This window comes from Pseudorca crassidens, chromosome 5 (assembly GCF_039906515.1).
Source record: "Pseudorca crassidens isolate mPseCra1 chromosome 5, mPseCra1.hap1, whole genome shotgun sequence".
Lineage (NCBI taxonomy): Eukaryota > Metazoa > Chordata > Mammalia > Artiodactyla > Delphinidae > Pseudorca > Pseudorca crassidens.
In genome coordinates, this window is record NC_090300.1 from 14,436,552 (window position 1) to 14,580,730 (window position 144,179).

The 144,179-nt window shown below is 46.7% G+C and overlaps 1 protein-coding gene and 3 long non-coding RNA genes across 5 annotated transcripts; 2 read left to right on the plus strand and 2 right to left on the minus strand.

Moving 5' to 3' along the window:
* Positions 1-19,874: 19,874 nt before the first annotated feature.
* Positions 19,875-59,458, minus strand: GALNT15 (polypeptide N-acetylgalactosaminyltransferase 15). The gene is made up of 10 exons (XM_067737410.1): positions 58,199-59,458; positions 42,210-42,376; positions 40,600-40,804; positions 36,431-36,598; positions 29,918-30,035; positions 28,437-28,631; positions 27,577-27,708; positions 26,881-26,985; positions 22,843-22,986; positions 19,875-20,252 (listed from the first exon to the last, which is right to left on the minus strand). The coding sequence occupies exons 1-10, from the start codon at positions 58,873-58,875 to the stop codon at positions 20,106-20,108; spliced, it is 2,058 nt and encodes a 685-aa protein (XP_067593511.1). The 5' UTR covers positions 58,876-59,458; the 3' UTR covers positions 19,875-20,105.
* On the plus strand, positions 23,875-38,807 carry LOC137224651 (uncharacterized). Its single transcript, XR_010943419.1, has 3 exons — positions 23,875-24,460; positions 28,076-28,286; positions 37,960-38,807. It is a non-coding gene; the product is annotated as an uncharacterized lncRNA (long non-coding RNA).
* A 5,339-nt stretch (positions 59,459-64,797) lies between the features above and the next one.
* On the plus strand, positions 64,798-83,867 carry LOC137224642 (uncharacterized). Of its 2 annotated transcripts, none has more exons than XR_010943417.1 (2): positions 64,798-65,064; positions 79,557-83,867. It is a non-coding gene; the product is annotated as an uncharacterized lncRNA (long non-coding RNA). The 2 variants fall into 2 exon arrangements; XR_010943416.1 differs by lacking the exon at positions 64,798-65,064 and adding an exon at positions 76,650-76,818.
* Positions 83,868-116,303: 32,436 nt separating this feature from the next.
* On the minus strand, positions 116,304-138,445 carry LOC137224364 (uncharacterized). The gene is made up of 2 exons (XR_010943316.1): positions 138,236-138,445; positions 116,304-116,458 (listed from the first exon to the last, which is right to left on the minus strand). It is a non-coding gene; the product is annotated as an uncharacterized lncRNA (long non-coding RNA).
* Between the last annotated feature and the right edge of the window lie 5,734 nt (positions 138,446-144,179).

Consider the following 144,179-nt stretch of genomic DNA (forward strand, 5'->3'; position numbering starts at 1 on the left):
ATGGCAGGCACACAATGCCTTCCTCACAACCCCAAACTGAGAAAACCGAGCTGGTTTGGAGGGTTCTGGAAGATCCCTACCTTGGGGTGGGACAGGAGCTGATTGGAGAACACCCTGGAGTTGTGAGCACAGAACTGTATAGGTCTTAGACTCAGGGTCTGGCAATTTTCATTTCATAATGATAAAGAACAGAAGCAGAGCCCAGTCTTGCCTGAGAGAGGAGTCATCTACAACTGCAGACACTGGCCCTGCACCAGTCAACCTCCCATCTTCCTGGCCCACAGAAGCCCAGTGAGGTCTGGGTGGCAGGGTGCCCAGCCCTTTCCTCCCTGTGGGTTACTTTCCATGACCATGTGGCATGGTTCTGGCTACTGGGGCAGAGGGAAGTCCACTGATGGGAAGTGGGAGGGCGTCTCTGGGAAAGACCTCTCTTTCTCAACAGAGACAAAGATGTTAGAGGAAAGCTTCCTTGTGTGGCATCTCTTCCTTACTATTTGGGATGCTAGGACAGGGATGTCATGTTTGGGGTTGTGATGGACATCCTGTAACCACAAAGCAATAGATATCAGAATCAAAAGCCAACAGGAATGGTGAACAGAAGGTTAAAAAGAGCCTGTTGATGAATGCTGTCTGTGAGCTATTGCAGCCAATGGGGAACCTACCTTTGAATCAGAAGTGTGAAATAACTGAAGATCTTTATTTCTTCAGCCTCTGGGGGTTGGTTATTCTTATACTTGCACCTGAACTCATTGAACTGATGCATCTAATATTTGCAGATGCTAAAACAACTTGACCTTTGTTTTCACCCATTCCCATTTGGAAGGTCATTGTCACAAACACTGGGAGGCAATAAAATGTAGAGGTTAAAAGTAAAGGCCTTGAGACAGAAGAAGCAAGAAGAACTACAATCCTGCAGACTGTAGAACAAAAACCCATTCACAGAAATATAGACAAGATGAAAAGGCAGAGGGCTATGTACCAGATGAAGTAACAAGATAAAACCGGAGAAAAACAACTAAATGAAGTAGAGATAGGCAACCTTCTAGGAAAACAATTCAGAATAATGATAGTGAATATGATCAGGACCTCAGAAAAAGAATGGAGGCAAAGATCGAGAAGATGCAGGAAGTGTTTAACAAAGACCTAGAAGAATTAAAGAACAAACAAACAGAGATGAACAATACAATAACTGAAATGAAAAATACACTAGAAGGAATCAATAGCAGAATAACTGAGGCAGAAGAATGGATAAGTGAGCTGGAAGACAGAATGGTGGAATTCACTGCTTGGAACAGAATAAAGAAAAAAGAAAGAAAAGAAATGAGGATCATACTCCACGATCAAGTGGGATTTATCCCAGGAATGCAAGAATTCTTCAATATACACAAATCAATCAATGTGATACACCACATTAACAAATTGAAGAAGACAAACCACATGATCATCTCAATAGATGCAGAAAAAACTTTTGACAAAATTCAACACCCATTTATGATAAAAACTCTCCAGAAAGTAGGCATAGAGAGAACTTAGCTCAACATAATAAAGGCCATATATGACAAACCCACAGCCAACATTGTTCTTAATGGTGGAAAACTGAAAACATTTCCTCTAAGATCAGGAACAAGACAAGGTTGCCCACTCTCACCACTATTATTCAACACAGTTTTGGAAGTTTTAGCCACAGCAATCAGAGAAGAAAAAGAAATAAAAGGAATCCAAATCAGAAAAGAGGAAGTAAAGCTGTCACTGTTTGCAGATGACATGATATTATACATAGAGAATCCTAAAGATGCTACCAGAAAACTACTAGAGCTAATCAATGAATTTGGTAAAGTAGCAGGATACAAAATTAATGCATAGAAATCTCTTGCATTCCTATACACTAATGGTGAAAAATCTGAAAGAGAAATTAAGGAAACCCTACCATTTACCATTGCAACAAAAAGAATAGAATACCTAAGAATAAACCTACCTAGGGAGACAAAAGACCTGTATGCAGAAAACTATAAGACACTGATGAAAGAAGTTAAAGATGATACCAACAGATAGAGAGATATACCATGTTCTTGGATTGGAAGAATCAATATTGTGAAAATGACTATACTACCCAAAACTATCTACAGATTCAATGCAATCCCTATCAAATTACCAATGGCATTTTTTACAGAACTAGAACAAAAAAAAACTTAAAATTTGTATGGAGACACAAAAGACCCCAAATAGCCGAAGCAGTCTTGATGGAAAAAATTGGAGCTGGAGGAATCAGTCTCCCTGACTTCAGACTATACTACAAAGCTACAGTAATCAAGACATTATGGTACTGGCACAAAAAAAGAGATATAGATCAATGGAACAGGATAGAAAGCCCAGAGATAAACCCACGCACGTATGGTCAACTAATCTATGACAAAGGAAGGCAAGGATATACAATGGAGAAAAGACAGTCTCTTCAATAAGTGGTGCTGGGAGAACTGGACAGCTACATGTAAAGGAATGAAATTCGGACACTCCCTAGCACCATACACAAAAATAAACTCAAAATGGGTTAGAGACCTAAATGTAAGACCGGATACTATAGAACGCTTAGAGGAAAACATAGGAAGAACACTCTTTGACATAAATCACAGCAAGATCTTTTTTGATCCACCTCCTAGAGTAGTGGAAATAAAAACAAAAATAAACAAACGGGACTTAATGAAACTTAAAAGTTTTTGCACAGCAAAGGAAACTACAAACAAGACGAAAAGACAACTCTCGGAATGGGAGAAAATATTTACAAACGAATCAATGGACAAAGGATTAATCTCCAAAATACATAAACAGCTCATGCAGCTCAATATTAAAAAAACAAACAACCCAATCCAAAAATGGGCAGGAGACCTAAATAGACATTTCTCCAAAGACATACAGATGGCCAAGAAGCACATGAAAAGCTGCTCAACATCACTAATTATAAGAGAAATGCAAATCAAAACTACAATGAGATATCGCCTCACACCAGTTCGAATGGGCATCATGAGAAAATCTACAAAGAACAAATGCTGGAGAGGGTGTGGAGAAAAGGGAACCCTCTTGCACTGTTGGTGGGAATGTAAATTGATACAGCCACTATGGAGAACAGTTTGGAGGTTCCTTAAAAAACTAAAAATACAATTACCATATGACCCAGCAATCCCACTACTGTGCATATACTCAGAGAAAACCATAATTCAAAAAGACATGTGCACCCCAATGTTCATTGCAGCTCTATTTACAACAGCCAGGTCATGGAAGCAACCTAAATGCCCATCGGATGAACGGGTAAAGAAGATTCCATATATACAATGGAATATTACTCAGCCATAAAAAGGAACAAAATTGGGTCATTTGTAGAGACGTGGATGTATCCAGAGACTGTCATACAGAATGAAGTAAGCCAGAAAGAGAAAAACAAATATTGTATATTAACGTATATATGTGGAACCTAGAAAAATGTTACAGATGAACCGGTTTGCAGGGCAGATGTTGAGACATAGATACAGAGAACAAATGTATGGACACAAAGGGGGGAAAGTGGCAGGGGGTGTGGTATGATGAATTGGGAGATTTGGATTGACATATATACACCAATATGTATAAAATGGATAACTAATAAGAAACTGCTGTATAAAAAATAATAATAATAAATAAATAAAAAGTAAAGGCCTTGGAACCAGATGAACCTGGGTTTGTGATACGGCTGCATCCCTTTCTTGTTGTGTGGCCTTGGGAAAATTGCTTCATCCATGTAAGCCTCACTTTCTTCAACTATAGAATGGGATAATATAAAATGAGGATTATAATGGTACCTACTTTGTTGGCCTGTTGTAAATACAACAAGAGATGGTGTGAGTAAAGGGCTAGGCACAGGCTTAACACCTGGGGCAGTTATTACTATTATTTCTGATGATGGGTACCTATGTTTCTTCACAGAGGTCGTATTGTCTCTTGTCCAGTTAGTGGCCAAAGTGTTTTCTACTTGATTTTCCTCCCAATTCTTGAAACGTCATTCATCTGTACTCCAGCTCCTGGTTTTCTCTCCTCCGTGATAGAATCCATGGAGTTGAGCATCCAGCCCTTTGGTAAGTGGTGAGGGGGAACAAGGAAGTATAGACCATGACTCTTTGCTTAAAAAAGCCTATTGCTTAGTCTGGGATAGAATTCCACTATGAGCTACACAGTAAGTCCCCTACAGATGAACGAGTTCCATTCTGAAAGTGCTTACGTAAGTCCAATTTATTCGTAAGTCCAACAAAGTTAGCCTAGGTACCCAACTAACACAATTGGCTATGTAGTACTGTACTATAATAAGTTTATAACACTTTTCACACAAATAATACATAAAAAACAAACACAAAAAATAAAGAAAACATTTTTAATCTTACAGTATAGTACCTTGAACAGTACAGTAGTACAGTACAACAACTGGCATACAGGGGCACGTTCGCATCTTTGAAATTTCGCAACTTGAATGTTCATATGTAGGAGACTTACTGTATTGAATAGAAATGTCAGACAAGGGCCATCTTAAGGCAACATATATCATGTTTCCATCTGGATCCCACCTGTTAGCCTAAGGCCAGATGGGTAGGGAGGCAATGCAAGGATGTAGCCAGCGGGTTGGAGGAGGGCACTGGAGACCTGACCAGCTGGGAGGGCCATTACTCAAACCAATCCGTGAGGAGATGTCATTGTCAGGAGCTGGACCCTCAGGGAGACGGTAGGAGCTCCACCACCAAACAAACCAACCACTACCTAGAGCCATGTGCAAAGGCCTCCCATGGAGAGCAGTCGAGGATATTCTCAAAGAGTTGACTGGAGAAGAAAATAGCATTCCCAACAAAGAGTAAGAATAGGGGATTCTCATCCTTCTGTTATATGAGGCATCTGACCAACATGGAGGAACAAACCAAGATCTCACCACAGCAGAAGACAAGAGGCCTCAGCTGTGCCTCCCAACTGCGTGGCCAGAGTGATGGAGCTGCCTGGTCCTTGTGCTTGGTGAAGGCTCGCTGGACAATGACAAGTGGGATCAGCAGTGTGGAGAGTAGAGATGGGGCCGGACAGCTTTGGACTGTCTGTGCATGTGGGGTGGAGGTGGTCCTCAGGCTGTTCGTTTTATCAGGAGCCAGACTTGGATGTGCCGGCACTGACGCTCCAAGGGCACGGTGGGCTGGCAGCCCCGAACGTAGGTTGTAACAGGCAGGAGGCACCCCTGGGTCTGGCCTTTAAACATGTTCCATGGGCCCATGTTGCCTTAGGAGCACAGGGAGGAAGGTTTGCCGGCCTCCTACAGCCTGGCCTCAAGCCCTGCTATTGGGAGTCCCTCTACTTGGCTTGACTCCTCCTGTTGGCATTTTGAAGTCTGGCTGAATTGGATGCCAAGGATCGGAGTTTATATAAATACACAGAGGCTATGGCTCTTGCTCCACGCGAGAGCTTATATCTGATCGTCCTCACATCCCAACTGCAAGGGGATTGTGTTGGGGGAAGGCAGGGAGTGTGTGCATTGTGCTTTGTGAGTCTCTTCACCACTATAACATAAAACCTCGAGTGTCAGATTTCATCTGTTACTACAATTGAATCCTGTTGGCTTGGCTGAAATGATGAGAGTTGCTTTGCTTCTTAGCAGCCCTCCCTTTCCCGTGGATGTTCTTACTGCAGCCTGTGGTCACATAAGGAAAGCTGGTCCTGCCCAAGCTCTGTCAACAGTGAGGGCCCGTGGCATCTGGGTGTCCAAAAGAAAGGCAGCTGAGGGCTACAGTGTCAATGTTTTATATTTTGATTTACAAAAATGATTCATTTGTTTATTTCTATTTTTTTCTGAAAAGGATTGGAGTCTGCTTACAATAAGATCTAATATTTCCCCTCTTCTGTTTTCTTTGCTTTTTTGGTTATTTATACTGTAAAAACACCCTATTTTTATGTTTTTCAAGCTGATTTACAATTTCTTTGGGAATATTTCTGTTTTTAAAGCATCTGTCATTTGTCTCCTTCTGCAGCTGGAATGAGACAAAAAACTCTAGTGCAGGTGGTGGTAAATGATGCCTGTGGGCCACATCTGCCCCACCACCTGTTTTTTAATTAATTAATTAATTTATTTATTATTTATTTTTGGCTGCGTTGGGTCTTCGTTGCTACGTGTGGGCTTTCTCTAGTTGCCTGCCACCTGTTTTGTTTTGTTTTTTTTAAACAGTGCCGACTTTCTTTTCTTTTTTTAATTAATTAATTGATTGATTGATTGATTTTGGGCTGCATTGGGTCTTGGTTGCTGCGCGCAGGCTTTCTCTAGTTGTGGTGAGCGGGGGCTACTCTTCATTGTGGTGCGTGGGCTTCTCATTGCGGTGGCTTCTCTTGTTGTGGAGCACAGGCTCTAGGTGCACGGGCTTCAGTAGCTGTGGCATGCAGGCTCAGTAGTTGTGGTGCACGGGCTTAGTTGCTCCGCAGCCTGTGGGATCTTTCTGGACTAGGGCTTGAACCCATGTCCCCTGCATTGGCAGGCGGATTCTTAACCACTGCGCCCCCAGGGAAGCCCCTGCCACCTGTTTTTGTAAATAAAGTTTTATTGGAACACAGGCATGGGTATCTGTTTATTATTGACCCTGATTACTTTTGTGCTACAATGGCAGAGCTGTATAGTTGTGACAGAGACTGTGGAGCTGCAAAGCCAAAAATATTTACTATGTAGCCCTTTTTAGAAAAAGTTTGCTGACCCCTGCTTTAGTTCACAGTCAAATATAATTTTAAAATACTATCTGACCTAAGTGAATTTATCTTGATCGGCACTGTGTGGTGGCGTGTGGCTAGGATGGGTGTCCATTCTTTTCTATACCAATGTTGCTCTGCTTCCTGAGAGCCCAGTCTTAATGGATCTATCTGACTGCCAAGGCTGCTTTTTGCCGGCTCTGTCCTGGACAGTGAGCTCAACCCAATTCCTTGATTCCCGTTCTCCAAAACAGGACACGGTCAGTGTGGAGGGCTTGGCTGAAAGTGTGGAGTGATGGAAATAAAGCACACAACTTTAGACTGAGGACTAGACACCTCACTCTGAAAATCCCTCTGGCAACCCTTCCTGCCCCCACTAGGAATACCTTTCTGACCATCTTGCTCTTTAGATATTCACCATGTTGTTTCACCCTTCTCCTCTCCAATACCCACCTCATATCTAAATCCCCCTCACTTTATCCTGGAGAGCTATCATGCTCTCCACTACTGACTTACACAGTATACCTGTACATCCTCTAATACTGGTATGTACCAGTTACTGGAAAATAACTGGAATATGAGAGGGAAATGTTGTGTGATGCAGGAGGGAACCTTGCTTCCCTAGGCTTCAGGTTTCCACAAGGAGGGACATCAGCTAGTGGAACATGAGTGGCCTCACTCATTCTTACCCAGAGGAAGGACTTCTAATATTATTGATAAGCTTGGGATAAGCACTGACCATATGCCCCTTCCTCAGTCTCTTTCTCTCGGGACACAGCTTCCCGGAAGCCCATACTCTGGTCTTGCTCTTTGGTGGGATAATTTCAGTTCAGGGCAATAGGGGTATTTGGTGCATGGGGTGGGACTATTGATAAATAAATGAAGAATGGAATTTGATGAACAAACTAACTCTTGTAGATGGAAGCTTCTGGTGGGCCAGGCCATGTATTCTAGGGTGGGTTTTCCTATTAGGAGATAAGGATTTGAGGGCAAGTGGTCTATCTGGAAGGTGAGCCTAGGAAGTACCAGTTGGGGTGTGTGGACGGGAATGCAGCCAATTACAGATGCGCCATCAAGCCATTTACCACTTGGGTGATCAGAGCTTAATCCCACAGTAAACGCTGGAAAATGGTGTAGAACATGCACCTCAGAGTTGTCCTGCTGGAGAGGTGAGGGAGCTGAGGTGTTTATACTCCAACTCCTGTCAGTCAGTGATTGAGGGTTGCTCCTGGGGGGTGACTTCCAAGGCATGGCTGGGCTTCCCCACATCATAAAGAAGCCTTCTTTATCTTTGAGGAAAACCCTCAGGCAAAGAAATGCAGATGCTCACTGTTATCATTTCTTCAGGAGCTCACTGAAGCTGTAAGACCAGAGGGAGGTGGGCAGGGCCAGAACACTCTATGTCACTATTACAGACTCTGGTGTTGAAGAGTGAATTTGGCGTCTCTTTCTTAGTTAATGGTGCTTTAACTTTACTGTGGGATTCAGGATTGAGAGAATCAAATTTTGGGTTTCGGCATGATTTGTTTTCTGATCATATAATCTCATGTTTGTCCGTTCGATGTGGCTATTTTCAGAGGCCACAGGTCCTGGATCATCTCCAGAGGGTTCCTATAGAGCCTCTACTTAAATGGGGCTACCTGCTTTCCAGGGCCCCAGCTGCCTCCTCGAGACAAGGACCATATCCCCACCACTATCGGCAGGACCTCTAGTAGCCTCTCATCCTATGTCCATAGTAAATGGTATTTCTGTGCCTTCATACTGTGGGCTCTTCCAGGAGAGGAGCTGAGGTTGAGAACAGCTGAAAATTTGAGCAATTAATTGATTTGTTCAGTGCTCATAAATTCTTACATTATCTCTTACATTTCTGCTAGAGAGACTAATTTCTTAGCCTCAGTAGCAAAATTATTGGTGAATGTGCTGGTTGACCCAATTAGGTCAAGTGTCCTCCCTGGAACCAATCAGAGGGTGGAATCCTGTGGCGATAACAGGCAGGTCCCACTGGAGCCACATGGCTAGAGCTGGAGAATTGTGCTGGTTAGATAATCCATTTGTTGCTCTCCTCCCACACAACAGATATTCTCCACCCTCTCAACAGGGTTAGCATTGGTGTATCTGGACAGGTCATGACTTTAAAAACAGCTTCTCATGCTCTCCTGGGTCTTATTTAAATAAAACATTAAGCAATGCCACCCTTGGCCGATTCCTAAAGGAGAGGGGTCAGCAGTGCCTTCTTGAAGGTTGCCCAGTGAAGTAAAGTTGCCCTATCCTCTGGTCACATTTTACTGTAAAGTTTAAAGGCTTTCATAAGCCCAAGTTGCAGCAGAATTGGCCCTGCCATCTTCATTTAGCATTTGTCAAGCGTTCTGGAATATCAGTTAACTGTGTGTTAGCTGTACGGTTTAGGAATTATTGGGAAACTTTAATTTTCAAACATGAATCTAATCTGTTTGGGCTGAGCTTGTGAACTATCACCCTAGGAGTGAAGTAACCAGGCCGACTCTGTTTTTGAGCCAAATAAAATCAGGTGAGCTGCTTTTATGTCATTATAGCATAGTGTATTGATATCATGTAGAGACTTCAGTGATGAGAGAACATCAACGTGCCAGTCCTGTGGAAAGAATTACCACGCCAGCAAAGATCCTCACAATATCAAAACAATACTAAGGACACACTTCCATATTTAAAGAGCACATTTCATGGAGGAAGAGGTTGAAACTGCAAAGAGTTTGGAGATTGGAGGGACCGTTATTAATAAAGAAATAGGAGAGGATTCTAGAATCCTGAAAATATCACCTCCTTGGCTATTTGCACTTAACATAATCCCTGGAAATATGCCCAAATCAAGGTGCTTGAAGAATCAGGGCTGGACTTGTAGGTGCTTTGGGCTTTGGCCAAACAAGTTGCATTCTGAACAGAGCTTTTAAAGAACAAGCATAAACAGTGTACACAATATGTAGAGTTGTGCCCATCAAGGCAGCCCGTGTCAATGTCCAGATTTGGTGACTGGTCACAGATCACTTGGTGTCCAACTGGTTTTTCTTGGCCTTTCAGGGGAAAATGGAAGGCTTCTCCTCAGGTGGGCACAATAACACGAACTCTAATGATGTCAAATTCTGGTGCAGTGACAGCTGCACCAGTGACCGTCTCGTGGACCTGGGGGACTTTTTGATGTTTGTGGGAGTTGGGATTCTAAGTTGGTCAGTGAGATGGATGGCATTGAGACCAAAGAGGAAATAGATCAGGGCCCCTCCAGGGATGACATCTGCTTTCATTGTGTAATAACACAAAGAGTGTTGACTCTAGATTGTTGGCTGAATACTTCTCTCTGTCCCCTCAGTGGGATACTTACTAATGATGGCGAGCTTGTTGGGGGTGATGATGAATTCAGTCTTACAACCCAAACAATAAGGTCAATCATAAAATTCAGGTAGACAAATGAAACTCTTGGGAATCAAATCTTCCGACTGCCAAGTTTCTCTACTTTTAAATTGATCATTGTGGATAAAATCAGAGATGAGCCCATAGAGAAGAGAATTTGAACACTCTGTTCCTCTGTGAGGAGAAGAAGGTTGAATTTTTTTAGAACTAAATGGAGGCACCTGTTTTGTTTAAATTAAGGGTCTTGAAGTACCAGCCAGGGACTGAGCTGACCACCATTTCTGTAATAAGGTAATAAATCATGCGGATGGTTAAAGAAGCAAGAAACACCACATTCTTGCTTTGTTCAACCAATTAAGCAATAAGCCTTCTGGGTCCTTTTGTTAATTACTGTCAAACACAACTTACACAATTGAATCCAGCCTTTTATTTAATTATATTAATCTATTCCAGCAACTTCAAATACCAACAATGCCAATAACAAAGTTCATTTTAAAAATAGAGGTCTTGTTTAATTTTTATTTTTCAACCATAATACCCTTTACAAGGTTGCCATCTGAGAATTTTTAGCTCTGTCTCAGCCTCAGGATGTTAGGGGAATTTGTGTTGAATATAGACAAGTCTGAAGCAAGAAGATGGTGGCTGAATCTCTTCTCTCAACGGGGTGATAAATCTGTCTAGGTCTATGCTATCCAATAGACCTGTTTGCACTGACGAATGTTCTATTCTCTGTGCTTTGCAACACAGTGGCTATTGAGCACTAGAAATGTGGCCAGTACAATTGAGGAACTGAGTTTAAATTTTCTTTAATTTTAATGAATTTACGTTTAGATAACCACATGTGGCCACTGGCTCCTCACCCAGGTCTAGAGTGTATTCTGAGGAAGGAAAAATGCAGTGTTCCGTTGACTTCAACAGGTGAAGAAATGCATAGTTATGATGTGTACTGTTTAGAAACCCTTACCTCCTGCTTAGAGTTTGTTATTTGAAACACACTGTATCCTGAGACAGCCCAAAGGAGATCAGCATCTTTGAGGGGAGGTTTTAAGCTGACCATGTGAAGAGGGAAATCCACCTGGAAGAGAGATGGGTACCAGGTCTTTTTTTTTTTTTTAATAGATCTTTATTGGAGTATAATTGCTTCACAATACTGTGTTAGTTTCTGTTGTACAGCAAGGTGAATCAGGCATATGCCGACATATATCCCCATATCCCCTCTCTCTTAAGCCTCCCTCCCACCCTCCCTACCCCACCCCTCTAGGTCATCGCAAAGCACCGAGCTGATCTCCCTGTGCTATGCTGCTGCTTCCCACTAGCTAGCTATCTTACATTCAGTAGTGTACGTACTCATACACGTCGCCCCAGCTTCCCCCTCCCCACCTCCTGTGTCCTCAGGTTCATTCTCTATGGTTACGTCTTTATTCCTGCCCTGCCACTCGGTTCATCAGTACCTGTTTTTTTTTTAGATTCCACATATGTGCGTTAGCATACAGTATTTGTTTTTCTCTTTCTGACTTACTTCACTCTGTATAACAGACTCTAGGCCCATCCACTTCACTACAAATAACTCAATTTTGTTTCTTTTTATGGCTGAGTAACATTCTTTATCCATTCATCTGTCAATAGACACTTAGGTTGCTTCCATGTCCTGGCTATTGTAAATAGTGCTGCAATGAACACTGTAGTACATGTCTTTTTTTTTTTTTTAACAGCTTTATTGGGGTATAATTGCTTTACAATGGTGTGTTAGTTTCCGCTTTATAACAAAGTGAATCAGCTATACATATACATATGTTCCCATATCTCTTCCCTCTTGCGTCTCCCTCCCTCCCACCCTCCCTATCCCACCCCTCCAGGCGGTCACAAAGCACCGAGCTGATCTCCCTGTGCTATGCGGCTGCTTCCCACTAGCTATCTACCTTACGTTTAGTAGTGTATATATGTCCATGCCTCTCTTTCACTTTGTCGCAGCTCACCCTTCCCCCTCCCCATATCCTCAAGTCCGTTCTCTAGTAGATCTGTGTCTTTATTCCTGTCTTACCCCTAGGTTCTTCATGACATTTTTTTTCTTAAATTCCATATATACGTGTTAGCATATGGTATTTGTCTTTCTCTTTCTGACTTACTTCACTCTGTATGACAGACTCTATGTCTATCCACCTCATTACAAATAGCTCAATTTCGTTTCTTTTTATGGCTGAGTAATATTCCATTGTATATATGTGCCACATCTTCTTTATCCATTCATCCGATGATGGGCACTTAGGTTGTTTCCATCTCCGGGCTATTGTAAATAGAGCTGCAATGAACATTTTGGTACATGACTCTTTGAATTATGGTCTTCTCAGGGTATATGCCCTGTAGTGGGATTGCTGGGTCATATGGTAGTTCTATTTTTAGTTTTTTAAGGACCCTCCATACTGTTCTCCATAGTGGCTGTATCAATTTACATTCCCACCAACAGTGCAGGAGGGGTCCCTTTTCACCACACCCTCTCTAGCATTTACTATTTGTAGATTTTTTGATGATGGCCATTCTGACCGGTGTGAGGTGATACCCCATTGTAGTTTTGATTTGTATTTCTCTAATAATTAGTGATGTTGAGCATCTTTTCTTTTTCTTTTCTCTTTACTACTTTTTTTTGAATTTTTGAATTTTACTTATCTTTTTATACAGCAAGTTCTTATTAGTCATCAATTTTTTTACACATCAGTGTATACATGTCAATCCCAATTTCCCAATTCATCACACCACCACTCCCACCCCCACCCCCCCACTTTCCCCCTTTGGTGTCCATACGTTTGTTCTCTACATCTGTGTCTCTGTTTCTGCCCTGCAAACTGGTTTGTCTGTACCATTTTCTAGGTTCCACATATATGCATTAATATACAATATTTGTTTTTCTCTTTCTGACTTACTTCACTCTGTATGATAGTCTCTATATCCATCCACATCCCTATAAATGACCAATTTCATTCCTTTTTATGGCTGAGTAATATTCCATTGTATACATGTACCGCATCTTCTTTATCCATTCATCTGTCGATGGGCATTGAGGTTGCTTCCATGACCTGGTTATTGTAAATAGAGCTGCAATGAACATTGGGGTGCATGTGTCTTTTTGAATTATGGTTTTCTCTGGGTATATGCACAGTAGTGGGATTGCTGGGTCATATGGTAATTTTATTTTTAGTATTTTAAGGAACCTCCATACTGTTCTCCATAGTGGTTGTATCAATTTACATTCCCATGAACAGTGTAAGAGGGTTCCCTTTTCTCCACACCCTCTCCAGCATTTGTTCTTTGTAGATTTTCTCATGATGCCCATTCTAACTGGTGTCAGGTGATACCTCACTGTGGTTTTGATGTGCATTTCTCTAATAATTAGTGATGTGGAGCAGCTTTTCATGTGCTTCTTGGCCATCTGTATGTCTTCTTTGGAGAAATGTCTATTTAGGTCTTCTGCCCATTTTTGGATTGGGATGTTTGTTTTTTTAATATTGAGCTGCATGAGCTGTTTATATATTTTGGAAATTACTCCTTTGTCCATTGATTCGTTTGCAAATATTTTCTCCCATTCTGAGGGTTGTCTTTTCATCTTGTTTGTAGTTTCCTTTGCTTTGCACAAGCTTTTAAGTTTCATTAGGTCCCATTTGTTTATTTTTGTTTTTATTTCCATTACTCTAGGAGGTGGATCAAAAAAGATCTTGCTGTGATTTATGTCAAAGAGTGTTCTTCCTATGTTTTCCTCTAAGAGTTTTATAGTGTATGGTCTTACATTTAGGTCTCTAATCCATTTTGAGTTTATTTTTGTGTATGGTGTTAGGGAGTGTTCAAATTTCATTCTTTTACATGTAGTTGTCCAGTTCTCCCAGCACCACTTATTGAAGAGACTGTCTTTTCTCCATTGTATATCCTTGCCTTCCTTTGTCATAGATCAGTTGACCATAGGTGCCTCGGTTTATCTCTTGGCTTTCTATCGTGTTCCATTGATCTATATTTCTGTTTTTATCAGTACCATACTGTCTTGATTACTGTAGCTTTGTAGTATAGTTTGAAGTCAGAGAGACTGATTCCTCCATTCCGTTTTTCTCTCTCAAGATTGCTTTGGCTTTTTGGGGTCTTTTGTGTTTCCATATGAAGTGTAAATTTTTTTGTTCTAATTCTGTGAAGAATGCCATTGATAGTTTGATAGGGTTTGCACTGAATCTGTAGATTGCTTTGGGTAGTATAGTCATTTTCACAACATTGATTCTTCCAATCCAAGAACATGGTGTATTTCTCCATCTGTTTATATCATCTTTGATTCCTTTCACCAGTATTTTATAGTTTTCTGAGTACTAATCTTTCATCTCCTTAGGTAGGTTTATTCCTAGGTATTTTATTCTTTTTGTTGCAATGGTAAATGGGATTGTTTCCTTAATTTCTCTTTCTGATTTTTCATTGTTAGTGTATAGGAATGCAAGAGCTTTCTGTGTATTAATTTTGTATCCTGCAACCTTACCAAATTCATTAATTAGTTCTAATAGTTTTCTGGTGGCATCTTTAGGATTTTCTATATATAATATCATGTCATCTGCAAACAGTGACAGTTTTACTTCTTCTTTTCCAATTTGTGTTCCTTTTTTTGCCTTTTCTTCTCTGATTGCCGTGGCTAGGACTTCCAAAACCATGTTGAATAAGAGTGGTAAGTGGACACCCTTGTCTTGTTCCTGATCTTAGTAGAAATGCTTTCAGTTTTTCACCATTGAGAATGATGTTTGCTGTGGGTTTGTCATATATGGCCTTCATTATGTTGAGGTAGGTTCCCTCTATTCCCATTTTCTGGATAGTTTTTATCATAAATGGGTGTTGAATTTTGTTGAAAGCTTTTTCCGCATCTATTGAGATGATCATATGGTTTTTCTTCTTCAATTTGTTAATATGGTGTATCACATTGATTGATTTGTGTATACTGAAGAATCCTTGAATCCCTGGGATAAATCCCACTTGATCATGGTGTATGATCCTTTTAATATGTTGTTGGATTCTGTTTGCTAGTATTTGTTCAGGATTTTTGCATCTATGTTCATCAGTGATATTGGTCTATAATTTTCTTTTTTTGTGATATCTTTTTCTGGTTTGGGTATCAGGGTGATGGTGGCTTTGTAGAATGAATTTGGGAGTGTTCGTCCCTCTGCAATTTTTTGGATGAGTTTGAGAAGGAATGGTGTTAGCTCTTCTCTAAATATTTAATAGAATTCGTCTGTGAAGCCCTCTGGTCCTGGACCTTGGTTTGTTGGAAGATTTCTAATTACAATTTCAATTTCATTACTAGTGATAGGTCCGTTTATATTTTCTAATTATTCCTGGTTCAGCCTTGGGAAATTGCACCTTTCAAAGAATTTGTCCATTTCTTCGTGGTTGTCCATTTTATTAGCATATAGTTGTTTGTAGTAGTCTTTTGTAATCCTTTGTATTTCTGTGGTGTCAGTTGTGATTTCTCCTTTTTCATTTCCAATTTTATTGATTTGTGTCCTCTCCGTTTTTTTTCTTGATGAGGCTGGCTAAGGGTTTATCAGTTTTGTTTATCTTCTCAAAGAACCAGCTTTTAGATTTATTGATCTTTGCTATTGTTTTCTTCATATTCTGTTTCATTTATTTCTGCTCTGATATTTATGATTTCTTTCCTTCTACTGACTTTGGGTTTTCTTTACTCTTCTTTCTCTAGTTGCTTTAGGTGTACAGTTAGATTGTTTATTTAAGATTTTTCTTGTTTCTTGAGGTGAGGTTGAATTGCTATAAACTTCTCTCTTAGAACTGCTTTTGCTGCATCCCATAGATTTTGGGTTGTTGTGTTTTCATTGTCATTAGTTTCTATGTTTTTTAAAATTTCTTCTTTGCTTTCTTCAGTGATCTCTTGGTTATTTAGTAATGCACTGTTAGCCTCCATGTACTTGTGGTTTTTACAGGTTTTTTTCCTGTAATTGATTTCCAATCTCATAGCATTGTGATCAGAAAAGTTGCTTGATATGATTTCAATTTTCTTAAATTTTCTGAGGCTTGATTTGTGACCCAAGATGTGATCTATCCTGAAGAAATTTCCGTGTGCACTTGAAAAGAAAGAAGTGTATTCTGCCACTTTTGGGTGGAATGTTGCATAAATATCAATTAAATGTAACTGGTCTATTGTGTCATTTAAAGCTTGTGTTTCCTTATTTATTTTCTCTTTGGATGATCTGTCCATTGGTGTAAGTGGGATGTTAAAGTCCCCTACTATTATTGTGTTACTGTCGATTTCCCCTTTCATGGTTGTTAGCATGCCTCATATACTGAAGTGCTCCTATGTTGGGTCCATAAACATTTATAATTGTTATATCTTCTTGGATTGATCCCTTGATCATTATGTAGTGTCCTTCTTTATCTCTTGTCTTTGTTTATCTCTTGTAGCAGTCTTTATTTTAAAGTCTATTTTATCTGATATGAGTATTGCTACTCCAGCTTTCTTTTGATTTCCATTTGCATGGAATATCTTTTTCTATCCCTTCACTTTCAGTCATATGTGTCCCTAGGTCTGAAGTGGGTCTCTTATAGACAGCATATATATGGCTCTTGTTTTTGTATCCATTCAGCCAGTCTGTGTCTTTTGGTTGGGGCATTTAATCCATTTACATTCAAGGCTATTATCGATATGTATGTTCCTATTACCATTTTCTTAATTGTCTGGGGTATGTTTTTGTGGGTCTTTTTCTCCTCTTGTGTTTCCCGCCTAGAGAAATTTCTTTAACATTTGTTGTAAAGCTGGTTTTGTGGTGCTGAATTCTCTTAGCTTTTGCTGGTCTGAAAAGCTTTTGATTTCTCCATTGAATCTGAATGAGATCCCTGCTGGGTAGAGTAATGTTGGTTGTAGGTTTTTCTCTTTCATCACTTTAAGTATATCCTGCCACTCCCTTCTGGCCTGCAGATTTTCTGCTGAAAAGTCAGGTGATAACCTTATGGGGCTTCCTTTGTATGTTATTTTTCCCTTGCTGCTTTTAATATTATTTCTCTGAATTTAATTTTTGTTAGTTTGATTAATATGTGTCTTTGTGTATTTCTCCTAGGTTTTATACTGTATGGGACTCTCTGAGCTTCCTGGACTTGGGTGACTATTTCCTTTCCCATGTTAGGGAAGTTTTTGACTATAATCTCTTCAAATATTTTCTCAGACCCTTTGTTTTTCTCTTCTTCCTCTGGGACCCCTATTATTTGAATGTTGTTGCATTTAGTGTTGTCCCAATGGTCTCTGAGATTGTCTTCAATTCTTTTCAGTCTTTTTTCTTTATTCTGCTCCTCAGCAGTTATTTCCACCATTTTGTCTTCCAGCTCACTTATTCATTCTTCTGCCTCAGTTATTCTGTTATTGATTCCTTCTAGTGTATTTTTCATTTCAGTTATTGTGCTGTTCATCTCTGTTTGTTCTTTAGTTCTTCTAGATCTTTGTTAAATATTTCTTCTATTTTCTCAATCTGTGCCTCCAATCTATTTCTGAGATTCTGGATCATCTTTTCCGTCAGTACTCTGAATTCTTTATCAGGTAGATTGACTATTTCCTCTTCATTTTTTTGGTCTTGTAGATTTTTACTTTGTTCCTTCATCTGTGACATATTTTTTTCCCATCTCATTTTTTTTTCCTTTTCTTATGAGTGGGGTTGTGCTCCTGTCTTTCTGGTTGTTTGGCCTGAGGCTTCCAACACTGGAGTTTGTAGGCTGTTGGGTAGAGTTGGGTCTTGGTGCTGAGATGAGGACCTCACTCCAATGAATATTCCCTGGATTCTGAGGTTCTCTGTTAGTCCAGTGGTTTGGACTTGGAGCTCCCACCGCAGGAGCTTTGGCCTGACCCCCGGCTTATGAACCAAGATCCTGCAAGCTGCGTCGGGTGGTTAAAAAAAAAAAATGGAGAACCATAACAAAGTAAAAAATAAAATTAGACTAGGAAACTAACAGCTGTGTTAGTTTCCTAGACTAAAAATAAAAATATAGATGAAACAACAACTGGAAAGTAAAACAGAACCACAATAGTAAAAAAGAGGAAGAGAAAAAAGAAAAGGTGGAAAAGGCCTTGGCTGTGGAGGGCAGGGCCTGAGCAGGGGTGAGGTTTGAGCAGTGAGTGGGGCCTATGCTTAGGATCCATGGGGCTGGAAAAGGCGTGGGGGTGTGGTGGGTGGGACTTAGGCTCAACAGAACAGAAGGGCCCAGGTGTGCCCCTGCCTCTGGTCTCAGAGGGTGGGGGACCTCACCTGGGAACCCAGCAGGTTTCCTGGGCTTGAGTGGGTGGGGCAAATGCCCTCCACTCCTCCGGTCCCAGAGGGCTTGTCCCGCCTGCCTCTCCTGATCTCCCCAGCCTCCCTCCTATGCACCCAGGACCCACACACCCAGAGGGGACTTTGGAGGTTGGGAGACTGGCCTGGGAGCTCAGCAGGCTCCCTGTGCCTGAGTGGGTGGGGCAAACCCTCTCTGCTCCTTTCCTACTCCTCTGGTCCTGAAGGGTCCCTCCCGTCTGCCTCTCCTGTTCTCTCCCGGCCTTGCTCCTATGTCCCCAGGACCAACTCAGCCCAGAGGGGACCTCTGAGGGCATAGGACCCAGCCTGAGAGCCCAGCAGATTTCCCCGGCCGATTGGGCAGGGGAAATGCTGGGCCCCTGATCTGAGCCCCTGAGGTCCCTCCAGGAGTGGGAACCCCTCCCCCCTCTCAGCCACCCTTCAAGGGTGCCAGTCCTGTCCAGCGTCCACTTCTCCTTCCCCCTCAGTCCCCCCATATCCTACTGGTTCGCTTGGGGGTTCTTCCCATCTCCTTGGGTGTCGGGGTCCCTCACCCAGCACCATGTCTTCTCAATCACAGAACCACCCCCACTCAGCAACTCTTACAGCCCAACTGGGTGGGCCAAGTCACAACAAGAGGGCCATTCAGCTTTTGCTAGCATGGGCTCTGCCCTGATGGAGATGTGTTCTTCTATGACTGAATGTTCAGGTGTGGGCATATTTGAGGGTCCCAGACATTTCCTACCGGCTCAGAGTCAGCCCTTTCATGGACATTAACACCCACCTCTAGTTCCTCTCATAAGAATTTTGGCTCAGACGCTGGCATTTCCCTCCCAGGGAGGTTTACCTTTTTGCAAATGTTGCTCATTCTGATCCAATCAGCGCAAACCCTGTAACAGGGCATCAGGAGAGTTTCTGAACTGTACACACTTCTGTTAGTGGGAGTGTTCAATCTAAGCTGACCCAACACCAATGATTAAAGAAAAGAATATTGCATGAGAATCTGATTGTGGTTAATCTAGAGAGAGAACAGCAAGGGCAGGGTGAATGGAGATAGAAAGTTCTGAGGAAATTCTCATTAACATGAGAACATCTTATTCCAGGTCTACTGACTCTTTTCAGCTACTAGGCTGAGCTGAAGAATTGGGTCAGAGCTCTCTCCAACCCTATTTTCTCTCAGTAGCTTACTTCCCTTCCTTCCTCTGAGCTATGCCTCAACCAATGAACATGAAATTTGTCCTCATAAGCCTATTGCAATGGTTTTTGGAGGTCAGGACTTTGCACTTTCTTCATGCTTTAATTTTCATGGCTGGTGACACAGACAATCCAAGATAAGGCCATTTGAAATAAACTGATCAATCAGAATTGTGTATCCTGAAGGTGTTGCCAGGCTCTTTCCTTAGTCAGAGATAAAAGCAATTATTTACTGCTCAATGGAAAAAAAACCCCAAGAATCTTATGTACCATGTAATGATCATCTACCAGTGATGAAGACATTGAGACAATGGGTCCATGTTTTTCTTTTTCTAAAACAGCCAGTGGTCAATGAAGTAAGGTACGGGAAGGAAAGACTTCCCATATTCATTTGTGGAGTTTTTGTTTCTACTATCACCACTGCACAAATACAAAGGGTCTCCTTCATGATATGCACATGCTCCTGTTGTTCCCTTAAGTTGAACCTCTATGGTCACATTTCTCTTTTCCTTCTGTTGGTAGCATTCATTGTTCATCCACGGTGCTGACATTGTCAAATCGCCACAGCTGGCTGGCTTTTCCATCACACTCACGTAAATACAAATCTTTATTGTTTTCCTGCATCACAGCTTCTATGCATTTCCCAGAAAGAATGTGAACAATCATTCCATTCTGAAAAGAGAGAAGAAAAGGAAAAAAAAAAAAGAAAATGAGTTGGTCCCCCACAATCAGTCAGCAAAGAAGGAAATTTCTAAGATTTGTGCTAATCATTAAGAGAATAATAAAGGTGATATGAACTGGCCTGGTAAGGAATTGGAGTATTTTGGTTACTATATAATATAATTTAGGTAACCCTAAAATTTAAATATCATACAGAGCCTTGGGGTCATTAATTCAATTATTATTATTGTGGTTGGGTAATTATGCCATTTCTTGGAGAGTTCTGGCTAGTAAAATGCCAGTGTAAAGATCATGTTCAATCATTATACTGTATTGTTGACATTCATTGTTATCACTGTACTTGTAAATTTCTGCTTTCAAAAGGATTTAATTTAATCTCTGCCCTCTGTTAATCCTGCAATTTAGTACTGCTGCCACCAGGCTGCAGTATACAGTAAGACTTTAAGGATACACTGAAGGCCTGAGTCAGCCATGTTTGGAAGACCATAGCTGCTTCCTGCCCAAAATCTACCAAACTTAATACTGAATGTAGCCATCCCCTTTTCAAGAAGAAAATCAATTTCTTTATGAAAAGTTAAACAACCTTAACCAACAGTGCAGATAATGTCCATTTATTTATTTAGAGATATAATTCACATGCCCTAAATACAACTCAGCGGATTTTAGTATATTCACAAAGTATATGCAACCATCACCTCTATCTAATTGCAGAAAATTTCATCACTGTAAAAAGAAATGTACTATCCATTAGCAGTCACTTCCCATTCCTGCTTCCTTCCAGCCACTGGAAATCATTAATCTAGTTTCTGTGTTTATGGATTTGTCTCTTCTTGACATTTCATATAAATCGAATCATATAATATGTGGCCTTTTGTGACTGACTTCTTTCACTTTGCATGGTATTTTCAAGTTTCATCCATATTGTAGCACAAAATAGTACCCAATTGCTTCCTTTCTTTCTTTCTTTTTAGTGGTAAAAATATGTAACATAAAACTTTCTACCTTAACCATTTTTAAGTGTAAAATTTAGTAATGTTAAGTATATTCACTTTGTTGTGAAACAGATCTCCTTTTCTGAATGAAGAACTTTTTCTTCATTCAAAACAAACTCTATACCCATTAAACAACAACTTCCCTCTCCTCACTTCCCCTTGTGCCTGGTAACCACCATTCTATTTTCTGTTTTTATGAATATGACTTCTCTATATATTTCATATAAGTTTAACCATACAGTATTTGTCTTTTTGTGACTGGCTTATTTCACTTAGCATAATGTCCTCAAGCTTCATCCATGTTGAAGCAAATGACAGGATTTCCTTCTTTCTTAAGGTGGGAAAATAGTCCATTGTATGTATATAGCACATTTTGTTTATTCATTCATCAATCACTGAACCCTTGGGTTGCTTCCACCTATTGACTATTGTGAATACTGCTGCTATGAACAGTATCTTGCTCCTTTTTATGGCTGAATGAGAATACTTTTTTAAAGCCTTATTTTTTAATGCCTGAAAGATGCTGGGTGTATCTTAGTCACTAATATTTTACATATTATTTTTAAATGCTGTTTCTAAATCTATCTTATCCAGAGGACTTGCTTAGAATGATCCTTTATGATCATTCATAAAGGGCCTTAACTTGGTTTCTAAGAATTCTTTGAGCATGTGTGGGCCCCCTGAGGCCTAGGTTCACTTGTCACCAAAGCCCCAAGAGCTTTGTTCTCAACTGTTTATCGTGAGCTCAGCTTAAGTTTTACACTATACGATTTTCCTCTTTCACAGCCTGCTTTAAGAGTACCGATGCATGGAGTTCTGCTTAGTTATTTAATCCCCCCCCCCCCGTTATTCCCAAGCAAAAGTTGAAGAAAAGCATGTTTAAAAGATGTGTGTATTAATCTGTTTGTTTGTATACTTGTACCCTAACTCATTTCAGAAGGGATTTGAGGTGAAGGAAAAACTATGTATGGACAGTTATTGTTGATACTGTCACCTTCCAATCCCAATCCTGTAAACGGCTCACTCTCCCTAAATACTTACACTCCTCCTATTTCCTAATACTTACACTCCTATTTCCTCTTTATTGATGCATAACCTCTGGAAAGGATCTCAAGCTTCTCTCTGGAGTCATGGGAATCAAAGCCTTACTAAACTGATGAAATGCTCAGAGTGGAATTTGCAAAGGAAGAAAGAACGATCTACATCCTCATCTATCTGGTTGTGGAACAGGAGGCAGGCCTTTCCATTGCCCCTAAAACCACACCACCAACGTGGTTGACTGCTTCTGTAACACGCTCCATGGTCCTACTTGTGACCTAAGCTAATAAACTTTAAAAAGAGGCTGTCTCCTCTCTCCACCATATCAAGACCAGAGCTATACAGAAACCTGGCAAATCAGTACATTTCAAGATGCTGGTGGTTAACTTTGCTGCAAGGTTGGCTTCACCTCCCCCTGAGGCCTTAGTGCCAAGTCACTCAGTTCAACAGCAGGGACACAGGCTTGTATGGTAATACTTGACCTCTTGGAAGAGCCTGAGACACGCACCAGCCAGCCGCCCCGCTGAATCCTTCCTAGCTGGGTTACTTACCTCCTGGTAGTCCCAGTGCTGCCGATGGATGTCAGGGCCTCCCTTGGTGCAGTTCTGCAGAATCACCTGCTCTCGCCTGACATCGAAGCACAGGCGGTGGGGGCTGCCATAGTGGATCTCCTTCCTGCCCATGTGATCCAGGTGCTGGGACAGAGGGAAATGGCTGTTAGCACAGCTAGAAGGAGATCCTCTCCAAAGCTGGAGGTAAAGGAAGGAGAGCTCATTGCAATAGGGCTGAGGTCTGGGGGCAACCTTCAGATTCTACTGGGGTCAGCAAGACCCTATCTCATAGTCAAGTCCACAGATATGATGCTGGACTAGCCCTGGCCTCTGAAATCTCCACATTCCATCTACTTTTGCATTCATATTTATACATTCTGGAAAGTTCCTCCATTATTCTATTTACTGTATCACAGGTGAGGCCATAAAGGATGCTGTGTGTTTTGTGAGGGTACAGTTGGAAGGGCAGATGAGGAAACTCCTGAGGCCCGAGTGGATCTCTTTCTGGAGACGTCTGTGCTGGCCCTGCAAGTGATTTTCCTTCTGTCTTTTGTATCTGCTGACTCTCGCTCATGGTTTGCATTTCCTCCTGGGTTCTGTAGGACTGGATCATGCATTCCTTTGCAGAGGGGCTTTAGCTGCGGGAAGCTCGTGGGCCCAGGTTGGAAACACATCCCGATAAAACCATTTTCCGTTTGTTCCTGCTAAATGCAGCCTGAACTAATTTTTACGCTAACTTTGTGGCTGGGAGACGGGGTTGGCTTCATGGGCATGTGACCTGTGTAACTGCAGGGGCCTCATGCTTAGAAGGGTTTAATGTTCTTGGTGTAATATATTTGGTTTAATGCTGATACTGTCTAGGAATTCTTAATAATTGTTGAGTGATAGGTCTCACCATCTTCATGTGCACTGAGCCCAACAAGTTAGGTAGCCAGTCCCACCTGAGGATTCCCAGACAACCCAGTTCCTATAAATTTGAACCCTAAATCCACGTCGGACACAAGCTTGTGGTTAAAAATTTTCAGGGAAGAGTCATTTTCTCCAGCGCAAAGACCTGTCTACAGACCTGCTTCCTTGTCATCTTCTGGTGGCAATAGATAGTCTTTTCTAATCCCGGTTTTCACAGATAGGTTACTCTGTGAAGGTCAAAGCTGGCTTTGTATGGGTGTCCCATTTCCAACCCCTCATCTGTCATGGGCTGAAGATGGGCTTTTGTCACTATCTCCTGCTTGGAACCAATGCCTCTGGGTTCCTGAGGTTTGACAGAAACTGTCCCCTTCACCCTGCAGGAGAGCTTGGCCATGGCCCTATGACTCTATTTCAGTTGCCTCTGGATTCGGGGCCCCTGGAGATTTCCCTTTGTTATAAACATAGTTACTTATGCATAAAAGAGGGTGTTTCTTCTTTTTTATATGGCATATGGTGCTTTCAGCTTAGCAAGTTCACAATTTTTCTGGATACAGAAGCCCTTGCTAATCCCCACCTCCCCACCAAGAATGTAAATAAATAAATAAATCCAAAAGCTAACATTCTTTTTGCACCATTATCCCCAGTTGCAGATGAGGAAACCAAGACTCAGAGAGGTTAAGAGGCCTGCCTGATGTCACACAGCTAGAAGGTGAGCTATTTCCACCATCACAGAGCTATCTCTCTGTCCTCCTGTGCCAGGTGTGAGTGCCCATTGGGGTGTTCTAGAACATTGGTAAAAGGGCAAAACTGAAAGGGGACAAATGGATACTGAGAACTTGCTTCCCCGGGTGTCCTCCAGGCCCAGGGCCTTCCCCTAGGGTCCCAGAGCCTCGCCAGTCCTGCCTGCAGGGCTGGACCCTCCAAGACTTGTTCTGCCTTTCACCCCAGGCTCTTGGGGCCTCACCTGACTCGTTTGATCAATATCTCCAGGAAGTTACACTTTGTTGTTTGTTTTTTAATACAGGCCTTTGGGGTAGGACAACTTATGCAAAGGCCCCATCACAGGCTGAAAAGAGAAAGATTTGGGGGGCGGGCTAGACTTTCCAGGTTGTCATCCAAGTTTTGATAAGAAGTGGACACACCAACCTTCATCCGGCATCATGGGGGCGTCTCACGACCTGGGCAGTTATTCCTGAGATGGAAATTTGAAGAGAAGAAATACCCTAACATAGAAGGAGACCTTCCTGATATCCAAGGAGCCCACATGGTGCCGGAAGGACCCTCTGTCTCTAGATTCTTCCCCTGACTCAGTGTGGATTTCAGACCTGATTCAGGTCCCTTCTGGCCATATGTACCCACGAGCAGGACCTCTGGCTCAAGGAGAGACTCTCCCTGTGGTCAGTGCCTGCCAGTCACTTTCAGTGTCGCCCTTTGGGCCATAAACTTTTGTTGTCACAGGGCAACCCCGCCCTTCCTCGGTACCGAAGGGTCCAGCCATGCTGCAGAGTGAGGCCCCGGGAAATCCATGGAGTTGGTCTCCAGTGCGCCCCAGGAGAGCTCATGTGCTCTTTCCCTCCCATCCCCAGGGGCGTTTGTACCCTCTGCCTTCCTCCTGACCATGCAGTGGAAGCCTTTCTCCCTGTGGAAGGAGTTTCACAAACCACATTGCTCTGTGTGTGGGAAACGTTCCGAATGAGGCCACAGCTCTGAAACCCGATGACCCCATCTGTGTGTAAGGTCTCCTCTGACAAGTGAGGCAGAGGGTCACCAGAGGCCATGAGCCTTGTCTACCCAGATCCAGCCCTCTCCCCACTTCACACACACACACACACCCCCCAGGCTCCTGTGATGCCCTAAAGTTCCCCCTCTGGCCCAGAAGTATTGGCCCCCATAGATCCCCATTAAATGCCCGAAAGACACAGCATAGCTACTCTGGGCAGGACTCGGTGTCAGAAGCCTGGAGTCTTAGGAACACAGTCACGAGCTATGGGTTTGAGGCACTGCTGCAAATGGGTAACATTTTCCAGGGTCCCCTCGATTCCTCAGTGTTTCTGTGCCTATAGTGCCTGCTCGGTGACCCACTTTCTCCATCTCTGGTTCTAGTTGGCTAACGATCTTGAGCTGGTCCAGATGTTTCAGAAAGGTGCCCTGGTGGAAATTTGCCTGCACACAGGTTTTCTTTGACCTCTGTTTATAGATTTTTAATTTAAATGGGGAGCTTTTCCATTTTATAAATAAGTTCATTTGTATCATTTTTTTAGATTCCACATATAAGAGATATGTTAGGATATTTGTCTTTCTCTGTCTGACTTACTTCACTTAGGATATTCACAGAACAGAAACAGACTCAGACATAGAAAACAAACTTATGGTTACCAAAGGGGAAAAGAGGGGAGGGATAAATTACGAGTTTGGGATTAGCAGATACAAACTACTATATATAAAATAGATAATCAACAAGGTCCAACTGTATAGCACAGGGAACTATATTCAATATCCAGTAATAAGGTATAATGGAAAAGAATCTGAGAAAAATTATATATATATATTTATATATGTATAACTGAATCACTGTGCTGTACACCAGAAACTAACACAACATTGTAAATCAACTATACTTCGATAAAAAGAAAAGAAAAAGAAAAAAATGGGGATCTTTTCCATAAACTCTGTATTTCCAGTGTCTTTTAAATTTTTGGATGATCTTGTAATACTGGATCTGGTTTCATACAAAACGAAAGACATTTACTGAGGCTGGGGCAGGCGCTCCTCTGTGACAACAGCCTCTGCCCAGCTCCCCGTGTTTGTTTCCTTTATCCACTTAAACCCTGGAGACACACCTGAGTTTGAAGCCCCTGGACTAGCCACTCTCCAAGCCTCGGTTTCCTCATCTGTCAGATGAAGACATTGGCTAAACAGCCTCGCCATGTCCCTCGAGCTCAGATGCTCATATTCTCTGATGGGTCCACATTTGGGCTTGGGGCTGGGGCAGGTTGGGGAATGGGTCGTCAGAGTGGGGGACCATGCACAGTCAAGGGACATGGAACCACTGAAAGGAGATGCCCCACAGGGAAGGGAGGGCCATCCCAGCAAAGACCCCTTGCAGGTCTGAGAACACTGACCACCCACCTGCTGCTGCTGGCTGTCACTGCAAGGAGCTAGCATCATGGCACAGCCCAGGACGTCCCCTTCTGCCAAGCAGTCTGCACAGAAGCCAAGTCCGGTGTTGTGGAGCTGTAAGCAACGTTCACAGAAGTGAATCCCGCCCTCTGCTGCAAAGATGCCCTCTGTCGGCCACTCCTTCACCCTCTGCAGTGTAGCTCAAGGTTCCATGCTCAGATCATAAAAATGATCGAGGTCAAGCTGAAGCCAGTGACCCTAAGGACAGGCCTCCTGAAGGAGGTGACAGCACCTGTCCTGGTGAAGGGGCCCTGGGACGGGTTATGGGGCAGCCCAGCCACCCCCCGCAAGGAGGCCCTGCTGAGCTGGGACTGGGTGGCCAGGGTCATGGAAGAGCATCTGAACTTCAGCTCCTATCCTGGGAGACCACCCAACCCCTTCTCTTCCTCTCTCTCTGCACTTTGTTTTTTTTTTTTTTTTTTTTTGCGGTACGCAGGCCTCTCAGTGCTGTGGCCTCTCCCGTTGCGGAGCACAGGCTCCGGACGTGCAGGCTCAGTGGTTATGGCTCACGGGCCCAACCGCTCCGCGGCATGTGGGATCTTCCCGGACCAGGGCACGAACCCGTGTCCCCTGCATCGGCAGGCGGACTCTCAACCACTGCGCCACCAGGGAAGCCCTCTGCACTTTGTTTTTATCGTGACTTGCCTTTCCAGAGAACCTGGGCCTGCGTTCGGATGGGTAGAGCTCGGGATAGATGTTGGCCAGAAACCAGTGGAAGGTCCGACAGCCCAGCCTCCTCTGCAGCTGCTGGCGTTCAGTGCAGTCCGGCTTCCCAGTCTGGGGAGGAGAGAGACACAGGTGGCAGGACGGAGAAAGCTGGTTTTACATCACAGTTCATGTGCTGGGAAGCACAGAGGTGTCTGGGAGCAAGCTGAAGGAGGGGGACAGCAAGCATCACTGTGAACCACGTCCCACATTAAATAGCATTTACATGTCACACCATCAGAATGGCGCTGAGTGGTAGTGGACCAGGTGAAAATGCACTGTTTGCAGACATTTCATTAAATGTTTAAAATGTTTATTTTTCTGTGCCTTTTTGGGGATGTCCTTTATGTTTATAGTAAAAAATATTTATATTTGTTTCACGTCTTGGGTAATTTTACACAACACTGTAAATCAATGTTATATTTGTTTCACATCTTAGGTAATTTCACAGCCTTGAGCACTTTGCCTGGGATGAAAGGGCCCTTGGAGACCCACTGCAGCGCTCACTCCTCACCCAGCCTCTCCTCCGGCCACGGGATGAAGGATCACACCCCTTAGATGTGATGACAGAACCCCCTACAGACATCAGGGGGTTCCAGGCCATGATGCCCCTGGGAGATGCTGGAAGAGACAGAGGACAACCCCGCCAGGTAGAGGAGCCACTTGACAGGGGCCACTGATGGAAGTACTAGCCAGAAGCTTCTATCTGCCCTTCCAGGTGGGAGGGGAGGTGGTCCTGCACAGCCTCCACCTGGTGGCCCTGGGTGGGCACAGAAGACCCTGCCGGTCTCTCCCCTTACCTTGCTCAAGGAGAAGGCCTCCGGGCTGTGCCTGTAGAAGGTTTCTTTGAACGCACCCAGCCAGGTCTCAGCAATGCGAACCTTGTTCCGCAGGGTGGCCTCCCAGTCAAAAGAGGAGTGGGCATCCTGATTTCGGTAGACGTGCCCCACCCGAGAGCAGGGAAGGATTTCGACGGAGCCCCTACAGAGCCAGGTCTGCAGTGAAAGGAGAAGATCAACACCTCTGTACACCTCCAGCAACGTGGGGAGTGAGGGGCTGGCAAAATGCACCAGAAATCATGAGCACAGAAGAGAACGATGGTTCTTGTTCTCAGGATGGAGCAGGGTTTCCAGATCTGAGGGTTCTGGGCTGGGGAGGGACAAGGTGGGGAGAATGAGGGCGGTTGTCCTGGGTCAGAACTCGTGGTGTGAGGGGCTCACACCCCTTGCCACTACCTGTGGTTCCCCACCCCTACTGAAACACGTGACCAGATTCAGCACTTAGAGGATGCAGCCATGCCGTAGTTAGCGCCTGGATTCTCCCAAGGCTGCTTCCTCGGGGAAAGGGGTATACCTAGTGGCCAGGGAATTTCTAAAAGCTTGTGAAGTCTCCTGCTGCAAAGGCACCAGAAGCCATCTGTGTGGAGGTCAAAGCAAGCTTTCCTCAACCAGAATCTTTCTACTTCTGGAAATTTCTCTACTCTCCACTCCCTCCCTCCTACTCCCAAATGCCTGAAGTTCATTTGACAGGAAGCCTTTTATTCCCCACTTGGGAATAAAGAGGAAAGTGAAAACATGCCTAGGATAGGCAGTACATGAAGCAAAACACACCAAGAACCCAAACCGATGGGGTTCCCAAACTGGGTGCCAAGGCACCGCAGGGTGCTGCAGCAAACTCAAAAGGCCACGTGGGATATTTTCATTGTTCAGGAGAAACACGGTGACATCTGTGTTCTGAAAAGTACAAGTTCAAGGCAATTCATCGTTTCAACCTTAGATCACTGCCCTTTTAGCGATATATGCCTTTGTTGGGCTGGGTTTTCAGTGGTTGCTGCCTCAGGTTAAAAATCAACATGGAACAGGAAATGAGGGTGAGAAACTGTCTGGCGCCCAGTGGGTGCTAAGCTGTTCGGACAAATACTAAGTTCTTTGGACCAAACTACTCAATGCACAGAACTGCTTGGTATTTGCTTTGGCCAGTGGGTGCTGTGAAAACTGTCAAGATGCTAAGGGTGCCGGGAATGGAGAACATAGGGGAAGCTTTGCACTCAGGTGGAGATGACTGAAAACTCGCCCTTTCCTAAGGGCAGGTTTGACAGGCAAGTTCAAGAAGGAGGCTGGGATGAAATCAAGAGAGATGAAAAAGGAGGAGAAATGAGGGTTTGACACACTACGTATAATGACTCTGTAATTTGCCCGAAGCCTTGGCCCTGAGCTCCAAGCTGTGACCGGACACAGGGCTCCAAAGAACCCACCTGGGCCTCCCTTGGCCCAGGAAGTACCTTGAGAGACAGTTCGAGGTTTTCGCCACCCCTCAGTGACATGAGAGGGTCATACGCTCCAGTGTTTTGGAAGTAATGTCTGTCCATGGCCACGACCCCGCCGGGCAGCACAGGGCTCCTGGAGAGAGAAGGTGAGACTATGTAGAAAGGTTCAGAACCTGGAGCATCTGCTGAGCGGTGGGGGGGATGGCAGGTAGGGGGCGCTCCAGTGGCCCAGAGAGTGGACTCAGGGCTCAGACAGATCTCAAGACTGGAGCCAAGCAAGCATGTCAGAAATCCCAGTATTTCATGAAAAGAGAGCTCTATGGGCTTCCCTGGTGGCGCAGTGGTTGAGAGTCCGCCTGCCGATGCAGGGGACAAGAGTTTGTGCCCCGGTCTGGGAAGATCCCACATGCCGCGGAGCTGCTGGGCCCGTGAGCCATGGCCTCTGAGCCTGCGCGTCCGGAGCCTGTGCTCCACAACAGGAGAGGCCACAGCACTGAGAGGCCCGCGTACCGCAAAAAAAAAAAAAAGAGAGAGAGAGAGAGTTCTGGTTGCCTGGGCCTTTTATACCCCATCCTCCGGTACTGCTCCTTCAGGGAGAGGCCCCCCTGGCGAGATTTTGGGAAGAAGACCTTGGTTAAATAAGATGCCCTAAGGCCGGCAGCACCAGGCATGGACCAAGGAAACCGGCAGTCCTCTTTCTTCCCTCACCCCTGATCTCACCCTCTTGTTTGCTTCGTGACCATTCACCCCCTCCCCAATTCTAAGATGAATCCCCCAGGAACTCTGGAAGTAGGTAGGTCCCCATCTGCTCTGGGGGAAATACACATGAATTAAAAACACAGAAAACTGGAATCCCGAGTGAGGGAATGAAGATGGCAACAGCATCCATCCCTCAGAAGGGTTTAACTGGGGAGGATGGAGCCAGAGGCTTTTGAACCACAATCTCTTTATTCAAAAGAGAACAAATTTTCATTGTTGTTGTTTTTGGGGGGTTTTTTGGTTTTTAAAAAAATTAAAAAAAATTTTTTTATACAGCAGGTTCTTATTAGTTATCCATTTTATACATATTAGTGTCTATATGTCAATCCCAATCTCCTAATCCATCACACCACCGCCTGCCTCCCCCCACTTTCCCCCCTTGGTGTCCATACGTTTGTTCTCTACATCTGTGTCTCCATTTCTGCCCTGCAAACCGGTTCATCTGTACCATTTCTCTACATACATGCGTTCCACATATATGCGTTAATATACGACATTTGTTTTTCTCTTTCTGACTTACTTCACTCTGTATGACAGTCTCTAGATCCATCCAGATCTCTACAAGTGACCCAATTTCATTCCTTTTTATGGCTGAGTAATATTCCATTGTATATATGTACCACATCTTCTTTATCCATTCGTCTGTCGATGGACACTTAGCTTGCTTCCATGACCTGGCTATTGTAAATAGAGCTGCAATGAACATTGGGGTGCATGTGTCTTTTTGAATTATGGTTTTCTCTGGGTATAAGCCCAGTAGTGGGATTGCTGGGTCATACGGTAATTTTATTTTTAGTTTTTTAAGGAACCTCCATAAAAGAACAAATTTTAATGCAGCCAAACTCTGGGTATGCCTCAAGGAGTGAGTGACTCAGAGTTCAGATTTTTTTTAATTACTAAGAAAATAGTCTTACATTAACAAAACTACTGACCTTTAGGTTATTAAATATACTAAGTTATACCACAATACTGAAAACCAGTAGTGTAGTTATTACTTGATACAATTTCCAAGTCTACCACTCACAGTTTGTAAGATCTTGGATGATACAGATAACCTGTCTGGTCTCAATTTCCTTACCTCTAATCGGGTACAGTAATAGTGGTTCATAATAGGGTTTTGTGGGGATTAAAAGAAATGTCATGTAAAGCACATGTGCATGCCAAAATCCAAAGCTCTCTGAAAATCGAGTGCTTTTTCATGATGCATCTGGCAGTAAACCGTGTCCTGAACTGACGTGGGTATCTGGGGATGACAGACTGTATTTAAAACTTGTATTTAAAACACAGCAGAGGGGACTTCCCTGGTGGCATAGTGGTTAAGAATACACCTGCCAATGCAGGGGACACGGGTTCGAGCCCTGGTCCAGGAAGATCCCACATGCTGTGGAGCAACTAAGCCCATGTGCCACAACTACTGAGCCTGTGCTCTAGAGCCCATAAGCCACAACTACTGAGCCCATGCACTGCAACTACTGAAGCCGGTGTGCCTAGAGCCTGTGCTCCACAACAAGAGAAGCCACCACAACGAGAAGCCCACGCACCACAACAAAGGGTAGCCGCTGCTTGCCACAACTAGAGAAAGCCTACACACAGCAATGAAGACCAATGCAACCAAAAATAAATAAACAAGTAAATAAATTAAAACAAAAAAACAAAAAAACACAGCAGATCAGAGCCGTGAAGAGCGATGTGTCAGGAGGCTGGCCATAAGGGTTTTTTTGGTTTGGGGGGGTTTTTTTTGCAGTACGCAGGCCTCTCACTGTTGTGGCCTCTCCCGTTGCGGAGCACAGGCTCCGGATGCGCAAGCTCAGTGGCCATGGCTCACGGGCCCAGCCGCTCCGCGGCATGTGGGATCTTCCCGGACCGGGGCACGAACCTGTGTCCCCTGCATCGGCAGGCGGACTCTCAACCACTGCACCACCAGGAAAGCCCCAGGCCATAAGGGTTTTAACCCTGGATCTACCTTTTAACAACCTTATGGAACTGGGCAACCTCTGGGGGTTTCATCTGTAATTTAATCTCTATATACCTCACTTTTCACACGTGTAAATGGGATTAATAACAGTAATTAGTAACAATAACTGCTTTACAGAATTATGGTAAGGTTTGAGTTAATATGTATACTATGTTTACAGCATTAGCTAAGCACATAATATATGTTCAGTAAATATTCCTTAATACTATCATTTGCAAGTATACAAATGATGATACCCTTTCTGGAATTTTCTTAACATCTGTATAGAGTCTGTACCAAACCTTGTCCTAATTCCTCGTTTCGTGCTCTCTCACCAGACTGATGAGGGAAGCCATGAAGTCAGAGTATTCAGGGTGGGGAAGACATGGGTAGAAAAGTATGAATGTGTGTGAGGAGGGATCTGGGCCCTGGATAGGGAGGCTGAGGCCTCCGTGGGGCCCCAGGTAGCAGCCGGGTCTCAGGGAAGGACCGGCTGCTGAGGGCAAATGTGGCTGGGCTCTCTCTGGCGCTGACTTTGGCCGATGGTAGGTCAAGGTGACCTACAGTGACCTTGGCCATCAGAGAGGCCCTGAGGCTTAGAAGGTTCCAGAGAGGATTGATGCCTGGGGTCAAAGTGCCTTTGCCTCAGGTTGGGTAAAGGTCCTCTGAGAAGTCTGTTCTCTTCAATAGAATCCCTTTGCTTCGGCTGGAGCAGAATAAATTGTTCCCTCAAGCGAGCACCTCTCTTAACTCCCTGTGGGCCCCTCTGTACGGTACCCCTCATACTGCTCACCAATCTACTACCCTCCCCACACCATAAATCGAAGAGGTCTGGAAACTTCTCTTTCAATTCTTTGTGTCCACAGCCCTTAGAGTGTCTGGCATAAAACAGGTGCTCAGAAGAGGCGGATGGACCAGGAAAGAGGTTAGAAAGCATTCAAAGCTCTCTGCACTTTCAGGATTCATACCTATGATGGAAGGAGGTGAAATCTATCTGGCTCTGCACCCCGACCCCTCATAGTTACATCTTAATACCATGAAACTTCCCCATTGGGTATACAAGGCCCAAGGTTGGTATTGGCCTGTTACAGACTGAATGTATGTGTCCCTCCCAAATTCACATGGCAAAGCCCTATCTCCCAGCGTATATTGTATTTGGAGATGGGGCCTCTGAGGAAGTAATTAAGGATACATGAGGTCATAAGGGGGGAGCCTTGATCTGATAGACTCGGTGCCCTTAGAAGAGGAAGAGACCCCAGGACCCCCTCTCTGTCCTGTGGGGACACAGGGAGAGGTGGCTGTGTGCAAGTCAGGAAGAGAATTCTCACCAAAAACCAAATTGGCCAGAAACTTGTTCTTGGGCTTCTACCCTCCAGGACTGTGAGAAAATAAATTTAATGTGGGTTAAGCCACCCAACATGCAGTATTTTCTTATGACCACTGAGCTGACTACAACATGGCCCAACAGCCAAGAACGAAGACACCAGACTCTGAGCTTTAAAGTTTGAGTGACAAAGCCGCCACCTATGCCTAAGCTGAGGGATCACCCTCACAGAGCCAGTATTTTCTATGTCCAACTAGATAAGATCCTCCACCCTGAGGAGAGAAGAGAGAGCCCGTGGGGAGACCAAGAGACAAAGGTGCAGGTAGATCCCTGAGAAGGACCTCGTGTCCACCTTTACATCTTCGGGGTTAATTCCTGGAAGAAGAGGATCCCGTGCTTGTTGTTTGGAAATCAGAGAGCAGGGGGTATGTTGCCCACCTCCCATCTGGCTGCCCTGGGAGTTCAGGAACCCCCTGACCACCTTTGGTCCCGGGAGACCCTGGGGACCCAGGCAGAAGGTCATGGGGGCCCTGGGGATCCAGGCAGAAGGTGGTGGGTGCAGTTCCATGGAGACCCCTAGCCCATCAGCACACCAGCGTGTGCTGTGCTATGGGGGCCAGGAGAAGATGTGGGACTTCAGCAGATGCCACGTGGAAGGTGCAGGCCACTGGGGACAGCGTGCCAGCCCCGCATCAGAGGCCACGACCAGTGAAAGTGCATCGTGGTGAACACCGATGCAGGACAGCTAAAGCCCGAGGTGGGGCACTCCCTCCCCACCCACCTCCCCGACAGAAGCCTGGCGCTCAAAGTCAACCCCGGGGGGACGGGAGGGTGGACAAGCATGGATGACAGATTTAAAGATGAGATGACTAAGCTATCACTGAATTTGTCTAATTTGTCTGGAAGGTTTCTGCCATTAGGAAGCAGGGGTCAAGACAGAAATTGCCTAAGTCCAGTTAGTAGAAAATAAAAAGAAATGTTTTTTGCGTATCTAAGCTCATGGTTTATCACATGTCAGCTGTGAGAGTTGCACACCCTCGGGCAGACCCTTGGAAGTCCTGTTTGTGCCTAATGCCTTCACTTCGTGTCCCTGGACTAGGCATTTGGAAACAACTTGGGTAACTGCTTGGCACTGGGCAGGTCAGCTGTGGCAGATTCCTTATCCCACGGGCTTTTCTTACAACATGACATTGACATTGACACCCCTGAGAGGTGGGTCCATGTCTCCTTCCTGTGGACCTGGGTGGGCCTGTGACTTTGGAGGAAGTGACCTTAGGTGACTTCTGAGACTTAGTTATAAAAGGGGATGCATGCTCTAAGACATCACAGTAAGTGAGAGAAGACACATAAAGGTTAACCATTGTACGATTCCATTGATATGAAACACCCAGATTTGATCAATCCATAGAGACAGACAGTAGATTGGGCATTGCCAGAGGCTGGGGAAAGGGGACAGCTGGAGACACTAAGGAAGGGATTTTCCTTTGGAATCATGGAAATGTTTTGGAACTAAAAAAGGTGGTGGTTGCCCAATATTGTGAATGTACTGAATGCTACTGAATTGTTCACTTTGAAATGGTTCATTTTATGTTATATGAGTTTCACCTCAATAGATTATTTTTTTAATCAGTCGGGGGATACAGCTTGGTTTGCCTGGCTCCTTTTGGGTACTTGCTCTCCGAACCCTATGCCGGGGTGTAGGAAACCCCAACTAACCTGCCTTCAGTGACTTCAAGGAGAGAATGGGGAAGAAGCTCCCGCTGGGTCCCAGCGACGGCCAGCGTCAAACTCCAGGGGATTCCTGCCCGGAGCTGTTGAGTCATTTCCAGCCAGTCTAGTCTAGTAAAGGATAGTCCTGCGGAGGCCCCAGACACCACGGAGCAGAGACAGCCAACGCCAATGCTCTCTTTCAGAATTCACAACCCAGAGTCCATGCTCTTAATAAAACAGCCGTTTCACGCCTTTAAGTTTGGGTGGTTTGTTATAAAGCAGAAGGTATCTAGAACTTTGACTTAAATAGAATAGTTGTCCAAAAACCAAACACATGAGAAGCAAACCATAAAGTTGGACATATTTTGAGACTTATGGTGTCCTAGCATTCACCCGGCTGAATTCTTCCTTTTTACCAAGAAAGCACCCCAGGCAGGGAAACTCCAGTGTTACCTGGTTAGACAGAGCTGGATTGAGGCCCCAGACAAGGTGCTTCCACTTTCCACTCCAGTATCTGGAAGCTTCGCTGGACTCCATCCATATAACATTGTAAGAATAATAACACCTATAGCTGCGTGTCTGGCACTTTCCGAATGTTTTTCCTATATTAGCTCATTCAAACCTCACAACAACCCTATAAGGTAAGTACCGTTACTATCCCCAATTTACTGATTAAGTAACTTGCTAGGAAACTAGGAGAACCGGGATTAGCCCAGGCAGTCTGGTGCTGAGTCCACCCTGAGGAAGTAAAAGCAAAGCAGGCTGAGTGAAGGAGCCTCACCTGATGGGGCTGATGGGGGACAGGAGGGCCTTCCTCTCTCGCTTCGGCAAAGGCTCCCAGTGGAAATCCAGCTTCCAGTCCAATACCCCGCGCTGCAGGTCCTTGGAGGGGTAATACTGGAAAGTCTTCCAGTCAATCACATCTAGGACTGGAGACACCACCCTGCTCCTGGAAAGAATCGTGGAATCAGATTAGGGATACACACCCTCCACTTGCTGGGGGACAGAAACATAATCCAGACACGTGCTGCCCAATAGGGCAGCTACCAGCCACACGCGGTTACCGGGCACCTAAAATAGCATCTGTCCGAACTGAGATGTGGTGTAAGTGTAAAATATGCCCTGGATTTAGAAGACTTAGTTTGAAAAAAAAGATGTACAAATCGCAGATTGCATATTGAAATGATAATATTCTGGACATATTGGGTTTACTAAAATATTTTGTTAAAATTAATGTCATCTGTCTCTTTTTCTTTTGTAATGAGACTACTAGAAATGTTTAAATTATATCTGCGGCTCATGTTCTATTTCTACTGAACAGTACTCTCCTAGAAAATATATTTTTCCATAAGGAATCAGGGGCCTATTTCATTAAAAAGCATGCCTGCCCCTTTCTTTAAAAACCTCTCAGGATAGGGCTTCCCTGGTGGCGCAGCGGTTGAGAGTCCGCCTGCCGAGGCAGGGGGCACGGGTTCGTGCCCCGGTCCGGGAAGATCCCACATGCCGCGGAGCGGCTGGGCCCGTGAGCCATGGCCGCTGAGCCTGCACATCCGGAGCCTGTGCTCCGCAACGGGAGAGGCCGCGGCAGTGAGAGGCCGGCGTACCGCAAAACAAAAACAGAAACAAAAAACTCGCAGGATAAAACTGAGACACAGGGGAATAGGGACCTAGGCTCAGCTCTGCCGCTAATGTGCTGTATGATCTTGAGATAGCTGTTGCACCTCTCTGGGCCTCAGCTTCCTCATTCATAAAATGGGAGGCTGAACTACTTCTCACAAAGGTCTTTCTCAGCTGTAATGCTCTAGGACTGTGGCTCTTGACTTCTTTGGGGGTCTTTGATCTCTTTGAGAATCAGGGGAAATCTATGGACCCCTCCCCAGAAAATAATCATATGCACATATACAAAATATCGTGCATAGCTGCAGAGGGTTCACGGGCCCCTGCTCTAGGGTCTAGTTCTTGTTCCTCCCTGGATCATACAAATTCATTGGCTTGAGGAATCAGGATTGTCAAGCCCCCAAAGGGTCCTCATTGTTAAAGTGTGTGTATGTATGAGTACGTGGTGTCTGTCAGCAAAGTCGTGAGTCTAGGTTGATTCGCTCATTTACTGTTGCTGTTGGTAATTGTATTTTATCCCAATTTTTTTGCACAGCCTGGGATTACGTGACCTCAGAGAGGGTAATGTGGGAAATTGGTACAGGTTGGAAACTCTGCCTTTTAATTAAACAAGTAATCACTTAGGTGTAGCAGGAGCTGCCCTCTACCTAGTCAGTATCTCACTCACATTTTTTTTCTGACCTCTCACAATAGTTTCTTCTAAAATCCGTACCATGCAATGAATCAGGCCTGAACTCAGGGGTGCTGGAAGTTACCAGTCTAAGAAAAGGAAGATTCCTGGAAAAGAGATGCCAGCCATGCTGTTCGTACTCCCATCGATTTCCATCCACCTCAGAGACAGCCAGGGCTGGCACGAGCCCAGCGCTTATGCAGAGGGCCAGGGTGGTCCTGGGATTCAATGATCTGCTTTAGTCTGTGGCCTCAAGTGACTGGCCTTGGCATGAAGAGTCATGGGGTTTATATTTACAGCAAGGATCTTGATACGCTTGTCCTGCGCTTTTCACATTGTTCCCTCTGGAAGGTAAGGGGAACTTAATCTCTCTGGCCTCCACTATTTTGGGGCACCTCGCGTTGACCTAAGAAAAGTGAGAAGCAAGGTCAAGGAGGAAAGGAGGGCACCGTCCCAAGTCTCCGCTTACTGTGGAATGAGCTGAGCCATCGAGATGTATTTGGCTACTGGCAAAGCATTTTGTGGAATTTCAGAATCAAGAGGCAGGGAAGCTGTGCGGCTGAATTCTGAAGAACCCCATCAAGTTTGTGCCATCTCAGTAATGGTAACAGGACAAGAAAGGAAACTGCATTCAAGCGTCCACACAATCAATTCATCCCAGACCTCTGAGCTGTGTCCTTCTTGATAAAAGGTGTACATCCCTTTTCATCAGAAAACGATCACCCTAAAATTCATCAACTTTCTTTTTACTCTGTCTTGCTGGAGGCTCAGTCATACGTAAAGCTCACTTCTAATAACTGTATTATCCCCGATTTCTTTCTTTTCTTTTTAAACTTAAATTTGCCAGATTTCCCTGTATGTTTTATTTTTTTTTAAATAAATTTCTTTATTTATTTTTTGGCTGTGTTGGGTCTTTGTTGCTGCGTGCGGCCTTTCTCTAGTTGCAGCGAGCAGGGGCTACTCTTCGTTGCAGTGCGCAGGCTTCTCATTGTGGTGGCTTCTCTTGTTGCGGAGCACGGGCTCTAGGCGTGCGGGCTTCAGTAGTTGTGGCGCACGGGCTTGGTAGCTGTGGCTTGGGGGCTCTAGAGAGCAAGCTCAGTAGTTGTGGCGCATGGGCTTAGTTACCCCACAACATGTGGGATCTTCCCAGACCCGGGCTCGAACCCGTGTCCCTGCATTGGCAGGCGGGTTCTTAACCACTGCACCACCAGGGAAGTAAGTCCCTATCCCCGATTTCTAACACTATCTTTTCCTTTCTGAAATCTCCTTTCCCTTCTATTTTAGCCAGATACATAAGTGATTCATCATAACCCTCTTTGAGTACATTTTGGATAGAGATAAAGAATAAAGTGTCAATGAATGAAGTGAAAGATGTTTCCTTGTTTTGGTTTTCATTCCCATGGACCATAGCGGCTGCCCAACCAGAGCTGAATTAGGAAGTAACTACAGTCTAGGGACTCGAAAAAAGGTGGTTAAAAAAAAAATCTTATATTTAGCTTTGTGTTTCGAATCTACAGATGTAGCTGGTGCTCCTGGACTTCACTTAAAACAAAATAGCAAAGCTTCCCTGTCTGACTTGGAAGGAGCTAGGAGAGGGCTCACTCCATCATCCTGTCACTTATGAACTGAGTTTTAACTCTCAGGCAGACACGAGATCGATCCTCTCTTAAGCCTTTCTAAGCTCCAGGAGGTCAAGCGTTTGGGTTTCAATGGAGCCATCAACAAACACCAGCTAACTGAAATACGTGAGGTCAACCAAGGCGCCACTGTCCAGAGAGCCAAAAGCTACCTGCAGTTGCAAACTTCCCAACCAAACTTTTTACCGCAAGGAAGAATGAACCCTAGTTCATCTCACCCACTCTTTATTTTCCCCAGGCCTAGATGTTCCTCCAGCTCTACAACGTATAAAGTCATTTTGGAAGTTCACGCAAATTCTCCGTGTTTGTGAGAAGTATCTTATACTGAGAAGCAAAAAGCTCTGAATTCCCTCTTCCCAGAGCTCTGCTGCTCAGGTGTGACCCCAAGACTGACGCTGGCCCTTCCAGGACTCTGCCTGCTGAGGGGAGTGGAGAAGGATGGAGGCTGGAGAGTTTCCTGTGGGCATCGGACAGGAGGAAGGCTGCTCCCTCTGCAGGGCTGGAGGCATCTTGATCCCCTCGCTGCTCTTCAACACACACACGCACTCACGCACGCACGCACACACGCACGCACGCACGCGCACGCACACACGCACACACGCGCACGCACACACACACACAGGATTCCTCAGACTGCCTTCCATCATTTACGCCCTCGAACGGAAGTGCTCTGTTCCCTGCCCCACCTTGCTTCTCCCTGTGGAGCAGGCCTAGCCCCGGCTGAGAACTAGGTAACCTTAAGAACTAGGTGTTGCTAGGACAGGAGCCCAGACCAGTCTTCGAGTGGGAAACAGCTCTTGAGCCTCTTGACAGCCTCTGGAGCCAGGAATACCTCTAAGAGAGTGTTGCCCATTTCCCCTTGGAAATTCTCCTTTTTCTCTGGCCATGACTCTTACTCCTTGGCTTGGGCCCTAGAGCTGGTAGTCAGCACAGGCAGTGACGTGTGGGTGTTCTCTGAGCGGCTGAGGCTGTGGACTGTTTCCCCCTCTCCCACCTCCTGCTCTGCAGCCCCTGGGGGTGAGTTACCTGTCACCAGCTATTCTGGCCAGGAGGGGCTCCAGCCAGCCCGGGTGGCACTCGCAGTGGGCGTCCATGAAGACCAGCACGTCCCCGGTGGCCCTGGCGGCGCCCAGCATCCGGGCCCTGGCGGCGCCCAGCCTCCTGTTGCTCCTGAGCAGCTTCACCCCCTCCAGCCGGGCCACGTACTCGCTGAGAGCCGACTTGAGCTGTCCTGGAAGCAACAGGACAGTGGGGTCACGGATGCCACAGCCCGCGAGATTGCAATGACCCTCACTAGGAACACTGTCAACAGGTCTATCTTGGGAGCTGTGGTGAGCACGAGAGTCCCGAGCAGCACGTACATGGTGGTGGTTGTGAAGGTGTAAAACGCTTCGTTAGTTTCGGTGGGTCAGGATTCTCTCCACTAAACACTAAAGGAAATGGTGTCGTAAAACTAAGAGAGGAGAGAACCCGCTCACATTCTCTAAATGCAGCAATGAGGTTGAAGCAGATACGGCTGGTGCCCTACTCAGAAGCCCTGAGACCCCTTTTACTGATCTGGTTTGCTTTGCGTGTGCCCAGCTGCTGTGGGCTGGCTGCTAACGGCAATCAGCAGCCTTCCCTGGAGATGTGCCCTAGAGTATGGGAACCACCTGTCCTGCAAGTGGCAGGGAGTCATGCAGGATGATACCCCTCACCCCAGGTGCCAGAGTCAATGACCGGCCATTGCCGGGGTACCAAGCCCGCTCCCTTGCCTCAAGGCAAGACAGATGCTGAGGTGCAGTTTACACTGCAGAGCTCCCCCTGGGATCAGGCTGTGGCTGAACTTCGTCTGACACCACATCTAAGTTCAGCTCCTTCCTCTGCCTCTCCGGCTTTCCCCACTCCCCTACAGTGTTCCCCGGAGGGCACCGCCCCCGCCAAATCACATGCACATGAGGCCCCATCTCAGGCTCTGCTTCTAGGGTACCTGAGCTGAGACACAGTGGTCAAGGAAGTCAAAGACAGAGGGTCCATTTCATATGACTGCCAGTAGGTCGTTGGTGGCCCTGGCCAAAGCGGTCTCACTGCAGTGGTAGCGGTGACTGGGCAAAATGCAGTGGGTCGAAGAGAAAATGGGAGGTAGGAAATTGAGACCAAAAGTCTAAACGTTCTTTTAGGAATGACAATCTATAGAGTTGACAGGATGAGACAAGCTTGTTAGGCTTTGTACTCAAGATCAGAAATGCTGTGTATGGGCATGCTGAGTACACCCAGATAAGCAAACTAGGGGAGATGGAAAGAACAAGGTATAGTCGTTCCTCAGTATCTGGGTGAGGGGATTGGTTCCAGGACCCGCCCCCGTAGATACCAAAATCTGCAGATGTTCAAGTGCCTTATATAAAAGGACAGCGTAGTCAGCCCTTTGTGTCTGAGGGTTCTGCATCTGAGGATTCAATGAGCAGAATACGTCTTTGGTATTCACAGAGAAGCAGTGCCCCTGGGGCTCTTCACTAATGAGTTACCTGCGCCTGCATCCCATCTGCAGGTCTGCTTTGGGGAACCTTGCCTGCACAGGTTCCAAACCCCAGTCTGTGCACGGGAAACCCCCAGGGTCCAGGCCCTCCTCAGGGAACCTGGAGGAAGCCCGCGGGCACCTTGCGGGCTGAGGTCGTCCACCAGGATGATCTCCTTCAGGTAGGCCCTGGGCGCTGTGTCCAGGATGCTATGCACGGTTCTCAGGAGGGTGGACCAGGCCTCATCGTGGAAACAGAGGATGACGCTGGCTGTGGGCAGGCTGTCTCCGGGATGCTGCTGCAGACACCTGCAGGGAAGAGAAGCAGGGCGCTGAGGGGAAGGGCAGGCCCTGGCTGGGGCTTCTTCAGCCAATGGCTCTCCTCCCAACTCACCGGCTCTCTCTGGGTTTTCTCAGAATTTCCACATAAACAGAACCCATTACACCCTGACAGAAGTGCTGTCCACTATCTCCCAGGACTCGGGTTCCGAGAGCTTCTTTACAGCGTTAACCCATGCCTCTCCCATAGAAGTTGAGCGGTATTACCACCATTCTCAGCAGACGACTGTCCTAATCTGTAAAGTGGGAATGAATGACAATATCACCAACCTCTTAGAGCTGTTGTGAGGCTTAAACAGGACGAGGTACATAGTAAGTGTCCTGCGAACATGAAAGATCATCGGTTTAGGAGTAGGGACACTATTTTCTTTATTTTTGTATTTCTATAATCTAGTACAGCATCTGACACATAATACATGTTAATCAACATTTCAATCTATGCGTGTCCTTTGCCCTAAGGTGGGTCTCTTGTAGGCAGCATACTGTAGGATTTTTTTTTTTTTTTTGTAATCCAATCTGCCACTCTGTGTCCTTTTTTTTTCGAGACTGTCATTTTTTTTTTTTAATTTATTTTTGCTGTGTTGGGTCTTCATTTCTGTGTGAGGCCTTTCTCTAGTTGTGCCAAACGGGGACCACTCTTCATCGCGGTGCACGGGCCTCTCACTATCGCGGCCTCTCTTGTTGCGGAGCACAGGCTCCAGATGTGCAGGCTCAGTAGTTGTGGCTCAGAGGCCCAGCTGCTCTGCAGCATGTGGGATCCTCCCAGACCAGGGCTCGAACCCGTGTCCCCTGCATTAGCAGGCAGATTCTCAACCACTGCGCCACCAGGGAAGCCCGACTCTGTGTCTTTTGATTGGAGTGTTTAATCCATTGACATTTAAGGTAATTATTCATAGATATGTATTTATTGCCAATTTTAACCTTGTTTTCCCATTGATTTTAAATTTCTTCTTTGTCCCTTTGTTTCTCTTTTTCCTTTTCTGGTTTGATGATTTTCTTTGTATTATGCTTATGTTCTTTTCTTTTTGGTTTTTGTGACTCTATTGTATATTTTTGATTTGTGGTTATCCTGTTTTTCAAGTATGTTAACTCATCTTCCTATATCTAATTGCTTTAGACTGGTAGTCATATAGACTCAAACACATTCTAGAAAAAAATCTATATTTCTTTACTCTCCTCCTCCATATTTTATGATTTTGATGATTTTATGATTTTCCATCTTCATTTTCATTCTTTTGCTGTTCATTGTGGTTATGATCGCTTTAACAGAAAATTTAAAAAAAAATCTGTACTGGCTTATTTAAATGATTTACTTTCCAACTGTGATTTTCTCTTTCCTGTAGATTCTTACTTCTTTTCTATTTAGAGAAGACCTTTCAAAATTTCCTTTAGGATAGGTTTAGTATTGCTGTATTCTTTTAGCTTTTGCTTGCCTGAGAAATTCTTTCTCTCTCTTTCTATTCTAAATGATAATATTGCTGGGAAGAGTATCCTAGGTTGCAGATTTTTCCCCTTGAGGACTCTGAATATATCTTGTCATTCCTTCTGGCCTGAACGTTTCTGTAGAGAAATCAACTGACAGCCTTATGGGGGTTCCCTTGTAAGGAACTCTGTTTTTCTCTTTCTGCCTTTAGAATCCTCTCTTTATCTTTTAACCTGTGGGCCGGTGTGGTGCGTGGTGTGGCCTCTGCCCAGAGGCTGTCAGGTCCCACTTTCCTCTCCAGGTGAATGGGATGCTCTATATTTGTTGTGCCTCGGGTCTGTTGAGAGCTCTGAGCGAATCCACAGTGGAATGAATTCTAATAACAAGCTGGTCCATGGAGCAGTGTGTGGCTCACATTGTCCACAAAAGGCACTTTCCTAAACTGCACTTCCAGAGTGCTCCTTTCTAGGCTGCAGCGCTGAAACCACTGGTCCCTCCTCAGAGGAGTATTTGCATTTGAATTGGGGCTGTCCCAAGGACCTCAAACTTCCAGCATCTAAAGGCATCTGTGCTGGTGGGACTGCACACAGAGGGATGATCAGAGGAGGCTGGCCCTGCTCGGGGGAGATGCCACATGAAGGGTCAGCCCGAGCTGCTCACCAGCTGGACATCCCTCTGCCAGGTGCGTCCCAGCCAAAGCTGGAGCTCTCAACACTCTGGAAACCTGCCCGTGACTCTCTGGGCAAAATCCTATGTGGTGGGGGATTGATACTAGGTAAGTGCTTTAACTTAACGGTAAAACAGAAATCTTAGATAATTAAACAAAAAAGCGCATGAACATCTCATAAGGTAGCTGTGACAACTGTCTTATTGTTTCTGTATTTATACACTATTTCTTTTCATAAAGTATTTAAAGTCACTCTCAAGAAATAAGTACCATAAAATAATGGTAAAAGAAAAAATAAGGCTGAAAAGTCAAGAGTAGGGAAATAGAAGTAAGAGTGTGTGGACAAAGAATGTCGCCTGCCATTCCAGTAAAAAGAAAAGAACGTTGTAGCCATCAAGCCAACAGCCAGTGCACCCCTCACCCACAATGCACCCTGAGGGGATTCAGGATGCAGAAAAAGAGGATACTTAAGATACTTATCTAAGGAATAATTTCAGTGAGCCCAGACTTTTGCATCTTCCCTTACGTAGAAAAGCACTAAAATCATTAACTTGAGATACCTGTGTTTTGTGATTAGCAGTTATCTTTTGATGTTCAGCTCCATGGTTTGTCTGTTTATTTGTTTGTTTGTTTTCAGCAAAACCTCCTATATATCCTCCCCTACCTCTTTGGAGCAGTTCCTCAGAGCTATTTGAGAGCCTGTCTCCCCGGCTATGGTCCTCAGTAAGGCTCCCAAATAAAACATAACTGGCAACTCTTAGGTTGTGCATTTTTCTTTAGCTGACAAGTAGAAAGTCAACATCTGGAGAAAGAACATACATTCATAGGTCAAAAGGGCCTTGGTATTTCTAGAGAGAATCTAAAATTTGACTTTGAGCTTCCTGGTAGCCAAAGTAAAATGGGAGGTGTATTCTGCAATAGAATTATTACCATCAGAAAAGTTACATACCAGATATTTTAGGGAAAGCAATGTTATTTCTAGACTGTTGTTTTCTTTGTTTTTTTTTTTACAATTTATAACTTTTTCATTTGAAATCATTTAAGACTCAAAAGAAGTTGCAAAAATAGTACAGACAGTCCCCGTGTTATCTTCACCCAGCTTTGCCGAATGATCCACAATGATCCAAACCAGGAATCTGACATTGTTCCATACTATTAACTCAAATACAGACCTCATTTAGATTTCCCTAGTTTTTACACCTAGCACTAATTTCTAAAAGAAATTCCTAAGGACTTTAGAAAGAATTCCCTCAAGAGATGACAGTGTCCTTAGAAGCATCCTAAGATGAATAAAATAATGAACTATACTATACATGAACCTTTACAGCTTGATTTCAGGGATGGTCAAATAACACATCCAAAGTGGAACCAGTTCCCATGACGTTTTGGGACGATAACGGAGAGGACCTAGCACACGCTGCGCTCTCGGCTGAGTCTCCGACCCCCTCTACCCTCCCTCTCTCCCACCCTGCAGCCCCTCCTCTCACCCCAGGCCCTGGTGGAGTTTTCCTCCTGCAGTCTATCCGAGTTCCAGAAGTTCCACTCTGCCCCCAGAACTGCTCTAGATCTGCTCACAAACAAACAGGTTCCAATTTTCCTTTGTGTGTTCTCCATTTCCTGTGTGGTTGTACGTATTGGCGGATCCAGGGGTTCTAGAGATGGGGACCTCCAATGGCTGTTGAAAAGAAATCTTGCCTCAGTGGACTCAGTGAGTACAGAAAACCACAAAAACATTACTTGGGCGATTGCTCGGAGGCTGGCTGTTTTCCAAGTCAGACAGGAGAGGAGTTTGAGGACAAGGAGGTCTGCAGATGGGATGCCCATGGGTGCAGATTCAGAGGAAATGAAGTTCATCACCTCAGGGCAGAACACAGCCATACCTTCCCCGGGGCCTGGCCCCTTCTCCACCCCAATCTATAGAATATGTGGACAGGAAACAACACTTCTGTGTGTGTGTGTCTTTGTCTGTGTGCACCCATGTGTCCTTGTAGGATGGTGGTCAAAAGAGCTTGGACTTGGAATCAGAAAAATTTTGATTTGAATTTCCCCCCTGCTGCTCCCTGAGTTTCTCTGGGTAATATACTCAATATTTAACTCTCCTCAAGTCAGGAGACGGGGGAGCTTCCTGCCGGGCTACAGAGCTGGGGATCCCGGGCAACCGACTTTCTCTCCTTGGCCTCACAGGACATTCCCTGCAGAGGTGATTCAGCTGTGGACGCGGGAGCCCCGCTACTTCCTAGCTGTGTAAACGACCCTGGACAACTAATGTGGCTTCCTGGGGCCTTGGTTTCTGCAGGCGGGTGACAGTAGCCCCTGTGTTGCAGGGCTGCTGTGAAGATGAGATGGCTTTTTCACGAAGCACTAAGAACGGTGCTGGCACTGAGCGCTGTGTAAGTATTCGCTGCCATGATCAGAGGATGTATTATCACTGCAGGATGGATCACGAAGGCTCTTCCAGCCTTGAAATTCTGTGTTCCTGACTCTTCTATGCATAGGAGAGGGGGAAGGGAAGAGGACAAACCAGGGGAGCAGGGGTTTCAAAGAGAATCTCAGAGGACTCCTCTCCTCTCCCTCCACTAGGGTTTTCTAGGTTTTATGCATAGATAGAACTGTGTTCTCTCTTCCTGGTGAGAGAGGTGGGTGAAGAGATGACAGGCAAGGCTGGGATGAGCTCAATAGGCTGCGAGGACTTTGAAAGGCAAATGGGCTTCTGGAAGCTCTTCCAAGGCCAAGGGCAGTACCTCCCTGAGCCGCAGAGCCAGGTGTCCTGGCACCAGCTCCGAGAGGACCCTTCACCTGCCGCGTGGAAAGATGCTCACACGGCCTCCAAGACATAAACAGGTGGTGCTGGAACACCTCTTCAGGCAACCGCAGAACTGCCCGGAGCCGTGAACTGGAAATAGCCGTGGCGGTACCGTGGTCTTTCAGGGCTGAGCGCCGTGGGCTCCTGCGGGAAGGCCAGTGCTCTCACCGTAGTCTGAGCGAGGTGCTAAGTATTATCAACAGAGGGTGGTGAGGCCTGTGTCTCGGGGCCAGGGAGATGCTCTTCAGAGGAACCAGGATTGATTCTTTTGTTTCTGGGGGGCGGGGTGAGGAGGCGCAGGGGCCTGTGGGCAGGGCAGGCTGTGTAGAGCCCCGTGGAAGGAAGGGCTCTGGATACATGCCTGGGCTTCTGCGGTCGGTGGTCATCAGCCCGTGGGCAGCACCGGGTCTCGTAGGGATGGGCAGACGGGCCCATGTGGTAGCATAGTGTGGAGAAGGGGGCTGTGGCATGCGATACCCTGAGAGCTCAAACACCGTGACAGTTCAGGGCATCTTAGGAAGAGTCCGTATGTGTCATCAAGCTTTGGCATTGAGTTCAAATCCTGGATCTGTCCTTGTGTGACTCGGACAAGCGACATAAGCTCTCTGATAACCATCTTTCCTTTCAACAATTTCCAGATCCGCAGAACCAGTCACATCTGTAGTAATCAATTGTTATTTTTCGAAATACTTTTGATTCCAGTATGTCCTTTTCGAGCATGCATTTTATTTAACCTCAGTATTTTTCATTTGTGAAATGGATTTGTTGGAAGGATCAAATGAGTTAATTCATACAAAGTACTTAGAGCAGTGCCTTACTCATAAGTAACAGTTCGATACATGCTAGTTGTTATTATTTCTTGCAAGCCTCCCAAAGGCCTGAATACCTCTCTAGGCCTCAGTTTCTTCATCTGTAAAATGAGGATAAGAAGTAGAGTTATTTTAGAGGACTACTTAAAGATTATAAACTTCATATAAATGGAATCACATAACATGCAGCCTTTTGTGTCTGGCTTCTTTCACTTAATATAATGTTTTCAAGGTTCATCGTGTTGAAGCATGTATCAGTACTTCATTCCTTTTTACTGATGAATAATGTTCCATTGTTTGAATAGACTGTATTTTTATTTATCCATTCATCAGTTGACGGACATTTGAGTATTTCCAGTTTTGGCTATTATGAGTAATGCTGCTGTGAACATTCATGTATAAGTTTTTGTGTGAACATGTTTTCAATTCTCTTGGGTATAGAGCTAGGACTGGCATTGCTGAGTCATGTGGTAAATCTGTGTTTAATATTTTGAGGAACTGCCAAACTGTTTTCCAAAGCAGCTGCACCATTCTACATTCCACCAACAACTTCTTCACATCCCTGTCAACACTTGTTATTGTCTGGGTTTTTTTTTTTAGCCATTCCAGTGTGGGTGAAATGGTACCTCACTGTGATTTTGATTTACATTTCCCTACTGACTAATGATTTGAGGATCATTTCATGTGCTTTTTGGCTATTTTCTATGTATTCTTTGGAGAAATGTCTATTCTAATCCTTTGCCTATTTTTAAGTTGGATATCTTTTTATTGTTATTGTAAGGGTTCTTTATATATTCTGATATAAATCCCTAATCAGATATATGATTTGCAAATATTTTCTACCATTTCTGGGATTGTGTCTTCACTTTCTTCAAGCACAAAATTAAAAATTTTATGACATCCAATTTTTAAGCCACTAAATTTTGAGGTCGTGTGTATGCAGCACTAGATAATGGATACACTGTCCCATTTTAAAGATGAGGAAATTAGAGTCCAGAGAGCTTAAGTGACTTGCTTAAAGCTGCACAGCAAATTGCTGATGGTCAGTGTGACTCTAAACCTTGTGCTCTTAACCAGTATATACATATCCCCATCTTGGACTGAAGTGCTAATAGAATGTTCTGGATTCAGAGTCATAAGGCTTGGGTTCTGATGTCCAGATCACAGTGACTGTGATGGGGGGGGCGTTATTTGAAGAACATGCAATCCATTGGTTTCATCACAAGCTCTGGACTGTCTACACTGATTCAGTAAAGTCCTCGGAAAGCAACTTACTTTGATCCCACTGTCTTGGCTGCCTTAGAAATTTGCTTCTGTGGAGTTCTGCTTGACACCATGCTCTCAGCTTTGATCAGAGAACAGTACATGAAGGCATTTCAGGACACCTGCTCTGCATTACAGTCTCTGTAACAACTGTGGAGGGGAATTGTCTCCTCCAGCACTTTCTATCCCCTCCATGCAGCTTTAGAGGGAAATTCCTGGCAGATAGAAGTGCCAGGAAAAGCTTTTCCTCCTCTGAGGACCTGGCATGTTTCCTGTTCCTGAGCAATAAGGATCATGATACTTATTGAGTTTCCTTTTTCACTTTGGCTGCCAGGAAGCTCAGAGTAAGGAATTAGGATATTTAGTCATTGGTTGCTTATTTTCATTCTAATTTTCTCTTTGATCTTGATCTTCCATCTCTCCATCCAGTCATTTAACTGATATTGACTGACAACCTACTATGTGTGAGGACTGGAAGATGAATTTAGTAGATAAAATCCCTGAAGCAGAATCTGTGGTGCCCTGCCCATATCCCCTCGGGGATATCACATAATACAGCACAGCGTGACTTCCAATTGCCCGAGCATTTTCTCTGACTGCCAGAGATGCTCTCCTTAAGCACCAGCGGCCTGAAGAGGTGGAGAGTAACCTCCCTCCACCCCTGGGAGCTGCCCTCAGTCAGTGACTAAAATGAGTTGGTGTATTAATATCCAGCAACCCAGACCCTAAGGGTGGGGGTGGGTAACAACGAGATGCTGTCTCCCAGGGTCCCCCCTGGGCTGAGCTCTAGCTGCCTGCAGAGGTAACTGCCTGCAAACCCACTTTTCATTGGCTGCTCCCTACCAGGGCTCCCAGGCATCACCTGCAAAACAACTCTTTATCCTTAGGGTCTGCTTTGGGGGAACCCAAACTCAGATAGTCTCTGATATCATGGAGTTTATATCCTATTAAACAGAAAACCGAAGAATTATTCAACAACTGAGAGGGGAGAGGTGTTCTTGGCAGAGGTCACAGCCTCTGCTAAGGCCTGGAGGTGGGAAGGGGCTTGGCCTGTACCAGGAAAGGAAGGAAAGATTTTCTAAAGTGTGCTTCCCTTTATCTTGACTAAACATGATATTAATAGCAATTTTGTATTTCATAATGTATCTTCAAATCCTTTGAGGGAATAAAGTACGTAGGTAAACAAAGAAGAGAGCAAAAGGTAAGTGGTCCACACAGGGGCCCTGGGCAAGTCGCTTCCCTCCCCTGGTGACCTGGGTTCTTTCTGTCAAGTGGGGATGTTTTTCCTGCTCTGTCTGTGCCACGGCTTTGCTGGGGGACGTGAATGAGGCAGGGCAGAGAAACAGTTCTTGTGCATTGCGAAGCAGTGTCCAAATGTCACCAGGTACTCATGAAGCGATCCAAGAAGAAATCCTTGTTTTCATTATTAAATAATGGAGGCATTTTCTTTGTCCTTCACCCATATACCTGGTGAATATTTTACTGTCCCAGTTTGTACGCATCACACAAGTATCCGAAAGCCCACCCTGACCTCATTTGTCCATCTTCTGAGTGGCAGCAGGTGGGGAAGGAAAGACCCAGGGCTTTGGAATCAAATCAATGTGGCTTTGAATCGTGGCTCTGTTATTTATTTATATCCCTTAATTAGCCAGCACAGGGAGCCTGAGACCTTTCTCCAGCCCACGGCTGCTGCCTGGATTAAAAGGGATCATTCAGGCCCAGGAGAGCCGCTCAATGAGTGCAAACTTTATGTCTTCACACTCCAAGATCAGGAGAGCCTGCGTCTGTGTTTACACAAAGATGCACGCCCTCACTTCATGCAGCTCCAGGGTCCCCCGTGAACTCAGAACGTGAATTTGGAGGCTGATTCTGAAGAGGATGAGTCACGGCAGTGCACCAGATGGCCTGGCTGTGACACAAACCCTCTCCTGCCCTTCCCTTGCCTGGCCAGAGTAGAAAGGTTTCTGCCGGGTTTTCTAAAGCTGGTTTGGAGTGACTGACCCCCTGCTCCTACCAAATCAGCAGAGGCCCCCCCACTGAGATGGGCTTCCCTGTCTCAGCCCTGAGCCCAGTGATGTAACAGCTGGTTACTTGTCTGCATCCCTCAGTGTACCCTGAGCTCTTTGGGAGTGGGGCTGGGGCTTGCTCACCTTCTCACTTTCAATAGTCGCTAAACAAATAATTATTCAGTGAATGAAGGTGGACACTGTTCTTGCTTTCAAGGGGTGTATAGGCTGGCTGTCTATAGACACAGGACAATAATACCAATTTCTTGCATTCTGGGAAAACCCCGAGGTTCAGCCCATTGTGCCTCTAATTGGTAGAGCTCATCTTGGGGACACCAATTTCCAGGGCAGACCTGGGGATAGAGCGGCTGGAGATACAGCCTGCAGACAATGCCTTAGAAGGATGGACAAAGGAGCTTACAGATGAGAGAGAAATGTGGAAGGGCTGGAGCCTGTAGGTGAGGCTGACGCTGCCAGCATGTCACTCGCCACAGTGGAGACAAGTCACACAAGGTGCGTGCAATCCTCTTCTCTTTGTGGGAGTCCTCTGAGTTCTCCCAGCCTCCTTCTGAGGGGCTCCAGGCACCCTTGGCTTTGCCCTGATCCTGGCTCCCTAGTCCTGGACTAAAGATGGGTACCGACTAGGAGTCTCTGGTCTGAACACTGAAGGCTCCTGGTGCAAGAGCTCCGCCTAACAGGGACAGCTGCCCTAAGAATGGCCAGCTGCCCCAGACCGATCCTTGGTCGCAAGGTGATATTCAGACACACGGCGAGGGTCAGCAGCTGGTAGCAGGTCACAGAATGGGCAGTAAGCCAACGATGAGGCAGCAGACGCCAAGAGGTAGCCCAGTGCTTCTCAGATATTAACAGGTACCCACATCACCCGGCATCTCCACAAATGCAGATTTGGGGTCCAGGAGGTCTGGGGTGGGGCCTGAGAGTCTGCATCTCTAGTGAGCAAGCTCCCGGGTGATGCTGATACAGGTGGATGCTAGACGACAGCTTGAGTAGAGGACAAGACATCAGCAGGGAAGTTGCAACAGGAGTGAGTGCCGGGCCTCCAGCTGCCAGAGGACATCAGGAAGGCACAATCCCAGAAGCACTGTGACCCGTGAGTCCCCTTCCTGCACTGCCTGCAGTCTTCCCTGGGCAGTCCCTGCTCCTTACTTCCCTGGGAAGACTCGAAGCCACCCTGCCACCTGCAGTCACATGAGTGTCTCTGCTCCTTTTCACCTAAGAGGACATAGATCAGTAGCTCCCGGCCTGGCTGCACACAAGAATCACTTAGAGAGCAAGTCCCGGTCAGTTGTATTTTGCTTGGTTGGTCTGCGGGTGGGGAGCCTGGCCGTGATGATTCACAAAACGCTCACATGCAGGCAGGGCTGTGAACCCTCATCAGCTTACTCAAACTTTAACAGGAGCATAAACCACCTGCGGATCTTGTTAAAAACAGAGTTTCTCAAGCAGTAGGTCTGAGTGGGCCTGAGACTCTGCATTTCTGATGCTGCGGGTCTGAGGCCCACACTTTGAGTGGCACTGCAGTAAATAACACCAGCTTTCCCCAGTAATTAAAAAAAGATTAGATGCAGGTGGATCACTTCTGATCTAACCCCCGAGGCTGGCCCGAAGCACAAGACAAGACCCCACTGCACTGGGCACCATAAGTGCATTCGATCTCAAAGAGTCACACTCAGCTCTGTCTACACCACAACCCCACTGTGGGGGCCGGATCCAGGGTGGTGGTCCAGGGAGGCGCCGCTCCTGGCCGTGGCTACGCTGGCCTCGGGGGCTTGGTGCTTGTGGGTTCCCTTCGACACCTGGCTGGCCAAGTCCCAGACATACTGGGTTGTTTTCCCTCTCTTGTTGCCAGAGGGGGATGAGCTGGGCTCCAGCCCCCAGTCTCTGCCCCAGGCTACTAACCCCTCCCCAAGGGGCATGCCCACTCCCCCAGATTTACTGGTGATGCCCTGTCAGCTGCCTCTCCTCTCTTTTGCAGCCCAGGTGCCAAAGCCATCCTGGGGTGTCTCGCTGCCCACCAGGAACTGACCTGACCCTGTGGCCTGCAGCACCCCTCCTCCTTGACAAAGCTCCTGCCAAAGGGGCCTCTGGGGCAGGAGGGGGCGGGGTGAGCAGAGGAGGAGATGCTCCTTCCTACCTCCCCCCACTGGCGGGGGAGTGCCTGGTGCCTCGCAGCCCTGGTTCTCAGCCCTGGCTGCACGTTGGAACTACCAGGGGACACCCAGGCCTCACCCCAGACCAACTAAATAAGAATCCCTGAAAGTGGGACCCGCGCAGGAGTCCTTCTTATGACTTCCCAGGTAATTCCGATGTGCTGCCAAATTTGTGATGACTTAGCAGCTGGAGGGGCAGAAAATAACCCATGGGTCAGAGAAAGGACAGTGGTGTGAGGCCCACAGCTGCCCGCTCCAATCTTCCTCCGTCTTTACAACTCACTCCTAGGGCCTATGCTAGAGAATACAATAAGGGCATCTTCTGTTTGGACTTGAACACTGGGGGGGGGGGGGTTGGCGGGGGGCAATCAGCACACACTTCATCTCATTTGATCCACAACCCTACGCAAGGGTGTTATTATCATCGCCATTTTACAGTTGGAGAAACCGAGGCTCAGAGAGGTTGAATGATTACACAAGGTCACACAGTAAGGGTTGGTGTCTAGAATTCAACCCCAGGTCCACTGTTCTACGGGCGTATGATTTAGTCACAGTTGCGGGCATATAAACCAGGGAAACATGGGCCAAACGGTAAACACAAGTTATAAGTTGGCACAGGCAGGTAGCGTGCAGCCAGCTACGGCTGACCTGACATTTGCGTTTAAGTGTAAAACCCTGGGCCATGAAGGGGACTGTGTTCCTTTCTGCCTCTCTTCTCTGTTCTCCAATCCCAGAACTACCTCCTCCATGGAAACTTCCAGAACCCTACTACCTCTCCACTCACCATCTATACCAGTGGTTCCCCAAACTGTCTAGTATCAGCTTGTAAAAATTCAGATCGCTGGGTTCCAACTCAGAGCCACCGATAGTCTCTAGCGATGCAGTCTGAAAAATCTACATTTTTTTTTTTTTTTTTTTTTGCGGTACGCGGGCCTCTCCCATTGCGGAGCACAGGCTCCGGACGCGCAGACTCAGCGGCCATGGCTCACGGGCCCAGCCGCTCCGCGGCATGTGGGACCTTCCTGGACTGGGGCACAAACCCGTGTCCCCTGCATCAGCAGGCGGACTCTCAACCACTGCGCCACCAGGGAAACCCTGAAAAATCTACATTTTAAACAATCTGCAGGAATCTAACATGCACATACGTTTGGGAACCAATGATGTAGTCCCTTGCTGCTCAAAACTGTGGTCTCTGGACCATCAGTGCTGGGGGACCTGATAGAAATGTCGCATCTGGGGCTGCACCCCTGGCCAACTACCAACATACTCTGCATTGTCACAAGATGCCTGGGGCGATTTGCATACATGTTGAAATTTGAGAAACAGGCTCTATGCAATCTGCTGGGCATAAAGAGTGTGCTCAGACACAAAGGGTAGGTGCTTGAGAAATGGCTGTTCTTTTATGGGTTGTATTTGGGCCCAGTTTTAAATCTAGAAAAATGGTACAGATGAACCTATTTGCAGGGCAGGAATAGAGACGGAGAAGTGGAGGACGGACATGTGGACACGGAGGGCGGGGGTGGGGGGTGGGGAAGGGGAGGGTGGGATGAATTGGGAGATAAGGATTGAAATATATACACTACCATGCATAAAATAGACAGCTAGCAGGAACATGCTATAAAGCACAGGAAACTCAGCTCGGTGCTCTGTGATGACCTAGATGGGTGGGGTGGGGGGGAGGGAGGTCCAAGAGGGAGGGGATATATGTATACATATAGCGGATTTCTGTACAGCAGAAACTAACACAACATTGTAAAGCAATTATGCTCCAATAAAAAAAAAATTTTAATAAATATAGTGATGGGAGAAGGAGAGTCCTGGCACCCTGGAGGGAGGGTTGTGGCCTTACTTTGCAGAGAATCCCTTGTGCATCCTGGAGCCTGCCAGGAAGGCGCGGCGCCAGTGCCTGTGCGCTTCTGGGGGAGGGGAGTCTGGGGTCTCAGGCCGGGCGCACAGGCTGCAGGGACAGGCTGCGGCCAGAAGAGGGCGCCACATCCTGCCGGACAGAACCAAGCTGTGGGCGGGGAGACCTACCGGCCCGGTTAGCCTGGGACGGAGGGGTTACTGCGATGGGAAAGTCCAGGCAAACTGAAACTAGTTGGTCACTCTGGCTGGAAGAAGCACACACAGAAGTGGTGCACACATGCACATCACACGCATGACACAGTGTACCCACACATGCACAACACTCACCCATGCACTTCACACCACAAGCACAACACAGACAACACACTTGCAAAAGTACACACGCGCCGCTTGCACAACACATTTATAACACAAGGAGCACACACCACGCAATGCACATGTGCAGCACACACAACAAATACGCATGTACGCAGACCACACAAACACGCCGAACAAGCCGTACATCACAGCACACACACAGGCACACAAGCACAGTAGGGGTGCCCATCACGCCACGTGCACAGCATACACACATGAACCACACACACACAATACACCCGTGCCCTTCACACCACTTACACAACGCATGGGAAAACACACAACACACACAAGCACATCATACATATCACACACGTGCACACAGTCATGACACACGTACCACAAAAACACAAGCACCACATAACAACACACACAGACACAATGCCATGTGCACCACATACATGATACGTGCACGTGTCACGCAATCACGATGCATACACGCATGAACATTGACACAGCAACAACACACATGCACACATGACAAGACACCACACAGCTTGCACCCGTGCACATCACATCACAGCATACACAGGCACCAGGCACACGGGCACCACTAACACACTACACACAACACACATGCACAGCATCCATTTGACACACGCACAACACAATGCACCCACACTTGCACGATGCGGACACACAGAGACACACACACTCACAGCTTTGGGAGCCAGAGACTCTTGATCGAGGCCGTGTGTCTGGTTGGTAAAACGTCCTTGCTCCAGGCCAATGAAAAGATGTATCAAAAGAATTGGAGGGCTTCCCTGGTGGCGCAGTGGTTGAGAGTCCGCCTGCCGATGCAGGGGACATGGGTTCGTGCCCCGGTCCCGGAAGATCCCACATGCCGCGGAGCGGCTTGGCCCATGCGCCATGGACGCTGAGCCTGCGCATCTGGAGCCTGTGCTCCGCAACGGGAGAGGCCACAACAGTGGGAGGCCCGCACACCGTAAAAAAAAAAAAAAAAAAAAAAGAATTGGAAAACGATATATTGATTCATTCAGCAATTGTTTCTTTACTGTGTGCTGGGACTACAGGTTCACTGCATGGCAAGGGAAGCAGGCACCGAATAAACGGATACATCAATGACCATTTAGCTTCGGTTGTCATGAGTGTTATGAATTAAGGCTGCAGAGAGCACAAACCTGTGATGAGGGGGCGGGACCTGGATGGGTCTGGGAGTTGCCTGAAAAGAGCTGTTGCAGCCAAGACCTGGAGTCGGAGCATCAGGGCTGGGGCTTTGGTGACATGGGTGAGACTCTGAGGTACACAGTCTAAGGAGGCTTCACCCTCCAGGCGACTGCATCTGCACGCCCCTGAGGGCGAGTGGCTGAGTGGCCAGGCTCAGAGGAGCCCCATCAGGGATCTGAGAAGTAAGTGGTCCGGCTTCCAACTGCTGCTTCACTCCAATCCTCCCGCCCAGAGGGCTGGAGGATGGGTTTGCTTCCCGGGAAACTCTGGGCTCTGGGAAAAGCAGTGCTTATAGGGAAGGGACCTAGTCACCCAACTACCCAGCTGCCCTGCTCCTGGATGCTGGTAACCAGACCCCTCCTCTGCACCCGCCATGGTAATGGTGGGGAGGGCAGGGGGTCCAGGACGAGCCCACCGTTTCCCTGGGCACAGCCTGTATGTCATCCTACTTCCCAGCTTGCCTCCTGGGGGCGGGGGCACCCTGCCAGGTCAGGCTGCATGAGTGCAGTGTTCTAGATCCTGGGTCCTGGACCTGTCCCCTTAGTTTCACTGACTAAGGAAGGGGGCGTAGAGTGGGGGGCTCAGGCAATTTGGAGCAAATCCCTGCTTTGGCACCTACTAGCTGTGTTACTGTGGGTAAGTCACTTGGCTTCTCTGTGCGTCATTTTCATACGCATAAAATAGGCATGATCGTAGTGCTAGCACCCATCCTTATAAGTTGTAAGGATTTTTGAGTCAATACATGAAAAGCTCTTTGATTAAAGTCAGGCACATGGCAAGAGCCACATAAAGGTTAGCTGCAATTGTTACCTTCATCCAAAATAAAAGTAAACCCAACAATCATACTATTAAAATGTGCTGGAACTGGAAGCGTCTTGGAGAACATCCACCCTAGGCCCCTCTGGGTTATAGAGATAAAGCTGTTTGACAATCCACAGAGACAGAAGGACTAGAACCCAGGACGGGAAGAGAAGGGACAAGGAGGGGTTCCTCCTTTTCTGTCTCTAGGACGGTGGTTCTCCCCTGGAGGGCTGGTTAAAGACAGATCGCTGGACCCCACCCAGGGTTTCTGCCTCTGCATCTCTAACACGTCCTCAGGGGATGCCACCGCTGGTCCAGGGACCACACGTGGAGAAGCGCTGCCCTGAGGCAGTGGAAGCAGAATGCAGAAAGTCTGCATCCCTGAGTATGCTGGTTGCCCTCCAGGAACGGGGAAAGGAGAAGCAAGGGCCTACTTACAGTGGATGCCGTACCTCCGGCAGCGCCCTCTGCAGGGGGATGCGGGCACTGAGCGCCTCCTCCAGGCTGAGCGAGGTCAGCGCCTCTTCTTCAGATGCCCCCGCGTCCTCCTCCTCGGCCGCCCAGTCCCTCTCGGGGGCGTCCTCGTCCGGCCTCCTGCTCAGCCGCTTGATGAGCTGGTAGCTGCCACCTCTCTTGCCCTGGCTCTGGTTCCCTCTCGCCCTGGGAGAGGCCACAGCCACCAGGAGCTGATCCTCCCGCAGCGAGATGAAGGGCGGCAGACCCTCCAGAGGGCCGTACTCTTGGTCCTCGTCCTTGGACTCCAGCACCCACTCCTGGGATTCCCCAAAGTCCAGGCGGTACCCGGCTTCGGGGCCGTGCTTGGCGACCTGAGCTGGGACAGCCTGGGGCAGGGCAGGCAGGGGAGGGTGCAGCACGGCCAGCATCAGCAACACACATCCCAGCAGCAGGAATTGCAGCCTGCAAGGTCCACGCCTGCATCGCTTCCTTACCAGCATGTGGCTGGAACTTGCCAAACGCAACAGGTCATGTTCAAATTCACTGTTTCCTCCTGCTCCGGGTTCCTCCAAGCTGGCAGCAGAACCTGGCGTCCTGGGTCCACCTGGAAGGTTTTTCTGCCGGTCACTTAACCTGCTCCTTTTTTCCCCCGCTGACATTTGCCAGCAGCGTGTGTAAGACCGGCTTCCACTTACAATAAGAAAGCCACGGACCCAAGTCCCAGCCCAGGTCCCCTCTGAGCGGACGTCTTTAATTGCCTTCCAAAAGCCCGTTCACAGGGACTTCAGACTGAACTGTTTGCGCCTCCCTCCACCCCCACCTTTTGATGCCCTTTTCCTCTTTGGGAAAAATAATGTTTCCTTTCTGCTCAGGGGTCCCAGTCCCACGTGTTTCGCTTCCCCCCCTTGCACGAATTGTCAGGCTGCTATGAGATGTCTGGGGGTAGCCGGTGGGTCCTCAGTCTGGCAAAGCTGACAGCCGTCCTCTTTTGGACCCTGCAAGTCGGGTCAGCTCAACAGATGTGAAGCCGGCAGCAGGCTAATTTCCTTTCACACATTGCTCCCCGCGCAGCCGGCCCGAGAAGCTCTGCCAGACGCCGCAGGCGTGCGCCTCGCTCATGGTCCTAATGCCCTCACTGTTCCCAGGCTTTGTGCAACCGGAGGAACCCGACTCCGGGGAAAACAAACGCCGTCACCGCTAGGACCAAACCCAACAGGAACACCCTAGGAGTTCTGATTCAAATCTCCTTCACAGGAAGGCTTCTTTCCCCACCCAAAGGGGCGGGAAAGAATATGCCCTCCTAATTTCCGGAAGGCTGTACCTGGGATGGAAATGCAGGGAGCTCGCTGCCTATTTGCACACTCAGCCTCCGACAGGTCTGAGGACCACCGTCCTCAACCTTCTGAAAAGGAGTGGAGCTGGGGGAGATGCTTTTGTCACAAGCCCCTCCTGCCCACAACAGCACCTGAATGCCTGCTCTGCGCTGGCCTCTGAGCAGGCTGGGGGTGGGGGGTGGGGAGTCAGAAGAAGAGGGGCATGCTCCTTCAGTTGTAAATGTCCTTCATTCAACCAATGAATATTGATGAGCACCCACCATGTGCCAAAACTATCCCGGAGACTGGGGTATAGCAACGAATAAAACAGCAAAATGTGCACCTCGTGGAACTTACATTCTAGTGGGAAAGACAGACAGACAGATAATTAAAATATACAATGGGAGGCACTTCCCTGGCGGCGCAATGGTTAAGACGCCACACTCCCAATGCAGGGGGCCTGGGTTCGATCCCTGGTCAGGGAACTAGATCCCACATCCATGCCTCAACTAAGGAGCCTAAAAGCCACAACTAAGGAGCCTGCCTGTCGCAGCTAGGACCCGGTGCAACCAAATAAACAAATGAATATGTTTAAAAAATAATAATAAAAAAATAAAATATACAGTGGGAGAGACAGTGATACAGGCTAAGGAGAAAAATTAAGCAGGGAAAGGGGCTGGGGAACAAGGGCTGGGCTTGACAATTGACACTGAGTGAGGGAAGGGCTCTCAGAAGCATTTGTGAACGAGGAGGCCTGGGCAGCTCAGTGGGGTGAGCATTTGGGACAGAGAGCACAGCAAGTACAAAGGTCTTGCGACCAAGAGCATGCCTGGCCTTTTGAGGACCCGCAGAGGGCCCGTGTGGCTGGAACAGAGTGGGCAGGGTGGGAATGGAATGAGAGAGGTAAGAGGGGGGATTACTTAGGACCTTGGGAGGCTAAGGTCGGGATTTTGGCTTTTCCTCTGAGTAAGATGAGAGCCCTTGGAGGGTTGTAAGCAGAAGACAGACACAGTCAACTCGGACGTTAACTGGTCCACTCTGGCTGCTATGCTGAGGTTAGACAGTTGGGGAGAACAGGGCAGAAGCGGGGAGACCAACTGAGGTGTTACTGCGGTGAGACGTGATAAGGGCATCACTGGAGGTGGGGCAGTGTTCAGCTTCTGGACGCATTTTAAGGAAAAACCTATACGATTGGTTGGTGAATTAACGTCCAGTGTGAGAGAAAGATGAGTCAAGGATGATTACAAGTTTTTGGTCTGAGCAGTTGGAAGAATCAAGTTGCCGTCAAGGGAGATGGGGAAGGCTGGGAGCATGGAGAGGGCAGTGAAAGCAGTGGTTCCGTTGGGGACACGCATAGTTGGAGATGGCGTTTCAACAGCCAAGGGGAGGGGAAGGGTGGGCAGCTGGATATATGGATGCATGGGGATATATGATAGCTGGAGGTCAGAAGACAGGTCTGGCCTGAAGATAAACAGCCAGACGCCAGCAGCACATAGATGGTGCCTGAAGATCCTGGAGGGAGTGATGGAGACGGGAGAGGCGAGGGGAGCCAGCGAGCTCAGAGGCCTCAGGCGTCAGGCGGACCGGATTGATGGAGGGTGGGTAGCTGGCACCATGAGATGCCACCATCCTGATGTCTGAAGAGGAACCAGGGGTGGGGTGGGGAGGGCTGTCAGTGCAGGGTTCCTGGATGAATTGCTCATTGTTTCTGATTTGATTTTAATCTTAAATTGTGAGCATAAACATCTCATGGGAAAAAAAATGTTTTTCCTTTGGATTCAGTTGCTGCTTCCAGCCTGTGTGTGTGTGTGTGTGCGTGTGCGTGTGTTCACATTTGTTTTCCCTGAAGCCACTCGGAGTCAGAGGTGAAAGAGTGGGTCCTAAACGATTGTTCTCGACAGCCCAGCGCGGCGCCCAATGGACAGCTCATAGGAATTGCCATATTGGACTGTATTTTCCAAATCCCACATCAGGATGTCCTGGGGATGGGAATTGTATGACTTCCAGGTTTAAGAGGCAGGTGTTCTGGGAGATGTGGTTTAGAATGTAAGGACATTTGGGGGTTAACGAGGATGATAGGATGGAGAGTTTTGATTCCAGGAAGCTTTCGGAGATCTAAGGGTGCACATCTCCACCCTCGGGCAGAGCGCCCTCCTCCATCCTCTCCAGTAACACTGGCCTCCAACTTGCCAGCCTCGTCCCACCCCAGGGCCTTTACCTGGCCTTCCTTCTGCTTGATGGCCCTTTCCCCAGAAGTCCAGCCACATGGTTCACTTCCCCACTTTGATGTCAACTCCAAGATCGCCTATTCAGGGAGAGCTCCCCAACCCACCTCTTCCCATCAGAACCCCTCCATCCACGTGTGGCATTGTCTGTCTGCTTCCCCTCTGCTTTCTCCGTGTCTCCATGGCTCTTCTCAATACTCGGTGAGTAAGATACTCAACCGTGTCACTTCTTGATCTGTTTCTATTCATTTTGCTCATTATGGGTCATCTTTCACTGGCTCTTTGCATGCCTAGTCATTTTAACTTTGATGCCAGATGCTGTGAATTTTATCTTGTTGGATATTGGATATGTCCGTATTTCTATACATATTTTGAGCTTTTTCTCTGGAAGGTCAAATGGTTTGATCTTTGAGCCGTCTTTAGCTAAGGGCCCATTTCCCCCCACTTACTGAAGCAAGACCTTCTGAGTACTCGGCCTGACGCCCCATGAATGACGAGTTTCCACTCTCGCCGGTGGGAGCACTGACTATTCCCCGCCCTGTGTGAGCTCTGAGGAGTCTTCCCTCTGCTCCTGTAGCTGGTTCCTTCTCTGGCCTTGAGTTGTTTTCCCACAGGCATGTTCTGATCAGAGCTCCTGTGAAGATTTGGGCTCCTTGCAAATCTCCGGAGCTCTCTGTGTGTAGCTCTCTGCTCCCCAGGCCTCTGCTTTGCATGCTCTAACCCCCTTGGCCTCCCCAGTCTCCCAGTTCTATCTCCTCAAGTCAGGGCCACACCCCGCTCCACCTGGGATCCCCTTCCTGCACTGTAGCCTGGAAACGGTCTCCAGGCAACACACTCACAGGTCTCACCTCATTTGTTTCCCCTCTCTCAGGGATGCTCTCCCTGTTACCTAAGGACAATTCCTGAAACTATTGTTTTATACTTCTTCCAGGGCTTTCAGTTGCCTCTGAATTACTTGAGGAGGAAAGCACTTCTGTGATGTTGTCTTCATTTGGAGTCCCCTAGTAGCGGGCTCTGGGGTATAGTTCATCCTGATGCGTTCTGGTTGTGTGAATTTGCCTACTTGCTACAATTTATTTGTAAACTCGAAATTAACACTTGTGTCACTTTCACAATCATTTGTGGACGAGTGCGGAGTGGCAGAAATGTTGACTTATGTGATGTGCACATTCCCAGCTGAGGTCACACAGGTGACACTCTGACCTTGTTCCAGCTCTCGTATTATAAACAAGTAACCTGTTCTATCTAGTGCTATGTTTACACATTTTTTGTGCTTTATGTTGGTGATTTTGCTGTTTAAAATGGCCCCCAAGCCTAGTGCTGAAGTGCTGTCTAGGGTCGTAAGCGTAGAAGGCTGTGATGAGCCTTACGGGGAAAATGCATGTGTTAGATGAGCTTCATTCTGGCATAAGTTCTAGTGCTGTTGGCCGGTTCAATGTTAGTGAATCCACTATATATATTAAATATATTAAGGTGTCTTTGAATATAAACATATAGAACAAGGTTATGTATTGATTGGTTGACCAGAAGACCAGGGAGCAGTGGTTCTGTATTTGCTAATTCAGTATTCATAGCAACTTTGTAGAACATCACTCCTACGAAGTCTTGTTACTGTACAAAAAAACTGAACAAGTAGTTTATTCATGGAGGGGAGAGAGGAAGAGAGAGAGGGAAGGGAAGGCAGCCTTTGAAGAGCATGTCATCAGGGCAGCTATTACTGTGGGGACCTAGAGCTTAATATCATTGGGGTTGTTTGGGAGCCACAGTAGAGCACGCCTCAGGGTGATCACAATCAAGGGAGAGGGGGTTGGGGTATTTATGCACCAACCCCCCATCAGCTGAGGTCTGCTGGGGAGGGGCACTCAGGGCCTGCTGGGGAGCAGACAGAGGTACTGAATGCCAAAGGAAGTCCTCAGAGAAAGAGGTACAGATGCTGGTGATTGAAGTCCAGCCTGGGTTTCTACTACAGGGGGAGAGGATCCAAGCATCTGCTGCAGATGGCATGACCAGGGCTTGTAAACTCAGATGCTTCCAGAAGCCAGGCAGGTAATATAAGCAAGAGCAGTAGGCCGAGGGGGGCTGCAGGACCCGAGAGTTTCTCTTCCTGTCTAACAAGAACAGCTGTTCCTCAGCTATGGCCAATTTTTGCCATGCAGGAAAATAGGCCGAGACTTGCCAAATCTTCTGGTTTTTCAAGAAAAGTGGGAAATTCAGATTTTTAAAAATGTGAAATCCTAAATTTGTAAAAGCTGGCAGTGAATTTAAAAACTTTTAAATACACCATGAAGGCCAAACAAAACATGGCGGCAGGCCAACTTCAGCCCACGCACCACCAATCTGCAATCTCTCTGGTAGAAGGTGCGCGAAACCCCACCTGTTGGGTATGAGGCTGGAGAAAATGGATCGTCATCTCCTGTGCACGCTAAGCCTTCTGGGAGTGTCAAGAGATGCCTAGAAGTCTGCCCTGACATCCATGTGGCTAGGCGTCCCTGTGTCTGTCCGGTGAGCTCACCTGACTCTCCTGCTTCAAGGTTTATTAGAAGTCCAAGGACCACCATTCCTCGTGGCTACAGGAGTTCTCCAGCGATTTCTTGTCACTGTTTTGGCATTTTTCCTCCTGTGAGAAATTAGCTGAGCCTCCTGGGCTATTCGTCTGGCATCTGCTCATCTGCACAGCCGGTCAGCCCACTCCATCACTAAGAACAGGGCTGCCTGCCCAGCCTTCCACCTGCACACAGACTAGAGATTGTCAGAGGAGCTTGCAAGTCGAGTGGTAGTGTGTGGGGAAGCAGGGCCCAGGGAATTGGCCACCATCTGGCATTTTCTGCAACTCAGAGGGAGGGAGAAGCCAATGGCTGTGCTCCCAGGGAATGGCAGAGCACCTGTCAGCCAGGGGTCAGGAGTCAGCCAGGGAAACAGATCCACCAAGAGACATAAATGGGAGATATATGACTTGTTACAGAGATATGATCTCACGTAATCTTGGGAGCTGGCAAGCGGTCTCTGCAAAGCTGTTGTCTTCACATCTGATGCTGAAGCCTGAAGTCCACAAGACAGGCAGCTACGAAGGAAAGATAGATGCAAAGTGGCGGAAATCAAGACCAAGCTGGAACCCCAGTGTGAGATGGAACCCCACACTGATGGACTAAAACCCGTGTCAATCCTTGCTGCCTCTATGTAAATGGTGTGGGTATCCTGCAGAAGCAGGGGTCCTTTGGTGCGGAGCTAAACGCAGACCCCTGGCCCAGACACAGGAGCGGAAGAGCTGAAGGAGGATTCAGGGGAAGTTCTACCGCTTCCCGCCAATGACGTGAGTCAGCAGATTAGCAACATTATGTAGTATGAGCTACATTAATGTCTGTTGCTTCCCTTCTGCCCTTCCAGATTTCCCAAGAATCACTCTTGTGCCCCACTGTGGAGATACTAGACCAGCTCTGTCTTCACTTCTGGGGGTGCCTGAATGTCTGACTTTTGACATATGACCGAGATAAAGGCAATGGGATGTGTGGTATGCTGTGTGAGGTCTGAACCTCTCCCGACAAGCGCAGGGTTATCTTCTTTACCAGCGGTTTGCAATGGCCTCCCCAGTTTGAGAAGCCTGGCTGGATGACTTAAGAGCCACTTGGTTGGCTGTGTCCCCTCCTTACTCATGCCCACCCATAAATCCTACTTTCCTGTCAAAGAAAAAAAAAGCCACCTGGCTCTTTTCAGTGAGTTCTCCTAAAGCCAAGGTTCCTCACACAGATCTTGGCCCTTCAATCCAGAGATTCAGTGTGGCCTGTGTGGACACATGTTGGGCCCCGATGCACAAATTTTGTCTCTCAGAAACGACACTGTTCCCTTGCATTCTCTTTCTCTCCCTCCATTGGATCTTTCATCTTTAAATAAAAGTCTTAACGTAAGTATACTCTGTGGAGTCTGGAGAATCCATTCAAATATCTGAACTGGGGAAAACAATATAACCAACCCCACTGAAAATGTGTAAAAATGAGCATTCTGGGAAATGTAGGTCAGTCAAGCTAATTGATACCTTATGAAGTCATCAAAATGTCCATGGGCTTCAGCGCTCTGTGGCCACTATCTTGGTATGGGGAAGTTTGCTCTTGGTGTCAGGAACAAGCTTGGCAGACCTAGGTCTTTCCAAAGAAATCATTCCACAGCTGCCTGGGGAACCAGAACAGACAAATTCTACGAGGAAACAAAGACTTGTTGATTTCTTAAAATCCTCCCTTCTTGTGATTCTGCGGCTAAAACCTTATGCGGTTTCTTGCTAGTTTTCCAATGCTAACAGAAAGAGAATGCGGGAGGGAAGGTCTGATTCCTTTTGGGAAGGATGCTCTAGAAAGATCCAGGAAGACATAGATGAAAAAACTAGAACTGCCAAGAGCGAGTTACAACATGGCAGATTTGGGCTCCGTCAGTGGGAGGACTTTATAACATTTAGTGTAAATGTCCGATAGCTGAAGGGATTGCCCTGTGAGGACCTGAGTCCAACTCCTTGACTTGTTAGCTTTAGGCAGAGATTTAATAACATCCTTCCTTCCTCCTTCCCTCCCTCCCCCGTCCCTCTCTTCCTTTCTTCTTCCTTCTTTTCTTCCTTCCTTCCATGCATCTGTCCATCCAGTAAATTTTCTCTGAATGAAATCAGTCAACCAACATTTATTGAATACCTATTATACGCCAGGTGCTGTGTTGGGCTCTGGAATCACAGCCCAACAGGGAAGGCAGTTGGGGTTATTGACCACCTGCTGTGTGCTGGGCACTGCTTGAGGTGCTAGAGATTAGAACCTAGGAGAGCAGGCAGTCTGAGACTGGTGTTGAGATTCAATTCTAAGCCCTGACTCTTAAGTGGATCCCCCAATTTGTGAGTCCCAGTCTGGTTGGCACTACCAGCCATGATTCCCTGACTCACAGTGACCCACGGGGCTTCTGTTGCCACTAAGACTGTTTTGGTTTGGCTGGGTCTAGTGGGGCTGGGATGTTCTGGTCTGTGACCTCATTGTTTATTATCATTTTTCAAAGCTTCTGCCTCCCTTCTGTAGGCTGGACCAGAGCCAGAGACAACAGAGTGGCTATGTGAAATAAACTCCAGCCAGTATTACTATCATCTTGAACACCCAAACAATGGGTCACACGCCTACAGCTCGTGATGTCTTGGCCGCCTGGCCGGGGCTGAGCTCTTCCATTTTTATATGCCATTTGAGATGGGAAGGCATTGGAAATGGCTGACCTGTGAACGTTTACAGGGTGAAATCCATGCAGATAGAGAGGAGGTGAACTTACGAGTAGTCCAATCTCAGCCCTCAGGGAAAGACTAGGAAATGCCTTTAGCCTGACATTGAAAGATCTGATGTGATCCAGATGCTGCCACTTTAGCACCCAACTCTCCCCAAACACTGTGCAAGACCTGACAGGGGAGGGTGGCATGTGGGAGGACACGTGGGTGGAGGAAGGCCATGAGGTCAACAGTTCCCAAGATGGCGGCTGGGCTTTACCCCTTGGATGTGCCCTGTGCTGTGTCCCAATTTGCAAGGGTGGGACTGTCTCTAAAAGAGCCTTTTGAAAACCTTGTGCAGTCTCTTTGCAAACATGATATGATCCCTGAGAAAGAGAGTGTATACGAAGCTGGAGATGGCTCTTGACAAAAGTGGTTTGCTAATAAGCAAGAGTGGGACAGATAGAAATGTAGGCCTTTGCTGGCTGTGGAGGGAAGGCAGGGCTGGATTCCTGACAGAGAACTCTCATGGTCTATGGTGCTTTCCATCAGGACTCGTGCTCAGTTATGTGTTCAGAAGGCTGCTCATGCAGATGGTTGGGGGCATAGATGCTCCAGGCAACTCTGCAATGCTTGGAGGATGGGCATCTTTGTGAATGTACCTTGGATATTGAGTAGATTGGAGGTAGGGCTTGGAGGAAGTCTATGAAGTTTGTCTTAAGAAGTTAGAACTGAATTTTTTTAATACTTTATTATTTTTTAATTTTATTGAAATATAATTGATTTACAAAGTTGTACTAGTTTCAGATGTACAGCATAATGGTTCAGTTATACATATATATATAAGTATATATATATTCTTTTCCATTATAGGTTATTATAAGATATTGAATATAGTTCCCTGTGCTATACAGTAGGTCCTTGTTGATTATCTGTTTTATATATAATAGTGTGTATATTTCAATCTCAAACTCCTAATTTATCCCTAAACCTTAGAACTGAAGGTAATGCACCTGATTCTGGGGTGGTCACAGGTGTGATAGACGTTGGATCCCAGTCCAAATTCTGCAACCTATTCTCCGTGTGAACTTGCAAGTCCCTATATATTCACGGAAGGAAAGGGCTGGCTTAAATGTTCTCCAGAGATTTTTCGGCACTATGATGGAAACTGAACATGCATTATAAAATGGAGATCGTGCCTGAGCCATTTATACAGAATCTCCCAATAGTCACGCAGCTGGAGGAAAATGAAGAAACCTTAAATATTCTACCCAGCCTCCCTGCCTTCTGAGCAAAAGCATTCTTGGAATAACCAACTTCCTGGCCTCTACAAATATAACCCCACAGAGAACCAAGTCTTCAGCCACAAAGAGCTTTACTTCAGGTGTTTAAGACGACCCTGCATTCCCGATAAAAAGGCCCATGCTCTTGGCTCAAAATATCGCTGCAAGTTTTAAGTGACACTTGCATATTGATTTCAAAAGGCCCTGCGGCAACTCTGTAAATGAATTCATTAGAATAACTGACTCTGGTAGCTCTCCGACCCAGCAGTGACATCACCCCTACAGAGCACAGAGTTGAGCTTATGAACCAATCAAGATAATTGTGCCCTTGATTGGGAAGGATAAGTGTGCTGTTGAAGGCATTTGTCAGCTCTACAGCGGGGACTGTGTGGAGAGGCCAGGAGACAGTTTCAGAGAGAAGGCCGTGGGGAATTCCCTGGGTTGGGTGTTTGAACGTTAATACTTCTTTCTCCATGAGGTAGAGGCGGCGGTGGGGCAGAAGCATGCATCCGAGATTGGAAGCCTTGCATCGTGAGAGTCAGCATGACCTGCCTTGTAGAGTCTACAGTGCTTTTTGTGCTCTGCTTCTTCCTAATCATAGCAGTTACCATTTGCACTTTGTTTTTATCAATATATTAGTCTCCTTTTTTGGAAAGGATTTGTGGTGGCTTGAGTGTACATTCAATTCAATAGGACAGAATAAATAGCTAAGGACACTGGGTCAAAGGAAAAGTAAGCTTAGGTAGTAAGATGAAACCAGAAGTAAAGTTAACACACAAAGTATGTAAGCAATTGCAAAAGTGAGCCACTCTGAGCTTCCTAGCAGCCAATGTAAGGAAGGGAACACGGTTGATCATCAGGTTCACAGTACCCAAAGAATAAGAATGTTCCAACTGGACAATCAATAGATCCTCCTGGTCATTGCCCAAGAAACCTGGAGTTCAGGATTTTCATCTTTAAATGATAGGTACCTGGAGATAAAATGTCTGCATTGATCAGAAAGGACAGTGCCAAATGCTTTGATAATCTAGAAAATGTTATATAGGGCAGATGTTCTTTTTGGTTTAAAAAAAATTGCTTAAACCAGGACTTATGCCTGAGTGGAGGCCCGTTCCACAGCTGCAGAAAGGTGAGCTGAAGGAGACCCCTCGCAGAGCCAAGAGTGTCCTGAAAAAAACTGTTTGGGACAAAGGGGAAAATTTTTTTTTTTAACATCTTTATTGGAGTATAATTGCTTTACAGTGGTGTGTTAGTTTCTGCTTTATAACAAAGTGGATCACTGTACGTATACATATATCCCCATATCTCCTCCCACTTGCATCTCCCTCCCTCCCACCCTCCCTATCCCACCCCTCTAGTTGGTCACAAAGCACCAAGGTGATCTCCCTGTGCCATGCAGCTGCTTCCCATTAGCTATCTACCTTACATTTTGTAGTGTATATATGTCCATGCCTCTCTCTTACTTCGTCCCAGCTTACCCTTCCCCCTCCCCATGTCCTCAAGTCCATTCTCTATGTCTGCGTCTTTATTCCTGTCCTGCCCCTAGGTCCTTCAGAACCTTTTTTTTTTTTTTTAGGTTCCATATATGTGCATTAGCATACAGTATTTGTTTTTCTTTTTCTGACTTACTTCACTCTGTATAACAGACTCTAGGTCCATCCACCTCACTACAAATAGCTCAATTTCGTTTCTCTTTATGGCTGAGTAATGTTCCATTGTATATATGTGCCACATCTTCTTTATCCATTCATCTGTCAATGGACACTTAGGTTGCTTCCATGTCCTGACTATTGTAAATAGAGCTGCAGTGAACATTGTGGTACCTGATTCTTTCTGAATTATAGTTTTCTCAGGGTATATGCCCAGTAGTGGGATTTCTGGGTCATATGGTAGCTCTATTTTAAATTTTTAAGGAACCTCCATACTGTTCCCCATAGTGGCTGTATCAATTTACATTCCCACCAACAGTGAAAGAGGGCTCCCTACAGAGGGAAAATTAAGTGCCCAGTGTTCTAGGTACTGTGGGTCTTTCACCTTGGCTACACATCAGAATAACCTTAGAGCTTTTTTTAAAAAATTTTATTTATTATTTTATTTATTTTTGGCTGCGCTGGGTCTTCGTTGCTGCGCACGGGCTTTCTCTAGTTGCCGTGAGCGGCGGCTACTCTTCATTGCGGTGCACGTGCTTCTCATTGTGGTGGCTTCTCTTGTCGCGGAGCACAGGCTCTACATGTGTGGGCTTCAGTAGTTGTGGCACGTGGGCTCAGAAGTTGTGGCTCACGGGTTTAGTTGCTCCGCAGCATGTGGGATCTTCCCAGACCGGGGCTCAAACCCGTGTCCCCTGCATTGGCAGGCGGATTCTTAACCACTGAGCCACCAGGGAAGCCCCAACCTTGGAGGTCTGAACAACACTGAAGTCCAGTCCTCCAGGGGATTCTAAGTTGTCCCCAGAGATGGGGACCACTGCTCGGAGCATGGGGTTGTTTTGGGTGGAAAACCCCAAAGCAGCTTGCTACCAATCACTGGCCATAGCCACAGTTAATAAGCTGTCCTTGCCGGATCTGGTTGTGAGTGATGGAAAATCCTGGTGAACACGGAGGAAATATGAACCTGCAGGTAGTGAAGCTGTTGACCTGCTGCATCAGATTGTGGGAACTTAGCCAATGAGTTTTGGAGGATACCTACCCACAGGAATACCCGAGCCCTTGCATACAGGACCCCTGTGGGCATTTGTTGTGACTTTGATTTACAGAGGCTGATTAGCCAACCCGGTTCACCGAGGCTAACTGGGTCACAGGACTTGCGTTGCTAAAACTAGGAAAGCCCCAGGCAAACTGGGATGAGTGGGTCACCCCAATGGTTTGGTCTCTTCTCAAGACAGGATCAGAGAGTGGAAAGGGTGAGTCAGGCCTGAAGCCGAGCGGGTTTGACCCTCTGTGGATGTTTAACTGTGTCTTCCTTTCTACCTGGGCTGCCAGATGCAGGGTCCTCTCCCCCCCACCTCTGTTCCCATCTCCCTGAGACATTTCTGTGTCCGTCCCGGATTCCAGCAGGGGCCCAGCCAGAGCTCTGGGGCCTCTGGGGCCTGGGAGGAAGTGGAACTTCCCCAAACTCTGAAGATCTGCTCTGTCAGACGCTGTAGGACCATGGCTTTTCTCCAAAGTCAAGACACAGGGCTTCGAGACTCACTGTCTTTTGCCTGGAGCCTTTGTCCTGGAAAGCCAGTGGGCAGCCCCTGGGGTACGAATGAAACAGGCCGGGACCTGGGACCTGGGGCCCTTTGCTGCAATGCTTGCACCTGGACAAACGTCTCCTTCAGCAACAAAATACAAAGAAACTCTAAGGGACTAAAAATAACTGCCCACATGCACAGTTGGGGGCAATTATGGACAACAAGATACAAAAAGACCAAAACCACAACTGCCACTTCTGAAGAGCCAGGAGCAAAAGCAGGGTGTCAGGAGAAAAAGCAGGGTGCTGTGCATGCCCCCTGCACACAACACCACCAAAGAGGTGGGCAAACCACCTAAGTCACCCTTCTGGCCCGACCCCTGGACACACCGCTACCCTCACCCCATGTAAGGAACCATCTTGCCCCTGCCTGAGGAGTGAGTGAGCAAGGAAACCTGTTACTTGTTCTCGATCCTTCCTGCTGCAGCAGGGGCCCCAGTAAAGCCTTCCCTGAATTTCTTATCTGCTCTCTGATCAACTTCTATTGATTAAGGAGGCCAAGAACCGTGGTCAGTAACACAAACACTTAGATGACACAGGAACCCCACAGGCAAATGGTGCCCTGCTACCAGGGCTGGTTTCAGGGACACTCACTCATTAAGGCCCCTGCCCAGAAGGATCCAGGCTTGGTTTAACAGTTCTGCTGTCATCATCTTGAGCTCCTTAATAATTTTTGAACAAGGGGCTCTGCATTTTACTTTACGCCAGGCCCTGCAAATTCCGCGGCCAGATCTGCCTGCCACCCAGCCCAAAGGCAACCCCTCCACCTTCGTTCCACCCAAACAGATTCACTTATGCTGCTTTTGCCAGGGGTGCCGTTATGGAAAAAACTGAAATTAAAATGGGAAATTTTACCCGAGGGACTCACAACCTGGCTAATTCCTGGCCTAATTCCGGAATCTCTCAATCACATTTCCAAGGGGCACAGCCCCCAAATCTGCATTTTAGGAAAGGTACCTGGGTGATTCTGATGCATGGCGAAGATTGGGCTCCAGTATTTTAGAGCAGGATTTTAAGTCAAAATAAGTAAGGGGGGAAAAAAGAAAGGGAGGGCTTCCTTGGTGGCGCAGTGGTTGAGAGTCCGCCTGCCGATGCAAGGGACACGGGTTCATGCCCCGGTCCGGGAGGATCCCACATGCCGCGGAGCGGCTAAGCCCGTGAGCCATGGCCGCTGAGCCTGCGCGTCCGGAGCCTGTGCTCTGCAACGGGGGAGGCCGCAACCGTGAGAGGCCCGCGTACTGCAAAAACAAAAAAAAACAAAAAAAAAACAAAAAAAAAAAAAAAAGAAAGGGAATAAGCTGTGAGAGGTAAGCACTTGTTGGAGTCGCTGAGTCAGGCAGACTTTCAGGCTCCTACACTTATCCATAGTGCCCTCGTTTGGCCCCGACTGTGGGGATGTTTCCCCTTTGTGGGTTTCACTGCCTGAAATAAGAAAAAAGTATCTCTGTTACAATTCTGTGAGCAAGTTCCTTGAGGCCTGGGCCTGCTCTCTGCCCATGTTTTAGCCCCTGCTACCCCTTGTAGCCAAGCCAGGCTGCCCAGCAAGAACCCCCAGATCAGCTCTCTGGAGCCTCACACCCCTGCCTGCACCACTCTCCGGTTTCACGGCTTCCCAAATGCCCTCCTTCTGACCAGCCTCTCCAGCTGCTACACCCCGTGTTTGCTTCTGATTTTGACTGACCTTGGCCCGTGGCCCTTGGCTGACTCCTTCTGGCACTCTCATGGAAGACTCCAGGGCAAACAATTACCTGTCCCCTCCTGGTCTAAGCTGTGTGTCTTTGTGAGAGTGAGAAAACAATGCCCCTAGTCAAGTCTCACATGAGTAAGAAATGTAGCAGATCTGGCTGGCTTCAGGCATGGCTGGATCTACTGACTCTCTCCATCTCTTTGCTTCGACTTCCTCTATGAGTGCTCAGAGTTGTATCTTTCGATTCTAAAGGAAAGGCATGGTGACCAACACTCCTTCCCCCATCACAGGCAGCAGGAGTTTGGTTGGCTCAGTCTGCCTCCTCTGGGGTCTCTCATCATCTGACGTTGACATCCAATGGTGGTGTGCTGGTAGATGTTTAACAACTGGCTCTTGCCAGGGGCGTGGGAAGGATGCCTTGACTTGTAGGATTTGCTGGTTTCTGTGATGTAAATACTATTATGGTGACATATTTCAAGCTACGGATATTATATCTGTCAACACAGAGTTGGGAAGAGATGTACAGTAGAATGCCATCATGTAGTATTGCCAGATACCATATTTGTAAGTAACCTCAGGCACACAGATAATAATAAAATGTGACAAGACAATTAGGAAGGGATGAATTTTGAGTAGCCATTACTTTTTCTTTTAATATAATTCATTTAAGTATAAACTTATATCATTTAAGTTTTAATAATGAATATGCTTAACAAGCAGCTAGCAAGATTCCTGAATTTCTTTTTCTTTTTTTTTTTTTTGCGTTACACGGGCCTCTCACTGTTGTGGCCTCTCCCGTTGCGGAGCACAGGCTCCGGACCCGCAGGCTCAGTGGCCATGGCTCACGGGCCCAGCCGCTCCACGGCATGTGGGATCCTCCCGGACCGGGGCACGAACCCGTGTCCCCTGCATCGGCAGGCGGACTCTCAACCACTGCGCCACCAGGGAAGCCCCGTGAATTTTTTTTTTTTTAATGTTTTGGCTTGCTCCACACAGCATGCAGGATCTTAGTTCCCTGACCAGGGATCAAATCCATGCCCCCTGCATTGGGGGCTCAGAGTCTTAACTACTGGACCACCAGGGAAGTCCCAAGATTCCTGAAATTTAACCATCGGCTCTCATGAGCTGGTACCAGCGGCTCCAACACATCACTGCTTCTAGAACTGGGCTCAGTGACAAATGGTGAACAACATTCAATTAAGAACATCTGCTAAGGACTCCGGGTGGAGGATGGGTGGCAGGCATGCCTCGGGTTTACCTTTTCTAGAATGTCAGCGATTTTATGAAAAGAACGTTTGTTTTTTTCAATTGCAAAGAACCTAGGATCCCCAAGTGAAATGGCACAATTTTCCCTGGGGAGGAACACGTAGATTTTGTTCCTGTTTATGATGCTTCTGCGGTGGGATCTGACTGCATCTCATCGGCGTTGCCAAAGTCAGGAAAGAAGGGAGTGGGAGCCACCTGGGGGGGCATTTCTCATTTCTGTGCCAAGGTGCTAACAGATCTGTTAATTCTGCACACCATGGAAAAGCTAACTGCTGGAATGTGGGCATAGGTTGTTTTTCAGGTTCTTTTGCTTGAGTAGAGGGAGTCTTTACGGTCAGAATTTCACAGTTTAATATCTCATTAAGACTTCCTGCATCAGCTTTCCCGTTTCCCTCTTGTTTTCCCTGGTGGAATTTGCCAGCAGCTGAGCAGATCTGGGGGCTGGCTGGTTCTCGAAGGAACCAGGCAACAGCTGCCTCTGTGGAAGCATGACAGGTTAACGTGGCTTCCCGGGTGTCAAAAAGTCTCTTAAATAAGGAGCTGTTAGTTCTGGGTCCAATTTGGCTCAGTGGCTGTGGCTTGAGGAATTCCAGATATTGATTCTGGAGCTGGAGAAGTGTCCCTGGGAACCAGGGTCCAGGGTGGCTCCCCTGCACCCCCACCCCCTCCCCTTTTGCTATACCAGTGATTAGTGCAAGAATCTGTATACAGTAGGTGCTTGTCAAACCTTCATCCCAAATTGATCAGTTGGAGGGTATGAATCACAGTGAAGAGATAATCATTCTTAGCAACAGGTTTAATTTTCACTTCTTTATTGAGTTATAATTTAGATAGAGTAAAATACATACGTCTGAAGTATACAGCTCAAACCTTTTCTGCATATACATATGTAAATATTCATGTGACCGCCATCCTATAAGATGTAGGTAATTTCCTTCACCCTAGAAAGTTCTCTGTGTCCTTTTCCAGTCAATGCCTCCCCCAGAGGCATCCACTATTCTGGTCTTGTCTTAGCTTGGGCTGCCATAGTAAAATACCATAGTCTGGGTGGCTTAAACAACAGAAAGTTACTTTCCCATGGTTCTGGAGGCTGGAAGTCCAAGAGGAAGGTTCCAGTCGATTCAGATGGCTGCCTTCTCACCCTGTTCCAGCATGACCTCGTCTTTGTATCTGGAGATAGTGAGACCTCTGTTATCTCTTCTTAAAAGGACACTAATCTTGTAGGATCAGGGCCCCTCTCTTATGATCTCATTTAACCTTAATTACTTCTGTAGAGGCCCCATCTCCAAATACAGCCACACTGAGGGTTAAGGATTCAGCATAACAATGGGGACAGGGGTACAAGCATTCAGTCCACACAAATTAGCATTGCTGGCTCTAGAGCTTCAAACAGATGTGATCATACGGTACACGCTCCTCTGTGTCTGGCTGCCTTTGCGCAGTGTAATGTTTTCAAGATTCATCCACGTTGTTGTATGCATCAGTGATTCTTTCCTTTTTATTGCTAAATAGTGTTCCATTGTATGAATAGACCATAATTTGTTTATCCACCCTCCTACTGATGAATGTTAGGATTGTTTCCAGGCTGCCAATAGATATTTATTCTGTGTAGGTCATTACGTTAGCTGCTAGGATGTTAAAAAATGTAAAATATGTCCCTGCCCATCCGGAGCTTATGCTCGGGATCTGCGCTTAAAAAATAGCTAAGAAGGGGCTTCCCTGGTGGCGCAGTGGTTGAGAGTCCGCCTGCCGATGCAGGGGACACGGGTTCATGCCCCGGTCCGGGAGAATGCCCCATGCCGCGGAGCGGCTGGGCCCGCGAGCCATGGCCGCTGAGACTGCGCGTCCGGAGCCTGTGCTCCGCAACGGGAGAGGCCACAACAGTGAGAGGCCCGTGTACCGCAAAAAAAAAAAAAAAAATAGCTAAGAACATACCAACCTACCAAACAAAATAAAATATGACCCTGTGACTGACTCAGGGACTTGGAAGGAGGGAGATTTTTAAGGAATGTCAGTAAAGTCTGTTTGTAAATACGTGTACTCAGAAGATGAGCCAGCTTAAAAATGTCAGCTGCCAGAGAAACGAAAGCAGCTCCAAGTGAGGTCCAAGCTGGCAGGCCATTAGGCCAGCTGCATAGGTACCTCTGGGAAGCCTCAAAATGCTTCATTGCCTGTGTTACGGGCCGAAGAGCTTCATGAAGTGGGAACAGGGTGAAAACATTCCCCTCGGAACAAAGCTGGCTCCTGCTTTGTTTTTGTGGTTTCCTCCAAGAGGGTGGCAGGGAAACGTTTGTGCTCAGAAGGACAGCTAGGCACCACGTCCATGGTCAGGAAGGGCTCTCCGTGGCCAGGGGTGATTGTTCCAAGTGATGGGAAGGCAGGGTGAGCCAAAGGGTATGGGTCCTGGTCCCAGTGTGGGGTCTAGAGGGTGCACATTCAGCTTCTCTGGCCCAAAGGTGTATTTGGGTGGGTTGGCAGAGGTTTGGCAGCTGTGACAATGTCACACGGGCAGGGATGGGCAGCTGGAATTGACAGCCCCCTAAAGGGACCTGGGGGCCTGCCTGGGGTCTGTGAGCAGAGCTGCTAATATCTGTCCGTGAGTCTGAGAGATGAGGTCTTGTGTGTGTCCTCATAGACCTTTAGAAGCTCCCCCACCAAGTTTCGTCTAACGCCCTGGGTCTTGCCTTTCCCTGCCCAGCCATAGAGCAGATGGAGTTAAAGGGACTTCCGAGGTCCCTAAGCTTTTGGAGGTGAAAGGGTGACAGAATGAGTAATTGTGGGAGATTTCAGGAGAGTTACTCAGTGAAATCTCCCAACCATCGTTTTATGACCATGTTGGTGGTAACTATCCATTTCCTATTCATAATATCATATAATATTAGTGTTCTGCTTGCTTGGGGTTTAAACAATCTTTCTTACATTTTTTTTGATTGAGAGGACAAAAACCATGTTAAAAAATTGGGAAGAAAACAAGAAAGCTTCCTAATAGCCCCTCCTCACAGATATTTTCACATTGGTCTTACCTTCCGGTTCATGGTTTATGCACCATCTTTTCACAAATTTGCTTAAGCATTTATTTACCTGTGGCTGCAATAGACTTGACAATGATCACACTTAATGGCTGCATGATATTTAGTGTGGATGTGCCATAATTTTCTATTGCTGGACATCTCGGTGTCCAGATTTTGCTATTATCTGCAACTGAGTAATTCCTTTTAAAGAATTTGTACCCAAAGGTGCGCTTACCACAGCCCTGAGGGAGGCCCAGGGTGTCATCAGTGTTTCAAGGACAGAAAGACACAGAGGACTTGGAACTGCATTTTTGTGGGTCCAAAGGGAACCAGAACCAGAGCTGTGGTGGTGGTTGGGGGGAACTGTGGAAAGTATGTTTAAAATGTTAAAAAGGCAAGAAAAAAAAGTTATAAAGGCAAAAGAAAGTATAATTCTCCTACAAGTATCTAATGAGTACATGTCAAAGTTTTGTTTTAATTCGTTCATTAGAGAACCAGATGTATAAGACGACCTGATATATGGTTAGTAAAAGAAAAAAATGGGCAGTTAAGATCGCTAAGTTAGATACAACACTGATTATTTTTCTTCGAGGCAATAAAACTACAACCTTTAGTGTTATCTTCTCTATAAACAGAAAGTCATTTTTATCTCTACAGGAAAAAAATCATTTACACCACTTGGATAAAAGCCATTTGTATCTTAATGGTTTTCAACAAGTTAATAGCTAATTTTAGAGACTTGCGAAATATGGAATCAAGAGTAAATAGTAAGTCAAAGTTATTTCCTTCTAGAAGGTCCAATGCCCCTGAGGCAGCCATTCTTTTCTGCATCCTTTTTTGCTTTATTTCTGACTTTTGGAAATTGTTTTTCTTGAAGAGAGAAGAGACCTGGAGAGGGGAGTCCATGGTGATGTTAACTGTCCCCTCCAGCTATTTCAGAGCAGGGCAGCACCGCCAGATTTTTCTCTTGGCTTGAAGCAACAAGGGGTACAGATGGCTGGTGAGGACAAAAAAAGAAGCTTGAATAATTAATGCCCTCCCACTGGGGATGGACATGGAGAGGAGGGCCCAGAGCCTGTGAGAGGGATGGAGTGGAGACCTGGGATTGGACTAGAGGCCAGACCACCCCTCACCCCAGAGATTCTTCTGGAAGGCTGCCCAGAAGGGACCTTAAAAGCTCGTTTGAACCTGTTCATCTCACACGTTAAGTGATCCCTTCCTTATGGAGTGGAGCTCTGCCTTGGTCCTTTTGATCCATTGACAGTATTGTTCACCATTACCACTGCCACTTTCTTATCCAAAGCATCCCTTAGTCCCCTGAACCTAGAAGCCTAAGTAACCAGCAATCCTCTGGCTTTGTTCTTTTCCCTCCAGGCCCCTGCATTGCTTCCTCCTCCTGTTCCAGAGCAGAACCCGGCTCTTCCCAGCAGAGCAGAGTGGGGAGCTTCTGATTAAGGAAGAGGACTCCAGCCAAGGCGGGTGGGATGGGAGAGGAGAGGGATGGATTGGGAGTTTAGGATTAGCAGATGCAAATTATTATATATAGAATGGATACACAACAAGGCCCTACTGTAGAGCACAGGGAACTCTAGTCAATATCTTGTGATAAACCATAATGGAAAAGAATAGGAAAAAGAATGTATATATATATATATATATATATATATAAAACTGAGTTATTTTGCTATACAGCAGAAATTAACACAACATTGTAAACCAACTATACTTCAATAAAATTTAAAAAAAAAAGGAAGAGGATGACAGTTCAGGTGATGAACTCATCCTAGTATTCCTGGGAACGTCTAGATTGGAAAACTGAATGTCCCATGGCCCAGGAACCCACTCAGCCAGAGGCTACATGGGACAGTTGGTCACCCTAAGTCCAGCCCCCCTTGTGTTCTGAGCAGCTGTTGGTGCTGCTGTTGCCACCCTTAGTGGCTCTTTTAACTCTTTCCCCTCTGTTCTCCTAGTCTTCATCTCTTGTTATATCTCTGTTAAATACTCTCTCAATTTATGAAGCTGAGGCGATAGCTTAGGACTCGTACAAGTTTCCTGTGGACTTCAGTCTGGAACAGAAATGCATACGAGTTTTACATTTTTGTTTTCTAGCAAGGAGTGTTTGTGGAAGCTTCCAAGAAGACAAACAGAGTGGAATGGGGTGCATGGATCAGAAATGAATCACGTCGACTTTTTTCAGTAATGACACAGAGTTGTGGAGTCTTGGGAAAGAAACAACAGAAAGAAAAGGTTTTCTGGTGGAGACCTGTGAGAAGAATAAAGGCTCCTGAACGGAGAACTGGGATTCGGAGAGAAAGATGGACAGTGGTTGGACTCTTGAAGGACAATAAACTTGCCGTGCTTGTTAATGCCTGACTGCTGTTTACAGCTGGTGCTGTTAACACCTGGTGCTGTTTCCAAATGTTCTCCGTAAGCATCCGTTCTGCTCCAGGGTCCTCAGAAAGACAGGTTAATAGTTGACTGAAGGGAAGGGAGGCAAAGGGGGATTGTGTCAGTGTGTCCACAGCTGAACTCTTCTTAGGGCTGAAGGCACATAAGGGGGTATCATGCCCAGCTCTGAAAATAAAGCGTTATTGGCTCCAGTCAGAAACTGTCACTTTCTGCTGAGATGGAATATATTACTCAGAAGAGAGAAGCACCAAATATTATGCAGTCTGCCTTTGGGGAAAGAAAAAAACACCCACTTCTTATAAAAACACTTTTTTGGGATGAAGGATTTGATTTCAACTGGTGAGTCATCCCTGTGTTTTTTTGTTTTTTTTCTTTAACCACTTAGCCAAAAAATGAGGTTTTTAAAAAAGCATTTCTCGAAGCAAAATCTTCCACTGCTTGGGTTTCTCTCATCTGACATGGAAGGCATCCTAAGTGCTTATATCCACAGCGCCAGAAGCTGCCCCAGTTTGCATGAAAGATATTGTAGGACAAGATTCATAACGATCAAGTTTCAGGCTCATTAGGAAAAAGCAACCTCAAGATACTATTTGTGATCTAGAAGTGAGAAATGATCAAGAGACAGAAAATAAAATTTAAAACACAAATTTCAATGAGTGTGTTTGAAAATGACACAGTGAATGTCAGAAGGCAAAGGAGCTGAAGAGGGCTGTGGACATTGTAGCAGGAAGGACCATATGTCTTGGTCTAGCAAGGACAGTCCTGGTTCATGTTGGAAAAGCACCTACTTTCACTCTCAAGGATGTCTTGCTTTGGACAGTGGGTTATACGCTCGCCCCAGATGTAGTGGTTTGAAAGCATGTCTGCCGATTCTTTGACACTCTTAACCATCAAGAAGTCTGTGTCCCTTCTCCTTGGAAACGGATGGGCTTTTGTGACTGCCTGGGTGAGTGGTATGTGACAGCAGAGAATCCTGTAAGAAGCCTCGCTGCCCTGGATCTGCGTGCTGGAGGCACTACATGGAGAGACCAGAGAGCAGAGCCAGAGGTGCCTGAGGAGCCCCCCCTGCTGGGGTCTTCCCTGTCAAGGCACCAGACATATGAGTGAGGAAGGCTTCGTGATGACCCCAGCCCCCATCCAACTACAGCCACATGAGAGACCCCTAGTAAGAGTTGCGCGGCTGAGCCCAGGCAACTCTAGAACCGTGGGAGAAAAATAACAAATGATGGTGCTCTTTTATGTCAAGAAGTTTGAGGTAGTTTGTGATGCAGCGATAGTAAGCCAGATGCTAATTACAGGTTGGTTAAATACCTTGAGGGCCCCCACTGAGGACTTTTACGTTGCTGACAGTTTTCCATCATGCGCCTTCACTCACTATGCCACGGCTGCCCTGGCCCCCTTTCGTTCCATTCTCCCTAGAGCCACGTTCCTGTTGAGCCAGGACCCACTGTCTAGAATGCTCTCCACTCCTCCCTCCCTCCTCCAGGTCCCAGCTTAAAAACCCCTGCCCGGATCCCTCTAATAAAATCTTAGCTCTCTCATAGCCACTTGGGAGAGATTACATTTTCCAAAAATTGCCCAAGCCACGTTTGTGATCTTACGTGCTGTTCCAAAACCTCATCTTTCCCTTATCAAGAGGTAGGGACTATTTCCTTTCCCCTTGAAGTTGTGCAGGACATTGCGACTGCATGGATGGTACGGCATCCACCCTGCTCTCTCTCAGGACACACACCCTGGGAGCCCAGCCACCACATTGTCAGGAAGCCCAGGTCAGGCGGAGAGGCCACGTGGTGTATTCCATCTGATAGGTCCAGCTGAGGTCCCAGCAGAGAGCCGTCATGAACTGCCAGACAGGCAAGGGGGTTTTCCTTCAAATGATTCCGGCGCCCAGCTTCTATGCCACCCCAGCCAACGCCATCCAGAGCTGGGTGAGCCACCCCTGTCCAGTGATCATCAACATCACACTGTCTGTTGACTTTCAGACTGAGTTTGGGCTGGTTGTTACGCAGCCATAGGTGACCAGAACACCACTGTATTTTTATTTCTTAAAACTCTCCCAATCGTGATTAAACATTTTAAAATGATTTACTGAGTATCTATTTTTCTTCCTAAACTGTAAACTCCATGAGAGCCGGAACCCTAAGTATCTTGTCCATTGTTGTATTTCCAGCACCTGGCAGTACAACAGATGCTCTGTAATATATTTATGGGATGAATGAATGGATACAACAGCCTGAAAATACATGAGGAATGCCACCAAGGTGAAAATGAAAATCAGAACAGTTCCTGAGGATACACAGTTATTTTGGCGATTAGGAAAGTGCAGAAGGATATGCAGCTTATATAGGACAACAACTGTGGAACTTGGATGCTGTTTTGTAATTTTGCATATAACCACAATCCAATCAAATTTGTGTGTACACTAACACACACCATCTCAACAAAAGCCTTTGATAATCTTTTGACACCCTTAAAAGTTAGGTTCAGAGTAGATCCTTGGTTCGTGCAACTTCGTTAATGCATTTATCAAAGATTTAACTATAATCACATACCAAAACAAGTATCGTCTCCCATAGGTGGGAAAGTTGTTGTCAACTTAAACTCCATAGAGGAAGAGCTGTTTGAAGATGAGTATATTCAAGCCAGCAAAGTGTGAGACGTAGGGTGTTGTTGACAAGTGTTACTGCAAAACACTCAGCTATTATTTTTGAGAACACGTGGCAGACTGAGGTCCCAGAAGGGGGAAAAGCTACAATGGTGCCCATGTTTTCAAAAGGGAAGAACTTCTCAGGAAAAGAGAAAAACAGAACAAAACACCAATTTATCCATTTGTGGTCACCAGGCAGAACTCGAGGTCCTGAGCAACCAGCTTGGCTTGAGGGAGATGGATTTGGGACCAGGACCAACTCAGCCTCCAGTGAGAGTGACAGGCTGGGTAAACAATTGCACAGTGATGAATGACTGTATTTGGGCTTCTTGGTTGTTTGGCTGCAGGTGAGTAAATCAAATGCCTCTTGAAAGAACGGCGCCTGGCCTGAGAAGATTTTATAAACATCTCCTACTTCTGGGGGAGAAATTCATACAACCTTGTGAACTGGACCCACTCAAATGTTGCATAACTTCAACTGGTCATAATTCTGCATATCCTGGTCAGAGCCCTCTTCCATCCTCTGGTTCAGTTTCTCCAGTGACGGTATCGGCAGTCTCCTTTAAGGTGGAAGAAGGGTGGACATCAATTACCAAGATGGGAAAGGACTCCTCGCCCGCTGCTATTAACTGCTGCCACACACACCCTTTTCTTTTTAAACCCAGTATTCTGTCTATCCCAACTGCAGTGCAGTGGACTGAATGTATGTGTCCCCCTACCCCCAATTCATAAGTTGAAATCCTAACCCCCTGTGTGATGGTACTGGGCGGTGGGGCCTTTGAAAGGTGATTAGGGTTAGTGTCCTTATAGGAGGGACTCCTGATTGCTCTGTGCCCTCTTTCTGCCATGTGAGGATACAACAAGGAAACAGCAGTCTACAACTCAGAAGACGGCTCTCATCAGAACCTGACAGTGCTGGCCCCCTGATCTCGGACTTCTAGCCTCCAGAACTGTGAGAAATACATTTCTGTAGTTTATCAGCCACCCCCTTTACATTTGGTTATAGCAGCCTGAGTTAAAGCACATACAAAACCTCGGGCTTCCCTGGAGGCGCAGTGGTTAAGAATCCGCCTGCCAATGCAGGAGGCACAGATTTGAACCCTGGCCCGGGAAGATCCCACATGCCGCAGAGCAACTAAGCCCGTGCGCCACAGCTACTGAGCCTGCGCTCTAGAGCCTGCGAGCCACAACTACTGAGCCTGTGTGCCTAGAGCCCATGCTCTGCAACAAGAGAAGCCAACGCAATGAGAAACCCGTGCACCACAATGAAGAGTAGCCCCTGTTTACCACAACTAGAGAAAGCCCGTGCACAGCAACGAAAACCCAACGCAGCCAAAAATAAATAAATTAAAAAAATCAAAAAACCATGCACGAAACCTCTGTCTTTGGCAAATGCATCGTGTCCTCTCTTCCCTCTGTAACTTTGCCCTGAAATGCCCTACTGTTCCCCCTCCCATATATCCCATCTAACTAACTTTGACTACTCCCTTCTCTCAGGGGTCAGTTCAGGTGTTGTACTAGAGGGAAGCTGGGGGCACCCATCCAGATCCCTGTGAGCTGGGCAGGTACACCCGTCCGCCAGCTGCTCTGAGTGTTAGCTTCTAACAGCTCAAAGCTAGAAGCCAACACTCCAGTGACTGGATGATAAGGAGTACAAAAGTCTGGTGTCTTTGGTTGAAGGAAGGACAACTCTGGTGTAATTCACCCTCCGTCCAGATACCCTCCAGGACTAGAGGCTAGACTCCAGCAGGAACCCAACTTCTTCCCTTGTTCTAGCTCACTTGCCTCAGTTCTTCACAGGCTTCTTCTGCTCTCCCTCAATAAGTCACTTGTACAAGGTTTCTCCTTCCAGACTCTGCTTTGAGGGAACCCCACCCAAGCAGACATCATCTCTTCTGGGAAGACTTTCCCGGACCATTTTCCACCCACACTGATTTAGGGACCCCTCTTTTGTGCACCCACCTCTACCACTGAGCTCCTCGCCAAGTCCTGGAATCACTGATTTACCAGTCAGTCTCCCTCCTAGGCTACTTGACAGCAGAAACCCTGACCCACTGATCTTTTCCTCCCCAGCACCCAGGGCAGTATCAGTTTGGCCTATAGCTCGTGCTCAGTAAAACGTTAACAAACTGAATCTTGGGGGCCTTTTGGAAAGAGAATGTGCTCATGAAATGAACCGAGGTAAATGGCAAAACCTTATTTTGGCCTCCCATGTTGGAAGAGGGTTCAGAAGAAACCACAGAGATGGTTCTAGAAATAGGATATGGCCTTAGAATGTTGTTAGCACCATTGAAAATGCAATGTCATCTGGGATTTTGGTCAGAAAATAATTATCAAGCCAGCTACTTACAAGGTACAATGGAAGATTTTTTTTAAATGTGATACATGGGCCCTATCTTCAAACAACTCAAAATCCAGTTTGGGAAAGGTTGACTATAAATATATGAAGAGGTAATCCAAGTAGAACATGAACCAACTTCCAGCCACAGTAAAGAACAGGAAGAAATAGGCTTAAACCATAGTGGGATATTGGGGGAAAATATTTGAATCAACTTCCTGACGGTCAGAGCAGCAGAAGTCTCGCCGGCACGGAGAGAGACTCTGTCTTTGGCCAAAGTTGAATCAGGCTCCTCTGAGCTCTTGACTGGCCCCATCTTTGGCCCATGAGCACTGCAGACTCTTGGCACAAATGATTTTGTCCACCTTCTACCCTAAAAGACTTAAACAACACTAACGCCTCAAGCCTGCGTCCCTAGGACAATGGTCCCAGTCCCCTTAAGTTCCTGCCTGAGAAATCTCAACACTGCCAAAAGTATTTCCTGTTTGTTCCAAAAACCTGACTATATATCCCTGACCTCCCTTTTCTTAGAAGCATTTACTTTGAAGAACTTGCGATTGTAAATCCTTTCTCTGTCCTGTTGTGATGTATCTTCCACAAGACAGGTCTGTCTTTTTCAAGGACCTGAGAGCCATCACTTGAAATGTAATCACCAAGAAGTGCAGGGCCCTGTCTCCCAGCCTCTATGGGAGGGTGGGAGCCTAACTTCAATAGCAAACACTTAACCCCACATCATATCCTTCAGTACTTTTCCTTTAGCACACCCTAGTGTTTAAAGGCCTCCCATCTTCCGTTTCAGTGGAGTTGAGCTGAAGTCTCTTCCCAGCTGCAGTAGAACAGAATAAAATCTGTCCTACCACCTTTAACTAGTGTCCAGCTTTGTTTCTCTTTGACAACACCCGAGGGAAGCTGTGACTTCAACATTAGTAGAAAGCTTTGAAGAGGAGAGCAATGAATTTCCACTTCAGAGGGTCCTGATTTTGTCCTGCAATGAAGCGGGAGGTGGACAAAGTGACCCTTTCAAGCCCCTCTGCTGGCCAATTTGTCAGATCATTGGGAAGATGTCCCTTAGGAACGCCATGAGTATAAGGACAGGATCAGGCAATGTATTCAGTCCCAAAATAAACAGAGAAGTGATGTCTATAGTAAACAAAAATGAGACTGGTCCTGACTCTGCTTCTCCCTTGCTGGGTGACTTTAGATAGATTACATAACCTCTCTGAACCTCAGTTTCTCCATTCTGTAAAAAGAAGGGGTTGCACTAGATGACGTTTAGGCTCCATTCCTAAACATGATGTTTTGCTCCATTTCTCAGGCAAAATCAATTGATATGTTACGACTTCCAGAGCCCCCAAATTCCTGAATTAACAAGGAAGACCCTCCTGCTAGTTGTCCTTGATGGGTACATTGAAATGCCTGTCATCTGTGTGTTAAGATGGGAGAGGGGCTGTCTACTGCCTGCCAAGAAAGCACTGTCACACCTCTTCCAGGGCCATATGTGGCCAGGATCCCCTGGGAAACGAAAAGCGCACATGGTTGCCAGAGCATCTAACTTTGTGACTCAGAAATTGCCATCTGTGAAACAGCTTTTAATTGAAGCTCCAAGAGGCAGAAGCTGGCTGGAAAAACCTTGCAAGTTGATCCAATAGGATCATCTTCCCTAAAAGAGGTTTTTTATGTTTAATTAGTTGGAAGCCATTTTTTCACAGACGGATTTTTCGGATGTCAGTCCTTTTGGTGCCCTGCCTGTCCACTCCCTCACCCCTACACCCCCTCCCTGTGTTCAAGTCCCACAGATTCTTTAGTTAGTAGCAGCCTCTGATTTTTTTTTTTCCCCTTGAGGCTACATTGACCATCCTATGTGGAATCCAGGGTTATAGAAGGCTTTCCCCACCACTCAGGATACAGATGAGTTATTTCAACCTGGGTGGAGAAGCCAAGTGTAAGCAGGTCTCAGTTTTTGGTAATCCAAGTCAGTTACCCCTATACTCAGGAACCACAAACTCATGGTCAAGTTGGTCTGTACTGAGTCATCAGGCAGGCATAAGCCTGAAAGGCAACACTGACCAAAGGGAAACCCAGTCATTCCATGGGTGAAGTGTTAACCCTTTGTGCCCCAGGCTAGAGAGGACTTGCCGTGGCCAGGACCAGCTCCATCAGCTGCCGGCAAGAGGTGGGTGAAGGAACCCAGAGTCAGGGGCTTCTTCCGACCTGGGATTTGTACTGCTGCAATCCCCCTTGTGTCCTCAGGGCGTGCAGTGTGAGATTCTGTTATAACAAAATGGGTAGAGTCAGGGAGTGGAGACAGAATTAGAACCGTGGACAGACCTGGCTGCAGCAAGTGAAGATACTGTTCAACGCGCTTCTAGGTTTGCAGCTGGGCAAAATACTCCATTTCAACCCACAGGCAGATAATAGTATCTTCATTTTAACCCTTTTATTATGGAAAATTTCAAAACATACAAAAATGAAGAGAACACTTAAAGAATCTCAGTATACCAGTTACCCAGTTTCAACAATTATTAACTCAAAGCTAAGCTTGTTTCATCTATACTCCACCAACGCCCCAGCCCCACCTCACTCCCCGTATTACAGCCTCACACTTTGTAACCAAGGAAAGCAAGGCTCAAGCATAAATGAAGAAGAATGAATTGGGCCAGTTATTCTCAGTGACTGGAGGGAGGGTGAGGGTGGAGGAGGTATATCACATTCTTTGGGGTGGCATGTGTGTGTTTTGGAAAAAGCAAGAAAATACTGCACTGTTATTATACAATTTTTATTTGGAACATGAAAATATAACACCTATTGTCTTCATAATATAAATTACAGAAAATAAAGCTGAACGAAAGTTTTCTCAAAGCAGGTGGTGGGGACGACATAAAAAATTCTCAGTCTGTGAGATCTCTATATTTATCAGAAAGAGGTTATGGGTCAGAATAGGTCATAAAGTACAGGATTAGAATTTGTCTAAGGTTCATTTCCCCTTTGACCTTCCAGTATTTATAATCCTAATGCCTGGGAATTGGAGGCAATGGCTACTTCCCTTGATAGCATCTAGCACAGTTCTGCATAACCAAGAGGCTTCAAAAAATGCTTTGGAGAAGTGGCCTTCCCTACAGTTGTAATTAAAAATAGGACCCAACGGGAGACTGAGAGGAAATTGCTCATAAATATCTTACATATGGCATTTCCAAATTGGAGACATTGCTTGAAAATAAGTAAGGCCTGTAGTTTTCAAACTCTGTTCCTTGGGACCTTATGGCTGCATGAGGGGTTTGGCAAGGATTGATGTGTCTCAATCAACCTTGGAAAAATTAACCCTGTATCACTTTTGTTTTATATTTGGGTTTTGCTTTAATTTTTCATTAGATTTTTCATAAAGAGTTCTGCTGATGATAAACAGTGGCAGTAGTCTCCTGCCACGGGGAGGAGCTGGTGGTGCAGAGAGGGGATGTGACTTGCCCTCACACAACAGGGCAATGGAGTTGCTGGGACCAGGGCCTGGTATCCAAGGATCTATGGGCAGTTGACATGGTTGCTGGATTGGAAGCCACAGAAAGTACCCAGAGTAAGTGGGAAAATCCTTTGGAACGGAAGCACCGCCCACTCAGGCTCTCCTGCCCCTCAACCCCATCAGTCTTAAGGATAATAGAGGAATTTTGCAGGGGATGTTTGGGAAGTTTCCTGCAGAGGAAACCATTGCTCCAGGACATGACATGATTAGAATGCAGGCTGTGGGATTTTCTCTGATGTGCTATAGAACCCTTGAACTGTGGCTCTCATAGCATCCTGGTTGTTTAGCCAAGTCCAAGTCAGAGGTTACAAATGAGTGGTCAGGAGGCTGAACACCACCCCCAGACATGTTTGGTTTAGCCTTGTTTGACTATACATATATTTTTGATACTGTACATATTACATATATAAGGCATGAAAGAGGGGACATCACTACAGATCTTACAGTGTTTGAATATTTTTTAAGTCACCAACACTTTTAAATTGGGGGACTAAAAATTCTGAATTTCTGGTGTATCTTCAAAAAAAAAAAGAAAGATTTGGCAATGGAATACTGGGCAACACTGGCAACACATTCTTGTCTCAGTCAGCTGGAAGCTGGGGCTTTAAACTGAGCATCTTTTCTCTTGTTTGCTTTATTCCCCACTGCTCCCTACTGCCTCACACCCAGCCTGCTACACTAGTTCATTTTATGTCCTGGGCCCTGTAGTAATCTGGATTGGTGACCTAATACTCTGACAAAGGGTTTTAAACAATGATTCTCAAATATTAGCATCTGAATCCCTCCATGGTGCTTGCCTGAGTCACTACCCCTCAGAGATCCCGATTTCAGTGTATTAATGAGGTTCAGGATTTACATTTTAAACCAGCAGCCCAGAGAGTTCTGGTGCAGGTGGTTTTATGGTCACAGTTTAAGCAAAGCTGCTCTGTAACTGAGGTTCTTAATACGGGCTACACGTTTGAATCACCAGGAGGAGATTTACAATGTATTCAGCTTTTGCCTTCAAACAACTGAATCAGAGAACACTAGAGGCCTGGCCCAGATTGGTTAATATTTCTTCATTTATTTTTTAAAATTCCAAAAATACAAAAAATTTGAAAGAAGTGTTCATGGGACTCCTATACACCTCTTACCTAAATTACCAACTATTAACATCTTGCTACACCCATACCATATCTCTCATTACACACACACATACACACACATTCCCTTTTGGCCAAACCATTAAACAGTAGTCTGCACACATTGACACTTCACCCTTAAATGTCCCTTAAGAAAAGGGACATTCTTCTCCACAAACACACTGTATTACCAAGACTGAGATAACCACTGTTTCCTCGAGATGAGATTCAGGTCAAGTACTTCCAGCAAGAACCCCACATAGTGATTTTGTGTGATGTTGTGGACCTCCCATTACATCACATCAGGAGGCCAAAAATACAATAGTTCATGAAATTTAGTGTGCACCTGGAAGGTTTGTTAAAACCTAGATTGCTGGGCCTGCCCCTGCAGTTTGAGGTCTGTGGTGGGACCTGAGCATTTGCGTTTCTCATAAGTTTCCTGGTGATGCTGATGCTGCCAGCCCAGGGACCGAACTCAGAGACCCACTGACCTCAAAGCAAGCTATTCCGTCATTGGTGGTAGGCATTCGTACTTGAAAAGTTCCACCAGTTGATTATAAACTACCAGCATCGAGAACCACTGCTAGCCTGGCCCGCCACTACTCAAATATTGTCCTCAGAGCACCGACGTTCTCATCACCCAGGACCTCGTGAGGACTGTGGAATCTCAGGTCCCATCCAGACCTGCCAACCCAGAAGCTTCGTGCTGACAACATCTGCACTGACCCATGCGCACATTGAAGTGTGAGCAGCTCTGCTCAAGAGCACCTGGAAGCTTATTCCACGCTTCGCCTGGCCGGTCGTGACTTGGCACCCAGGGCTCTGTGGGAGCCCACGATGGGGCATGGGCTGCTGCTTCAAGGCCACAGACCCCGCCCTGGAGGGGGAAGAAGAGAAATAAAACCTACCAGTTGACTCTGGGCCAGCTCTCCCACCCCCGCTTCAGCTTTTAAAGTCTTTTTAAGAAACTACTCACTTCAGTCCCGTCTCTAAATTTAGTGCCTTGTCTTACCAGCTCCTCTGGTTGGGCCTCCTCCTCACGCGTGGCTTTGTTGGATCTGACTGTTTCTGAGTGGGCAGCATTTTGCTAAGCCCTGAGGGTATAAAAGTGACTAAAACAAATTCCCACCCTCAGGCATCCTGCATTCTGGTTCCTTCTTTCCCGACTGGCCACCTGCCCAGCAACGTCATGTCCCCAGCAGGGTCCCCGTGCGGTGGCCTGTTGTACCCGTTGCAGGGCTGGGGTGAATGAAGAGCTCCTCTGACCTTCTTTCTCTTTCCAGTTTGGACCTAACTTTTAGAGACTGGGGCTATATGGGGCCATCTATCAGCTATCATCAAATAGTCATTCAGCAAACATTGACATTGGGCCTTTGGTGCTGTGGAGGGGACAGACGTGGTTCCTGGCCTCTGATTACCTACAATATGGAGGAGAAGATGAGGCACTTATGGAAAAGGAAATAACACCAGGAAGAATGTGTATGGAGACATTTGTGAGATTTCAGACTGGATAGAAATCACTTCCCACTTAAGGGACTAAGGAAGGCTTTGTGGAGGAGGTGACATTTGCGAAGAGGCCGACTTCATCTTCAGGGTCAGATAGAATCATCGGGTGTCTTGGTTTTGCTCTGAGACAGGCCCAGGAGTTGCTTGGATTCAGACCATGTTTACTGCCACTCCACTTTCACATCCCGGTGGCCGAGGAGAAGGCAATATATTTGCTCATAAAGCGTTTTACAAGCCTGGGCAATGGGGCGTGGATTGTAAAGGGTTCTAACTAATTCCATGCTGCCGGGGAAATGGCTTCAGCAGGTGGGAGGAGAAGAACCAGCCAGAGAACGTGACGACCGGGGATTGAAAACAGCCATCAGAAGGATCGACCCACACTTTCCGCTCCTGGCAGAGAGCAGGCCTGTCAAGAGTAGCAGCAGTTGGTTGAGGCAGGGGGTCTCTGAGGCAAATGTGGGGCTGGCAAGTCATTGTCCTGGGGGAAGTTATGATCTGAATGATGAATGATGATCTGAAGGAGAGTGGTGAAGGGGCCGTCTCCCGTCTCAGAGCCCTGGGCAGGCGGGACCATGAGTCAGTTCGGGAGACCCTGCCTTTGCTGGGGGTGGTCGGGGAGGCCTTCAGGGGAAGTGAAACTTACAGCCTGAGTTGGAACTTTCCTGGGAGATGAGGGGTCGTGGGAAAGTACAGAACAGCACACAGGAAGCAGGGAGATGTGCGCGTGGGGCTGTGTCCTACGATGATGAGACCATGGCGGCCCCTGGCCCAGGCCTGGCCCCAGACAGGACCTCGTGGCGGGTGGCATGAATGGCCCCAGCTCTTCCCCTGGCCCTGCATCCACGCCCTCTGCTGAGACACTGTGCTGCCCTCGGACTCTGACTCAGCCGTGTGACCTACTCTGGCCAATAGATTGAGACAGAAGAGACAACCTGCAATAAAGGATCAACTCAGCAAGTCTGAGGGGTCCAAACTTTCTTTCTGCACATTCCAAAGAAAGTCTGGGCCCTGGGCTGGTTCCTCGTTCCTAGGAGGTAACTGCTAAGCCCCAGGAATATACTGCCTGAAAGAGTGTCTTTGTTTACCTGGAGGCATTGAGCCAGGCCAGATAGTGACACTAACAATATGATTTGTGAGGGGGCTTTGGACTACATAGTATCAACTTGACCTCTGGAGGGGCTGGAGACTAAGGTCAGGCACATAGCAGCTGTCAGTGCCTATGTGACCAACCCCCAGTAAGAACCCTGGACACCAAGGCTCAGGGGAGCTTCCCTGGTTGGCAATATTCCACGTGTGTTGTCACACATTGTGGCTGGGAGAAATAGGCGCTGTCTGTAGACCTCCACCGGGAGGCGACAGCTGGTACCCTGGACCATCCCCTATGTGTCTTGCTCAATTGCTGATTCAATCTGTATCTTTTTGCTATAGTAAATTATACCATGAGTGTATCAGCTTTGCTGAGTTCTGGCACACCTGAGGGTTGGCTTTGGGGATCCACACACTACAGGCAGTATGTCAATTCTGAGCCAAGGCTTTGAAAGGCTTTGTAAGTGTTTCTGCTTATTCTCTTGCACTCATGCAATTGCCTTAAGAAAGACGTGCTTGGGTCCGCCCACTAGTCCAGGAGAGGAAAGAGAGACACTGGAGCAGGGCCACTTCCAACAGGTCCATCCTAGATCAGTGGACCCCCAGCTGACTGTGATGACTGAGCCAAACAGAGAACAGCAGAACCACACAGCTGAGCCCATCCTGGAGTCCCTGACCCATGAGAAACAATACATACTAGTTTTCAGCCACTGAGCTGTAGAGTGATGTGTCCTGCAGCAATAGGACTGATAAGCCCCCAAACAACAGTGGTGGTTCCAGCTCTGCTCTAACTGATGTCAGGGTCTCTGCAAGCTGGTTGCCCGGAGGGACTCTCCATCCCCAACTTCCAGGCCAGGAGAGAATCACAAAGTAGCCAGCGATGTAGCTTCAGTCATGCAAACTGCAAGGGATCCGTTTTTCCAAAGGAAATTATATGGAAGGCCTTATGGGCCTGCTGGGGAGGAGGGACACAGGTGAGGGGAGATGAGATGTGGTCTGAAAGTAGGGCAGGGGAGTGGGCCCCAGGGAGAAGTGCAAAAGGGGAGAAAGGAGAGTAAATGGGAAGAAAAGGGCTCTATGGAGTGAGGGGTGGGGAGGAATCTTGGGAGTAATTTTTTAGAACCTTTTGTCAGGCATATATACCCTCACACTAGGCAGCATGTACCTTCCAGAATGCTTCAGGCTGCCATCCTGGATGGCATAAAAATAAATGACTGTTGAAAAGTTTGGAGTCCTGAGGACATAGCATAGTTTGGGGAGAAAGGGCAGGGATGGAAAGATGGGTTACAGGATTTAAGTTCTCATGAAAATATGAACAATACATGGTCAGTCCTTGTTATTTGCAGATTCTATGTTTGCAAATAGCACCTACCTGCTAAAATTTATTTGTAACCCCCAAGTCAAATAGTTGCACTGCTTTCATAGTCATACTTCTATTTCCCCTAGGAGCAATGTTTCAGTATTCACTGATTCAGTGTTCCTGATCTCTTTAGAGGACATAATACCATGAATAACAAGAATCAACTGTATGTTGGTCTAAAGCAATATATATATACAATATATTGGTGGGCACACTGCTCTGTCCAGCCACTCAAAAAAAATGACCATAATGGGGAAGTCCTTTGAATGGCATGCACAAGATAGCTGTCCCAGATCTTAGTTTTTTGGCTGGAAAAATTGGCCAAGAATTCAGAAGAGGCAAAATGAACATTATTTTTCCATCGAGCAGAGCCGTCCATCATCAGAGCAGTCCAGCCTGGAATCAGACCGACAGGAGAAGTCAGGGAGAACCTTCCCCAAGCAAATCAAAGGGGAGTCCATTCAATTCAGGAAATGCCATTTCATTACCTGGGATTAGCCCTTGCTAGATACAAAGACTAGCTCTGTGCTCTTCAACCCCACAGTGGTGTAGAGAGAGACCCTCAGGTGATGCTGCCAAGTTTTTATCCATGCAAAAAACTTACAGTGACTATGCTTCTACAATAAGCATACCCACTGTTCCAGTGAAAGCTGTCAGTATGTGGTGTTGCGTGATTGTGTGATATGCTAGGATAGCTCAGGGTACCACTGGCTGTGAGAGAAGAGAGAGTTCACAACAAACAAACAAAAATCCTGTGCATTTACTGGCAAGCCTTCTTATTATCTGAAAGAGCACTGAAAGCAGATGATGTTAAAGGAAAAGAAGTAAAGACTACAGTGACTTGATACAATCTAATTCCTTCAGGTGTCACCAAAATTTCCTATATTTGAAAATAGGGAATGGCTGAACCATGGGGTATAGAAGTATATTTACCTTTAGTAGATATTGCCAAACAGCTTTCCAAAGTTTTGGTATCAATTCATATTCCCATCGGCATTGTAAGATAGTTCTAGCTTCTCCACATCTTCACCAACACTTGGCATTATCAGTCTGGGATCTTGAATATTGAATGGAGGGTCTAAAGGGCAGAGAAAGCTGTCAGAGCTTGTCCGTTCCAATTGGATCACCCTGGTAATTTAGGTAATTTAGCAGTTCTGATGCATGGTCCCCTGGTCCGTTCCAATTGGATCACCCTGGTAATTTAGGTAATTTAGCAGTTCTGATGCATGGTCCCCTGGAGCACCGTTTCTATGTTTAATTCTTCTGCCTTCCCAACAATTCTCCCTAATATCCTTCTGCAAATTCCATGTTGACTTACCCTAACTTGAGTCAGTTTCTGATACCTGTAACCAAACAACCCAACTGATGCATTAGTCTTAGCTACTGGGGACTCTAAACTGCACCCTGGCCTCCCCTGACCTGGGCAACAAGGTACAATATCATGGACCACACACTGTAGCCAATAAAATACTTATTATCTCCAAGCCCACCAGGAAGGTGCTGCTTCTTTATCTTTTCAGGGTACCTTTGCTCTGCCCAGAATTCACTTTCAAAACCTATCCACTTGGAAAAATAGGATGGAGATTAAATATCACCTTCTCTGGGAAACACTTTCTGACCACCTCATGCAATTTCTCCCTGCACCGCTGAAGAGAATTCTGGTCACACCCTGTCCAGGGCTGTCCCCTCATAAATTTATATGTTGAAGCCCTAACTCCCCAGTAACTTGGAATGTGACCGTGTTTGGAGACGGGGCCTTTAAAGAGCTAATTGAGGTTAAATGTGGTCATATGGGTGAACCCTGACCCAATCTGACAGGTGTCCTTATAAGAGATTAGAACACAAAAAAAGACAGTAGGGATGCACACACACAGACAGAAGACCCTGTGAGGAGGACACAGCAAGAAGGAGACATCTGCCAGCCAAGAAGAGAGGCCTCAGCAGAGACTGGTCCCACAAATACCCCTCAGAGCTTCCCCTGGCTCTTCAGTTTGGAGCTGTCACCACCTCTCAGCCATGTGGGCCTAGAGCTGGAGTAAGAGCCATCAGTGACTTCAGCCCTGGACTTGGGTTTCTAGAAAACACCCAGCTCAGCTCAGCTGTCTGCAGCATCCGGGCTTTTCCCGGCATAAAGGTTCTCAAACTTTGGCATGCATCCCAATCACCTGGCAGGCCTAGGAAAGCACAGATGGCCAGGCCACCCCCCCACCACTAATTTCTCATCCAGTAGGTCTGGGGTGGCGCCTGAGAATTCACATTTCTAACAAGTTACCAAGGGATGCTGATGCTGCCAGTGCAGACATGAACCCAGGCAAAGGCAGGCAGGCATTCCAGGGAAGGATGACAGACACGCTTGAAAGAATGTTGAAGGAGATCCAGGCGGGGTGAGATAAAAGGTGATATGGATGGATGACTCGGTCCAAGAGTGCTCAGCATGTGCTGGGCAAAGCCAGACAGTGGTTACAGCAGCCACAGGGTGAGTGTGGGAGATGGATACAGATGAAGTACCAGGACCATCCCTCAGAGCCCAGGTTCATTTAGACAAGGAGTGGCCACCAAAGGGCAGATCCCAGTTCATTTTCAGATCTGTGAACATTTCTGGGGATCGTACGGTTTAGCGGCTAGATACTGAGCTAGAGGCAGCAGTTCTCATGCGGAGGAGTAAGATCTGAGTCCTGGCTTAGCTGTTATCAACTGTGTGTCTCAGCCATTTAACCTCTCCCCCTGGGTCTCTGCTACTTGATTTTCAACAATGCTTCAAGGTTGCTTCAAGGATCAAGTGAGGTTTGGACAAAGGAGCACCTCGTAAATTATGATATTCTACAGAAGCACAAAGGATGTAGATACTCCTGGGGATGTAGAAATGAACAGGGCTGGTCCTTGCCCACCGGCAGTCATGATCTCGGAGAGGCAGCAGTGAGTGGTGGCCTGAAGTCAGATCTTAATTCCCTGCCCTGGAATTGAACCTGGGGAGCCTGGTTGAAAACTAGGAATCCTGGCTACCAGACCCCCTGCTCTTGCCCGCAAGTGAAAAATGCATTTCTCACCACGGCAAAAACTGTAAAAACAGATACAAAGTTTATTATTAGAGACATAGCACAACAACAAGTGGGAGAGCACACAGAGAAGCAGTTTGTTTAGTTATGACGGAAGCAAGGCAGAGATGCCCACCCGGAGAGAAAGGGTGTGGGCGTCCTCCCCAATGACAAGGAGCACTGTCAAGAGGCGGTTAGGTCACTTATCTAGGGCAGTTCTTCCGGGTCTTTGTTTACCTTTGGCCAGTTACCTGGTTTCTTTTTCCACACCTGACGTGCCTTAGGACCCTTCCCAACATGCGTGCGCAACTTTTTTCCAAGATGGATTCCAGCCCAGAGGCCTATGTGATGGCCTTGGCATCACATATTATGGGGTGGTGCTCCCTCCTTTTTACCCCCAAGGAGGCTTTCTGTGCATATGCAATGTTTCCCTTGCCCCAAGGATGGGAAATATATGACCTCTTGATATTTTAACAGGGTTTAGTCCCACTCTGTCCCTGCCATAAAAATGTCCAATGTCGGGCTTCCCTGGTGGCGCAGTGGTTGAGAGTCCGCCTGCCGATGCAGGGGACGCGGGTTCGTGCCCCGGTCCGGGAAGATCCCACATGTCGCGGAGCGGCTGGGCCCGTGAGCCATGGCCGCTGAGCCTGCGCGTCCGGAGCCTGTGCTCCGCAACGGGAGAGGCCACGGCAGTGAGAGGCCCGCGTACCGCAAAAAAAAAAAAAAAAAAAAAAAAAAAAAAAAATGTCCAATGTCTGGTTGTTTACCCTATTTCTGTTGCTGGTTTTTATATTGAGGTGCAGATCTTGAAACATAGACAGGAGTCCGGTCATAAATATGTAGTCCTGGAGTCCATTTTTCTCTTGCTCTAGGAAATGTAAACAGGGGGTGGTAATGAATGCCCGGCCTGGAGCCCATCTTCTTCTCACCCCAGGAGGTGCGAACAGGAGGCCAGTTGTAAATGCCCAGCCTGGAGCCCATCTATCTCCTGCCTCAGTCACACTCCAGAGCAGGAGGTCCTCTATCCAAATACCTCCAAATCCCGATAGGACTTTGCTTCTCTCCATCTCCTTTGCCACCACCTAGCCTAAGTAGCATCATCACCCTCCCAGGACACTCAATAACTCCCTAGCTTTTGTCCTCTAAGCCAACTATTTTTACAGCAACCAGAGGAATTGTTTAAAAATCTAATCAGATCATGTCCTCACAGACTTAAAATGTTCCAATAATTTCTTCCTATTGTCTTGATACCAAATTTAACTCCATAACCTACAAGACTGTGTGATCGGGGTGCAAGCCCATCTTTCCAGCCCAGCTCATGCCATGCCTCCCAAAGACACCAGCCTCCATTCCTTCCCGGAATGCAGCAAACTTCTCCCTGTCTCACGGCCTTTGTTTGCCCTCTGTCCTCTGACAGAGGGTTCTTTTCCTCCCCTCTGTCTTTCTGTGCCTGCTCATCTTTCAGATCTCAGCAGCTGTTTTCAACAGCCCCACAATATCAATTAGATCATCCCATTACTCTCCCTCAGAGCATCCTCTTCCTTCATTTCACAACTCTTTGTAATACATATTTTTTCATTTGTTTACTGTATGTCTTTCCGACCAAATTAATAGGCTCTAAAAGCTGGGATGATGTCTATTTCATTCATTTCTTGTATCAGTCAGGGTGTTTGGGATGAAAGCAACAGAAATCAGTCTGGCTGATCTAAGGTAAAGGAGATTTGTTGGAAGGACGTCTGGAATTAATAGGCCAGAGAACAGGGCTTGGAAACAAGTAGGAGCAAGACAGCTCTAAAAAGTGGGAAATTAAAATGGCAGGAAATGTTCTAGTAAAAACAGCCTGATTGTGGTGTGAGATCCCCAAATGCCAACTTGTTTTCAGTCTCCTTATTAATCTGTTTTGATTTAAAATCCAGAGTGAGAACATTTATTTGGCCTGGCTTGGATCATGGGCTCACTCTTGGCTTGGGGAGGGAGAGAAGCCTCATCAGATTGCATCCAAAAGAAAGAGGTCATCTCCCATCCTCAAAAAAAAAAAAAGAGTTGCTTGGGTTATGCTTCCCAAGGGGAGAATGCACACTGGCTAGCCTCAAAGGAAGTATCTGCTAGGCCACCATAGTGATCCCTGCTGGGTATCCAGACAGGGTAGCTGCCTAATAACATATTTGTACAATGAATGAATGAAAACTTGCTTCTGGGCAAAGTTCAGAGCTTGCTCAGTGACTTAAGAGAAGAGATTGTCAATGCCAGTCTTGGTGTTTTGGAATAGAAATCTCTTGGTGCATTTAGCAATACTTGGAAACATGCATCTTGAATGGAATCAGTAAGCAACTGGGGACCCTAGGAAGTTGTATAGCTTCAGCCATGGACAAACCCCAAACATTCCTGAAATGTCATACCCAGTAGTATTTTTAATTACCTCAGAAGATGGTGATTGCCTCTCTGGGTAAATTTCTTTGGCATTAACAGGAAAATTTCCCCTTCAATTTTTTTTTTTTTTTTCTTTTTTGTGGTACGCGGGCCTCTCACTGCTGTGGCTTCTCCCATTGCGGAGCACAGGCTCCGGACGCGCAGGCTCAGTGGCCATGGATGACAGGCCCAGCCACTCCGCGGCATGTGGGATCTTCCCGGACCGGGGCACGAACCCGTGTCCTCTGCATCGGCAGGCGGACTCTCAACCACTGCGCCACCAAGGAAGCCCCCTCCCCTTCAATTTTTAAAGACATACAACCCATCACAATTTGGGCCACCTCACAGGAGACTGGGCAGTAGAACAAGAGTCATTTGAAGGAGCTTTCTCTCCTGGTGTCTGAGGAGAACCAAAAAAAAATGTGCGGCCTTCCCTTAAAGTAGAGGTATTAATTGAGGAGAAAACGAGGTACGTAAGAGAGGCATGTGGAGCACTGTGTGAGGGCCTGGTCTCATCTGGCTGGTTAGTGGAACATTCTTATGCCTCATGGTTTAAGGGTTTCTTTTTCTTTTCGAGATTTGAGGAGGGAAGTTCTCAATTTCCAGAACAGGAGAAATGAAGACATCTCCAGATTTCATTTTCAAGGCTCTTTGACTACATTCCCAGATCCAAAATATTTTCTTCAAGGGTCCTCAGCCAGACATCTGGATTTCTAGATGAGTTTTGTAGCCAAGGAAATTTTAGACAGGGGATGCATTTCAATATTTTGTAGCCTTATAAACCATCCTGAAACAGTGATTTAAAACAAACAGCAATTATTTTTCATGATTTAATTTATTGTTTTTCATGACTGATACCAGTTGAATGGTTCTTCTTTTCCACATGGTATGTCTGAGGTCACTCATGGGCTGTATTCCACTGGGGTTCTATTCAGGTGGCTGGGTCTTGGACATCAGAGATGGCCTCTCATCCTCCAGGACCTCTTACCATTCTGTAATTTAGCCCAAGCTTCTTTATTTATTTATTTTTAAATTTATTTATTTATTTTTGGCTGTGTTGGGCCTTCATTGCTGTGCGCGGGCTTTCTCTAGTTGAAGCGAGCAGGGGCTATTCTTCGTTGTGGTGTATGGGCTTCTCATTGCGCTGGCTTCTCTTGTTGCGGAGCATGGGCTCTAGGCACGTGGGCTTCAGTAGTTGGGACTCACGGGCTCTAGAGCACAGGCTCAGTAGTTGTGGCACACGGGTTTAGTTGCTCTGTGGCATGTGGGAGATTCTGTATATATATATACAGAATTCAGTAGAACTTGAGCAGTAAGTCCCAGACCAGGGCTCGAACCCATGTCCCCTGCGTTAGCAGGCTGATTCTTAACCACTGTGCCACCAGGGAAGTCCACAAGCTTCTTTATAGCATGGCAGTTGGCTTCCAAGAAGGAGCATTTCCAGAGGACAAGACCCAATGTGAATTCATTTATCAAGCCTCTGTTGGCACCACTTTGCTAATGCCTCAATGACCAAAGCAAGTTCCATGCTCAAGTCCAAAGTCAGTGTGGGAGAGAAGTACACAAAGGTGTAAACACCAGAAGGTGTGGTTCATTGGAGGCCAGTGATGTAACGTTCCAGCCCAGGAGAGCAGGGAAGTTGTGCAGGCTGAGTCTCCCTGGTTGTCAGTGTCTAGGTAAGGATGCTATCTGGTCTATGGCTCTGCAGTTCCAGAAATTCAGTGTGATTAGGGTTGCATCTAGCTCTACCTTTTTCTGTGGAATTTCCTCTCATCCACAGACCCTTCCAAAGAAAGGAATTAAACTTGTAATGTTATTTCAAGATCCTGTATCCTTGGCCACAGGTGATTGGACCAGAGTGGACTCCTGACCCAGTGGAAATCAAACCATTTGCTGGGCTGGCCCAATTAGATTGTCTCCTCTGCCTCTGGAGTTGGAATGCTGAAAGATTAAGGTCTAAGTTGGTGAAGATGTTACAGAAGATCTTCTGGGTACCCTAAAATGAGCTATGTCTTCTGAAATATGTTCCAAACTCCTGGGAGGAATGAGACAGCTAGACCATAGTAAAGAATTTTTAAGGAACAGTGACAAGTAATAAGGTGTTAGAGGGTTGCAGAAAACAAAACAAACACCATAAATCATTATTAACTCATAGATATTGCATGTTTCTTCTCATCCGATTTTATTCCAATGATCTATCAGAGAAGACTATGCCTGCAGTAGCCACCAGTCCCATGAGGATAAGACATGTGTGGAGCAGGTCAGGAGAGGCACTCAACCTAGGTCAGCCTAGCCACAGTTGACTGGCAGCCCCACAGTTGTGAGTATAAATATTTGGGGGGATGTTTGTTATTCAACATTATCGTGCCAATAGCTGACTACTACAAATCTCAATGTTAAAGGTCCTGGTTGGCCAGTTCTCTGCTCCATTGATCATTCAGGGCCTCTGTCTCCATCTTGTGAGTCCATCAACCCCTAGAATTTCATCCTCATCTACATGTTTAAAGCCTTGTCACAGGCCTATGCAGGATCCAGCTTTCAGGAGAGGAAAAATGTATGGAGAATCACACAGGCAATATTTAAAGGCCAAAACTTGGAAGTTGAGTGCATCACTTGCATTCATCTGGCAAGAATGGAGCTACATGACCACACCTGGCTGCAAAGGTGGCTGGGAGATGTAATCTCTAGCTGAGTAGCCCTGTATCTAACAACTATGAAAGAAGAGTAAACAACTGTGTGTGAACAATTAGCAATCTCCACTCATAGATGGGAAAAATGATTTAAAAATCTGTGAAGATTTTCATGAATAGCAAGATAGTATGAGCTATTATAGTGACATACTTTCTGAAAAAAACTAGACAGTGAAACAAATTTTATGCTAACTTCTGTAAATCACAATGAGAAAATGTGATGGCCCTGTAGCGTCCAATTCATGGTCACCTTCCAGGAGGGACAGAGACAAATACAGATACATATGTTCAGAGGGAGTGAACAGAATGCTGAAGGTCTCAAAAGCAGGTCATAAGCAGAATGGTCGAGGACCTTGGGGACTTTCAAATTGAAAATAATAGTTGGGGAAAAAAATGGCTGCCCTCAAACGTCTTAAAGTTTGTCATGGCAAAGAGAGGTAAGGTTTATACTGTAAAGTCTCCAGGAATAAACAGAAGATAAGAAGAGGAAACTGCAAAGAAACATATTTATGCTCACTCTAAGAAAAGAAGATTCTAGCAAAGAGGTCCAAAATGATTTATACCTCAGATGCATTTTGGACTAGAAGATACAAAAAAAAAAAATGCTAGCATTTGCTGAGTACCTACGGTATGCCAGATACTACTAGGAACTTTCACATACTTTATTCCTTTCAACTCTGAAAGTCTATACATTGATAAGGCTACATCCTACATCCTTCTGAAATCTTCTAAAGAGGCCACTTGCCTCCAGTCATTAATTACATACATTAATGTGTAGTAGTTCCTGAGAGTCTTCTCTTTGTCAGACTTTGTCTCCAAATTTCTGGAGGCAATTTATTGCAGCTCTACATACTTTTCTTCAAGCCCTCTTTTTGGGGACTCACCGACAATCCTGCAGAGAACATATATGACAAGTTTGTGGAGTAGAACCCTCATAGGAAGAAAATCCTGGGGTTGTTGTATATACACCAAGTTGTGGGTTCTGTGGTAGATGAAGATATTGGTGAGGGAAGGGAAAGGAGGAATCCTATCACTCAGTAATTTTCCAATTCCCAGCAGAAACCTGAGATCTTTGAGAGGGGGGGTTATTGTCCTGAGTAGCACAGCTTTGTGGTGGCCCACATGTCTACTGAGTTACCGCCTCGAGGAGTCTGGAGGGTGCTGCCAAGAAGGGGGAGTGGTCTGGTTTGGAAGTGCTGTCCAATGCACAGACATCCAGTATTTTCCTCAGACCTCTTCTGGGAACCCGTGGGGAGAGACGCCTTTCCTGATACACTGGGAGTTAACTGGAGTCCATGAGTCCTTTTTTTATTCCTTGTACCTCCTGAGCCAAAGTTCCCAGATCTCCCAGATGTTTCCACCTAAGTCAATCCCAATCTCTAACACTGTATTCTTCTACCAGTGGGAATCCCAGGCAGGAGACAGAAAGTGACATGAGGAAGAGACTCTAAAACTCCAAATCTTCTTAAAGCTTGGGAGAAACTTTAATGTTTTGTACACACCTTTGGTAAGTGATAAGTTCTTCCTACATGTTCCCAGGAAGTTAAGAGAGAGTCAAGAGGGTATGGTAGGAACCTATTTGACATGTAAATATTGCAGTTAAGCTGCGAAGAAGGTGAGTAGAGGACATTTCAAGGCCTCTGGAGTCACAAAGCAGCAGGACGGACGAGGTGCTTGGGGAACAAGGGCATCCTGTCTCTTGCACCCACGCACGCTCCACCTTCCAGCCCCCAGTCTCTGCTGTGTCTTCTAAACCCTAATGCCTCAGATTGGCCAAAGTTTTAGTAGAGGTTTGCTATGTCCAGGAGCCACAGGCATCTGGTGTTCTGGTGCTGTGACCTCACGGAATAAAATGCTCACAATTCAGTTCAGGCTTTCCAGCAACAAGAGCTCCAGTCTGCTTCCTCTGATTTATTTAATGGAAAGCATACTTCACCACAGCAAGCAATATTTTCTCCCAAGACAATAGAATATAGAGTCTAAAGAGAAATGCATATTCTTTTTGACTTTCTAAGGCCCTCTCACCTTTGTCTTCAGCTACTCTGGTAGAAAGTGTTATCAACTTAGCTGAGAACGTTCTAGAATGGATGTGAAATCCCTGTGTGAAAGTAAACAGACTAGGAAATATAGTGTGATTGGCACCAACAATAAGGGCACATTTGAAGTTCATGGTTTGTAAAATGGGGATGATAATAAAAATACTACATCAGGCTGTTGTGAAGATTAAATGAGTCAACTTATGTAATCAGAACAATGTTTGCCATGTGGTAACATGCGGCCGTCTCAACCATTATTAAGAGTAGAAAGGGATAGATTTGTTAATTCAGTAGAACTTGAGCAGTAAGTGACATTCCAGTTGTGTTATATTACTTATTATCACATGGAGGTCTAATAGTAAATATAATTAAAAGTAAATACAACAAATAGAATAAAACTAGGAGGGGGCAGAACACATTTATCTTGAGATGAGATGACTTGGAGGCATTCCGTATCTCCTTAATGGCTGCCTTTCATTAATTTAAGCATTAGAGATCCAGGTAGCTGTCAGTCTCATGGGATAGTGAGTGGAAAGGGGGGTGGGTGTCGCTTCTAAGATGCTGGCAATAATTCTGTTTCTTGATCTGGTGTTGGTTACATAGGTGTGTTTAGTTTGCAAAAATTTATCAAGCCCTATGCTTGTGATACGTGTACTTTTCTGTATATATATATATTATACTTCAATAAAAAGTTTTAAGCACATAAAATTTTAATTTAAAAGAATGTAAATGAACATAGAAACAGAGAGATGAATGCCTGCTCTTGTCAGTAGCCTTTAGAGAATGATAAAACTTATCCTTATTTGAATTTTCCTTCTTTTGGACTTAAGCTATCTTTTTTAAAAAACATAATAAATTTTATTTATTTATTTATTTTGGCTGTGTTGGGTCTTAGTTGCTGTACACGGGCTTTCTCTGGCTGTGGCGAGTGGGGGCTAATCTTTGTTGCTGTGCACAGGCTTCTCACTGTGGTGGCTTCTCTTGTGGAGCATGGGCTCTAGGCATGCAGGCTTCAGTAGCTGTGGCACGCAGGCTCAGTAGTTGTGGCTCGCGAGCTCTAGAGTGCAGGCTCAGTAGTTGTGGTGCACAGGCTTAGTTGCTCTGTGGCATGTGGGGTCTTCCCGGACCAGGGCTCGAATCCATGTCCCCTGTATTGGCAGGCGGATTCTTAACCACTGTACCACCAGGGAAGTCCTGGACTTAAGCTATCTTGAGTGGGTTTCTTCAGCCTAGGGGATCAGTTGCTGATGCCCAAGGCCCTTCTACTGGAAGGCAACCCTCCACAAGGACAGAGATGGAGGACCTCAAACTCCTCCCTGCCCTTCCCCCCATCCTGGCCCTCTTCAAAAACAGATAAATCTATTCTCTGCAGAAAGTTAAGTAAGTTAAGAAAGTTAAGTAATTGTCAACTCTAGCATTCCATCAAGATCAAACCTCAACATTTATTAAATTCCGCTAAGAGTCTTGCATTCTTTGAGGAAAGATACCCTGAACATCTAAATCACTAGTAACTTTCTTGTCTAACAAGTTTCTCCAAAACAGAGGCAGGGTCTAGCACTTCAGACAATCTGGTCTCAACTCACCCACCGAATCCTCTGCCTCCACAGAGGGGACACAGCTTCTCTCATCCACCTGGGGTGCGACAGCCTCAGCCAACACAGCCTCAGGACCCACAATCTGAGATGCCCAGTATTCAGCCCAGACACTTTGGACAGTGGCTAAAGCTACGCTTTAGAAGTTGGGTAATTTATTCCCCCACCTCAGTCCCCTAGATGGCTTCATGAAAAAAGAGAAACCAGCTCAGAGTCCAGTTCCTCCCACACAACTTCAAGAAGACAGACATGCAGCCCATGAAGCAGAACTGGCAAAGCAGTGAAGTGTTTGCAGCCGCGTAGAGATCAGACCCTCAGCACGGAGCCCCAGACCTCTCCAGATGGCCCAGCAGCCCAAATCTAACCCAAACCCAGACAACTGAAGTAGTGTCTTCTCTCGACAGGCTCAGATCTATCCAACCACATCCAATACAGTAAATAATCATCGTGAAGCCAAAGCCACGGAAACTCAACTCTGGGTGTCCGTTCCTCATGTATCTTGTGTGACTATTTTCCCTCTGACCTTTCTTCTTGGATGGAATTAATGACTTCACTTGCTTCCAACCACAGTGACTAAGACTCAAAGATGGTGTTTGCTTGGAAATAAAATTTAACTTCATAGCATCATCCTGCCTCTATGTGGATCACGTGTCTCTGGATCTCCTTGTATCATTGAAAAAGACAGAGGGAGACCTGGAGACAGGATGCTTCTGGGAAGTCCACTTCATGTCATGGCAGAGTGAGAACTTTATTCATTTATTCAACAAATATTTATTGAACACCTGTTCTGTGACACAGACTACGCTAGGTACTGGAAATACCATGATCAAGATAAACAAAGTCCCTTCTCTTACGGGGTTTGCATTCTAGACAGAAGGAGATAGACAACGAACCAGTACACAGATAAATTTTTAAAGATAACTTCAGGTACTGATAAGAACCATAAATAAAAATGAAACAAAGTGATGGGAGAGAGGTGGGAGTGAGCGGCTCTCTGGGGAACATCATTTAAGCTCAGATTTGAATAACAAGAAGGTACATCTAAAGATCTGGGAAAGGGTATTCTAGGCAAAAGGAGCAGCAAGAGCAAAGGCTTGAAGGCAGGGACCGCCTTGGTATGTTCAGGAACCGAAAGAAGGTCCGTGTGGCTGGAGTGAAGGAGACAGTGATTTGTGATGAGGCCAAGCAGGTATGTAGGGACTTGATCCTGAAAGACTGTGAGCTGTGATAAGAAATAAAATCTGCCTGCCTGATGTGGCCAGATCATTGAAATGTACCGGGGAGCCCCAAAGGAAAAGAAAATAGTTTTGAGTGTGAGGGAGGGCTTGTAGTAGCGTGGTTAGGGGCTCAGGCTCTGGAAACAGAACTCTCTTGGGCTATATCCCAGCTCGACCACTATGCTGTGTGAGCTTAGGCAAGTGGCTTAACCCCTCTGGGTCTCAGTTCCTTTATTTTTAAGTTGAAGATAACAATAGTTTCTACCTCAGAGATATTATTTTGTTTGGAGGATTAAAGAAGTCTATATATATAAGGAGCTTAAAACAATGCCTGGCATGAGATAGTGCTTGCATTTTAATTTTTTCATTGTTGCTATTGTTATTGTTATTATTATTATTGTCATAGACATTGCTAATGAGAAAAGGACTTTCAATGGATTCTTCACTATGTTATATTTTAAATTTAAAAATGACTCATGGAATAACATTGCCATAGATTGTATTATCTGTCATTAATTCTCCTTTCCCTTCTTTCTCCTTCCATGGCTAGGGTGGCTTAAACAACAGAAAATTATTTTCTCAAACTTCTAGAAGCTAGAAATCCAAGATCAAGGTGTTGGTAGGGTTTGTTCCTTCTCAGGGCTGTGAGAGGCAGAACTGTTCCAGGCCTCTATCCTTGCCTTGTCTTCTCCCTGTGTCTTCACATTGTCTTCCCTCTGTCTGGGTCACTGTGTCCAAAATTCCCCCTTTAATAGGACACTAGTTATTTCAGATTGAGGTCCATCTTAATGACCTCACTTTACCTTGATTACTTCTATAAAGACCTTATTTCCGAATAAGGTCACTTTATGAAGTACTGGGGGTTAGGATGCCAACATATGAATTTGAGTGGACACAATTTAACAGCTTCACTGACTGGAATACACCTCCTCATCCCACTTATTTTGGGTTTGGTCATGTGACTTGCTTTGGCAAATGTAATATGGGCTCAGGATGAAGGTACATGGAGCACTTTTGTACCTCACCTAAAGTCTTGAGTACAGCCTAGCCAAGCTGATCCACATCTGGCCTACAATCACCCTGCAAACCAGCTGGCAAGAAATAAGTAATAGTTGTTATAGACCAATAGAAGTGTGGGGGTTATTTGTCATATAGCATCATCACAGTAAAAACTGACTAATACAAACATTTTCACTCAGAATGTAATAATCAACTGTTTTCGTTTTCACATCTCTATTCTTGATCCTGATGCCCTACATAATTTTTTACTGTTGTTGAATCATGTACCATTATCATTCCAGGCTCTGATTTTTATTTTATTTTTTTTTTCTATGTAGCACATGTCAGGCACTTTTCAGGCTGCTACACTGTTATCATAAGAGTAAATTTCCTGTCTCCATGGCACCTCATTCATCTGTTCCTCTCTGGGGATCATCTGTGAACTCAGGCCATCTCTACCCCAGTTTGCTTGATCCGGGGCTTTTCTAATGCCTCCAGATTGTTGCAGTTATAAACACTGTCATTTTGTGCTGAACATAAAAGGGTCGTGGTGAAGCCAGGCTGCCTGCAGTCCTGCCTGCTGACCACCAGGAGGCCTCCAGGATGGGCAGCTGGTCAGTGAGTGGTCCTCAGCCCAGGTGAAGTTTAGGAAACCCAACCGTGTTGGTTCTCCAGAATTAACCAGCTGCAGGAAGACAGTGATATAAACCAAGCCTGTGCATTCCCAGCGAGAAGCTCCCACGTCCAAGAATTAGATGGCTTCTCTCCCATAACCAGGCCTCCACTTTCCAAATACTGTTGTCCTTGAAGGGCTAAATCTCTCCTAAGATTGGCAAATTTAGAATCAGAACCAGAGAGAAATGAGACATTTGAGGGTTATTTCACCCAGCCTGGGAGGGGGTCTGATGCGTGACCGTGCAGGACACCCGGGTCTCCATCCTGGGGCCTGTGCTGGGCACTCATTGGGTCCAAACTCTGACACCTGGGTGTTTCTGCACTCTCTCCAGAGGAATCAGGGGGTCTCGGTGAGGGAGATGGGGTGAATTCCCCTTGCCAAATTGCTTCTGTGTAGCTGAGAAATGTGACTGCCACCACTTGGCATGTTATACTTGGGCTAATCTCAAGTAATCCACCTGAAGAAATATTACAAGAATATTCGGAGTTAGATGACTTGGGTTCGAGTTTTCATCCCTTTTCAGCTTCCTGGATGACCTTGGCCGAAACACTTAACCCCTCTGAGACTCAGTTTCCCCATCTACCCCTGCAGAGGCAGACCCTCCAAGGCCATTAAGGTGAAGATGTTTTGAGGTCTAACAGTGTTGTAAAGATGTTAGTTGTTGTTCTATTCAGGATGGCAGTCTGGGGCTCCTCTCCCTTCCACAGAATTCTCCAGGCTCACCTGACGCCTCAAAGTTAGCCTTGTTAGAAGCCTCCGGTGTCTGTTATACCCCAAAGAGGCCCATAAAAAGTCCGTCACAGGGCAGGGCAGTAGTACGGGATAAAACAACTGCCTACCTTCTACACACATCTCTGCAGTTCAGTGACCCAAAACTCCATCCTCTGCCTTCTCTCTCTCTTTTTTTTTTTTTGCGGTACGTGGGCCTCTCACTGTTGTGGCCTCTCCCGTTGTGGAGCACAGGCTCCAGACGCGCAGGCTCAGCGGCCACGGCTCACGGGCCCAGCCGCTCTGCAGCATGTGGGATCATCCCGGACCGGGGCACGAACCCGCGTCCCCAGCATCGGCAGGCGGACTCTCAACCACTGCGCCACCAGGGAAGCCCTGCCTTCTCTCTTGAATGCTCATTAAAGAATGGCTTTAATTTGGGGGCCCAGGGTGATGTTGGCGCTGTACAGGGATGCTAGGGAAATGTCAGAGTATGCAGAAGCCAGATGCACAGTGACGAGAATGGATGATAATCATCAAGATTATCTTATCTCCTGCCGTTCAGTTACCACAGTGCTCTTGTAAAAAAACAAAAAAAGCAGCAAGTAACGTTCAGTATTTTTCTACTGAATGACATCGCAACAACGTTTCTCTGCAGTTTGTCTTTGTCTTCATCTTCTAGGTGTATTGAACGTGGAAGGTGCAGGTGACAATTAGCATCGTGTGTGTGCACATGCGTGCACTCGCATGCACGCACACATATGGGGAGATAAAGAGAGCAAGAGACAGAGGAAGAGACAGAAGGAGAAAGATGGTGGCTAGAAGGAGAAGAGGAGGAAGACGCGTTAACTAAATGCTCAAAATGATAAGACAGAAGGGGAAAAGGAGAGGATGACGAGGAGGAAGGAAGGGGGCAAGAAAGAGCAAGACGAAAGAGCAGGGAAGAAAGAAGAAAGTGAGGCAGAGACGCGCTTTCCGGGTGAGCTGGCTTCTCAGACTAGTTTCTTGAAATGAGCCACAGGTTCACGATGTCACCCGCAGCGCTGGTCCTAAACTTGGCAGGTTCTGAAATTCAATTTTGTTAGAACACCTGGAGATGCTCACAGGCTAGCAAAGGATGGTGAAATAAATTCCAGAGGAACATTTCATTATCAAAGGTAATACCTTTCCAGTATTTACACATCGATGCCCACTGTCCTGAGCCCCCTATTCCTGGACTCAGAGGACACAATTAGGCTCAGATTAAAACAATGCCCCTCAGATAGGAACTTGAACCCACGCAGCCGGGACTCAAACCCAGCCTAAACCCAGATTGCGACTCGAACCCATGGGGCCGGGACTTGAACCCAGCCTAAACGCTGACTGGGTCTTGACCCCTTGGAGTCGGGACTCAAACCCGGCCAAAACCCACGGTCTTCCAACTGAGATCACACACCTGGTTTTAGGACTTAATGAAGCTCAGGTTCTTGATGTCTTATCGCACAAAGAATTCAGTGAGAGACAAAGTGATAGGTAAGAAGTGGATTTATTTAGAGAGAAACACACTCCACAGACAGAGTGTGGGCAGTCTCAGAAGGTGAGAGTGGCCCCAGGGTATGGGGTTGTCAGTTTTTATAGGGGTGGGTAGTTTCATAGGCTAATGAGTGGGAGGAGTATTCCAGCTATTGTAGGAGGGGGAGGGGATTTCCAGGAATTGGGCCACCGCCCATGACAGGTCGGCCTTGGAACTGTCATGGCGGCTGTGGGTGTGTCATCAGCATGCTGGTCTGTTACAGTGAGCGTATACTGAGGCTCAAGGTCTAGTGGAAGTCGACTTGTCCGTCATCTTGGACCCATTTTGTTCTAATCAGTTTATGTTATGTCCTCGGTCTATGTCATTCTTTCAAAGGTTGTGCCCTGCCTCCTTCCCTCCTATTTCAAGCTCAGAGCTCTGGCGAGTGCATTTCAAGCTCAGAGCTCTGGCGAGTGCAGTGGGACATTTTGACGATCTCCCAGAAGGGCCCAGACTTTACTTTTTTTCTGGCCCAAATTCTCATTTCTCCCTGTGACTCCCCACGAGGTAGGTGTTATCATTATGCCAGTTTTTCAGTGAAGGGAACTGAGGCTTGTAGACACTAAGGAAGCTGCCCCACATCAGACAGACAGTGAGGATTCAGACTTGAGTAGTGTAAGGTCGGATCTTAACAAACGGCACCGCGAAACAGAGGAAAGCTTCAAGTGAGCTTTATTAGGAGCGCTCCCGGGCGAGGTTCGCTGATCCGAGAGAAAGGGGCCAGAGAAGTCGCACACGGGCGAGGGTTGGGCAAGATTTTATAGGGGAAGAAGGGAAAGGGGTGTGGTGAATCTGGGAGGGCGCAGGGTATTCCTTATTTGGTGGTCTTTTCGGGTATCCTGGGGGACCGTTAGTCCCGCCCCTCGAAAGGCGGGAAGGCTGGGCCGGCTTCAAAGTCCCCAGGTCAGTTCCTGGAACTGGGTGGTCCGGAGAATTTCGGTCTGATGCAACCAGTGAATCTGATTGTGTTCCCCTGCCTCGGGCCAGTTGGCCTTACAAGTAGGACTGACTGCGGGGCCTGAGGAGGTAACAGGTGTGAGGATGGTTAAAACCACACCTGCCACATGGTAGACACTCAACACAGCCACCACCTCTGCTACTGGACGCCACCACTGCACTCAGAGAGTCTGACGATTCCTCCACTGCCAACCGAATCAATCCTCTCATCTTTGCTCTTTGGATCTCTTGGTTTAGCTGTGGTTGCATTTTATTAACTAAACCTAAATCACATATCGGAGCTTCCACGATGTTCTGAGCATGACTACAAAGTGGGCAGGAAGTGTAGCAATTCCCAGAACATCATGGAAGCTCCAATAGATGACTTGGGCTCAAGGCAGAGCTGTTGTTGAGTTGAAGCACAAAGATACAGCCAAACCAGCTGTGAAAATATTGAAATACTTCCACACTAATTGGCAAGTATCACTATCTCTAGTCTCAGGTGCCCACCACCATCCAGGAAACTCCATCTCTCCCCTCAGCACCCTGGACCCCACCTTTGATTCAGCGACCATGAGAGTTAATTTTATGTCAGCTTGACTGAGCCAAGGAGTACCAGGTAGCTGGGTAAACATTATTCCGGGTGTATCTGTGAGGGTGTTTCTAGATGGGATTAACCTTTGCATCAGTATATTGAGTATACCAGATTGTCCTCCCTACTGTGGGTGGCCCTCATCCAATCAATGGAAGACCTGAGTAGAACAAAAAGATAGGCAAGAGGGGACTTCTCTCTGACTGACTGTTTCAAGCTGGGACCTAGGTCGTCTCCTGCCTCTGAACTTAGATTCAGACTAGAACTTACACCATCTGTTCTCCTGGGTCTCCAGTTTGCTGACTGTAGCTCCTGGGACCATTCAGCCTGTATAATCATGAGAGCCGATTCCTTATGTATTGGAATATATATACATATATTCCAGTTTGAATACATATTTGGAGTTACTCATATATAGTGTTCTATTTCTCTGGAGGATCCAGACTAATACAACAGTGAAAGCGTTGATGCCTGACCCAGCAGGGAGTCTCTGGGACCTTCCCGCAGCCTGTGTGGAGAGTCATTATGTTACCCAGTGAAGCTCTCTCTGCTCACCGCATGAGAGGCCAATAAATTGGAAGACGAGGTATTGAGGCAAGGAATATGACTTTATTCAGAAAGCGGGCAGACCAAAAAGATGGCAGACTAGGGTCCCCCAAAACCCAGATTATCGGGGTCTGGATGACAGTTTCTTTTATAGAACGAGAGGGAAGTAAAGTAAAAAGGCAGAAAATAGAGAGGGAGAGGCAGGGAGGAAGTAAAGTAAAAAAAAAGGGCCAACAGTCTTGCAAAACACCTCCTGGGGCTTCCCTGGTGGCGCAGTGGTTGAGAGTCCGCCTGCAGATGCAGGGGGCACTGGTTCGTGCCCCGGTCCGGGAAGATCCCACATACCGCGGAGTGGCTGGGCCCATGAGCCATGGCCACTGAGCCTGCGCTTCCGGAGCCTGTGCTCCAGAACGGGAAAGGCCACAACAGTGAGAGGCCCTCTTACCGCAAAAACAAAAACAAAAGCAAACAAACAATAAACACCTCCTGGAATGGCCAACCTCAGGGAGGGGATGTGTAATTTCTTCTTTCTTGCAGCTGTTCACAGGTGGGTAGGGTTCCCTGAGGCAGGTCATTATGTGTGATTATAATAACAAAAGCAACAAAAGGCTAAAGTCAAAGAAACAGATCCAACATGGAGTCAAAACTGGCTCTTCCCTGTTGCGATTGTGACTACCTCTGAGTGCACCAGGTGACAGCATCCAGGAGAGCAGGGGTCACCGTGTGACCTTCCCCTGCATCCTGACAGGTTCCGGGCAGCCTGCTCCAAGATAGGGCTGCTTCTCCTGCCCGCCCAGCGCCAGTGCCTGCTTCTCCGGCCTGAGCCAGAAGGCTTCCATAGCCATTGCCATCTGTGAGCGAGAGCTACTGAAACCAGGGCGTGGAGAGGGGGTGAGGCGGGGTTGCTACTAGGAAAGTCCTATTCCATCAGTGTTTGGCCTGTGATCAATTGGTGTTTAAGATCCAGAAACCAGATCCCTGTACCAAGAGCCCATGTGAAAGGAAAGTTAAAATTTGCCCCTTCACACACAGGCTCATATGGGAAGGAACTGCATGGTCTTTTCCACTCTGCATATATTTTCCAGTATAATCAGACATAAGAGAACAACGTATTTAGTCAGATAAGGAAGTCAGTTTGTTACAGAAACTTCCATAGGAGCGAAAAGACTCAGACACATCCCAGGAAATGGGGCAAACTCCCAAGTCTGTACGGAGCTGCAGTTCCAATATGCCTTCTTCCCCCGGGGCCCATCTCAAAGCATAAAGTGGTCAGAGGTTTCCCCCAGTACCCCTGTCCATACCCCATCACTGGAGTGGGGTCCAGTGGTCAGGAGGAATCAGAACTTGACCCGACATGACCTCCAGCCCAGCTACCCATAAGCAAACTGTCCATGGCCTGTGTTCAACAGTGAAAAAATCTCAACATAGGGGCTTTAAAAAAAAAAACAAAATCAGTTCCTGTCTCTTAATGCAGGTTTAGCTGCAGTCTTCAGGGCTCTGATTTTAGTTGTTCTGTGAAGGAAATATGTGAGAGTGAACATGTGTCTGAGTATGTACTGGGATAAAAGAGAGAGGACGGATGGGAGAAAGAGCACAGAAACAACTAAAGCCGCATTGGAGGCCGATGGAGGGACAGGAGACTAAGACATTTTCTATCGTGGCTTAACACAGGCAGTGCATCAGAGCTGAGCTTTCAGCTCTGGAAGAGGCCTGTGCACAAGAGTATCAGCGGTAATCAGGGAACCCTAGCAACCCAGCCCCAGCACAGGGCACAGTCCTGGAGGCTCCTGGGTCGGCCACTCTCTGTCCCCTTTCATGCCCAGGCTAGACAAGGTGACCAGAGACCAGCGCCTGCTTTCTAACCTTCAAAGATGTCACCTTTACCTTTCTGCAGCTTTGGCATTCATCCTGTTCTGTACTCAGGGAAGGACCCAAGAAATCCTGTTGGTGCCAAGATGTTCAGTAAACTCCAGATCTGGGGCTCTTGGCTGACGTATGGAGGCCACAGGATGCCAGGGGCCCCCCCAGAGAGGAAGAGCAGATTCCCGAGGATTCCCCAAAGATGAAGCTCACCAACCGGGGGGCAAGAGCGTAGGTTCCTCCTCCCATCTCAGCTGACAGCGGCCCAGGCTATGCGCTGCCATGGCAATGGGGAGGGGTGGGAAATGGAGCAGAAGAAGAGTTTCCTTGGCTTAAACATTGTGTCACCTGGACTCACGATGCCTCCTTGACATGGTGAAACATCAAAAAGTCATTTGAGTTTCCGGAGGCTCTGTGAGCCAGCCTGACCCCTGATCCACTCAGAGGAATCTTCCAGTACCCGTGGTACTAACACGATGTGAAGGAATTCTCTCTGCTCTGAGCAGAAAGTGGGCTGCAGCCGGTTGTATTTTCCAAAAACAGTTGCAATATCTCTCATTGTGTATATTCTTCTAGAACAGGGGTCCACAGACTGTAGCCTGCAGACTACCTACCTGTTTTTGTAAAGTTTTCTTGGAAGAAGGTCATGCCCATTTTGTCAACGGCTGCTTTCATATCGTTGCTATGTCGGCAGAGTCGGAGTTGCAACAGACACTGTATGGCAGGCAAGTCTAAAATATTTACTATCTGGTCCTTTAAGGAAAAGTTTGCCAAACTTTTTTCTAGAACCTTGCTATCAAGCAGTTGGGGTTGGGGTGGGGGTGATCTATGTTCCCTCCCTTTGGACCAGGGTGGAACTCTGTACCACCTTGACCCAACAGAGTATAGCAGAAGTGATGCTAGGTGACCTCTGAAGTCGGCTCATAAAAGGTCATGTGGCTGCACCCTGCCCTGTCCAAATAACTGCTTCTTGAGCCATGCTGGATTCCAAGCTGAGATCCTTCCGAAGGGCAATTAGAGGGTAACCCGGTTACTGTAGTTACACTGTGAGGAGAGTAAATGAGACCCCTGAATAGCATTGTTACGGATCTCTTGGACTTCTCTGTCTTATCTGAGAAGCAGGCTATACTGATGGAGGGCAGAGATCAGTCAACCAACCAATCTGGTAATCACCTTTTACTCAGCAATGAAATAATACACAGCGTAGATTCTTCATCATGTAGTACATAAAACAGGGATAGACTCTAGTTGTAATGACAGCTACTAATAAAATGTAACTTTCTCATATTTTCATAGCTCTTTAGTATTTAACAAGTGTTTTCATATACTTTGTTTCATTTCTCCCCTTCCAAGAACCCTATGAGAGACACAGGAATCTTGAAACTGAGGCAGAAAGCTGAAGAAGAAGTGGGGCTTTAACTGAGCCTTGTCAAATGGGCCACACTGGAGATAGAGAGGGAAGAGGCAGAGGGAGGCCACAGCAGGTGGAGGTGGAAGCAGGTGTAAAGGCTTGAGATGTTGTGTGGTCCCAGCCTGGGAGCGTGGAGGGTGAGGGCAGAGCCATGACCTGCTGGTCCCCAAGCTGCTTGGAGAGAAGGCGTTTCTAGGCAACCTGACCTGCCTAAAAAATCTAGATGTTGGCCTTCTGAGACCTCCCCGAATTGAACTGGTTACCGTGAGTACTCTGGTACCATGCGTCTCCCTGCAGCCCAGCAGATTTTGCTCCTGTCTGCCCATTCCTGTGCTCTGTGGTTCTCCAGCCCCATATCACATTTTCCTTGTTCCAGAAGTGATGTGGGCATGACAATCGCTGGAGAGGAGAAATCACTGTGTGTCTCTGTCCAGCCTTGATTCCCTGCCCCATCTGTATGACCAAGCCAACTTCCCCAGTCTCCTGCCGTCTTCCCTCCAGGCTGCTGGGTCAGCTCCTCCCTGGGAGACCCTTTTCCCCTCCACTCTCTGGGAAAGTCTGGCTGGGAGGGATCTGCTGTTATCATGATGTCATGCTCTCCTAGAGAAGTGAGATGAGTTTTTTAAAAATATTTATTCAGGGCTTCCCTGGTGGAGCAGTGGTTGAGAGCCCGCCTGCCGATGCAGGGGACATGGGTTCGTGCCCCAGTCCAGCGGAGCGGCTGGGCCCGTGAGCCATGGCCGCTGAGCCTGTGTGTCCGGAGCCTGTGCTCTGCAACGGGAGAGGCCACAAAAAAAAAAAAAAAATTATTCATTTATTTTAAAGTTTTTTAACTGAAATATATTTGACATATAACATTGTGTAAATTTAAGGTGTACATGTTAATTTGATCCATGTATATATTGCCATATGGTTGTCACCGTAGCAATAATTAGCACCTCTATCACTTTACATAATTACCTTTTACCATTTACCATTTCCTTTTAGTAGCTGGAATAATTTGAGATGAGTTTTTTTATTCCTTTAGGCTTCTCAGCCCCTGTCTTTGCCAGGCCCCACTCAGCCATGGGAAGTACAGGCCAAGGCTGCCCAAGTTGTCACCCAATCATGGAAACCAGCTTCCTAATGACCACCTTGGGAACTCAGGCCGAGACTTGTGCCCACTGCCAGGCACTGGTGTGAACTGGGCATCTGAGTACCGCCCGGCCCCCCTTCCCTTGCCTCTGCTGGGCTTCCTGCGTGGATGGGAAGGGCCACAGCCTCAGGACCTGGTCTGCACTCAAGCTCCCCTGAACCCCACCTCCGTTGTCTGGGGCTGTCCTAGCCCCTCCCAGCAGCTCTTCTCCCTTCCCTCTTCCTATGGCTAAAATGAAACAAAGACAAGCAAGAAGGGGGAAAGCCGGTCACTGAAAATGAGTCACAAATTTAAAAGATGCCTTTCTTTCTGGGAGGACTCAGAGGGGTTTCCCCTGCAGGGCAGCTTTTAGTTTAAAGACTTGCCTTTATCCAAGATGCATCAGTTCCCAGGATGCCCCTCAGCAAGGTCTGTGCAGCTAAAGAGTTGAACTGTCTCGAGAAGCCAAATGGACAGCCCAGAGCACCTGGAGATATGCCTTTAGCAGTGCACATGCTGCAGCAGGCACTGACGTGCCACGTCCTCCCCCAAGAATTGTGGACAATTCCAAATGGATTGGCTGCTCTGGGGAGAGGCACACAGATTTGACTGGAAGATGGGGGTCAGGGCACCATTGGCAAAGTAGCCACTTGATCTTATGGCTGATTTAGTAGCTGTTTCAGCTGGTTTAAGTTCCTTCAAGCATTCAGCAATTAACCCCTTCTTAGAATGCTCTGGAAAATGACATATCGTTTAGGGTCCACTGGCAATCAGCTCAGATCCACAGCCTGCTCTCTCCATGCTTCCCAGCAACTAATGAGACTCTCCAACAGTGAGTAATGGCACCTGTGTAAACAGATTAGGTAAAATTCATTGATTTGTGTGACACCCTTCTGTGGAATTTTTCTGAGGTAAAGACTGTCTTTAAAGAATTAATTGCACTTGACTTTTTCATTATTAAGGGTGAAGGGGGTGGAAGTTAATGAGCCTGAAGGCCTCAGAGCTTGGATCTGCAGAGGTTTAAACTCTGAGCACCTCGGTTTCCTCCTCCAGAAGGAGGACCTACATTAGCTGCCCCTTAGGGATGCCGTGAGGATCACATGGGCAATCTGCATGAAAGACCTTTGTAAACTCTAAGGTGTTAAAGATTACGAAAACTAGTCTCCCCCTTTCCTAGCCCCTCTCTTGCTTCCACACACACGTAAACTCCAAGCATGCAAACTCAGAGTTTTTGCTGGGAAAATTCCAGATGATCAGCCCCGGAAGTGTTTGATCTTAGCTCACCTCCCTGTTTACACCTTCATCCCCAAACCGAGCTATGATTAGACCAAGAGCTCAGGCTAACTGAGTCACAGATTTGGCAGGCTTTGCCTCTAGTGTTTTGACGTGTGTGTGTTTGTGTGTGTGTGTGTGTGTGTGTGTGCACATGCGTGTGTCCTCCTGAATATCAGGCACAATCACTCACTGGGGTCACTCTGATTCGTGACATTTTAAAACTCGAGGCACTCTGCAAATGTTCCCCCAGGACATTCCACCAAGGCCCCTTCGGGCCACAGCCATCTCTGTCCTCTCTTTCCGGTGGACACTCAATAAAGAGCTGAGGTGGGGCGGGGGAGAAGGCCCAGAGGGTGTTAGGTTGGGCCTGGGTGCTCCTTCTGGATTCAGTTTGTTGGATTCTTGCGTATCTGTTGCATTTGGGTTTCTAAAACTTTACCTATTTTCTTTCCCACACATGATCTTTACATCAGCATGGCGACAACGATTCCTGGTCCTGTACAAAGCTGCCCACGTGTCACACCAGCTGCTACCATGGGAAACCTGACTGTGGGCTCTTTCACCTCTCCTCCCCGGCATGTCCAACTTGGGACCTTTTTTTTCCCCCGCCCAGGGAGATTGAACCTAGGCCCTTGGCAGTGAAAGCGCGGAATTCTAACCACTGGACCACCAGCGAATTCCCGAACATGTGTCCTTTTAATGCAGGACAGAACTCCCCAAGAAAAGAATCCCTGCCCCCAAGATAAATGTACTAATTCTAGAGACAAGAGGGAAGAATCATAAAATCATAAAAATTCACTTGGGATCCCAAATATAAAATTCGTCCACAGCGCCTTCTCCTTCCCATTCAGGAAAAGTGTTCTGGGAACATGAACTTGGGCAGGAGCAGGGGAAGGGTGAGGCGTGGCTATGACTTCTCTGACCAGATCATTTCTACCAGCTCAGTCTCTGGAGCTCCAACACAACTTCCCGGCAGCACCACGGCCTGAACATCCAGGCTGACATCTCTGGTGGATGTTGGGAGAGAGTCATGCCCTGGGGTAGGCAGCTTCACGGAGAGCTGCAAACTCAACACTCCCTGCCCTTTCCTTATGCTCATCCTGGTGGTGTGAATCTCGGAGGGCTGAGGCCAAGGAGCCCGGCATCTGGTGAGATCCTCAGTAAGGGCCCAGTTGAGCAATTTCAGGAAAGCTATAACCCAGGGTGTGTTCAAGATGAAATGTTTTCTGTCATCACTTGCAATCAAAGGATTATAAATGGAAATCATTTTTTAAAAATACATGAGCAATTATACTCCAATAAAGATGTCTAAAAAATACATGAATCATTACTGGCAGAGCTATTAGCACTCTTTCCCCCTTACCGCCCCAAAAAATGGTCTCCATCGTATAGACCATGAGCTGTCTCAGCCTCCAGACCAACTATTACCCCCATTCTACTCTCCCTGGACTGCTCTGGACATGTCCTGACTTTCCACACCCACCCCTATCCACCTCAGCCCTCAAACCCTCCCACTGGGCCCTTCAGAGCTCATGTTCTACCATCAATGAAAGCTTCCAGAGGCTTGCCATCTTCTCTGAGCCTCCTTTCCGCTTCTTGCCCTAACTCTGGAACCGGGTCCGCCCTGAAGACCCCGGCAAGTGGAGGCTGCTTTGTTCTCACAGCTGTCCTCCGTGACTTCCATCACCATTTCCAAGCCATTTTCCATCCTTCTCCCTGCAAAAGTCCCAGCTCCTTTGAAGTTCACGCTTTTAAACTAGAGGGTCCAAATCCCTCTCTGGTCCTGTCATCTAACAATCCCTAAGTGATTGCCTCTTACTTGTGGAAGTTTCTTGCACCTGGCTCCCTATCTCTCTCTCCACCCTGGCTCTGTAAACACAACTTCAGTACACGTACAGATGACTCATCCAAACTCATCCAACACTTGGCATGTCTATTCTTTGACTCCTTCACCTCCTTTTCTCTTTTCCTCTAATGCACCTCACCAGCCACCCTCCCCCTTAGTCATTATCCTGGCCTTGTCACCACTGATAAAACACCACCTTCCTGCTCACTTACTCGGACGGCCCATCCCAAGTCACCAAGCCTGCTTCTCCATGGAAACTTTCAGATCAGAAGCCACTGTTTCCTTATCCATTACCCCCCTCAAGTCCCGATGTTCCTCTCCCCACAAATTACATTCTGGGATCCATCATTACACTCAATGCCTGCCAACCTCTCCCCACCCCCTCCCTCCCTCCCATGTGCTCACCTGTTTAAACCCCAGCTCAGGTCAAATGCATCTATCCACCCACTCCATACCTCTACCCAAGTAGCAGACTCCTGCTGGAGCAGAGCACACAACTGTGCCAACTGGTCTCACCCTAAATTCATGATGCCCACAAGTCTTCAGAGGGCCTCACCTGGACTGCCAAGGTAGGCTCTTTCCCTCCTGAATACAACCCTCAAGGGCCTTCTTTTCTGTCCTCAGACTGCCTGTATCCCCTCCTCTGGCTTCACTCGCAGATGACTATCTTGTCTGGTGTTTTACTGAGAAAACAGAAAACAGAAATTTTCCCATCTTCCTACCCCCAAATCTCTCAGTTCACCTGCACCCATTCCCAAACCCTCTGCTTTCCTTCTTGCTGAAATGGAGGAAGTATCCCTGCTCCTGTCTGGAGCCAACACCTCCCTCTCGCCTTCTCCACGTTGTCACCACTGGGGTCGGGATGGGGCAGAAGAGGGTGCATCTAGGGCCCTTGTGAGTACACGCTTTCCAACCCTTGGGGCCCCTCTTGCCTCATTCCAGCCCTGGCCTGCCTCTAGGTCCCTCAAAGCCATTCCCTAACCTTTTTTCCTATCTTTTCCCCAGACTATGACAAACTCCCACCTCCTTTATGACATTCCACCACAATTATAATTAAGTAACTGTTTAATTCTTCGTTGGACATCCGCCTCCCATACTGGAATATAAGCACCCGAGGGCAGGGAACAGCTCTAGCCCATTCACTGCTCTAACACCGCTCTGTGCCTCAGTTTACCTATCTGTAGAATGGGGATAATGATGCCCCCAATAAATGCTGGGGCCGTCTCCCCATCATCCAGTAAGTTCTCAGCCCATGAGAGGTACTTCATCAGTAATTGCCGAGTAAGTCAGTACATGAAGGAATAATCCCAGGACTGATGCATGGATGAAGATTCGGCAGGGTTGAGTGCTTTTCTGAATGCAGTAAACTAGGAAGAGGTGGCAGTAAGATGACCTGAAGCTACAAGTCTTCCCCTCTTCGTGGTGGTTGGTGAAAGGCAGCCATATCTTCCTCTCCTGCATCTGTGGCTGCCTTCGTCCCGGTGTCCTAGGTGCCTATTATCAAGTCAGGTCCAACAGGCCCTTTCCTTCCCAGCCCAAGGGGGGCCTACCTTGTAAAATCTGTGGCAGAACAAAATCACTAGTGCAGTCTTCCCCTGACACACTGGGAAAGGCTCCACAAAGCTCTTCAGGGAGATCACAAGGCAGGGAGACTGTTCTGCTTTGCTGTTACTAAGGAAACAGATGCACCCGCCCTCGCGCTCCTCCCCTCGGCCTTCAGGACTTCTCCACTCCTCCCAGGTCCCACACGGCTTTATTTTATTTATTTATTTATTTATTTATTTTTGTGGTACGCAGCCCTCTCACTGTTGTGGCCTCTCCCGTTGCGGAGCACAGGCTCCGTCTGGACGCGCAGGCTCAGCGGCCATGGCTCACGGGCCCAGCCGCTCCGCGGCATGTGGGATCTTCCCGAACTGGGGCACGAACCCGTGTCCCCTGCATCGGCAGGCGGACTCTCAACCACTGCGCCACCAGGCAAGCCCACCACACGGCTTTCTTGAGCAAGCCCCTCAACTCTGTCCCCTCTGTCTCCGTCCTCTGCTTGCGGAGGGAGGAGAAACCGAGTGCTTACAGGCCAGGACCCAACGAGGCCCCGCAGCAGCTTGTGCCCATCAGCGCTTAGAGCCCACCTCTCGCTCTCCATTTTCTCCTCCTCAAATGTTTGCAAGCACGGACACCAGAAAATTCCAAGATGCGGGCTCTGGTTTAGCTGTATGGGACCGTCACAGAGTCTCCGGACTTTTACCAGGAAGGGGGTAAGAGCTACAACCACAGTACCCAGAAGCAGAAGCAAGGGGCTTCTGGAGGCAGATCCTTGGTCTCTGGCTTTGATTCCCCTCTCAGCCCAGCAGCCTGGACTACGGGGCTTGAGGGAGGTGTGTGGACACGGCTGCGTCTGCAAGAGCTATTTTCTTTTATCACTTCCCCTCACCCACTGCGTCTCTTCCAACCTCTCTCCCTCCCTCTGTATAGTCACTGCAACTTTCTTCAGGTTTCCCTTGGGGTCTGGCCGGCTAAGATTTGGTTTCACCCTCAAGGTGTTATGGCCCTGCCTGTTCCCCTCTTTGGAAGTGTGACCCAAACCCAAATGCCGCTGAGCTGGGAGTGGGAGAAACAGCCCCGTGTTTCCCAGCATGCTAAAGCTGTCCCGTGTCTGCTTGCTCTACCCACCAGCCCTCACTTCAGGGTCATCTTGCTTCAAACCATCACTCTTGGTACCCTTTCCTCAGCTCCCTGAGGGAGACCTGTGCTGTTGTTTGTTTTTTAACAAGACATGTTACAAACATGTTTATTTTGAAGTAGGAATTAATAGAAAAATATGGACTCCTTCCAAACCTCTGTATTTTTCTGAAAGGACACTCCTGGGTCAAAAGGACATTTTTGTTGAGAGCGACTCCTAAATGACTGGATTTCTAGTCGCAGAACTACCCTTTTTTTTTTTTTTTTTTTTTTTTGGTCAGAAATTCGGTGCTGGCTTTAACAGGACATTGAAAACTCACATTAAGAGTGGTGGCTCCTGTGTTTCTGGCTTTTAAGGGGCTCCTGCTGGTACACTGCCCATTATTTGTCCAAGCCTCCTGGCTGGGTTCAAGACATTGCTGTTGGGTGCTCCATTCTGTGATGGACTGAATGGAACAGTGAGGTGAAGCACAGCAGGGCACGTGGGGCCTTGCCTACTTCTTAGCTGTGTGATCTCAGGCGAGCTGCTGTCCCTCTCTGAGCCTTAGTGTCCTCATCTTTACCATAGGGATAATCCTGCCTTCCTCACACCATTATGGTTAAGAGATACACTGAGGTCATAATTTATTGTGGTAACTGAAAATTGTGGTTAACTGTAAATGGGTAGAGGGTGGCCCACCAGGGTTTCTTCCCTCTTCTTCAACAAAAGAAGCTGTCGAGTCACAGTTGAGCAAATCTTCACGGCCACTCCTTGCTATGAGGATGTAACCACAGATGCCCCTGCCATGGGGAAAAGCACCTCAGGAAGCTGCTCTTCTTGGGACAGACAAAAGTCTGAGGAAGAGCTGCACAGTTTATACAAGAATCCCAGGGCTCCCTTGGAAGAGAACGGATTGATTATACCTCACTACATCAACCACGGCCAACAGCAGCACTAGCCACCTCCACCAGGAATCACACTTCTGCGCACAGTCACACCACCAACCACGATCACCACCACCGCCCCGCCCCCACCATTGTCACATGACAAATCTCCCTACCATCACCAACCCCACCACCACCACCATCACCACCAACACCTCCACCACCGTCACCAACCCCACCTCCACCACCGTCACCAACCCCACCACCACCACCATCACAACTCCACCTCCACCACCATCACTACCTCCACCACCACCACTATCGCCAACCCCACAAACACCACCATCACCAAACCCACCACCACCGCCATCAACAAACCCACCACCATCACCATCACCAACCCCACCTCCAACACCATCACCACCCCCACCTCCAACACCATCACCAACCCCACCTCCACCACCATCACTACCACCACCGCCATCACCAACCCCACCTCCACCACCATCACCAACCCCACCATCACCACCATCACCAACCCTACCATCACCACCATCACCAACCCCACCTCCACCACCATCACCAACACCACCATCACCAACCCCACATCCACCACCGTCACCAACCCCACCTCCACCACCGTCACCAACCCCACCTCCACCACCATCACTACCTCCACCACCACCACCATCATTAAACCCACCACCACCCACCACCATCACCACCCCCACCACCACCGCCATCACCAACCCCACCTCCAACACCATCACCAACCCCAGCACTACCACCATCACCAACCCCACCTCCACCACCATCACCACCAACACCTCCACTACCATCACCAACCCCACCTCCACCACCGTCACCAACCCCACCACCACCACCATCACAACTCCACCTCCACCACCATCACTACCTCCACCACCACCACCATCATTAAACCCACCACCACCCACCACCATCACCAACCCCACCACCACCACCATCACCACTCCCACCTCCACCCCCATCACCATCTCCATACACAGCTCATCACGGTCATCACCATTAGCACCACCATCATGTCACCTCATCACCAATACTACCACCGTCATCAACGACACCCACCCCCCACAGCCAGCACCTCCACCATACTCTCAACATCAGTATCATCACTAACAGCATCCGCACCCCCGCCTCCACTGCACAACCCGTCACCATTACCATTTCCCCTCTATTTTCGCCAGCGCTCTGCCCCATGAAATTCAGATCTTTGTGTTTGGAAAAGTGTATCTTGGCCTAGATCCATGGACCCAAAACCCTAAAATAAAGCTAAGAGAGAGAGAGAGAGAAATAGTAGCCTGGCTTTGACCCTAAAAGAGGAGGGGGGAGGGGAGTGTTTGTTTTGCCTTTTTGAGTCCAGGGGTCTTAGGATCTACTCACACATGGTGAAAGAAAACAGTAACTGGCCTTTGGGGCTCAGAGCTTCTATGGCTTGGGGAACACTTCCAACAGAGAAAAAGGAGTGTTGCTCCTTCCTAAAGGATTGCTAAGTCTATCAATCTGAAACCCACCATCTCATTAGGCAAATAGACTCCCAAAACTGTTCCAATTCCCCCCTCATAGGACAATCTGTCACCAAAGGAAATGGCAGGGTGAGCTCAGCACACAGACAAATGGCTTCAGTGAGGACCAGCCTTGCAGGTTGCTGGACACGAATTCTGGGCCTTCTGATACTCCTGTTTCATGGACGAGGCCCCAGGGGTTCTCTCTAGGGCCCAATGTGACATCTTAATATTATCTCAAATAAGAAAAAGAGAGACCGAAGGACAGAGTCGGGGAAAGAAAAATACAAATCAGAGGCAATTAACATGCAGTGTGACTCTGGTATGAATTTCCAATCTCTGCTCTTGAGAATCAAAGGAGCCTCCTCGGGAAGTGGGCACAGACCTCTGAGTCCTGGTCCAACCTTCCCTCTTCTTTTTCACCTGGTTCTGTGAGCCTCATGATCGCCTCTGTGTGCCAGGCCTTCCACATCCCTAGCTTGTAGGCACTGGGAAGGGCACTTTCTCAGATAGAAGCGCCCTGTGTATGTTGGCTCTTACACTGAGATTACAGAGGATTCCCACTCTCTCCAACGTCAAATTTTTCCTGGTTTTGACCTAAAGGTACAGAGCTTTGTCAGTTGTTTTCGTAACTGTAATCCTGCCTTTGCTCGGGGCACATGAAGGGGGTCTGCCCTCCTTCCCCAAGTGGGCTGTAAGCTGCGCTCCTTGGTTGACTGGGATGGCCTTTGTTGTGCCTGAGCTGCTCAGCCCCAGGCCTCTCTCTGCCTCATGTAATTTCCATCTGCCTCACAAGGGGACCAAGAGATTTTAAAGCCTGCTCTGTTCACTGGGTGGCAAGAGATGGAAACAGCCTGCAAAGGTGTCTCCTGATTCATCCTCAGCTCTGGCACAAGTCCAGTGATGTGCTGTCAACCCCCCTCCCCTACCAGCTACAGCTGTTGGAGGTTTTTACTTTCCTGTCTTGTTATTTAACTACTGCATGCCCACTTTTGTGCAAGCTACCTAGGCGGCTCTCCAGCCCACACACAGCCCAGCTAAGTCAAGACCCAGAAATTCACCCTGGAGCAAGGTAGGTGGCAGCTACCACCAGGGTAGCTGCCGCTGTGAGCACAATTAGTGACACAAAAGGTCCAAGACAGACTTGTGTCCCTAAAGCCTCCAGGTGCCTGGGCTGCCATCTTAGGCCAAAGCTTGAGTTTTTAGTTCATAAAACACTCAGTCCTTAATATCAAAACCACCAATTAAAGTGGCCCTGTTCAAACATGTAAGGGATACACACTTAGAGGGAGTAATTATGAACCCTGTAGTTTGGGATTGACTGTGTTTTTTTCTTTGATTGTTTTTAACATTATTAGTCTTAGCAAGAATCCCTGTTATGTTTATGCAAATTTTATGTGCAATATGCGTACGTGTACTATGATTTTAAATTTTTATTTTGTGACAAAAAGCCCTGAGGATCTTTTGAAGAAAAACACAAATAAGTGCAAGAGAAATAATGCAGCAATGATAAGATCCCTAAACAGCCCACACAGGAAAATTAAGGAGAAAATTCTAAAGTGTCCTATTCTGGCTCCAGCTAAGTCCTCCTCAGAGAGCTGAGATAAACTCTGTGTGTGTGTGTGTGTGTGTGTGTGTCTGTGTGTGTGTGTCTGTGTGTGTCTGAATGGGGGTGGGGGCATAATGTGTGTGTGGGTGTAAGTCATGTGAGTAAAGTGTGAATGTGTGTGAGTGTGAATGTGGATATATGAGTGTGTGATCATGAATGTGTGTGTGTGTAGATGTGGGTGTGCACATGGGAATATGTGTGTGGGTATTGAGTGTATGTAAATGTGACTGCATTTATGTATGAGTTGTGAATGTAAGAGCTCACTGTATGAGTGTGAGCAGGAGTGCATGTACATATAAGTTATGAGAGTCTGTGTGCATGCTTGTGAGTGTGGATGTGATTGTGTGAGTACAAGTTGTGTGTGAAATGAGTGTGCATGTAAGTGGTGTGCATGTGAATGTCACTGTGTATGAATGTGAGTATATTTGAGTGTGAGTGTGTGCATTTATTATGCAAGAGGATCTAAAGAAGCACCTTTACAGGATCCTGACTTGGAAAGCCCATCATTTCTGAGCACAAACACAGCTTGTCCCGGCCCAGGGAGACCTGATGGGAATCGGAAATGGCGAGGGTGCCCATCTGTCCCACTGGCCCAGCACAGAGTTCACTGATGCCCATGGTCCTGGCATAGCTCTCATCTTTTGTAATCATCCTGAGGCTGTGGTTGAGGTCTAGCTTACACGAGTAAAGTACACACCTCATGAAAGTAAAGACTGTCTGCACACACACACACCCAGAACTACCCCCAAGATCAAGTCACACAACAGTCCCAGCACAACCCTCCCTTTTTACTCTGATTCACTTTGTTATGCAGCAGAAGCTAACGCACCATTGTAGAGCAATTACACTCCAATGAAGATGTCGAAAAAACAGTCATTTTGATGTGACAGCCACCATCATCCATTTTAAAAGTACAAGACAAGCTCTTTAACAATCAGACATTTAACATCATTCCTTTTACTCCTTGAAATTATATTTCCATCTCACTTCCCCCACAGAATTTTATCCTGATGTAATACACTGATATTTTTATACTTGACAGTCTTTTATTGATCAGTCTCTCATATATCACAGAAACAAAACATGTATGCAAATTTATTTAAAATTTGTTTCCTATAACCGTAAATAATAAATAATTATTTTAAAAAAATCTCCTGGTTGGGATGATGAACACTTCAGTCCCCCTGGGGAAGTCTCACCAGGCTTTCTCCTAGGCCCCTGAAGGAGGGTGGATTCCATCGTCCATTAGCATGACACCATCTTCTGGCCTTTGGGTAATATTTTACACATGCAGGAGAATCAAAGTAAATGTATTGCAGCTGTTTGGAAACCAGGGATGGTTAGATGACATAGGTTTGACTTGATGGGCTCTGAGGATGTGTGAATTCTAGAAGGTGGAAATTATTAGAACAAACACCTTGGTGGAAATTACCATTAATTCAAAGTGTCTGAACTTCCCTTTACCCCATCTCCACCACTCTGGCCTACCTCTGCCAAACTTTCCTTTCGTTAAAGGAATGAGTCATCCCCAATGGGAACCATATGGAAACTATGGGAAAGAGTATGGGATCTGGAGTCGGCCTGGCTTGGCCTTGCAACTTGACTATACCATCAGCTAGCTCTGTGTCTTTGGGTAAGTTAGTTAACTTCTCTAAGCCTCAGTTTCCTCATCTGTGAGAGGAATAACAATTTACTTTGCAGTATTGGGGTCAGGATTAGATTTAATGAATATAAGGTACCTGGCACATGGGCACCAAATGTATATTAACTGATATTTAACTCAGATTTAGGGATCAGAATAAAAGCAAAGAGGCAGACTAGCTTTTCCAAAAGTGGCCACAATGCTATTTCCAGTCCCATTCATTCTTCCAGAATTTTGCCCCTCCCCATCAAGAGACAGAGTCTATCTCCCCTCCCCTTGCACCAGGCAGGACTCTGTGACTGCCTCAATGAGTAAAATATGATAGAAGCAATAGTACATGACTTCTAAGGATAGGTGAAAAAAGCTCTCTCTCTTGAGATGCTTACCCTGGGAATCCAGCCACTGTGCTGTGAGGAAGCCCAAACCCGCCCACACAGAGAGACTGTATAGAGAGGCCCATGGGAAGAGGACCTGAGGATCCCCCCAGCCAAACAGCACTACCAACCAGCAGACATGTGAGTGAATGAGCTTTTAAATGATTCCAACCCTCAGCCCCTGAGTCTTCGCACTGAGGTCCTAGAAATTGGGAGACAGATACAAACTGTTTCTGCTGTGCCCTGATTGAATTCCTGGCCCAGGAATCTGTGAACATAATCAAGGCCTATTTAAGCTGCTAAGTTTGGGGATAATTTGTTATACAGCCATAGTAACTGGGACTCAATGTAATCAGGGTTTTGTGGATGGAGCTGACATTACTCACTTATATCTGCATCAGGCAGAGTGAATGTGAACACAGCTCTCTGCTTTGGTGTCTCCAAACCTCAAAGGTAGAGAGTCTGTTGTACATACTTGTCCTGTTGCTTGTGATTGGAGCCTGGTGTACATGTTCGTGCTTACAAAATTGATTGGCTCCATTACTCAAATCCAAAGTGATCTCCTATATCCAAACTCCTAGATCCCTGTCAGTTCTTTAACACTGACCCCTTACTAGCCTGTGGGAAATGGAACCAGAAAATAATGCAACTATTTCATAACCAAAGATGCCTGAAGTTATATATGCAAATTGGTTGCTATCCTCTTCAAACAACAGTTGTTCAATGTCTAATCCTATTTCTCTATTTTCTGTCTCACAGAGATGGAAACTTTACCCAGTGCCATGAACACATTTGGAGAAGGAAAAAGACTAGCAAGGCCTTCAGTGACAGCCAAGGGCCGTCAGAAAAATCAGGCCAGAACGTAGGGCAGCAGCAAGACCAACTTTCCAGAAAGCCCAAACCAAGGAAAATGGGTTAAATGGGCAGACCATGCCCATAGAGCTCTACCATGGCCTAGAACATGTCACGTGTCATAGCAAAGTTAGTATAACAGAGTTGTGAAAGCATGAGCTTTGGGTCAAACAAACCTGGTTCAAATTTGGTTTCTCCACATAGTGGCAGTATGACCTTGGTAAGTTCCTTACTGCCTCAATTTTATTACCTGTAAAAATAGTACCTACCTGTGGCAGAGGCAGCTGGTGGTCTACCAAAGATATGTATTCCTCTTGCAACTTCACTTATGGCTGGGAAGAAGCTGCCCAGCATCTAAGTTGGACCATGTGACCTGATGGACTAATGGGACCAATGACCAATGAAAGCAGAGGTTCTATGTGTCCCTACCAAGCCAAGGTGGTGAGATCCAGTGTGTTCTGCCTACACTGTCATTCCCTTTCCTGGTGACCTTGGAGGCCCCAAGTTGAAGATGGTGACTTCCTGGGATAGAGTGAGGCTGAATCCCTGTGTCACCACTTGGAAGAGAACCATTTAATGAAGAACATGCACAATGGACTTTGTGTGAGTGAGAAATAAACTTTTACTAGGTGAAAACACTAAAAATTGAGGTTGTTTGTTATAGTAGGGAGCCCACTCTGACTCATACATTGTTTTAGAGAATTGTGACGTACATAATTACAGATACTGTAAACAGTTGTATACCATTTGTCTTCCCCATTTGACTTATGGTCCGTGAGGGCAAGGACTGGGCCCTATTGACCCAGTGTGCAGTGTATACCAAGCAGTGAGTAAATTTGAACTGGTTATCTGCAACTTGATTAAGAGAGGCAAATTAGAATATGGACTCTTTAGCAATAGGAGAAAGAAAATGTTGAGGCTAAAAAAGAATATTACATCAATACTTCATCCCCAAACATTTAAACACTTGTCAAAAGTATCAAAAAATACCAAAAACACCAAAAAAACCCCCACCTAGCAATAAAGTCATAATTTGCCAATTTGGAACTTTGATGCCAAAAGGGACCAGAGAAATGCATTTTCTCATTAGCAAGTTTTAGAAGCCAATGTTTACTATCAGATTTTCTGTAAAGTTCCACAAAGCTTTTCCAAGGTAATTAAATGGTTGCCTTAACCACTGGTTCATGTTTCTAGCAGATGAAGCTGAGGAATCTAAGGGATTCCTGTGTAAATGCAAACTCAGTAGGAAGAATTGTATCTAGAAACAATACCTTATCAGTAACACCTGAGCTTTCTCTTTGAATTATCCATGTGAACAAACATAAGTTGTATTTATTTTTTAAATTAATTAATTAACTAATTTATTTATTTTTGGCTGCGTTGGACCTTCTTCCTTTCTGCATACGGGCTTTCTCTAGCTGTGGCGAGCGGGGGCTACTCTTCGTTGCGGTGCACGGGCTTCTCATTGCGGTGGCTTCTCTTGTTGCAGAGCACAGGCTCTAGGCATGCGGGCTTCAGTAACTGTGGCTCACAGGCTCTAGAGCGCAGGCTCAGTAGTTGTGATGCTAGTTGCTCCGTGGCATGTGGGATCTTCCTGGACCAGGGCTTGAACCCATGTCCCCTGTGTTCCCTGCATTGATAGGCAGATTCTTAACCACTGCGCCACCAGGGAAATCCCATAAGTTGCATTTATATAGCATGTTTTTTTCTGTTGCTTCCACTGTGTTTTCTCAACAACCCTAAGAAGTTAGGGCACATTTTATTGTCATCATTTCACAGATGGAAAATCCATGAAATAAAGAGAGTTGTGATTTGGCCAGCATCTCACAGCTCTTGTGAGAATCAGAAAACAGGTCTCCTGAAAAGGCATAGGACTTTTTCTCCACCAGACCTCCCAGGTTGATATGTGTTCATCATGGACGATAGCCCAATAGAAACCAAATCAAACAAACTGTTTTTGAGTCAGTCTGGGTAAGGTCTCAAGCTTGGGATAAAAAGTCTCAGTTTTATGGGATAAAGAGCAAACTAAGACACACTCATAAAATCCAACAACAGCCCCACTGGGAGAAAATAATTTAAATAGATGAGCAGTTAAAAAATAAATAAAATATTAACATGGCAATTCCTCTTAATAACAGAAGAGACAAGGTAAGACAGGATATGACTAAATAACAAATAAGGAGAAAGTCCAAGAAGTGTGATGGCCGTTCAGAGGAGGGAAAGAGTCCAGAGGCTAGAACACCAGAAAGACGGGGTGCAGGAGCTGTCATTTTAGAAAGGGGTAAAATTATGGAATCAAAGTGTCTTATCTGCTCAGCACCCCTCCCTTCTTCTCTGGAAACATTCCCCTTTCTCTGGGGAATTTTTCCTTCCTTTATTCCATTCATCTGAGATTGATTCTAGATGGGACTGCTAATGATAGCATCCTACACCTTGGCCATTGGAGTGGGCGTGGGACCCAGTTCTAGCCAATTAGAGTTCTTGAAAAAGAAATAACTGTAACTAAGGGAAGGAACCAATCCTGCTTGCATGTAATGTGAGGAGGACCTGCCATAGCCATGGGTTTTGCTCTGTGGAGGAGACTGGGCTTGAGGAAAGCAGCTGATATTAGAGAAGGGGCAAGACGGTATGGGTGACATTGGAATGTGGTTCCAATTGTTCCCAAAGCTTAGAAGAACCCTGCCTTCCCTGCAGGTTATAGTAGCATGGAGTCAATCATTTCCTCCTTAACCCAACGGTGGTCAAGCAGGGCTCCTCTCATTTGCAAGCATGGTCTTGACTATGGGAACAGGTGGAAAGGAAAGAAGAAACTGCCTGCTCTCAGGCAGAGGCTACAGACAAGCTGTGTGGGAAGTGGGGCAAAAGACTTCTCTGGGGACAGTGAAGAAAGCAGTATTTCTAGAGGTGGGAATCAGATAAAGGACGAGTAGGACACCAAGCTATGAGCGGCTTGAATTTGAGACGATAGTAGAACGTATGCATGGAGACCCTGAGCTGGCAACCAGGATGTGGAGGTGGGTCTCCAGAGAGAAATTATGACTGATGCAACTATAAACCTTTGGTCTTATATACACTCAGTCAAAAGGACTCCAGAGAGAAAGGGCTTTTGTATGATTTAAAGTGGTTCGTGAATTTAAGGGAATATTATTAATTTTGTTGTGCCATCTGCATGGAGGTAACAGTTGAAGTGGATGTAGAAAATTCTCAAGGGAGAGAAGGGAAGAGGGTCTTGGATAAATGTTCCCAGTTAGTCAAAGACAATAATAAGAACATCAAGGAATTAAGACAAGGCAGGGTCACAAAAGCCAGGTAAACAAAGAGTTTGAAGAGGGAGAGGTTGAGCAGTGGTGAAAAGAACAGGGAAGCCAGTGAGAAGGTTGATGAGAAATTCTATGGGATTTGAATTTGAGGAGCAGGAAGTTACTGATGAATGAACTTGGATGTAGCAAGATGCCAGCCAAAGGATGGAGAGAAGTTACAGGTGTGTGCTGTTGGTGGCCACCCATATTACTTGAACCTTCCAGAGGGGGGCGCTCCTGTGACTTTCCAGTATGGAATCCGCATCTCTGGGCCTGAGGGATTGTTTCCCCAGAACCAAAGAAGGTCACAATGCTTATCAGGTGAGCCAGAAGTAGCAGAGAATTAATACCTGCCAGGAGCAGCCCTTCAGCTTAGGAGCTGGTGTATAAATATCCCAGCTCTCTCGCCTTGCCCTGGGGGTGGGAAAATTCAGAATAGATTCTGCACCATTTCTCAGAGTTTCCCCCCAAAATTACACTCCAGGTGCCCACGGTAGCCACTGTTAACAGTACACTCTTTAATCAGCTGCATTCCTTTTCTTGTCTACCTTCCTAGTCTCCTAACAGTGTGTTTCCTGCACTTCCTAAATATACTACTTGTACTTGAATCCCTGTCTCAGTGTCTGCTTCTGAGGGCAACTAAGCTGAGACAAGCGATCATGTAATTTACAGCCCAAACTAGGACCCTTGTGAGAGTGAAAAGGGGAGGGGACATTGTTAAGAGTTATTCTCAGACATATGCCTGGAGGTATGCCCCCCCACCCCCACCCCCATTATATGCTTGTCCTTTGAGAAGCTGGACTGGGGACAGAGGAGGAAATGCAAATTTCAAATACCAATTCCTTATGCTAACAGAGAGTGAAGATTTGTGGAGAGTAAAGCTGCCTTTTATTGGGTGAGTATTTGCACCCTATGCCCCACTACCTGGAGGGCTCTGAAAAGGAATATGTCAGCTCAAGAGTGGGAAAACATCTCAGGAGGAGAATGGGCCACAGAAGTAGGTCAGTGTCCGGCCCTCAGGAAAGCGAGGCTCATGCATTTGTGTGATTTTAGTCTCCGAGGCTGCGAGCCATGCCGTCAACCTTAGTCAACAAGACACTCATCTTACGGCCTCGCTGGGCGCCCCCTTCTTGCTTCCTCTCTGCTTCCGTTAGTAAGGTCACTGCGTGCCTCTCTGCAGCTGCACAAACAGACAAACTTCCTCTGACAGCACATCCATGCCCTCTCTGTGGGTGCCCTAGCCCTAAGGATATCGTCTGGAAACCTGAATCCTTTAATACCCAGGGTCTTTCCACTTCAGATGCTTCTATGTCTATCGTTTTAGCATCTCTCCTCTAAAAAGAGATTTTTTTTTTCTCTGCAAGAAAGTCTTTGAAGAACGCCACTCCATCGCGTTGCATGGTTGCCGAGGAGCTGCTGCCGGGGGGAAGCGTGTTCTGGATGTGAAGGTGCTGAGGAAGGACAAGACGCGAACATTTTTTCCCCTCCCTGTGCACGTATTAATCCCCATCCCCGCGTTAAGACGCAGCTTCTGTGTGATGTCGGTGGTGTGGATGAAGTGTCTCTGACGGGGAGGGACCTCTGCCCTCCAGCACCAGGTGTTGGCCTGTGGTGCCTGCTGTTCCCCGTGGCTCTCAGGACCCCCGTTCCTGGGAGATGCGTCTCATCCGTCTGACAGCTTGCCCTTGACAATCTGGCTTCTGCCGCTCTGCTCCCCTTGAGCGTGGAGTTGATGAATAAAGAGATAGATTAACACAGGCTATGCCAAGCACCTTCTGTGTATGAACTCATTTCATCTTCACAATTCCACGGAGTGAGTCCTGTTATTAAGCCTGGGCCACAAGTGAGGACTGAGATTCAGGGAGGCTAAGTAGCTTGCCCAGGTTCTCTCAGAGAGTAAAGTTTGCAGTTTGAGCAGCAGAAAAGGAAAAGCCTGCGGGATACTCCATTAGACACAGAGGTAAGGCTGGCTGGTCGGCTGGGCTGGTTAGGAAGGAAATGCTCTGTGGGTCCATATTCCACGGAGTTCTCCTTCGCTGACTGGATTAGAATTCCATTCTGTAGCTATACTCCTGTCCTAGACCTTGAGGCCCGGGGGGACGATCTCCCATGGATGGCCCAGGCAAGAGCTGATCAGACACCGCCTTGGCCTCCAAAACCCAGCTCCCTTCCCAGACCTCAGCTTCGCAGGGTTTTATCTCCTCTTAAAAGCCACCCAGACTTTGTCTTTGTGTCACAGGTCAAATGCATGACCTCCTCAGGAAAGGCCCTAAAGACCCTTCTACCCTCCCACTGCCCGTGGATCCTTCTCTGCTACATCCCTCTCCACCTGGCCTCTGCACAGAACCTTGCCTGTCCTCTATCATGGTGGAGAGACAGACATGGGGCGAGTGGGCCTGGACCAACAGTAGGCAAGCAGGCCCCTCTCACAGGTGCTTTGGGAGCGTCACACCTTATTCAGAGGGCTCGTTGCTGAGCCAAGCTACCTGCAGCTCCCAAATACACTCGTGATTTCCTACCTCAGTGTCTTTGCTCAGACTGTTCTCTCCACCATGAATGACCCATCTCTGAATGTCCAAACTCCATCCATTTGTTAAGGCACAGAACCGTGGCATCACAGTGCCTGATGCCTTCTCGGAGCCCCTCACTGGAAGTCCTCTGCACCCCTCTGAGCCTCTGTCTGTACCCCTCTAAAATCACACATGTGCTGCATTCTTCTTGGAAAAACGGAAGAGATGTATATTTATAGTCATATTTCCTTTTCTAGTCTGTAAGTTCATCAAAGGCTGAAATCAACTGTGCATCTTCAAATGTGCTTAGCAGAGGGCTTAACATGTCAGGTGTTTTTGAAAGAAAGAGGAGGGGATACTTAGACAGGGAAAAATGCAATATCTGGCAGGGAAACCTTTGGGAATTGCAAATAACATATTTGCCAAATAGATGATGTCCTTGATCATCAAAACAAATGGAATATTTATACTCCAATGCCTGTCCCTCTGTGGGCATGGGGTCCAGGGTACCTCTGAGAATCCAAATAGATCAACTCTCCAATTCAGAGTCGATTCTATCATTTAATTATATTAGTCGTGAGGGGAGGCTTGAGAGAGACAGTTTCAGAGCCAAAGCTCCCTTGGCTTCTCTTCTCGCTTCCATTTTCCTTTCTGATTAAAAATCAGTGGAATTTTGAGAAGCCAATTCCAAGGCTGTGCAATTTTCCTCTTTTAAAACGTCTGATAATGAATTGATTCCGTAAGATTTACAGCAGGCTCTTCACTCCTTACTCTTTAGAAGCCGTGCACCTTCCGAGCAGATCTGCGGGTAGTCGTAGTAGCAGTAGCAGTAGCAGTGGTAGTACCAGCAGCAGTATTCATAGTAGCAATAGTAGTAGTAGTAGTACTCACTACTCTGGGCTAAAAAAGATGCCAGAGGAATGGAAACATCTTCAAAGGTAAGTCCCAGACAGCTCATGATTTTGAGTATCACCATTGACCAGCTGTGTAACCTGGGACTAGTGATCTCACCTCTCTGAATCACCGTTTCCTCGTATGTAAAATAGAGCTAATACTTGTAACCACTCCACAGTGTGGTGGTGAGGATTAAACAGGATCGAGCGTTTAGAACAAACAACCCACCACCTGGCACAGAGTAAGTGCCCACTAATAGCTGGCTGTTAGATACACTCTTGAAAAAAAAGCTGAAATAGAACCAAAATGTGAATATCTATTGCTTTTATACAGCTGGTGAATATTTAACTTTTTTTCTGTGCTTCCCACATCGTTTCTGATACTTATCTACATATGTACCTAACTCAGCCGTTGCATCACCAACTACTGTCTCTATTTAAATGGTGAACTTCTAAAAGGCAAAGATCCCTCCTGTTCTATTTGTTTAAGTAGCATGATTCCAGGAACATGTGGGCACTTAATATATTCTTAGCTCAGCAGTTTCTAACCATGGGTCAAAAATCAAATTGGACTGCGGTGGTTCTTAAATGCTTTTGGGGTCATGAACGGTTTTGAGAGCAAAATGAATACCGTGGACCAACTCCCAGAGAAATGCACAGACAAGCGAACCGTCCATACACTGCATCCCTTCCCTCCCTAGGCCAACACTGCATCCCTTCCCTCCCTAGGCATGAGGCTCCCGGATCAAAGTCTTTAAACCAAACAAAACCAAAACAGTTCATAAACACTGCCATGTGCCAGGGGCTTCATAAACTACATCTCATTTAAGCTTTAGAAAGATGCCAAGGCGAAGGGACCTCTCCTGCCTTCTGTGTGGGTCCAGAGATGCTAGATGTCTAGTACGTGTGAGGTCAGACAGCTGAGTGTTTTCACCCCCCCCCCCACCGGCTCAATAGCCCTCCTTGAGGTGTGGAGGGGGTGGTCTCGTGGGTCCACCAGAGATCAATGGCCGATTCACGGGGAGAGCATTTTCATGTCAATTCTGCCGGTGAGGACACTTGGGCATCCTGAGAAGGCCTTGTGGGAAGTAAAGGTGGTAAAATCAGGGCACCCCAGGTCTTCGGAGCCTGAGGACGCTTTCCTTCATTCTCTCATACATCTGAGCATCGCTTGTGCCAGGCGCTGGGCCACAGTCTGATGTATGCCGCATTATTAAAGAGCCCATGGCAAGTAGGCCTGGATTTTGATTCTAGCTCTATCAGTTGGTTGCTATGTGACCTTGAGGAAGCTAATTAATACCTTGAGCCTCAGTTTCCTTATCCGTAAGGTAAGGTTAATCCACTCTTCATTGTGGGGTTGCCCTACAGATCCAGTGGGCCTACGTTAGGAGACACAGGGGCCTGCGCAGACTGGGTACTGTTCAGAGGTCACTTGCAGACAAATTGGATCTATTTTAGGTTGTCAGACAAGAGACCCTTAGAGAAAAAAATAAAGTCCCATCCAGGAGAGGAGCCCAGGAAAAAGGGCAGAGGAGGGCCCTGCACTAACACAGGGAACGTTACCTTCCTCTTCTCTCCAGACCACTCAGCTGACGTGCCTCTTTGTTTTTGTACTGTAAAGGGCAAAATATTTTCCTGGCAGTTGGAAGCAGAGTTTTGCCGTTAATCTTCCCTCTGCATGCAGTTTCACCAAGATCCAAAGTGACACAAAACAAATCCTAGAATTTCACCCCAAGGAGATGGAAAAATGCATGCCTGCCAGACTGGGCAAGGCCGTCTCCAGGCACAGGAGCAAGAAGCACTTTCATCGGGGGAAGTGTCAGCACACCCACAGCTGTACCCCAAGCCCACACACAAAAGCAGCTTCCCACAGACCTGCCCAAATATTTGAACGCAGTCCTGAAAGAGTGTTTTTAAACTTTCTGGACATCGAAATAGAAAAGACATGACTAGGAAATACGAAAACTGCCACTGGGGGGCCAGCCAACCACATGAGCCCTGTCTTCTGTCCCACAGCCTCCATCAGGGGCTACACCTCAAATTTTACCTTCTGGGGCTTGTCAGTTTCCTTCCAGCCACGATGGATGACCTTTAAAATGGATTTCATCGGCCGGTGCAGTCTTGATATCCTGTGCAGATACGGGCACTCAGATGTGGAATGCATCCCCTCCACACTTACAGAACAAAATAAACAGGGAGAGGAGAACCAAGCCAGATCTGCTGGCCCAAAATCTAGTCAGGACTGACTAGAAGTAATCCCTGCCTTGATCAATGGGATGGTTGTTTTGCCACTGAAGAGCTAGCTATTGATTGTGCCAACTGGCCTTTCTTTCACACCAGGGTGGGGCTTGGGGTTGGGAGGGTCGGTCTGTCATCTGCATGTGAGCATCTTGGCTGTGGACATGTTCCTGCTGCTTTGAGGCTGCCGAGCCAGCAGGGGAGAGAGAGGAGGGAGGAAGATGCTCCTGACCTGTGCATCTCTCTCTCCACAGCCATGGAGCCGTGGGGCTGGTTCCTGTCCAACCTCTACAATGCATGGCTTGGGGGGATGGTGGGGACGGGACTGACAGCACGCCAGCCTCTCTCTAGTTGATCTCTAAGCCTCTCTCCCAACCCCTTCCAGGGAAACTCATCCCTCTTCCCCCATCAGCCAAGGAACAAAAGCCTTTTCCCATAATGATTCAGGGATAAGCAACGCCCCCCAAGAAGTCACAACCTACCAGTTCCATGAATCCCAGTTTGGGCTCATCTGGGACACCTGTTGCCTAAACCCACAGGTCCTACCCACTGCCTAGCATGGCTGAGAGCAGAGCCAACATTTACATTGACCCTGTCATATGCATCTCCCCATTTAATCTTCATTCCAACCCTAAAAGGAGGAGGAAACAGAAGCAGAAGGTTGAGCAGCTCTCCCAAGTCACCCAGCGGAGAAGCAGGGAGCAGGAATTTGAACACCCCTCCCTCCCCAGTTGGGCGGCCTCCCCCTGGTTGGATGAGCCAATGGCCCCTCTGAGCTGCAGTTTTCTTGTCTGCAAAATGGGTTGTTCCGATATTTGCATGAGTTCACGTCTGTAAAGAGCCTCACCATGCTTGGCACGAAAGGCCTTTTCCTCCAGTCAAGTAAATATGTGAGCACTGGTGGAAGATGCATGTTGGATAAGGAAAGTTTTCAGGATGTGAAAGTGTACGAAGTTTATCTTCTCCGCCCAGATATAGCCTGACCTTTTGGAGCACATTTTATTGGTCAGAGAAGAGGCTCACCACCCTCTCATCTCACTGCCCATATGCCCAGCATTCTCCTGTATCCTGTTATCCTGTCACAGAGGGAAACATCCAAGATGGCAGTCCCATGGGAATGTTGGGCAAGCGTGCTAACTATGAGGTCTGGGGCATCGGAGTTTTTTAAAAGACCATAAGGAACGCTTGGCTCTAAAGGATGTGATTACTGTGGTGGATCTGAGGCACTGAGACAGCTGGGGTTCTGCCGTTTAGACGACCTGTGCAGAAACACGGTCCTCAAGCAGTCGTAAACCAGGGGCACCACTGACCAAGAACCAGCAATGGCCCATTTGTGAGAAGTGCAAGTGCAGACAGAAATAAGGTAGAAGAAGGGTTGACCCTGCATTACCAAGTCCCCCCACTCACTCCCAAGCAATAAAGATTTCTGAAAGGGTACGTGAACTGGAACCCATTCTGGGCGGTGAAGTAGAGGTCTTGAGTTCAAGTTCTCCGTGCCTAGTCTAGACCCACTTGCTCCGGCTGCCAGGCTCTCCAAGGAGCATCCTCTAATGCCTCCCCTCTTGGCTTGCTCCCCACTCACCCTTGCCCTTGTGACGGACTGACCTGGAGCCCCTGGGTCATCACTGGCACCTCCTGCCCTTGGCTTCCCCACCTCACCTCCACAAGGTGTCTCTCGGACACTTGGCCACAGTGGTGAGCCACACTGGGCGTGACACCTCGCGGCAACTGCGGGGCCCGGTCCAGGCAGGGTCTCCCTGACCAACAGGTCTCCCCACTTGCCCTCCTTCTCTTTTCCTTCTAATCTGTCCCACAGCTGCCAGAGGAACCTTTGTAAAGAACTGCTGTAACTGTATCACTTGCTCCCTCCCTTCCTCTTAGCCCCGACACTATCAGCTAGAAAAACCCAGAAGGATAAGGGCCTCACAGCATTGAAGTGAGGATTAAAGGCCAACGACTTTATGGATTCCAAGCACTGGGCCTGGTAACATATGCACATCATCCTTTCTGATCTTCTCATCAACTCTGTAAGGAAGATTCTTTTCCTAAAACCATCTTGTAGCTGAGGAAACCGAGGCCCAGAGAGCTGAAGAGATCTGTTCATGATCTCTTGATGACTGTGGGCAAAACTGAGACTCAACTCCAGGTCCCTCTGAGGCAGGAGATAGACGGGACCCAGGCTGAGCTGCTGGAATCTGTCTTCTGTGGGCAGATACTCCAAGATAAGATAATGGCAGGAACAGTGGAGAGCTGAGCCTTGCCCAGATAAGAGATAAAGAGACCACATATTTCGCATTCTCAAGGACAAAGAGACCTTCCTGACTACACATGCACAGAAAGGCTCCTAGGGGGCCAAAAAGGAAGGGGGTGCCACCCCATAATAGGTGATGTCAACCTACCCACAGCCCTCTTCGCTAGAATCCACCTTGGCTAAGAGATGCTCGCACACACAGAGGAGGACCCTGAGATATACCAAATACGGAATCAGGATCAGACAAAGCAAGATGATTGGTCAGAGGAAACCTGGAAGAAATGCCCCATGTAAGTGATTTAAACTACCACGAGGGCATGACTCTCTCTGAGCCTGCCTGTGTGTGCCTATTGACGTGTACTTTTTTCCTCCTAATAAACACTTTACTTGTTTCATTGTTTTCCATCTCTTTGTTGAAATTTATTCCTACAACGCAGACAAGCCAGGGCCTTGTCACTGACCACTGGACATCTTGGTCTAGTGGCTAGGATCCAGTTCTCTGACTGCCGCGGCCTGACTTCCATCTCTGGTTGGGGAACTGAGACCCGGCTTCAAGCTGCTGCAGGCCAAGGCCACCAGAGATCACTTCTGGTTTCAAAGTCTGACTCTGATGTCATAAGCCTCGCTCAATGGTTCCCTTCTTTGTAAATGTAATGGCTGGTGTTCTCCCCTCCTCAGAGACATGCTTGGAGAATCAGATGAGTTATAAACCCAGAATGGGAGGCCTGGGAGGGGCCTCAGAGGTCATCTGGCCCAATCTCCTCATTTTACAGATGAGGAAACTGAGGTCCAGAGAGGCAACTTACCCAGGACCCCATAGCTACTGCCAGAACCTGGAGCTATACGTTTCTAAACACCCACTTGCTTTATCGTGAAAGATAGCATGCATACAGAAAGTAAAATGGCTTAATGCAATACTAAAAAATGAGCACCTTTGTAACCACCAGCCACGTCAAGCACTAGAACGTTTCAGAGAGCCATGCGTTTCCTGTTGGAGCCGAAAGTATTCGGGGAGGATGGAGCGGTGAGACCGGGTGCTGAGAGGAGCAGTTATCTGGGGCGTCTCCCTGTGAGTCCTGGGCCCTGGCAATGGAGGAGGAAGAGAGGGACCCAGACCCACAAAAATATAGTAAGTCATTTAGAAAGTTGCAGACAAGAAAGTAGTAGCCTGTATTTTTAGCATAAGCATTTACTGGAGATGGGTGCTTTTAGATAAGGATGGTGGAGAGACCTGGACCAGCCACTCACTCTTTTTTTTTTTGCGGTACGCGGGCCTCTCACCGCTGCGGCCTCTCCCGCCGCGGAGCACAGGCTCCGGACGCGCAGGCCCAGCGGCCATGGCCCACGGGCCCAGCCGCTCCGCGGCATGTGGGATCCTCCCGGACCGGGGCACGAACCCACGTCCCCCGCATCGGCAGGCGGACTCCCAACCACTGCGCCACCAGGGAAGCCCCAGCCACTCACTCTTTAATCAGATCTTTTACTAAAGTTACTCAGACTAACCAGACACCATCATAAGCACTTTTGAATATGAAATCATTTAATTATCACTTATAGCCCCACAAGTTAGATATTGTTAGCCCTACTGTACAGATAAGGAAATCAGTGCAGAGAGGTAAATTTCCTTGCCTGAAATCCCCTGGTACCAAACAGGCCCAGTCAAACCCAGTTATGTGTTTGCCTAAAACTTTTTTCTTCTTTTCTAAGTGGATTCCTCACCATGTCTCAGTTTGCCCGTCAGCAAAATAGAATAGTTACACAAAGCATAGCACTGAATGAAAGCACTGCCTTCTCCTCAAGAGTCCTCTTAACGTCAAGTACTGTAACTTATTAAGGTACTTATATAGTGTTATATTTGAGGAGAACTAAATTCCTGTGTTTTTAAAGAAGCATAGTTATTCAAGATAGAAAAATGGGACCTGAATAGAACTTTTCCTCACAGTGGAGTAAGACATAGTTAATTTTAAATTTAGGAGACCAAGAAAGACCAATTTGAAGAACAAAGGCTTAAACTGGATTAACTTTACAACAATTGTAACATGAACTAAATGATTGGGGAAATTGGAATAACTTAGTTCCCAATGGGTTAGACTATACTATTTGCAAGTGCCTATACCGTATGCAAGTGATCGAAACTTACACCATATTATAAGGTAAAGCATGTCCAAACTACCGTTTCAAAGTACTTGCTGGTTTAATTAATGATAATTTATTCCCAAGTTAGCATCCTCATCTACATTTGCAAAATGCACTTTACTTATTTCACTCATTTGTGGCTCTAGCATTGGTTGAGTTATTATAAAAGGATTTCTAAGTATGTACATGATCAGAAAGCTACGTGTTAGAGCAGATATGAACGTAGAACATATAACTTTTGACCCAAGGAATTCGTGGAAAGCCCCAAAGTACCGTGGAAGCAATACATCAGCAGTGTTTACAGCCTGCACCTTGAAACAGGTGCGTTGGAGACAGAAGACAAACTTTGAAATCTCTACATATAGACTTAAACTTTATACTAGTTGCTAGAGCTGGAGGTGACTTTAGAACTTGCCTGGCCCTTCTTCTAATTTTTTTCTTTTTTTCTGGCCACACTGCAGGGCTTGCAGAATCTTAGTTCCCCAACCAGGGATCGAAGCCCGGGCCCTGGCAGTGAGAGCGCCGAATCCTGACCACTGGACCACTAGGGAATTCCCATCCTTCTTCTAATTACAGATGTAGAAACTCTGGTCAAAGGGAGCTCACGTGACTCAGTGGCAGAACCAGAATGGCACCCAGCCCAACTGAATTGGGTCTTCCCTGTGTCACAGGACCTCTCAGCCTCTTGCTGACCATTTGCCACTACCTTTTTTTTTTTAATCCACTGTTCTTTTTTTTTTAATGTCTGTAGTAACAAGAATGGTTATAGGATGCCACCAATACATAGCAGGATGGGTGAAACCTTTTAGTTTTGATATACTGATTTTTATAACTAAGATTTAAAAGAGGAGAGCACGTATATAACATTAGCAAACATTTTTCATTGTAGCTACCATGTGTCACACATTCTTCTACGTGCTTCAGATACAACAACTCAGTGAACTGTCACAACAATCCCATGAGGTACACTTTATGATTAACTCCATTTTCCAGGTGAGGAAATTGAGGCATAAAGGACATAAAGTTAATACGTGCCAGAGTTGGTACTTGAACCCAGACACGGCCCCCAGAGTCCCTCCCTTGACCGTTGTACTGTACTACCTTTCTGTCAAGTCAACATTGCCTAAACAGGATCAAACTAGTCAAAAAACTCATGCGAAAAATTTCCTATTTCTGTTGCTCCCAGGTCTCACAGACTGCAATTAATTGATTCTTTGGGGTTCATTTACGCTGGGAAACATGAGCTCATTTAGACGCATCTAGAAGCCAGTGAGGAAAGAAACGGCCAGGTGGAAAACCCAGATCCTAAGTCATGCACCACAGGGCTAGGGCTTTTACGCCAACCGGCTGGGAGTTCCCTTCACTC

Excerpts from the sequence above, each read along its gene's own strand:
- GALNT15 (XM_067737410.1), bottom strand. The coding sequence starts at position 58,875 with ATGTCAGCGGGGGAAAAAAGGAGCAGGTTAAGTGACCGGCAGAAAAAC. Across the intron at positions 28,632-29,917 it reads ACCTCGAACTGTCTCTCAAG|ACCTGGCTCTGTAGGGGCTC; the intron begins GTACTTCCTGGG and ends CTTTCACTGCAG. Across the intron at positions 26,986-27,576 it reads GGCCCAGGTTCTCTGGAAAG|CTCCACAACACCGGACTTGG; the intron begins GCAAGTCACGAT and ends CGTTGCTTACAG.